General features: G+C 35.7%; 10 protein-coding genes and 1 long non-coding RNA gene across 13 annotated transcripts; 7 read left to right on the top strand and 4 right to left on the bottom strand.

Annotated features, from left to right (window-relative positions):
- Positions 1-15,225: 15,225 nt before the first annotated feature.
- On the bottom strand, positions 15,226-32,123 carry LOC130657351 (sacsin-like). The gene is made up of 8 exons (XM_057460329.1): positions 31,175-32,123; positions 30,633-30,715; positions 29,575-29,672; positions 28,600-28,719; positions 27,812-27,959; positions 26,153-27,622; positions 16,002-25,879; positions 15,226-15,918 (listed from the first exon to the last, which is right to left on the bottom strand). The coding sequence occupies exons 2-8, from the start codon at positions 30,667-30,669 to the stop codon at positions 15,907-15,909; spliced, it is 11,763 nt and encodes a 3,920-aa protein (XP_057316312.1). The 5' UTR covers positions 30,670-30,715; positions 31,175-32,123; the 3' UTR covers positions 15,226-15,906.
- A 538-nt stretch (positions 32,124-32,661) lies between these two features.
- Positions 32,662-43,464, bottom strand: LOC130657352 (tectonin beta-propeller repeat-containing protein 2-like). Its single transcript, XM_057460330.1, has 9 exons — positions 43,133-43,464; positions 42,908-43,030; positions 41,233-41,367; positions 40,788-40,945; positions 39,693-40,699; positions 37,458-39,119; positions 36,888-37,289; positions 36,412-36,645; positions 32,662-35,332 (listed from the first exon to the last, which is right to left on the bottom strand). The coding sequence occupies exons 1-9, from the start codon at positions 43,442-43,444 to the stop codon at positions 34,077-34,079; spliced, it is 5,289 nt and encodes a 1,762-aa protein (XP_057316313.1). The 5' UTR covers positions 43,445-43,464; the 3' UTR covers positions 32,662-34,076.
- A 6,780-nt stretch (positions 43,465-50,244) lies between these two features.
- On the bottom strand, positions 50,245-52,041 carry LOC130657880 (uncharacterized). Its single transcript, XM_057460871.1, has one exon. It carries the CDS (start codon positions 52,039-52,041, stop codon positions 50,245-50,247), a length of 1,797 nt encoding a protein of 598 aa, XP_057316854.1.
- A 4,165-nt stretch (positions 52,042-56,206) lies between these two features.
- Positions 56,207-58,983, top strand: LOC130656274 (regulator of microtubule dynamics protein 1-like). Its single transcript, XM_057459104.1, has 10 exons — positions 56,207-56,564; positions 57,137-57,245; positions 57,326-57,437; positions 57,572-57,632; positions 57,950-58,025; positions 58,118-58,195; positions 58,304-58,402; positions 58,492-58,545; positions 58,659-58,739; positions 58,845-58,983. The coding sequence occupies exons 1-10, from the start codon at positions 56,218-56,220 to the stop codon at positions 58,890-58,892; spliced, it is 1,065 nt and encodes a 354-aa protein (XP_057315087.1). The 5' UTR covers positions 56,207-56,217; the 3' UTR covers positions 58,893-58,983.
- Positions 58,984-60,018: 1,035 nt separating this feature from the next.
- On the top strand, positions 60,019-65,279 carry LOC130656271 (beta-alanine-activating enzyme-like). Its single transcript, XM_057459102.1, has 5 exons — positions 60,019-60,690; positions 61,757-61,946; positions 62,465-62,822; positions 62,896-63,990; positions 64,450-65,279. Exons 1-5 carry the CDS (start codon positions 60,149-60,151, stop codon positions 65,271-65,273), a joined length of 3,009 nt encoding a protein of 1,002 aa, XP_057315085.1. The 5' UTR covers positions 60,019-60,148; the 3' UTR covers positions 65,274-65,279.
- Positions 65,164-66,531, top strand: LOC130656276 (translation initiation factor IF-3-like). Its single transcript, XM_057459106.1, has 2 exons — positions 65,164-65,302; positions 65,412-66,531. Exon 2 carries the CDS (start codon positions 65,434-65,436, stop codon positions 65,989-65,991), a length of 558 nt encoding a protein of 185 aa, XP_057315089.1. The 5' UTR covers positions 65,164-65,302; positions 65,412-65,433; the 3' UTR covers positions 65,992-66,531.
- A 19-nt stretch (positions 66,532-66,550) lies between these two features.
- On the top strand, positions 66,551-69,613 carry LOC130656272 (adenosine 3'-phospho 5'-phosphosulfate transporter 1-like). The gene is made up of 4 exons (XM_057459103.1): positions 66,551-66,815; positions 67,361-67,508; positions 67,986-68,135; positions 68,420-69,613. Exons 1-4 carry the CDS (start codon positions 66,696-66,698, stop codon positions 69,361-69,363), a joined length of 1,362 nt encoding a protein of 453 aa, XP_057315086.1. The 5' UTR covers positions 66,551-66,695; the 3' UTR covers positions 69,364-69,613.
- A 748-nt stretch (positions 69,614-70,361) lies between these two features.
- On the top strand, positions 70,362-71,711 carry LOC130656275 (homeobox protein six1b-like). The gene has a single exon (XM_057459105.1). The coding sequence runs from the start codon at positions 70,730-70,732 to the stop codon at positions 71,456-71,458; it is 729 nt and encodes a 242-aa protein (XP_057315088.1). The 5' UTR covers positions 70,362-70,729; the 3' UTR covers positions 71,459-71,711.
- A 2,334-nt stretch (positions 71,712-74,045) lies between these two features.
- On the bottom strand, positions 74,046-98,858 carry LOC130657972 (methionine synthase-like). 2 transcript variants are annotated; one of them, XM_057460981.1, is made up of 35 exons: positions 98,761-98,858; positions 94,773-94,888; positions 87,714-87,805; positions 87,168-87,257; positions 87,025-87,094; positions 86,635-86,727; positions 86,406-86,512; positions 86,269-86,328; positions 86,073-86,167; positions 83,511-83,611; positions 83,377-83,438; positions 83,230-83,297; positions 83,072-83,151; positions 82,732-82,844; positions 82,522-82,662; positions 82,234-82,419; positions 81,385-81,564; positions 81,154-81,270; positions 80,804-80,944; positions 80,640-80,732; positions 79,863-79,961; positions 79,725-79,778; positions 79,467-79,559; positions 78,805-78,905; positions 78,226-78,414; positions 78,061-78,142; positions 77,883-77,981; positions 77,680-77,752; positions 77,431-77,586; positions 76,057-76,247; positions 75,564-75,697; positions 75,423-75,489; positions 75,233-75,334; positions 74,408-74,611; positions 74,046-74,182 (listed from the first exon to the last, which is right to left on the bottom strand). In XM_057460981.1, the coding sequence occupies exons 2-35, from the start codon at positions 94,882-94,884 to the stop codon at positions 74,090-74,092; spliced, it is 3,738 nt and encodes a 1,245-aa protein (XP_057316964.1). In that variant the 5' UTR covers positions 94,885-94,888; positions 98,761-98,858; the 3' UTR covers positions 74,046-74,089. The 2 variants fall into 2 exon arrangements, with proteins under 2 accessions (XP_057316964.1, XP_057316963.1); XM_057460980.1 differs by having other exon boundaries at positions 98,649-98,793.
- Positions 88,554-90,560, top strand: LOC130657973 (uncharacterized). Its single transcript, XR_008985249.1, has 2 exons — positions 88,554-89,075; positions 89,211-90,560. It is a non-coding gene; the product is annotated as an uncharacterized LOC130657973 (long non-coding RNA).
- A 1,327-nt stretch (positions 98,859-100,185) lies between the features above and the next one.
- LOC130657970 (E3 ubiquitin-protein ligase Praja-1-like) lies at positions 100,186-107,819 on the top strand. 2 transcript variants are annotated; one of them, XM_057460978.1, is made up of 7 exons: positions 102,610-103,787; positions 104,098-104,214; positions 104,627-104,649; positions 105,650-105,715; positions 105,825-105,939; positions 106,313-106,428; positions 106,845-107,819. In XM_057460978.1, exons 1-7 carry the CDS (start codon positions 103,550-103,552, stop codon positions 107,256-107,258), a joined length of 1,089 nt encoding a protein of 362 aa, XP_057316961.1. In that variant the 5' UTR covers positions 102,610-103,549; the 3' UTR covers positions 107,259-107,819. The 2 variants fall into 2 exon arrangements, with proteins under 2 accessions (XP_057316962.1, XP_057316961.1); XM_057460979.1 differs by lacking the exon at positions 105,650-105,715 and having other exon boundaries at positions 100,186-103,787.
- The last annotated feature ends 253 nt before the right edge of the window (positions 107,820-108,072 follow it).

Raw genomic sequence — 108,072 nt, 5'->3', positions numbered from 1 at the left:
GTACTAAAGTTTATTTTAAAAAGTCTACTCTTAAATGAGAACAGAGTTAATGGTAAACTGATTCAGATGATTGGCGGACTTCAGAAAGGATACTCGCTCGATATTTTAAAGTACGTCTAATGCTCAGGTTCTCTCTTGGCCCCCAGCGAGGCAAAATGCTCTTGGAACGTGTTTGCGACAAAGGAAGTTTTTTCCATATTTTTCATATATGGACAAAAGTTTCGACTGCGGCCGGCAGGCTGCAAAGTCACTGCTTTTACACACACGTAGACCAGGCGGACAATTTACGTTGCCCTGGAATTCGCGAAAAAATGGCGATGTTGACGTCAGCAACAATTAACACATTTGGATGTTACCAAATAACCTAACTTGAGTCATAAGTCTACTCTAAACATTGACAAGTGTAGAGATAGGGAAATGTATGTTCTAGCACAGTCGCGCATACGCGCACGCGCACGTCACAGCAAGTCCTCATTATCCAGTACCATCCAGTACCATGCACTGCCCAGCCATGGTTACTCTCTAATAATCAGTGCAATGTAGTGACGTCATCAAAAATCATACAAAAATGAGTCAAAAATTTCTAGCACAATTCCCTGATAGTCTACCGCATATCAAATCATACAAAAAATGGGTCAAAGGCGAATTCCCTTATGCTAATAATCAACGCATGCGCAGTCAAGACGTCAACTGTGTTAGTCGACAAGAGTGAAATCCTCTGAGAAAATAAAAAACTCTATACAATAAAGAAATGAATACATACACCGTGAAACAATTACGTGATATTGCGAAAACCCGTGGCTTAACTGGGTATTACAAGCTACGCAAGGCTGAATTGATTTCTTTATTGGAGGACGTACCACAGAGACAGGTCAGAAGGGCTGGACAACGAAAGCCGGTCAAGCCCGTGATTATAGTACCAACACCAGAGGCCATGGACCTCTTTGAGAGGCCGGAAATGTTGAAAAATTGTTCGACCGTGAAAACTAAGATGCGGTAAACGTCTTGTATATAACAGGAAAGAAGATCAACATCCTACGTCGATCGGTGACCCTATTGCTTATCACGGATGATAAAAAGACCCACTATACAGCCGTCAAATCTCTATTGCGACTCTTAAATAGTGAGACATCAAAGAACACAAAATCGATGCATTTATGCCTGAACTACCTACAGGGCTTCAACGCGGTTGAATCGAGGGACAAGCATCATAGCTACTGCAAGGATCACGAGGCCGTTAAAATTACGATGCCAACAGAGGCTGAAAAATGGTTATACTATTGAAATCAGGTTCATAGATTCCTGTCGATTTATGGCATCAAGCCTAGACAAACTTACAAGCAACCTCAACGATGGATGTGTACTTCAGCACGGACGTTCTGCTATTAGCCGACGTTTTTGAAACGTTCCGAGACGTATGCTTGACGAATTACAAACTTGATCCTGCGCACTTTTACAGTGCACCTGGTTTGGCCTGGAAGGTGGCTCTCAAATATACTGGAATCAGGTTAGAGCCCCTTACGGATCCTGACATGCTCCTGATATTCCAGAGGGGTATAAGAGGAGGTATAACCCAGGCTGTGCACCGGTATTCCAGGGCTAATAACAAGTACATGGGAGACCAGTAAGATCCAAAGGTTGAATCCTCCTACCTCCAATATCTCGATAACAATAACCTATACGGATGGGCGATGCATCAAAACCTGCCAATGGACGGTTTCAAATGGGAATCAAATACCGAGGCATTTACCGAAAAGCGGATCGAAAGCTCTTTAGGGACAATAGGCATGGGTATATCCTAGAGGTTGACATCGACTTCCTGAAGAGACTAAACGATTGCCATAACGAACTGCTGTTCTTACCCGAACGCAGGACGGTCCACAAGGTCGAGAAACTGGTACCAAATTTGGAAAACAAGCGAAAATATGTGGTACATATCAGAGCCCTTCACGAGTCCTTAAAACATGGGCTTAAAGGGTATATAGATCACAACACTAGGCTGAGAACGGCTGCCAAAAACAAGTTCGAGAAGGACTTCTATAAGTTGATGAATATAAGCGTGTTTGATAAGACGATGGAGAATATTAGAAATCACCGCAACATTCAGCTGGTCACCAACGAGGACAAGTACGCGAAGCTCGTGATGATACCAAATTTTAGGTGGAAGTCGGTTCAGCAAGCACCTACTAGGTGTAGAGATGGGTAAAATGGAGGTCAAGATGAATAAGCCGGTGTATATAGGCCAGGCTATATTGGATATGTTAAAAGTGGTAATGTACGAGTTCCATTACGACTACATGCAGCCCAAATATGGTAGCAAATTACAGTTCTGTCACATGGATACAGACTTCTTTGTGTACCACATACGAACAGAAGACTTTTACAGGGATATCAAGGACGATGTCGAGACACGTTTTAATACGAGTGCCTACGACAAGGATGATAATAGGCCTCTCCCTGTAGGTAAGAACAAGAAGGTCGTAGGCCTCATGAAAGACGAACTAGCGGTGAAGATAATGCCCGAGTTCATTACCCTGAAAGCAAAACTCTATACTTACAAGAGCCTTACCAAAGAGGGCGGTGATCGCAAAGTGAAGGGCGTAAAAAGATGCGTGACTAAAAACTCCATCACCCTTGATGACTATCGGCGATGTCTGGAAGAGGGCGTTGACGTCTATAGGAGTCAAATGTTGATTCAAAACAAGGGCCATCAAATCTACACCCAGGAGGTATCGAACTTAGCGTTAAACAAGGTAGATGACAAAAGGCTCGTACAACCCGATCAAATTACCACGCTTGCCCGTGGCCATTACCGCCTGGCGTCTACGCGGGAATAAATTGAAGTGTGTTTGTATATTACTATATTTCTACCCTATGTTCCGATCGCTTATGTTGGTACAGATTTGATAGAGGTTAGGACAAGCCGGCGACTCCGGAGCCTCAGCAAGGGAAACAGGGCAAAAATCAGCCTCAGATTGACATCTTCAAGATGCATTGAATTTTTTCAAAGAATGACACTAAATAAATGACCACAAGCAACGTAACACCGAAAGAAAAGGAGATTTTAGATATGCTTTTATAGAAATCAATATGGAGGAGGCCAAAAAGTGTTCACAATGCTCAAACTCTCTCCCCTTGAACCAGTTCAAAATGAAGCGTAACGGTCAACCAACGACGACATGCATCCCCTGCCTCAATAAAAAGAAACTGTCAAAAGAGCGCAAGCGCCATCCTCTGCACGATGTCATAGCTATCTGTAGGGCCCATATTGAAGCACAGAGGGTTATACCTGGGAGCTCTATGAATTCATTCACATACACCATAAGATACCATTCAAGTGCCAGGAGACTGGCAGGTCTCCAACGCTTGCTAAGGTTGCTAAGGTATTACATAGGGCGTATACCTCAATGGTAAACGGATAACAAACGCCGTAGAGGGTGCAAGCACGTTCTAACTCCGGACAGGTTCAAGATCAGGGGCAATAGTCGAAGAAAGAGTTGCATAATTTGCTTGGACAAGGCATAGGTGAAGCGGCGTACCAAATGCAAGGACATCAAAGTCGTTGGGCACGAGGTAGATCCTCTTGCCATTGACAGCGAAATTAGAGGGTATATAATTAAATATAAGGTAGGTGGAAGGTACCTGTAATGGTTAGATTTTAATTGGTTGAGAGTACCACTGCACCTCGAGAAAGTGACGTAATGTACAGTCGGTGAGTAGCGAATGTAAAACAAGGCAAAGGGGCCGTGCTGGAGACGTGGAAAAAGCGCCCGGGGGTAATCTGGATGAATTAAAAACTAGGCTAACAAACGAGCTAGCGTGCATGTACAGTGCAATTAGTCGGTGAAATGTGCACAAGGGTAAAGTATTGACTATAAAGGGGTAAAGGAAATGGTGAAGCTACTCATATACCCTTCCCTCTCGGGTATACAGATTCTCGAAACGCGGGTGCACTGAAGAGCTGGCTGTATTTGCTGGATTAAAGATTTTGGCAAACGCAAATGGGGTTGTTGAGCTACGCGGCGAGTAGGGTCTGTTCAGGGCCAAATGCGCAAGAAAGGGCCGAGAAAACTGAAATTAAAATAGCCAAAGGAGCAATTCTAAAACCGAAAATACGACTGGAAACATAAGGAGTTGATAACAAAAATGGATGAAATAACAAAAGTTGTATAGACAGTCTTGTTATTTAATACAAGGTATAATATGTATTACGCATAACATGTTAATTCGTAACAAAAGAATAATATCCATTTTATTTGATCCGGACCACGTGGTAGTGGTGATTGGTTGTGTTTCTATATAAAAAGTATACAGCCGGTATCGCAGTCTGTGGGCCTTTGGTAAACAATCACGGTGGTGTTTTAATATGTTCTTCATGTGCCGCGCTATACCCTGAAATTCATGATGGAAAGTGTAGCAACTACTAAGTAAATGTTGGATGTCGTAAGAGATCAGCATACAGCAATTTTCACTGGCCCTACTTCTTGTTGCAAAACACAGCGTGTTTTAGATTTGCTTGAGCATGAGTATAAAAAGCACTTTCATAATGTTGTGATACTATGCCCTACCCTACGGTGGAATATCACCTATTTAGAAAGGGCATCGCTCTGGCGTGACGACTACGTGTTTCTTATAGACCCCGGAAATGAGCTGTTTGAATGGATCCAAAGACTATCATCATTGTTGGCAGGAGAGGACACGTTGTTTATCGTGGACGACGTCATAGCCGACGAGAGCCTTGACAAGCGCTGACAGCCCCTGCTTGAGCTTGCCGTCAGTGGTAAGCATAGGAAGCATATGGCTCTTAACTCAGAGCTATAATGCTTTCCCCAGGAACTTCAGGAGGCAAAAGAATGCCTTGTTTTTTGTGGTATCCACACGAGAGGAGCGATATGAAAATGATAGACGAGGAGACGAATTTGATCCCCGACTGGGATGAGATTAAAATTGAATTGAAAAAATCCAAGCACGCATGCTTGTACATGGTTGGAACACCCCAGGACTTGGAAGATTCTCGAGTGACCACGTTGAAATCCTTTGGTCAAGCTTTGGTATATAGGAAATGTCTTCACAGCTCTCCTCATTCAACGCAATACCTGCAGGATCGATTGAGACCTTTTTCGATAAACAAAATCAGCCCCTGTTCAAACGTGCCGATCTCGAGAGATTCCTGTGTTTTTCCAATGCTAGACAGTATGGTCTTGACCGCCATATGACAATATCAAAGGGAGAAATAGAGGGTATGTTCAGGTATGCCAGGAGGAGAGAAAAAGCGGCATGATGTATTTGACCCTAACCCTAACGTTGGACAAGGCCCTTGAAATTACACACCGTTTGAGGAAACCCAAGGCAGTAAAACTAATCAAATGGTTAGCTCAAAAAGGGGTTGAGAAATTACAGGAGGAACTCAAGGAGCAGCGTCAAGCCCTTGAGGATAAGGATAATGCCCTGGCCTTCCTGGGTGATGAAATTGAGGATAGGGATAGCCAGCTCACGGCGTTGTGGGATGAAATTGAGGAGCTACAGCAACGTGCCGTGCCCCACCTCCAAGATCCTGGAAAGGATAACAGTGTGGTAATTATCCAGAAAAACAACGACGATACCTTCCAATATCTTGCCATTTGTGGTCAACAGGGGTATGTAGCGCAAAAGATTCGGAATAAGCTTGTTGACTACCCCAAGGGTGGGATTGTCGTACTAGCAGAGACACCAAATATAGGAATAAGTGGTCTCCAAGGGTGGACAGATCTTTCCACACCCAACCAGGCACGATTTTTACTACTCTTGCGGGTATTAAAAATTACCCACACCATATAGCATCAGGGGCCTCATTTAGTGGTGGGTTCCCAACCCCTTCCTATGGGATATCATTTTTGACCCTTTTGACTGTATGTTAAAAGGTAGTGAAATATCAAAAGATGGAAGCATACATAAAACAAAACCAATTTACATCAACTACAATATCCAGCTACCTGTGCTAAATTGCTGTATCAAGGCAGGGTCAGTGACTGGATATTGCCCAACCTGCTTGAACAATTTTAGGCATCAAGGTGGAGTATACTACGAAGGTTCTAAATACCCCACCGCTGAAGAGCCTTCAGACATGTTGGCATCAGGCGAAAAAGCATGGGTACATTTGCAAGAAGCGAGATCGATGATGATCTCGAGGATGATATTGAACGTCTAGGGCTCTATATCGTTTGGGCTAAAGAGAACAACTATGGTGCACTCTGTTACCAGGTCATCAAGGATAGGAATTTGAATCTATCGGATTTGGCTGATATTGCAGCAATAGGCGATATACTCAACTTTCCAATACCAGATAGACGTCTAGTCGATATTGATTTGGAGAATGATCCTAATGTTATCAAAGGTATCGTCTATGGGTACCAGTTCTACACCTAATATCTTTTGGACTATCTAAGTGATCCGAATGAAGATGATGACGAGAATGACGAAATAGATCTGGGTGATCCAGAGGAACTCGTGAAAGCATTTTATTATTCATTGATAACCTCCAAAAGAGGTACCTGAACACCCTCTGAGATTAGCATGAGTTCCTCCGAAACCAAACTCCTTTCAGGACAGTCTCTTAAATAGTATAAAATACGACTACCTGCTACAATACGATCCAACCTGTAAGTATGTTTGCTTTGAAAGGCGTCAGTTGCACGTCTTTTAGAGTCCGCGTGCTTTTCTCCTGGTTGTAGCAAATACAAGTACAATCCATCATCAGGTAGGGGTTTTTCTAAGGGATATTCTTCGCTTTTCGCAAGTGGTACATCATCTAGTTTAATCGCCTTGTTGGGCTTCATGCCGATCATGGCAGTCTTGCTGTTGTTTAGAATTTTTACGATAGTGTACAGGTGCTTGACCCAAATGAAGCTAGGCTCCCCGGAGACTAGCTCTTGCGCATCCTGAGGCTTAAAGAGTCCTTCTGCAAGTACCTTATTGTACGACTCGACAAAGGCCGTAAACGTATTATGCTATTTGGTGGTAGCCCGTTTAATCTCCACCCCATTATCCTCCAGCAGCTTGGTTACGTCCGATTTGAACTCGCTAACGTTGTCGCACTGGAAGGTTCTTGGGTAGTGTAAAGGTCCCGCTTTGTAGATATCTTTGATCATATCCGCGACCTCGCTAGCCCTTATGGTACGCAGGGATCTAGCTACTTTGTAACGTGAAGCCACGCCAATACCTGTTAGGATATACTTGTACGTATTGCCATATAGTTTGTCATGTGGCATATAGAGTAGATCAAATTGATGCATTTCATTAGGTCTTGTAATGGTAAAGTGCGCCCTTGATGTATCTCAGCCACAAGAGCTGCCTGGATAGCCAGTGGGTGGCCTTCTTTTTGGATAGACAGGCTTCTGCAGCGAGAAATTTGATAGCCTTGCGACCGGTCCAGAGATTTTCTGGGGTATAGTAGATATTGCTTAGCTTTTCAGCCTCTTCCTTGGTAACAACATGCATTTTTGATATGTCTTTATTATACATGTTAAAAACGCGTTCTTACAAATACTTATAGGCTACGAACCCTAGCAGGGATAAGGAGCCAACAACGAAGGCCAATTCACCATCTTGTTGCTGCTTGGAGGGTGTGTAAAAATCTTTCAATTGCGGGGCCTTCTTGTCCGAGGCGATGTAGTACCTGTACATCTCGTCGTCCAACTCCTGAAGACTTTTACCAGCCTGTAGTTGCAGTTCCCGCTGTTCGTTGAACCAATCAAATTTGGCTTGTCGATCTTGTACCCACTTTGCTTGGGCTGCTTGTAGTTGTTCCATTGCCCTATCATGTCTTTTCCTATCCGCCTCACCGTCTCCTGCAAGTGTACTAAATAGAAAATTTGTGCCACTAAAGGCTAATGCGTTGATTGGCACGCTGGTGACAATAACAGCTATTGTTGCCATTCATTGTTTGATCTTCTTGCAGTCCAAGCCCTCTGTCTCTCATGCTGGCAGATCCTTACAATAGGCCGTCCTCCTTTCATTCCGACATATATCTCTACCACCGCATTCTTTACACTGGGATCTCCGCCTACCATGGGGGCATCTGTTACATTCCAGTGACGCCTTCTTTTTATCCAGGCAACATATACAACCTGTTGCCGTCTTTCCATTTCCCAGCACTCTAAATGCATCTAGGAGCAACACTTTTTTACACTTCGGGCAGCTCCTGGTTTCCTCCGGCTGCTTGTATTCCCTACAGCGATACCTTACCCTTTCATGAGGGCAAATCTGACTGCCCTTGCATTTTTTACAGCAAGCTCTCCTCCTTTCATGCTAGCAGATTTGACTACTCTTGCATTCTTTACACCGTGATCTCATCCTTTAATGAGGACAAATCTGACTGCCCTTGCAGTAGATGGATCTCTGCCTTTGATGGGGGCAAATCTAACTATCCCCGCATTCTTTACAATAGGCCCTTACGCTTTGATGGTGGCATATTTGACTCCCTTCACAGTCTTTACACTCTGATCTTCGCTTACCATGAGGGCATTTGTTACGTTCTCGTGACGCCTTTTTTTTATCCAGGCATTTGATGCATGTCTTTGTAGTTTGACCATTTCCCTAAATGCATCTAGCAAAAGACTCTTGTTACATTTTGAGCAGCTCTTGTTTTCCATATTGACTCGTTTTTGCCCTTGGAGGACAAACACGAGTTGCGGTCATTAGTACTCCACGCTAAGAAAACTACCGTCTAAGATGTTCAGCTGCGCGTCCTGCAGAAGGTAAACATGGCATCTGAAATCACAGGTTCCGTCGGCCTTCTTAGCTATATGTAACGTGATGCCATCACTAAGGCGTTGTAGGGGTCTTCCACTACCGTGCAGACTGTCATCGGAGGAGGCTGAAAAATCGACGAACAACGCATATCTTTCGTTGAAAAATTTCCCGATGGTGACGTTACCATCGTGGGCACCGCAAATGTTCACGATTTGTTCGAGATAGTCTTAGGGAAGCATTGCATGTCTGTACAGTTCCATTCAACGGTAAAACTAATTTTTTTCAATCTTGGGGTTATGAAACACTTCGTTCACACCAGCATAGCCCTTCACTTTACCGGGGTCTATGAAGAGTAGCAAGACACCCTTGAGGCTTTTCGCAGGGTATCAATCTGCAAATTATAGCTGGTATCAGCTTTCTTCATTGTAACCACCTTGCTTCTTAGGATTCGTTCATACGGCAAAGCGAGTCTCGCATACCTTGACATCATGGCACTCGCAAGACCTACATAAGTGATCTTATCAAACTCAAGTCTTATATTGGTGATCTTGTTGGCGGCGTCGGCAGCCTTGGCTGCCGTGCTTCCCGAGGCTGCTGTCCCTGCATCTTTGATTACGTCGGCATGTGCTGCGAAATGCAGGACAAATTGGAGACGGTCGTACAATCCCGCCTGATAAAACGGAAGATCTCTCGTTAACTCAAACATCTTGCCCAAGGGCACGCAGAAGGTGTTGCCATACACGGCAACAATCGCCTTCTCCTCGTCGGTACCTACATGGTCAGTGGCCTTGACTTGCCAGGATAAGGTTGTTATCACGATTGAACTTGGGTAACCACAAGTCCCGGTACACTGTCAGGGTGTTATAATCAGATATATTATGTACCTCATTGCTGTTCAGGGTAATACGTAGATTCTTCACCAGGATTTTGCCAATGTTGCTGACAATGGTACGCTTTGTATTGGTCCCCGTCAGCGTCAGGTCAAATAAGAGCTTGAGACTGCCAGGAAATATGACATCACTCTAGGGCATGTTTAAAATATCCACATAAAGATCTACATTCTGGTTAATTGTAGAGAGTATATAGCTTATCTGAACCCTCTGTTTTCGGCCTTTGATACCGAAAAGCTGCTTCGTCTTTGCATATGGGTCTGGGGTTGTTCCGAATGCACTCATTTTATTATATAAGGGAAATCTTCTAATAAAATTCTAATTAATCCAGTATTTTATCACGATCTTCCGGATGAGGGGTGTCCGGATGATAAACCCGATGATACGCAGAAACTTCCAAACCCCCCGGCAACGCCATGTCCTTTAACATCAGGAGAACAACAGGGTGTCGCGGGGGAGGGTTGGCCTTTCAGAACAGAGGCAAAAAATACTAAAAAAAAAGGTTGATCCGAGGCTGGAAAAGCCTATTGCGATACCCTACGACGAGTTTAGGGTAGAAGAAAAACGTCTTTTTTCAACGATATAGACCTTACGGCATTAATTACAAAAGATAAGGGTGGGTTGCAAGCTTCCGGGGAGATGATCAAGAAATTGAAGGCAGATCTCATGCGAGCCCTGGGTTTTCCCGACTATTTTACTACGCCCAACAGGGGTAAGGCAACGGTCCATGCACTTAAGAAAAAGCTTGATGAGATGCCACGAAGAGCCTTATCCAAGAAACTTCATTTGCTGGCACTGATGAAGTTCTCAATGAACGTAAAATAAGAGGGTTTAACCAAGCAGCACAGACTATAAAGGGTAACTTCAAAGACTTGAAAAGCAAGATGATCTTATATGATAGCGAGATTAACAAGGCAGAGGGCAAGGTGAAAGAACTCGAGGGGCAGAAAGCGGGGTAGACGAAGGACAGAGGGCTAATCTTGAGAGGGAAATAGCAAAGCTGGAGGAAAAAATTGAAAAATTGAACGATTTAAAAGAGGCCGCGCAGGATGCCCATAGCTTACTTTGCTCCCAAATTTACAGCCAGCTGAAGGTCATCAAGGAAACTTTGATGAGAATTGCCGGATATGACACGTCTTTGCTGGAGAAGCTAAAGATCTTCTTCAAGGAGCAGGGATAACCATAGCGAGTATCGTCTCTGCAATTAATCTACTTATAAGCACTCTCGTGCTCGCAGTTACAGGAGGAGGTGTCGCAGTGGGTGCTGCAGGAGGTGCCGCGGGGAATGGATTTGTAGAGAAACAGCTGGAACAATTGGGTAAATTCCTCAAATATCTAGCAGGTAAAGCAGGTGCCGCATTACCCGGAATTATGGGTACCATAGTCTCGTTCTTTTTGAGGGTAGCGGCAACTGTTGTTGAGTTCGCAGCCAAGCATCTGTACATGGCCATCTCTTCCGCCGTTGGGTTTGTCGTGGTCTATGTTGGAAAGGTGTAATATTAGCTATTTTTGAGCCAGATGTAGGTAATGATGATCCCTACCTCCGTTGTAATCAATGCGGTCTTGGTATCCTCGTGTTGTTCCCCCCTGTTGGGTATGATCAGGGGTATGTATAGGAGGTGTAGCCTGCTTGGGAGGCATAGATGGCATAGCCTGTATAGTATGATCGGGAGTATGTATGGGAGGTGTAATAGGTGTGGCATGCTTGGGAGGTATGGGTGTTTTGGTAATATGCTTAGGAAGTGTAGTATGCTTAGGTATTTTGATAGTATGCTTTGGGGGAGTAGTATTTATAGGTGTTTTGATAGTATGCTTAAGGGGTGCGGAGCTGCATGCCTCACAATAGGCTTGTTATTCACATCAACCTGGACCCCCACATTGACGTTGGCAGGTGCGATCAAAATGTTATTATTGTACCCTACAATTTTCCCGATACGCAAGTTCATATCAGAGGGCAGCATGTACACGCTTGGCATGACGGCAAAATTCACCGGAGTTCGGGCATATTGAAGCACCTTTTGGAACTCCGTAATGTCATGTCCTACATTTTCCCGACGCTGTACCATGGCCTCAAGTTTCTGTAATAGGATTTGCCTTGCTGTGTAGTTATCTGCACCGTATCCGATTAGGGATGCCTTACCCCTTACCTGCGTCCCCAGCAACAGGACCACGGAAACCCGGATACTCTCGCTTAGTTTGGTTAGACCCTCTGAAGTTAGGCCCTGACTTGTCGGAATAATGAACTTGGCTCAGTCGCCGTCGACTTGTGGCCACCATCCCCCGCTTGTCAACGACAACATGACAGCTTTAAGCTTGTACAAGGCATTTGTATCTGCACCGTATTCGCGACACACTTGGGCGTACCCAGAGGTGGAATAGGGGTTTTTATACTGAGAAAACCCATCGTAATACGGCATGGGTACCTTCATTCTTGCCAGGATACGGCGCATGTGGTAATAGACATGGAATTTAAAGATCGAGTTGACGAGTGGTACCGAGCCTGTGAGGTGCTTGGCGGATATGCCTAGTGCCGTGGTTGCGCAATGGGTCGCAAAGCTAACCTGGATATTCCAATAGTCCAAGGCCTGCCCTGTCCAGTCCACCTTAACAGGGTCATCCAGCAAATTGGTAGGGATTTTTATAGCATGTTTGTTAAACTCGGGGAATACCACCTTGATGTGCGAGTCTGTAGACACGTACAAGCCCTGATGTTCAAGATTTGTAACACCAAGTGGCCATTCTCCCCTGTTGGACTTGTACTTTGCCTTGGGGTTGTATGAGTATATGTTCGTCCTTTTCTTCTAACACGAAAGGGATGAAACAACTCTATATTACCGATATCAAAAAGCCCACTATATTTGAGGACTATCTTGGACAGGATGGTAGAATTGCCCTGAAATCGATAAGTATCAGACCCGTATGGCGCCGACCTGTAGCTTTGACACTCCAATATACCTTCCTTTGAAGGGCTCGACAGATCGTCTCGAGTTCATGTTAACATACAAATATCACCATGAGAAGAACGTTTCGTTCACCGGCCTCACGATGCATTTGCTGATAGAATAAATGAGCGATATAACCAAGCTGTACCCGAATTTACCGAGTGCACCTGCACAAAGTGCTGATATGCCGGAAGAAAGATAGGTCTAAAGGCTAAAAAAGATTGAGGATATTGAAAAGTACTTGCGGGATGAGATTAAGGAGCGTACCAGGCTCGCAAAGAGGTTTAAAATGCATGAGACCTGGGTGAGGTATACGTACCATGGTCTGTTAGGTATAAGCGTTATCACGTCAGGGCTTGCTATATGAGCCATAGCCTCTGGCCTAGGAGTACCCTTGGCTATTGCCATGGGTGGGATCACCATCGCCGTCGGAATCGGACAGGCCGGTCTGCGGAACGCCGGGAAGAGGCTGGGTGTGAAATCCAAAAAGCATGAGACTATAAGGCTACTTGCAAAGACAAAGCTGAATTCTATCGTTGATCTTATCTTAAAAGCCATTTGAGTTCACCCTGATCACACAGGAATATAATAAGTGCATGCTACTAAAGGAACAGATACGTCAACGTGTTAAACAGATTGTGAACGCTATCATAGAACAGGAACGTGCCCAGTTAGTTGCTAAGAGCCGGGAAGAAGGGAGGCAAGACGTTTTAAAAAAAAATCAGTCTGTGCAGTATGTAAGCGGTACCTAAAGTCCCCACCTGAGTATAAGCCTTGATTTTGTATATTTTATAGGTCTCGTATGACCTATGAATTATATGGTTTTTTAATCCCCACTCAGCAATCATTCTTTTTTGAAGTTCTTATATCGACATTCTGTAATATGTACCTGGGGGTAGTGGTTTTTACATTGCACATACACCGATGAAATAACCAGGATGGCACTGGCTTGGCAGGGTTTATCGTAGGGTACTGGCATACCGTGGAATTTAGTCGTGATTGCATCCTTGTAGTATTTGAGTTTAGCGTTCACATAACGGTTCTTTTTCACGGGCTCTGTCGTCAATTGCTCAGATATCAGCTCCTCGATCTTGGACCAGATTTGGCGATACTTGGCAACCCAATCAGGGTACTCTTCAAAATCAAGACTCAGTGCCGGTACTGCATTTGCGTTGTACTGGGTCACTCCATGCGGGGGACCAGATTTTTGGCGTCTTTACCCTGAGGGCTACCACAAGGTCTCGTGTATGGTATCCTACTATGTACCGATTATCCTTACCTCCGTTAGCAGGGATTGGATCCGACACTGTCAGGTAATCCACATTGATATCGTTGATGTCTGTGAAAGTAGCAGCAATTGAGTAGAATAATTTAGGGTTGACAAGCTCATTCTCAAATTGTAGCTTCATGTTTATTGTATTTCAAACGAATTCAGAGAATTGCCTGTCATTGTACACATGCAGCCACCCCCGTTATACGTGATTATGGTCCTGGTAGCAGTGCCAGAATAAAAGTTTACCCTTTACTTTAATTCTACGTCCGCAGGCGCATCTGTCGTAGACATCGAGTACCCTTTCCCTGTTCTTTCGATATCGCTAGGGCCAAAATTGGGAGTAAGATAGCAATACCGGCCATAACTGTCATGGGTACTGCACTTCCAGATATATCAAATTTTGATTGACAGTTGATGCACATTTTTTATAGTAGTATCTTACAACAAGATAACCATAGTATCAAATCAATGCAAGGAATTTGTTTTACTTCAGGTCACCCCCAAATCTTCTGAGGCGTCTCCAGTCTAGAGCGGGCTTTGTAGCGCCTTTTCAACAGCCACTGTGATATTTCGTATGCATTATCATACACCTTTCGCTCTTCCACATAAGCCAAGCAGCACGCATCTCCACAAAAGTAGCCCTCGTATACGTACTCACCACCATCGCTCATATGGGCAGCCATGTTTTCCTTGACAAGAAAAAAGTCAGATTTCGCTTTATGTTTTGTACTCACCTGTGGAGGGTTGTATCTCATGGGGCATCTGACTTTATCGCACAGTTCTACAGAGCACCAGTAGCAGAGTACCATTTTAAATCCATCCCAACAAGGTCCAAGGATTGCTGAGATTTACTGCGCATGCATTGATTATTAGCATAAGGGAATTCCCCTTTGATTCATTTTTTGTATGATTTGATGAGCAGTAGACTATTAGGGAATTATGTTAAAAATTTTTGACTCATTTTTGTATGAGTTTTGATGACGACACTACATTGCACTGATTATTAGGGAATAACCATGGCTAAGCACGGCATGGTACTGGATGGTATTGCTGGATAATGAGGACTTGCTGTGACGTGCGCGTGCGTGTATGCGCGACTGTGCTAGAACATACATTTCCCTATCTAGTGTGATGTGTGAATCTAATACAGAAATAGCCTACCCAATTACTTGTGGTGGCAAAAATTCGACTTGTTAACTTCTGGAGTTGTCGTGAAACCTGATAAAACTATTTCACGGAGGACCTAAAGACATTACGTCGTCGTAAAAAACATTACGTCGTCGTAAAAAACATTACGTCGTCGTAAAAAACATTCTCGTCGTTCCAAAACATTCGAGTAGTAACTCAGCGACGTTGTCATTCCCATATTCATGCGTAAAAGTCCCGGAAAAAAAGTAGTCCAATGAATCTGTTCTAATAAAAACTAAAATTTGTTTTAAAATTACACGTTTCTTTTTATCAGTTGCTAGGGGCAATATCAGCCTGCTTAGAAGTTGTTAAGAGTCATATTTAATTTCCACAACAATTCAGCTTTACACTATTTTGTTGATGTTGTAGAGGTTGTTGTTTGCAGTGATTCAGATTTAAGTCGCAGTGGCTTAACTTTTTAAATTTCCAGCCTAGCCAGTTGCTTAAGTATTGACCCAAACTTCAGCCTCAGCCCTTAGCAACGCGATTACTTCTAAAACAAAACTTGTACTCTACTACTTAAAATATCTACCTTAAAAAAACACTTATAATAACTTGTTGCAGAAAAAAAACAGTGTTCAATTTTTATTTTCAAGACAATTGCTATAAACAGCTTTAAGTTTTCCCGCTAGAATTTATTTTCGTCATTTTTTCTTAAAAGGTAGCCAGAGAAAAAATGATGTAGCATTGGGACGAGGTTGGGAAAACGTTAACGTTTACAGTAAAAAGGCGGGAAATATGTGAAGGTCGCTTTTCCATGCGTGAGTCATTTCGAACTTTTTGTTGTCGGTTGAAGTTTTTGTTTGAAAAATCATTGTGCTTCAATACGTTGGTGCTGGTATGCGCTGTTTTAAGTTATGTTACGTTTGAGTTGTCCTCAGGATCATCTACGGAGCTAAAAAAAAATGTTCAGAGTCCATAAAATGTGTAAACATTCCAGGTAAGAAAATAACGACAAAATATACATTTTACACTTACCTTTAAAATTTTAGCTTCGTGGTTCCATGCAGAGAATTCTTTTTCTATTTCTTTGTTTAACTTTTTTATTTCTTTTTGCACATGGTTAAACAGAGGTGACTCTTTCGAGTCATTTGTAAAATGTTTCATGTACAACCTACGTGAAATTATCTTTACTTCTTCTTCATCTTGGCTGCATGTCAACATTGAACTGATCTCCGCTTCTTGATCTTTTGCACTTTTATTTTTTGTTGTTTTCGTTTCTGCATTCAGACCTCCAACAACATCATATCTGTACAAATGCATCGCTTTGATAGTTTCTGTAATATTTTCAAATATCTTGACTTGACACTCTGCCAACGCTTTGTTTGTATGCTTTTCAACTGCAACAATTTTTCCGTAACAGTATTTCGTTTGATCCTTTTTTGCTCTGACGATAACCGCTTCATTTTTATTAAATTCGACAATGTCTTGCTCCATCCAGGCAATTTGATCGAAATTCACAACTTCAGCCATATCAATCACAGTCCTGATATCATTCTGTTCGAGTAACTTTTCCAGACCATCAGGGGGCGGATGAAATAACTGCAAGAAAACATTTTCTTTTTGCTTGAAGATTTCGCAGAAAAGTTGAAAAATCAGGGGAGGTATTTTGTCGAAGTTACTTTCCACAGCAGACTCTGCAACGTAAACAACTAAACCAGTTTCAGTCTTCTGAACGAAAAAAATTTTTTTCGTTTTACTATCGAGTATAACTTCTCCTCGATAAGTCAAACTAGTTACTAAATCTTTCACGACTATTATTTTCGCATTCTTAAACATTTGAAAAGTATTTTTGCGCATTCCAGAATTTGTCTCCCGGTCCATAACAAGCCGTGCTAAACTTTTTAAAAACAACGGTGACTGCAAAACGGATTTAACTTTCATACTAACGTGGTCTTGATTAACTGTGACTTGCTGGCAGGTTGCAACGAATTCAATCACCACCTCCGTGATTAATTTCGGCTTTAGTTCCAACGGTAAGCGTTCATACAAACTTTGATTAAATGATAATCTATCGTTTTTATTTTTATCATCTTCATAAGAGAGCAATAGAACTTGTTCTTTGCAATATTTCAATCTTATTAGCATCTCCAAGTCGTTGATAAAAATGGCTTGCTTAGATATTGTCATTCGCATTTCATCTTGTCTAATAGCCGAAGTTGGAAGAAACAATTCCACACCCTTCAATTCACTCTCTTTTACCTCTTTCAAACTTTCACTGAGTTGAAACAAAGCTATTTTTACCAAGCGAAAATCTGAATTATCAAGTGCATTTCCACCAATTTTTAAATGGACCGAAGCAAGCATGTCACAATAGGATTTAGCAGTTGGATGCTTCGCGCAACCAATCTTTGCTAGAGCGCCAGATTGATTTTCAAATCCGGGAAAAACCGGATTCAAATAAGGTGAAAGCTGGGTATCATTACAAAGAAATGCTCTGGATGGGATATCGATGGCGTTACTATGGCAAACTAATATACAGCTTATTTCACCACACATGCGAGCGATATCTTGTGTCACAGAACCTGTATCAGCTACAAATTTGTAAAACGAACTTAATATATCAACAATCACCTCTCCGTCTTCTTCTTTCAGCTTCTTGTGTGTCGCTGTATCTGTGCTTGTTATCGATTCAGTGATGTTTTTAATATGCTGGATAACTCTATCTATGAAAATGTTTGACCCTGGTTGCTTGTCCTGTGCGGGACACATAACACCAAGTTGGGTAGCTTGGTGTATTGTACTCACAGCGTACTTGGGAAGAATTGTGGTTGTTGTCCAGAGTAGCTTTTCATATTCTTGAATCGAGGAGTTATTGAAGCAGATCTTCTTCTGGTTTAAGTTTTTGCTGGCCGAAATCTTTTCAAAACGCTCATTAATTTTGTATGGTATTATGAAATTAATGGATTTAATTTTCGACAAGGCTTCTTTCGCGGTCAAAAATAAGTCGCTCTCCGACAACTCTTCACATAGCTTTTTTGATAGTTTCGTTGCTTCTTGCAAATCCTTCATTCCTTCGACATGCTTGGCAAACTTGACAAATAAGTCAACAGTGACCTTAGTTTTTAAACCAATCGATTTTAAAAAAATCAACCAATCACCTTCTACGTAGATATCTGACGGAAAGTCATCTTTAGAAAGCAGTAGAGTGAACAACTCTATGTTGGGGTCATGCAGTTCAGTAACGCACTTCCTTTCTCCACATTGCGTCGGAACAAACTTTACTGCTGCTAAAGCATTGAGTAACTCATTAGTTTTATTAGGAAGTACCTCGTTCTTAAGAAATTGCATGTGTTCCATAACTTTCTCATCAGTGAGTCTATCTATGACTGGAAAAATGTATTTTTTATAGACACTCAAAGAGTCTAATGAATTAAAATGAAGCGAGAGAAACAAGTTTTTCAGAGTATCAGTCGTTTTTAAAAGCAGATCTTTTCTGTCATCTTTAAGGAATTCTTTAGCAATAGGTGGAACGTCTCTCTCTAAAAAGAACACCTCGCCAACTGCATCGCCCATCTGTCCATCCAATCTTTCAAACAATGGTAACGAACACAGTTTCAATACATAATTTTCACCAAGTTCTTTTACTTGTTGGTTTAAATGCTCAAGTATAAGTCGAGCTTGATACGGTGTTGGTGGTTTGTTATTTCCACATTCAAAAGACAGCAACATTGCATCGATGTAATTTTCAGCAACATTCACACAACCGAAAATGTGCTTAGCTATCTCATAATCAAAAATGTGACTTGCTTCAAGTAGACCATCTCCATATGCTTTCATCAAATCTTGACTGTCATCGTTGCAGTCGTCACAAAACATAATGGCCTTTCCTCTACCAACTGGAAGTAGCATTTTTTTATCCTTGTATGTTGTGAGTAGCAACGGCAAGCTTGAGATGCTGTGAAACATTTGATCACGGTCGTCATTTGTTTCGAGTAGGTACATCCACACCCTGTTCAGCCATTCTTCTGTTGGTAGCTCAACACCACTAGCAAACGATGAACTGTTCAAATAGCTTCCTGTAGGAACATACTCCTCAAAGAGCTCCAAAAATGCTTCAAATGTTAGATCTTTAAAGGAAGCTTGTTCACTCCAATCACGTTTAACTTCCAATAAAGTTTGAAAAAGTAGAGGATGAACAAACAAGCCTTTATGATCTACAAATATGTTGCTGAATCGCGTAAAGAAGAGGGGTTTCTTTGATGAAAATTCTGAGATGCTCCCATCTGCAGCTATACAAAGTGGAAGTTCTTCTACGTTATTATCCTCACTTAAGCAGTAGCGCAGTAAAGTTAAAGTATCTTCAATGTTTTGAAAGATAGAAGCGCTCACTTTTCTGTTCTCTCCTTGTGCTGGCAAAATTGAATTTTTAACTTTATTTAACTGTTCTCGCACCAACGCAGGCGTTACCTTGGTTAAGGAAGTTCCGTATTTTTCAATATTTGAAGTAATTCTTTCTGGTAATACATCTGTTGTGATCATACATCGCTGAAGAACACAAAGAAGTTGTGATTTAACACACATGAATGAATGTTCTCTTGTTGCTGGTATATATACCAAGTATTCTTTCGGGGTGTAGAAGGCCAGACAGTTTTCTTCAACTTTTAAAACAGATAATACGCGTTTACTTAAAATTTGTCGGTAGAACTCCTCAACGAAACTATCCCAAAAATCATAAGGGTTGAAATCTTCTAGTGATGGAAATAGTTGATAAAAACTGTTGACCTTTTGTAGCATTTCTTCTGAAGTACCTACATCCTCAACTGCTAACCTTTCTGCTGAAGTTACCACATGTTCGACATAACAAGGTACCACGCAGTTTTTCAAAACATGCCGATTCCATTCTTGCTTTAACTCTCCACTTGATCCGTACGATTGTTCTTGCGCATTCAAAACAAAATTTCCACCGAATATACAATCTTTTAATTCGTTATTTAACAGACCCTTATAGAAATTATCTGCAGCATGAAACAGCTCATCCGGGTTACAAGTTGACACACTTTCACAGTATGGACATGCGTTGTCTTCCAAAATGGAAACTACCACACCCATTGGTATTAATTTCAATTCGTTGTTTTCAACCAATGACACGATAGATGAGTCCAAATCGGTCAAGTCAGAAAAACCAACTTGCTTCAGCATATTTACGTGATGAACGTGAGTATCAGTTGAAGAGGTGTGTTGCAGACACGCGTTGTACAATATACGCTGTGACTCGCGCGTCAAATGCGTGACATTTCCTAAGTTTCGATGAAGTTTTTTTTCAAAGTTTTGGAAATTCTTTACTTTTTGCTTGCTTGCGCCATATTTTCGCAGACGAAAATCATTACTTGCAACTTTTCCATTTTCGTCAATAACACTGAAGGATAGCTTTTCGACATGTCTTAGTAATAAAAGAAAACCTGGCACATCTTTCAAGAAAGCCCCAATAATTTCCTTCATATCGTCAATTGTTGTTACATTATTAGAAACTTGAGATTGATACGCCATGTTCTCAGTCCTCAAGGGAAAGCGAAACAAAGTGACATCCTTTGAATCAGTTGGATTTAAACTTTCCACCAAAAAAGTTTCTTTTACTTCCTCGCAGTTGTATGCGTTTTCAAGGAAAAAATACCCAGATTCTATGGCGTTGTCGTCGGACAAAGCGTTGCAATCGACTATCTTTAACACGCTGTTACACGCAGCAACATGTGTTAGGACGGACGGATAATCAGTGATCGCGCAAGCTACAACGTCGCCGCGACCGTACATTCCTGTAGTTAGAACATCGCAGTTAATTCTGTTTAAAGATGGAAAAGACTGGAGGTTATCCTTCGTGAACACACTGTTCGTTTTTAATATTAACGCTGGTCCTAGCATCTCTTTCCATTGGTTGCATAAATCAGTTTGAGCGACACGGTGTCTAGAATCGAGTACAAATTCAACTTCTGTACAAGCTGCATCGTCAGCGTTAAACAGCATTTCTTTCAGTACATCCTGAATAGGAGTATTTGGCACAAAATCCGCTCTAAATAAAGAAGGTGAACTTACAAGATTTCCGCCATCAGATGCGAGTTGTATTGCATTTTGTGGTCTTTGATACTGCCGAATGCCGAGACGACAACTAAGTGATTTTGAAATTCCTTCGTGGATGAATTGATCAGATTGTTGACCATGTAGCAAAACCTGTTCCGTAAAATACATATCTCTGACGTTTCGCATAACACCAGATCTGTCCGGTAGAAAAATGTCTCCGGAACAATCAGCGGTAATCATTTGTGGCAGGACGCGGTACAAAACTGTGTGCAAGATACTCTCAGGTAGACGGGATGTGAAGTCTTCTTTGACTTCTTGTAACACTTGCACGTAAGTGTTAACATCACAATGCTTTCTTACACCAAGATTCAACATTACATCGGGAAATTTAAGCCTCAAAAGCGCTGGAAGTTGGTGTATATAGTTGGGAATCTCCTGGGAAACTTCAAAATACATTCGATGAGGAAGAGCAAGTTCACCAGTATTAGTGTATAGTACTTTGAGGTTTTTCAGCTCTTCATATGGGACGTTTTTTACATCGTGCTTCAAGTAATCGTAAAAGGTTTGTAACGTGTGTATAAATCTAGGATCATCTTTACAACCAGCTTCGTGAATTTCGTTTAATTTGACCATTTGCAGTTTTACTGTGTCTATTGCAGGCGCACAACCTGGTTTTAGTTTCATCACAATTTTATCAAAAGCTTCACCACAAAGGAGGACAGATAAACACGCAATATCCTTATATTTGGAAGGATACACCTCACCTATTGAAGCAAACATACGTTCATCCATATACCAACTCGAAAACAACGAGTCGTCTGTTTTCTTTAACACTGGTATGAACGGTTCATGTAGCAGCTCGTTGCGTGCTTCGTCAGACAGGTTATCTCTTTGTAACTTCTCCTCGATAAACTGCACGAGGTATTGACTTCGTAAGATAGCGCAGGGTATGTCGTCTTTATTTTGAGCTAACAACCAAACAGACTTAATTCTTTTAATCAATCTCTCCCACGACAGTGTAACTGCAACCATGCCCAACGCTTGCAAGGTGGAAGTTTGAAAGCTAGTTTCTGGAAATACTTCCTCATTAGTATGATACAGTACCCCAACTCTACTGTCTGGCATAACAAGCTCACTTGGTAAGCGTAGCCTACCACGTGGTTGGGTAGGGATGCAAGGTGTAGAAGACAGGTATTTTCTCAGCTTTTTGTGCACTATATATTCGTTTAACAAAAAGCTCAAGATTTCATCTCGCACTTTCTGATCTACCCCATCCCAGTGTAAAGATTTGAAAAATACACCAAGGAAATTTTCTTCGTTTACAGTATGCTTGGAAACTTCATCTGGAAATAATCTTGTAAATTCGTCTGATAACTCGACACACACCAACTCTTTCTGATTTGACTGTTTGTAATACCAATTCATATAGGATAGAACTAATCTAGTTAATTTCTGATCAAACGTTTTCGTTAGAAATCTGACATTATCCCACTTCATCCACACGTTTCCACCAATCGGAATGACAGCTTCGCTGCACGTGCACAAATGTTTTGTTACCTGCTGCGCTATATCAAATACAAATGGAAGCTGGACATGATTCTGCAGGGGAAACATTTGAATCCATTCTTTCAATGACCACCCAGGAAACTGTTTACACAGTTGGACAATTAACTTGAGATATAACTCTACTATTTTACGACTTATCTCTTTCTCAACTTTTCCACTTGCTATAGCAGCAACACTTAACCTAGCGTCGTGTATAGAAACAGGCAAGAAACTTTTAACTTGCAGTGGTAAGAAGGAGTAGATGTTGTTTATTTCAGCATCTGTCACCAGCGTCACTGTCCCATCCTCTTTCTCTTCGTATCCAATAGCTACTGCACTATTTGATTCGCTTGACTGGTCATCGCGCGCAACATACCATTTTTTTGTTTTATCATCTTCACCTTGTATTTCGACACACGACATTCTTTCTTCGATCTCCTCATTGCCTGATATGTCTTGATTATCCATCTTATTTTGAGGCAAGATAATATTTCTATGCACAGAACAGAGTGTAAGATTTTCTGCGAACGATTTGGATTCTGCATTCAAGTAAAGTATCTCAACCGAACATACATGTTTAGTGAAGAGAAGTAAGTCACTCAACAAACGCTTCACACCCTCAAACAACAATTTCATGTCCACTAAGTCTTGCTTCAGTTTGCTTTTAGCCGCTGTAGTGTCATTCCTTAATGGTAACCTGATGAGAGTTCCGTCAAACTGTTTCACGTTTTCGTTACTGTAATCTACGCATGCGCCAAATATTCCATGAAACGGTTTAAACTGATCTGAGAATTTCTTTGCATTAACATTGGATGGCGTTATAGGAATTTTGACGGCATGTATATTTTTCTGTTCGCAAGCCTTCCCGAGATACTTCATATGTGGATCAACTATTAACATTGTGTCTCCACTGAAATAACTTGGGACGTCAGTTATGCTGTATACTGCATGAAAATCTCGCGTCTTTGATTTCCCAGTGCAATTGTCACTTAGAATTTGGAAATCTTCGTCTTTGAAACATGTATTAAAATACACCCAAAGAGCAGGACCTTGCCAATCTTTCATGCCTCCATCTATTAACGCTGTTTTAAAATTCTTGTTTTGTCGTTCATCGAATAAGAAACAAACTTTCGTAGCACCAATACTGTCGCCGTTTCGAATGAGTTGGACCGGCAATGCGGTCTCGCTAGATTGTTCATCTATGTTATTCTTTATACGCGATATTAAAATTTCCTGATTTTTGCTAGAACTGACATCTGAGATCATTTTTTCGCATACTAAATAGGGCACGCCAAGTTGATCAGCAATCTTTCTACCTAACTTACGATGCACTATGTTGAAATCTTTGATGTGCTCAGTACTTGTGTCTTCTTTAAAGTCAAAATAGAAGCAATCCTTAACTAAACAAAATTTTAGTGTTTCTGACTCCACTGGGATAAATATTGACGATTTAACTTCATCATCCAGTGCTTTTCCTGCTAAGGCTGTTGTAATTTTCAAAGCGAGCTTTAAATCAGCGTCGCTAGTCTCGTGGCCGACTTCATCATATTTTACCTTCATTTTTCCTAGAACTTCAACATACACTGTCTCTTCTGTCTCGCCACAGCAACCCAGTTTTTGCAGGACCTGTTTAAAACTTTTCGGGAACGTTTTTGGCAGCAACTCGAAGTAGGGACTCACATCAACTTTCGTTTCCGCCAGTGAAATCTGGTCATAAGATAAAAAGGATTTACCTTGCCATATCTTGAAATTGTTTTCTTTGAAACGACTTGCAACATCGTTGACATCAAACAAAGCTAGATATTTATACACGTCAAAGATCATCTTGCAATAAAGGAGTGTTTCCTCCTCAGCAAAATCTTCTATGTCGTGAATCTTTTCCAAGTGTGATAGAACAGTATCTAACGTTGGAACAGCTATAAAATGAAGCTTTTGGAGTTCTTCAGTTAATTCCTCATCAACAATGTACGAGACGGAACCAACTAAATGGTTAAACCTGGGCGCATATATGTTACCCACGGCTTCTAAATGCACAACACTTTCTCTCTTTTCCAGACCTCCAAACCACTCCAGTGAAGAAGGGTAATCCGTAGGACGGTGTTCTTGAATCGGCATCCATGAAAATTCCATATATCCGCCCAAGTCAAACTTTCTTTTAAAGCTGATGGATAGTATGGCTTTAGCTTTTGCAGTGATTCTTTCTCTGGGTGTAGATAAATTAATAATGCTTTGAATGCTGGATCCAATGTCCTCTACAGTGATGTCATTAATTGTTGATTTTAATCCAATCAGCTTCAATGTTGCTGCGTCAAAGTTTTCATCAGGAAACCTTCCTACCTCTCCGGAAAAGAGAAGGTCGAATAATTCTGTGCGTTCGAACAAGTCTTTAGGTTGGCAACGCACTCCTTCACTGGTGACAAAAATATTGTTTTTTAAAGTATCAAGGAAGATTTCTGACACTTCACATTGCGGCAATCTTTGAAGAAGAAATTCGTTGAAAGAAACCACCTCATCTTCAGAAAGTAATTCATAATTTTGTAAGACAAAGGCAGAGATATCTTCGAATGACCAATATGTCAAACTGTCATGCAATCGACCGTTAACAATATCGGATATGGACTCTGAGATAACAAATTTTCCAAAATCACAATTCCAAACTTTTGGAACGTCGTCTGTATTGACAATTTTTCCATCCCTAATTGAGATACGAGTGTTTCCGTTAACAGCCGTCAACAAATTTAAGTCGCAAATCACAGCAGGTATTTCCTCAGTGGATTGTAATATAATTTCAAGAATAGATTGATGTACATCAGGAGATGATTTATCTAACATCACGTTGATCATATCCACTCCTTTATACACGCCAATATTCTGAAAAGCTTGTAGAACACCATTAGTTGGTAGTAGTAATCTATCAGCAGACACCAAATCGTCTATCAATGAAGGTATTTCCTTTCCGTCACAAAATATTAGACCGATCTGACGAAAGAAATCTTCCAACCCATTTGATAAACCATCGCACATAAGTAAAGGTGGTTGACAAAGTTTATACAAGTACTGCTTCCTAAGTTGTGTAATTGGAATTAAAGGAAGACCATCCAACTTCTCCATACGGATTCGTTGTGTTTTGACGTACCTCCAGAAATAAGACAGCCATGATTTTTCAGGGAACGTATGATCATTTAATGGCCACTCCACAAGAATTTGGTTAGTTGACGTCCATTGTTGTGGAAGGTTTGATATTACAGCGTGTCGGACATTCTCGAAATTGTCTAATAACACCAGGTTCGTTTGACCTGCAAATAAAGTTAGGGGTAAATGGGATAATCAAAGAGTTTTAAAAATAATAATATGTAGTAACTTTGTTCTGTATATTTAGAAACTTAGACTTTTGATTTCCCTACATTGAAAATATTCTCAAAATCAATAATTCACGCATGGCTTCCTACAACCTGAATATATGCAGGGAATTTGTCTACTGTAGATTTCACGGGACAAATTGATGTACAGTATATCGAGGAAGCAACAACTCGCTTTAACATTTTTTAAATTATCAACAAAATATTTACCTGAACGTGCTGCAGCTATAACAAGTGTCAACAACATCTCTCTGTTGTAAAACATTTCCTCGTCCACGACATTTTTCCATCGTGGTAAGATTTCTTTCGTTGCAACATTTGTTGTAAGATACATTGCATTTTGTTCACTTCGTGGTTGGATACACGAGTATTGTCCATTTCCGAGACGCAGCAACATTAGACCACTTATGTTCTTCAAATCGCTTAAAGTTTGAAAGACAAACGAGAAGACATGGGATTGCTCTGGAGTAGTCAGTTGATGGTAATACTGCGGATAATGTTTAAGTAGTAATTGTATACTTTCTTTGTTCACTACGTTAAAATGCGTTTTAAATGTGTTCACAATACGGTCGGGAACGTTGACAACGTTGATTGCTAAACTCTCCAGAAAATTGAACACAGCAAGATGTTGATTTCTTGATCTGAAACTTCTTTCATTGATGAAAACAGCGTCTTTAATAAACACCCATTCTTTTTTGTTTTCAACAAACATACTTGGAATTGCTGTTAGTTTGGCTAAAATATTTCCGCAGTAAGGCAGCCATTTTTGATTTACGTAATTTAGATCAGGCCACAGTTGGTAGATCAAGTCAAATTTTCTATCTTCCTGCATCATAAATTTCATCAAGTTGACATAAACGATTGGAAGAAGATGCTTCACCAAAAGGTCGTTCCAATCCGAATCTTTCCACGTCAATATATCTAACGAATCGACAAAGCCACCATTTATATAAACCGGGAATCCAGAGGGAGCTGGATTTAATAATTCTGCAGAACTGCACACAACACCAGCCTCGACGTCATCCATTGGCATAGCAACTGCGATGTAGGGATTGTAAAATAAATTGTTACTAATAGCAACATTGTTGAGATCACCATGGCAACCAAACTGTTCGCTCACATCGTATGAGCAAACACTGCGTAAGCCGTGTATTCGTTCTTCTATTTTAACATGATGGTTCAACACTTCCTCGCCGAGATTCTGTTCTCCCGTACATCCTTTCATAAGATTATGAAAGTCTTTTCTCTTCTGTTGATATTGTTGCGAAGATCCCTCAGTTATTTTTAGCATAAAAACCTCTTTAAGAGTATTCTTTTTAGTACCGATCTTGTACAATGATATTGTTTCCAGATTTTTTGCAAACAAAAGATTTAAATGGCCATTGTCTATAAAGGATTCAAATAGGACTGTTAGATGGTCTTTCGTGCAACATGCTTTTGACAGCTCCGTTCGTACATGTCGAAGAGGAAATCGAAATAAGGTACCATTACAAAAACCATCAGCATCAAGCGAAAATCTTGGTGGTAATTTTTTAAACAAGTTAAAATCTGATAGTGAAACATCAGCAAACAGCATTCTATCCCGAGATTGGGAAAAATCCAAATATTCAAGATCCGACTGAACGCGTGTTAGTGGATCAACATACGCCATCCTGCTGCCACTTGCCACGACCATTTGATCTGCAAAACAAACAAAAATTGACAAAAACGCATTCCATCATGAAAAAGGCAAAATTAAGTATCATTTATTACTATATCGCGCCGTTTCGATTTGTGTCGTGTCGTTTCGTGTTGTAAAACAACCTGACCAGATTGAAAGTAATTATGCAGCTTGTGAGGTGAAACATGCAGCGAAAACGAACAACTCACCACTGATATGAAAAACAGATTGAAACTTGTCACCAAATCTTCTTCTCTTGTTGAAATCGTCACGCAATAATTTGCGGTGGATTGAACTCAGCTCATCCCAATCAGAAGGAGTCATTAGGGTATCCATAAACACATACAACGCTGGTCCCTATCATAAAAAGATGGAAAATGTAGAGAATGATAACACAAAGTAAAAATTCATAGTCGAAACGATATCCCCCTGTTTATACTAAAAAAACACCAAGTCATTCAAAATCGCAAAATGTGCCCCTCAAAAAAAACCATATGGGAGATATTAAGCTTCTAGCCGCCTATTAAATTTATTAAAGAGTTTGGTGGAAGACTGCTATAGAGCCGATGAGTCAGTAGTGTTTATAAATGAATCTTTATCATGACACAGCTGTGTATCCATCTCAACGGAGAATGTTTTATTGCGATCGGAACTTTGATCATGATGGGCAAGTATAGGTGTAAATCATAATAAAGTGTCGCACATAGTGTAGTGGGTTCGTCTGCAGGTCTCGGTTCTGAGAACCACGGAGCGAATTCCATTAGTAATGCACGAATTAGTTCTATTTCAATATGATCAGGAGTGTTTTCTTACGTAGCATAAAAGGTTTTTCTTGTAGGAAAGTATTACGTTGCACCAACTGCCTTGTCAACAAGTAGAGAGGAATAAACTACCCTCCCATGCTAGTATGAACAAAGCATGCTAAGTGGTATTGATGATGAAGAAGATAATTACAACAAGAAGGGAATGTACATTTTTACTTAAAATCCATAGGTACCTGTGACTCGGCAATAATATCAGAAGAAAAATGTTGTCCTTTGATAAAACGATGATCGTTTTCATCGTGGATGAAGACAATTCTGGATGCTCCCGCATTTTCAGCATTTCTGACAAACTCCTAAAAATTAAATATTTATAAGTTCCATTTATAAAATTAGTAAGCCTTATCAATATTGTTATTTCTAATTTAACATTTATATTTTTAAGCATGATTGCGTTAGATGGCTGAATCTGCAAATTTTCTAGAATCTGGGCTAATTCTGAACTTACTATATGAGATGAGATGAGATGAACTTAGATTGGAAATAACTGAAATAACTTTTTGTAAAACAAAATATACAGGTTTTTTCTTTAGAAACATGAGTATAATTGCAAAAATTTAACTTCCGACTTTAGTTACAAAAGATTGCAGTGTAATCAGGGATTTATTCAAAGTTCTTCTGCCTATATTATTGCCATTATTTTAAACTACGCACACACTATTAGTAAGGTATTATAAAAAAAACATTTTCTCACAAATTTCTTTTATACACGTTTCTTTTTATAAGAAAACCGTTTTTTGACCTGAGGCTTAATTTTCTTTAATATTTTCTTTGTATTCATTAAAGTCTTTTGTTATTTTTAGATAAATCTTGTTAGGATGTACATTGGACTATAAAAAGAAACTTGATTGTGTTGTGTTTTTGAAAGTTATGATGATTTAGCGACCGAAATATCAAAGTCTTTAAAAATTGGAACTTAACACGCTGAAGCTGGAGATTTTCTTTAAATTTTCTTATAAAAATTTTTCTTACAAAAAAAAACCTGTAAACCATTAATACCATTTTCAAATTGAACCCGCGCGTTAACCTTAGCTTTAGTTTTAAATGTTCGTTTCCTTATTCTAAATTCCAAAGCCTGGTATTCAATCGTGATTTTACCAATTTTAAATTCTGTATTAGCTTGTGTAAGAATTAACTAAATGTAGACTGACCTTTAGTATTATGTTCTTATCTGGATTTTCCTTCAAAATATTTTGAATTTCATCTATCCGTTTAAGGCGTTGAAATTCTTGGACGTCTTGATCGGTGACTAAGAAAGAAGACATCGCAGCTATAAACGGGTATAAACTTTGTGTTTCAAAATAACAAGATTGAATCAAGAATTATAGAGAATGCAATAGACATGACTATTCGAAATCATTAAATTGTTTAAACGAAGAATTATAATTCTGCTTACATAGAAGGAACAATAAAATCAATAAAAATTTTAAAAGACTGTTTAAGAAAAAAATTGAAATTTCTTTAAGAAATCTCTATGCTGAAATTAGTATTTTTTTTAATTACAACAGGTTACACACTTTTTATAAATTAGGCAAAAAAAATTAAGCAACTTATTTAGCATCCTTTAACCTCGCATCAATCAACTTAACCTTTTTAGCTAAACCATTGCAAGTCTCTTAGAAGCAACGTTGTTAAAATAGTGCTATATTATGCGCCAGGAATTTTTTTTGTGTATGTTGAATTTACTACTGATGAACACATTTTAAGGGTCAAATTTTCACAGGTAGAAAAAATAGCTGGTGCTAAGAAGCTGGTTAATCAACTTGAAGATTAAAAGACCCTCTACTATCAGCAACCTTTGACATGACCCCATAAATAGGAATTCTTTTAAAAAACAAACACGTTTCCACTTTTTTTTAAAGCCGTGAAGACATGTTTACTTTTTATTTGGGTATTGAAAATATTTGCATAAGAAACTTAAGAATGTCAACCCCATTCCCATGATCTCTTGCCTTTTTTTATATTAGGATGGAAGGCGTCCCAATATAAAAAAGGCAGAAAAATCTGGGAACAAGGTTGCCAGGATGTATTAAATTACTAAACCAACCAAAAACAAAAAGTAATAAAAAGCTGGCTTCTATTGACACAACATTTAATTTCTTTTGTTGCTTGGCAACAGCCTAGCCCTTTACAAATAATTCTCTCCCCAAGCTCCAGGCACAATAGACCGTGTCAGCTTATATAAATAGAAATAAAAAGAAGCACTTACTATAATCTTGTAGACTTGGAAGGAATGAATTAAACATATTTAAATTGTTCAGTCATACATGACGAATTTTTAATGAAAAATATCTACAAGAAAGAGTTAGAACTCGTGATTGAAAATTCCTTGTAAACATATAAAAAAAAAGTTCTGTATAAAAATTGATTTATGAAAATCTGGAAAACTTTGCCACGAAAGAAACTTTACAGAAAAGAACTATTTGTGTATGTCATAACACAGTAAACTAATTGCTGAGAATATTGTGTTTAACTCTAAGCGTATAGACATCTATACCCATTTGAGCAATCCTTCTACTTCGCACCAATAAAATTTAGCTAAAAATTAGTGATTTTTCAAACATGGAATCTTTCGCTAGCTTAACTTTATATAGTAAACAAACGACTTTTCCTGATTATCTAAGTACATTTTAAAAACATGAACTTTGAAAGTGTCGCTGGCTTCTCATAACCAACAATAAACTAAAGAAGAAAAAAAGAAAAGAAAAAAACTTGATAAAATATATAAGTAAAATTAAAATCTTTATATACCTTTGCACAATCTAAACAAACTTCAACCTCATCGCATTCTCTCATAGAATAGCAGAGAATATACAATCACTTGGCAACAATCCCGCCTCGAGTCTATTCATACATTTCTAAGAATTTGGCATAGTGTCTACGATGCTGACTCGATTATTCTGCTGTTGCACAATATCTTTCGGTAAAATAAAACCAAATAAACGAGTTCAATTTGTAAACTCCATTCGATGATTGATTTGTGTACTCAAAATAGACACGAGACACGGGTTTTTAAAAACAGCACTTTTTAGAAATATTTTAGAAAGATAAAAATGCCCCGGGTTAAAATTTCTAAAAAGAAAGAATTAATTTCCAGATCTATGATCAACTTTCTTTTTCTCCATGTTGAATGTAAATCTAACCAAGCTAAACAAAAATTGTGCGCCACAGAAGTGATCGTATAAGAAACAGGCTTTTCAATACTAAAAAACCATAAGTTGGAAGAGGATTCGTCTAGTAACCAAATTTTATGAATGTAATAAGATCTGACTCTTATGTTTTAAGAAAACTAGAATAAACTGGAAATCAATATAGAAAGTGTTGCGGAGAGGTTGCCAAGGCAAAGGCATGCAAGGAAATAGGAAGAGGAATCAGGAAGACAGGGGTAGGCAAGGCATGGGAGCCACAGGCAAGGACATAGTAGGCAGGCACCAGAAAAGGCATAGGAAGGGTAGGCAAAGAAAGGCACGGACAGTGCTAGCAGGGCAATGGAACGGCAAGGCAGGGGTGCATGACTTTAGTAGAAAATCTCCACCTTACAACTCAAAGATTGCGTATACTCAATATGTCTAAGTTAAGTATCATATTAGTCCAGGAGTATAGAAAATATTGAGGTGCAAATGTTTCAAATTCAATATCTCAAAAAAAAGTCTCAAATTTATCTCAGATCAATACACAGGGAATCATAGCAGAATTATGTGCCATTACAAGTATTTAAACAATCGGTCATAACGACATATCATTTTTTGATAAATCTGAGATTAACTTGGTTCCAATGACAACAACATTAAAAAACAACAACAACTCCATCGCCGTGCTAAAAACACGTTGTCTCGCTCAATCAGATATTTACGAAAATTTACTAACAAATGACCAGATAAAATTACTGGGCAACACTGATAAAATGGCAGAATTTTTTATAAATTTGATGTATAGGGACGAAATCGTATAGAAATCCTATATACTCTCCACCGTGCTTACTTTTCACTTATATTTGGCTTACTTAATGAGGAAATGGGCTTCGCTACGCTCCGTGCGCTAGCGCGCACTCCGCTACTCTCCGCAAAAATTTAGATTTGTTTATCAAAAGGATGTTTTGTACGTAGCATAAATGAACGCGTTGCCAAGCTTGTTGCTTGTACACAAAACCAGTTTAATTTAAATGGAAGTTGCTAAACTTATGTAAGACATATTTTTTACAGCATTGAGGCGACGGTAGGGAAAGAAAGACGTCCATATTCCAACCAAAAATTGTTTTCCATTCTAATTTTCAAGAAATGTGTACATGGAAACACGTCAAACTCATCTGATAAAGCATGTTTACAAAAAAAATGATTAATATAACTAAATAAAAACAGAAATATTTTTTATAGCTAATCAAATCCAACCAAATAACAGACCTATTTTATCACTGTAAGTCTGCCGGCAACCGGCATGGAATTTAGTTGGGAGTAATAGCTAAAAACACACCACGCTTTTCGGAAGTTTTAACAGGTACTTCTATAGTATTCAGATTCAAAAAAATGCTATTCGATCCAGCAAATAGCAAAAGAATAATATTTAGTTCGGTAGTATTGTATTAGCGAAGCAGAACTGAATTAGCGAGGTAGGAATGAATAAGCGAGGTAGGACTGAATTAACAAGGTCGGACTAAATCAGCTATGCATAATTAAATTAACAAGAAGTTCTGGCGGATTTCCGCTAAATAAAAATGTTTTATCAGCAAAAAGTGATAAACCTGTCTTTTACTCGTATTTGGTGAGCGCTGCGCTCTGTTACTCCTAGCAGTATATCCATACCTATCAAATTTATACATAAAAGGAGAAAATCAATTCGACTTTCTAAAAAAAGAGATTTTATCGAAAATACTTTGTTACATTAAACTTTCTTACCACTGAACGCAAACACCACAAAGTTATAAATAAAACTTTTAAATATACCTTCAAACAAAAAATATCGTTTTTTTTTTCGGAAAAGATAAAATCACGGTGTAATTAAAGCGTTGACAAATGCTGACGAATGCATATATATCGATAAAATTCAGGAAAAAAATAAATCTGTGCATAAAACTTCACTAAACGAACTATAATCGATGGCTAACAGAGACAAAAATCAAGGCACTATTTATTTAGAGACATGAAACGGGCGATGCCACAATGAGAATATTTTCAGTCAAGAAAAAAAAACGTGTGTATAAAACTTCACTAAACGAACTATAATCGATGGCTAACAGAGACAAAAATCAAAGGACTATTTATTTAGAGACATGAAACGGGCGATGCCACAATGAGAATATTTTCAGTCAAGAAAAAAAAACGTTTCTCTAAAATATGAATAAAATAAGAAATAGAAAATGCAAATTTAGTCGTCTTTTCGCAATAGAGAAACCATGAACACTGAAAGTTACTACAAAATTAGTTGCTGCTTAAGAAAAGTATTATTGCTATAAAATACTGCGCATGCGTAATATATGACATAAACTTTCTATAGAAAAAATAAATTTGTACGCAATGAAAAAATACGCGTTCTGGGCAGCAAAAGTCATAAAATATATATATTTGTACAATGGTGTTTGTCAACACAAAGGAAATGTTGACACTTCCACCAAGTCGTTCATGTGCGTCCAACATAGCTCATATGCAGTCCAACGTTGCTATATAAACTCCCAATCATCGTGCGCAGAAAACAGGTCGTTGTACGAAGGGGCTTTACTTGACATCGTACTTCCGTAAAATAATAAAGTCTGTCTCTGGTACAAGGTCCCGTGTCTGTCAATGCCCCAAATATCGTCATTGGCACTCACGCTAATTTTATCAAATGAACCCGGCACTTTTTTCCAATAATCGCCGATGACGTTACTACTTGACACGCCAAATCGACACATTACATCACCATTAGGACTCAGACCCCACACGTGGTTGCTACTGATAGCTAAATCTTTCCCGCTTGTACCTGAAACCACTTCCCACGATGTTCCAACCCAGAAATTTTCAGTGATATCTTTTCTTGCATATACATTATTTTTATCATCACAAGCCCATACGATACGATCATCAGGGCCTACTACAATTTTGATAAATTTACTTCCATCGAGAGGACAACCCTCTACAGCTACCCAAGCGGGAGCAAATCCAACTCCTCTTCGTTCATCACGACCCATCTGGAACCAAGCATTACCTTCGAAATCAACAGCCCATACAACATGATTACCGCAACATATATCTTTAAGTCTTCGGTTACCTTGAGCCAACATATCCACTTTCAACCATTTTAATCCTTGTGGACATGAATCAGATATTCCGATTCGCAAGTAAACATCGGGACCACCTGTTAGCACCCATAACGAGCGTGGGCCTGCCGAACAATACTTTAACACAACTTTTGTAGGTGGGTGAACATTGTAAGCATGACCTCCCGGCTTAAAACAATGCAACTGACCATTTGGTTGCAAGGCCCAAATATAGTCTTTGTTCATATCCATGCCACCAGCAGCGACGCACGTCCAGAAGGCTGGCTCTTTTACATTTGATGGCACTACCGTTTCCCACCGTGTACCTAGCAAGTGTCCATGAGCAACATGAATGTAGCCTTGCTTGCCAAGAATTAAAACGCCTGCTACTTCGTTAGCGATTATCATTTTTGGTTCATTTCCCTGCGTGAAGTAGGATAATACAGAAGAGAACCAGCCAGAGTCTTGACTGTGATGTTCACCCAGTGACAACTGATACCATGTGCCACCAAGAGGATTTTCCCGCGTTATGTCCTGATTAAACCAGACGCCTGACTCGCCGTCAATAATCCAGCACACGCCTTTCGTGCCCAAGATAACATGACTGGCAGTGATTCCTGGTAGTTCGCACCAATGCGAAGACTGATCGACGGTTTGCACATCGAGCTCCTTAGAATTTCCTATTAAAAACAAATCGTTGAATTTATATTTTGTTGCAACTTTAATCGTAGAAATTTTTTTCGGAAAACTTTTTCTTGTGAAGCTAATTTTATTCAGTATAAACTTTCTAAATCATCGAATGGCAATCGTTCATCCGCTATTTTTACAACAGTCTAAATTTTAACTTTAATCGCTTTTATTTTTAATCTATTTCCCGAAACTCGAAAATATAATTGCATTGAGAAAATTACCGGGAAACTCCGTTTAGTAGTACCCGATAAAAACCATTTCATTGCATAGAAAAGTTACCACCTGGAAAAGTAAGCCTTAATCTCAACAAGTTAGCCTTCACGTCGACAGGTTAGGCCTTACCTGGACAAGTTGGCCTTCACCTCGCCAAGTGAAACTTCACCTCGACAGATTAGGCTTCCCCTTAACAAGTTAGGCTTTACCACGGCGAGTTAGGCTTTACCACGGCGAGTTAAGCATCACCTCGACAAGTTAGCTTTATCTCGACAAGTAAAGCTTCACCTCTACAAGTTAAGCTTCACTTAGACAAATTAGCCTTCATCTCAGCAAGATAGCATAAAATTCGCTTGACATGTTTACTATATGTCAGCAGCACAAAATATGGTATGAAGTTTTATGTATGCAAAATTTGTGAATTATTACTTAAATATACACACTAAATTTATCCTAAATTCACAGTCTAAGAAGTAAACACAAAAAGTACAAAAGACACCTAATTTAGTTACATTTTACATTTTAAATGTTTGGAAAACTTTATCGCTTGCAAAAAGGATGTTTTTAGTCAGGAAAATAAACAAAACAAAAAACAGAATAATTTTACGAAAAATTAATATGATGACAGTACTAAAAAAGACTTTCTAAATTAATTTGGCGAATCGTCGAAAATTTAGCTTGTCTGCAACAACAATTTTCACTTATAGACCTAAAAAAGTGATATTCGCCATGCAAGGAGTTAGAAAGCGATTATAGTTTGAAGTGCCGACGTGAATAAAAAAGTCTGAAGACGCAACTACAAATGTGGGATAATGATAGATAGACAATGATAGTGAAAAACAATGAATGTACTAACCATGAAAGATTTGCACGTGGTTATATATATCTAGCGCCCAAGTGAGACCATCCAAACACGTGATTTGTACAAGATCACTGGCCTCTTTCACTGTCAGCCATGCAGTTCCTAAAGGCTTTGTTATCGAAACCCCAGTTCTTAAAACTACGTCTCCATTTGTCTTGATCGCCCAAACAGAATCATCATCCACAGCAACGTAATGTATATTTTTTTCGAACGCCTCCCAACTTGTGCCTTCAAAAAGAATTTATAACATTTTTAACAGTGGGTATCACATTGAACGTAAAGTACATCTAGTGTGCCAAGCAAAACGCCTCAATTTTTCTATTATTTTTGTTTATTTTAAAGAATGAATTTATAGGACTAAATATCAAAACTCTCTTTGTTAAATAAAGAAAGTTCAGCGTAAATAGATTTTTAGGTTGAGAAGATTTAGGCCACCACCAACAACAACATGTCAAATATTGTTTATTTACCTTGTTGGCACTGCTCTTTTATACCTGTGCGGTAATAAGCAACCTTGTTTCGATCAACACACCACACAACTGAACCTCTTGGATTGCATGCAACCTGCATTGCTTTCCCGTCTAGTTTTTTCCAGTTATAACTTTGAGAAAAGGTGCCAGAACAAAAGATGTGATCATGGTTATCGATGGCCCAAACCACGGAATCAGAGCAGGCTATGTACTGTATCTGGCCACATGACGGCAAATTGACATCCGCCCAGCTGTCTGCTAAATACCGCAGGCGTTCTTGCACAGATTCAGCCATCGCTTTAGGGGAATGAAGAGGGCGGCCTTCCATATCTGAACTGCAGGGTGAGTTAGGATAACTTAGCCTGTTCTTAGGGCGTTTTTTTCGTCTGATTCCAATAGCACCTAAATTTTTAAAAAAAAAACATAATTGTTAGATTCCTCAGTAATAAAGAAGGCAAAACAAGTATATAAATGATGCTTTTGTGAAATACCAACAACAATAATACGACAATATCAGCAACAACAACAATATCAAGGACAACTACAACGACAATAATAATAACAACTAACCAGATGAATTCTTTACATCACTGAGGCTTACATCTGATGGAGGAGAGTTGGATAAATTGTCTTCGACATCTGTTATGCTCTCTATCGACTCAATAAGATCTGCTTGTACATCAATGCTGTCGTACTCTCCAATGGCTTTGTAAAGTTTTTCTTCCTCAGTCTTATCATCAAAATTGGAAAGTGAAAATTCTGACAAGCTTACACTGCGTTGCGAATAAATGGAATGCACTTGTGGAGCTGGAAACGGACTAATGGGGTAAAGTTTTCCCTCCAAATCTCTGTTGTCATCACGCACATCGATACTTATTTCATCCTCATCATATGGATGAATATTCGAATCGAGGGTATCATCAGCACCTAGTAAAATAGGACCTGAAGGTTGTCGTACATGTGTTCGTTCCAAAGCTTCGCCACGCACTTCTTTACAACGCTCGGCTAATCCAAGGCTCTGAACACTGGCATTACTTCCTTGTCGCTGATGAGATATTTTCACGTTGACAATATTCATGTCTTCTTCTGATGCTTTTGTTACATGGTTTTTTACACCAATTAAATTTTTATCATTTGGAGAAATCTCTATATCTACATTCTCATCAGATTTTGTAAAATTGTCAGATATAGTATTCACTTCCTGGTCATCATTGTTTTTCTTGCTTGGCTTATTCTCAGTTTTTGAAATGTCCAACACATCTGTAGTGGGTAACATCACAGACAGTGAAGGCTGGTTATTGATTTCATTTGACATGTGATTGCTATTTGATGCAGCAGAAAATTCTGTCTTGTCTTGTGCAATCAATTTATCATATTCAATCGTAACATTATCACCCTTTGAAATGTCCAACACATCTGTAGTGGGTAACATCACAGACAGTGAAGGCTGGTTATTGATTTCATTTGACATGTGATTGCTATTTGATTCAGCAGAAACTTGTGCAATTAATTCATCATTTTCTATTCTAACATTGTCCGTTTTTTCCAAATTAGGTGAGTGTTTAGCATTATCATTTTCAGAGAATTTATTGTCTTGCTGAGGTTGTTCGAGTGAATAATAAAATTCTGGTGTGCTATTAGTTGTAATAACACCATCGTTTCTCATTAATAAATCCACACTCTTTTCGTTCAACATATTGTTCTGCTCAGTATCAGACGCAACAGTTAGTAGCAAAGTATTGTTTTGAATGTTTTTCTCAAAGTGGTGTAAAGTATTGTTTTCTAATGTTTTCATATCACTAGAGGAGCTATTTACATGCAATTCACCATTTTCGTTCTGAATGTCATTATATAATACTTCTTCTTTTTCGTCTTGTGGAGAAAACTCTTCACTTTGATAAATTTGTGTCCTATCATTGTGATTATTACATAGCATTTTTACATCATCACCTTGTTTTTGCTCATCAATTAAATTCTCAGTCCCAGCATTCAAGGTTAGTTTAAGTTCATCTCCCTTGCAAACATCATTATTTTGAACATTTAAATTGTCCTCATTAACATCATTGTCAAATGATATTTCTTTATTAAGTACAGAGTTAACTCTTTGAAATCTATTCATGCCAGAAGATGTTGTCTCATCAAAATCACATAATGTGACCGTGTCGTCATCTTTTGTTGCAGCATCACATGTCGGTTCCGTAGTATCCACATTTTCTTTAGTGTCAGTGATTTCTATAAAAAATATAATTCTTAAATAGCAGTTCATCATGTCATTTTGTTAAAAACAAATTTTTTCAAATAACAATTCGATGACTTATGATATCACTAAAACACACCTGACTTCAGAAAATCCAATCACTTTGCAAAGATTTTAGAGGGTTTTTTTTTAGAGGGAGACAATCACAGAAAAAAAATCATTTTATCTGTTTAAACAAATTCAAATAAACACTTCTTAAAGTGGTATTTCTAAAATAAATAAGCCGATAAAAAAGGTGTTTACAAATCATTTTAGATTTATATTAGGTTTTATATTATCAAAAACGCAGCACTAGTGTTTGATAAAATCACATTGGCTTGTAGACTGAAATAATGTTTTTTAATATAAATAATTTTAGACAGGTTTTATTGATTGTTTGGCAATTTTTTGTATTGTTAAAATAAAAAAAATAAAAAACTTCTTTCCAATTCATAAAAAATAACGTAAAACCATGACATGATGAAGAAAGTGCATGGTCAATATATACACTAGCATTTTATCTCATGAAAAGTATTTCCCTTTTTGTTATTGCCAAAAAAGGAACTAACTTTTTGTTTTCTTTTTCTTCTTTATTTTCTTGCCAATGGATGTACCTTCAAATACAATATCTGTTGGAAATTCTTCCTTTGATAAGTGACCAAACATAGATTCCTTTTCTCTCGTCTTGTGCGTAATTTCCACTTCAATAGTTTCTGTTTTTCTTTCAGGACTAGCCTCGTAAGAGTTTAAAAGTTCATTACTTGATTCAAAGGGTCTACCAGAACCATCACTAAGTATATTTTCATCACTTGTTGTTCCATCGAATTTACCGTTATCATCACTAGTTGAAATAGCTTCCCCACTAAGCACAGATTCAATGTTGTCACGATTTCGATTTACAGCGCGAGGGCTTGAATTGTCGTCTTCAGAAGCATCTCTTGAACGGATTTGTTCTGTGATACCTTTAACTCTTGATTTTACATCAATCAACCCTCTTTTCACAATAGACACAACTTCATCAATATGTTTATCTAACTTGTCCTGGTCTTCAAACTGACTCACAGAACTAGCTCCTTGAGCTTTTGCTATTTCCTGTGGATTATTAAGGTCTAAATCTTCTACAACAATACATGGCACTACAGTTTCAAAAACAATTTTTCGTATAAAATGTTCTTCACCTTTCGATAATATAAAGAGTTCATTGTTGCAAGCACTAACGTCAACAACACAACCTAAATTACTATGACAACCAATAACATAGCCAGTATTTGGGTCAATTACCCACACACAAGATCCTTGCCATGAAACAAGAAATTGTTCTTTGAATACAATTAGCGAACCAAATTGTTTCTGTTCACTTTGTGGAGGCAGGTCAACCTGAGATGAAAGATCAATTGTTTCTATAATTGGTTCACCTTTCATTATTGATTCTTTGAATATCATCGTTGAAAGCACCTTTCCATCTGTTGTAGCTTTCCACAATCGCAAGCCAGGGCGGGATGCAAATACTTCAATGTGATCATCTGTGGGAAGTTGACTTGCAGGTGGTAAAAAACAAGCACCAAAATTTCCAAAGCTAGAGATGAATAACAACTTGATTTAGTTGCATTACTTATTAAAACAATCTACTTGCACCAGTGTAATGAGTAAGACATCGCACTTACACCTTTCTTTCTTGCATGCCAACTTGAACAACTTTTTTTGTGGTGAAAGGCCATATAATGGTTCGTTTTAGAGTTGATATCAGTAAGCCAGTGTGGGAGAATGACATCTGTGTCACAGGAGAATCCTCTTTGCAAAGAAAGACAGTGTGTGTTTTTCCCTAGATAAGTAAATTTCTTCTGTGAGGAGTACAATTCGGAAATGGTAGTTAGGAATTAATTCAGTCTTATAAACAGCACTGTTTTAAAAATTACTTAAAATATTTTTATTAGCACAACATTTCTGGTGTTCCAATATTGAAAAACACTAAAAGAGAAAAGAAAAAAAAGATGGCTGTTTTAAAGTCTGAAGGGGGAATATTTTTAATAGAGTGTTAGGTAAATGTAACCAAAAAAATTATCACAACTTTTTACATGTAAAAATTTATGTGCAACATTGGGGTATTACCTCGTCCATATTGATGACAGTGATTGCGACATTACCCTCACTATCAGCTGTGAACAATTTCATACTGTCAGGTGTCCACAAAATACTGGTGACAGGGGCTGTATGATGAGATTCCACAGTACATTTCAGAATTGCCTAAATGTAGATGAAAAAATAAGAAGTACTTAAAAGTGAATGAAAAAATACACTCAATATTAATTGCTAATCTTTTTATTAGGAGTTTTGCAAATTAGCTATTTTTTGTTTTTTGGTCCAAAATAAATAGTTTTAAAGCTTCTGTTCATCTTTTGCTTTACAAAGAACAAAACATTGAACTCTCATTGACAGCTACTAGTTTTCATATATATAACAAAATTTTATTGAGCATACTCGTGATAGTGTGAAGCTTAGGAAGAATATGAAAGTTAAAGAGAAACTAACTAGTGTCTCCCAAATTACAAACTTTGATATATATTAGCAGTGCGTTCATAAAAATTAAAAAATTGTTTTTATAAAGAAATTGAGGAAGACACATTATTGTTGTTTTTCCTCTGATTGTATTTAAACATATTTTCCATTCTATTTGTGCAATGGAATAAGTATTTCATATAATAATCAATAAACATTTACACTTGTGTAAATGAAGTATTTTATTCATGAAAAAGCATCCATCTTTCATAATTTTAGTTTACATTCCACTCTTTGTTGTCCCACAAGCAGTTGTAAGTCTAAATTAAAGTTACCCCTCACAACTTGTAAACACATGTTGGAATTTTACACCTTATGTACATTCCTCACATTAAAATAGCAGCCCTGGTGTGGTGTGCATGAGCAAAATAATGTTGCCACAATCTTTTTTTCATTATAAGTTGTCAAGCTTTAACATAACAAATAAAAATAGCTAGCTGCATATGCACAAGACCAATATACATTGTAGTACTTGGGGAAAGTAAACAAATCAATACAAACGAAGATTCGAACAAAAGCATAAACGCCAATCACATTGTTTACACTATAATAAAGGTAAGTGTTTGTCAGTGTACACTACAATGGATTGATCAACATACATTAACTAAAAAAGGGCAGTAAAGGCCTATAAAAACATATTACTCGATCCAAAACACTAAAAAAACTTCCAGCTGCCCAGGTAACTTTTTTGCCACCAGTTAGGCTGAAAACAATGTGTTAATTTTGGCCCTGTTTTTTTTTCAATTTTTTAAAAAAACAAGATGTCAGATATCCTTGAAATTCAACTTGAAATTTTAATTATTCAGAGGCAGTAAAAACTGACAGTTTGAATGGTATATAATAGAGTTCTGGTTAATAACACAAATTGAAGTATAGAGAAACATGTTAGTTTTTGAAAAAATGGTAGTCAAGGTAACAAACTTTCAAAATCTAGAGGGGCAGTAATCCATTTACATAAAACATTTGTCAGTAAAAAAATAATGATGACACAAGCTTGACAAAAAATGGCATTGCATGAGTTTTGTAATTATCATAGAACAACCACTGCAAGAAATAACTTTTTAAATCATTATCGATTTCGAACAGCAAAAAAATATTTATACGAAGTGTATTTCACAATGCTGAGAACAAACATATGCTAAAAAAAGTCTTAAAAAAGTTCTGAGAAGCAAGAATTCACTAAGTTGATCAGTTCAAAACACAAGATAAGAAACAAAATCACACATACCTTCATTAAACCATTTTTTTCTTCTCCATATTGAAATATTGTGATAGTACCACTAAATTGACCAGTCGCAATAAAGTTGCGCTCTTCCAACAACTTGATACTAACAATTGGTATCTGCTTTTTCTAAACACAATAAGAAATTTATCTTTAATTTATCTAAAAGCCTGTGTATTTCATGGGTTACATACTGTGCATCTCTTTAAAATAGCCAAAGTCAATGTTTACCTCACAGACAAATCTGCTAAGTATTTTTGTGTTCCGATCGTAGAGAAAGGCAATACCCAGACTACAACCAAGTACAATTGTTTTTGGTGTAACATCCAGACATGTGTACTCGACTTTCAGAGAGTCATTCGTTTTTGCAGCAGCTATTATTTTCTTCAAACTTTTGTCACCACTTGAAATGAACTTTTCTTTCAAACCCGAATAACCAAGTTGAGCTTTATGTGGTAAAGCCTTGAGTAATTCCTTAAGAATGTCTTTTTCACGCAACACAACATCTTGGCCAAGAACTGCTGCTTCATCCTCCTCATCCATAACCTTCTCTTGAATCAACTCATGCAGATAAATGTATATGTTCTTTAAATACAGTCAAACTATAGTTAAAAACATTACAAAATACATTGCATGTCCCCACACATTTTTTACAAGAATTGTCACCTTTATAACATTAGCCTTGTGCCCTGCTAAGTATTTCAAAATAAAAACAACATAAAAATGCAACCCAAATAAGAAAGGAATTATGCCAAGTCATGTTACAAACATATTATAAGCGGAGCCTTTTTTAAGTTATAGAGTATAAAAAACTGTGAACTTGAGACCTCCTTTTTGCATCTGAATATTGTTATTAATAATGTGATACAAATTTATGAATTCTTCTAATTAAAAGTCCACTGTCAACTGAAATGAATAACTTATGGGTGTAAGTTATGATTGTATGTTGGAAAAGAAATTAAAACAAAAACACATACACAAGTTTATCCAATAAAATAAACAAGATAAAAACATAAAACAAACAATATATTCAAAAAAAATAAATTCTGTTAGTGGGTGATTTTTGCAATTTAAAACTTATTCTCCTTTTAGAAAACATTATTAAACACAAGACAAAAACATTTAATAGTTTGACTTTTCCTGTATCAAACATTATATATATAGAGAGAAATCAGTTGGTGATATTGACAACTAGATAATGAAAAGAAAGAAGTTGCTAACACAATCAATTTTCATTAGGAATGTTTGTATATTTATACAAAAGTAGTTATTTTATAGAAACAACATAAAATACAAAAGCACTCACTTGTGTATCTTTCTTATTAACAACGATTACTTTTTACTAAAATCAGGATACAATATTATAGCAATTTTCCATTTTTGTAAATAAATCTATTGTTAATAAGTTCAAAACATTATTCTTGCTGTAATAACAGAAACATATTCTCTCGAATGTCTCGCTTGTGATTACATAAATAATGCGAGAATAGTACATGACTAAAACAAAAGATCATTATAATACAAGACAAAACAATTTCGAAGTTTTATGAGAGAAGTTTGTTATTTTACACAAAATTAAAACAGGAGAAAGCTAACAAAATCAGATGTTAGATAGTTTGATTTAGAGAGAGTTTTAATCCACTTAACGAAATAAACACTTCAGATAACATTTTGATTAAAAAATTATTTACAAAGCGTTTCACGAAATGTAAGGGAAATTTAGTTTTGCTATGGGTTATGCTTGAACATATGCCTGACAAATCATAGTTTGAAACACGTTTGACCAAAATAATACTTTTGAAAAATTACACAACAAGGGTGTACACCATGTCAGCTATTCGAGAGGTTTGAGTTTTTTCTTATTTTCTACGCAACAAAAAAGAAACATAAAACAGTTCTTGATTACATTATTATTCATATTCATTGTTTTGTAAGGAATAAGTGATAATGAGGTGAAGTTCCTTTTAAAGCTAAACAGATTAAACACCAAGCTTAACATTTATGTTTAAGCTTCAAAACAATTGGTGAAGTATTAGGAGTTGTGTCTCAATAGAAAAATAACATTGAATGATAAAACATATAATAAAATGTAGGCATTTTCATTACTTAGAAAATGCTTTAAAGTTGTGATTATTTTAATACTAGCTGTTTTAGGATCAATTAATTTTAAAGAAAAGACAGTATCGGTAGCATGAAAGATGTTATCCAAGTAAGAAGATTGAGTTGGTTGGGACATTTGAAAACAATGGAGGGGGAGTACCTTATTCCATGAAATAACAAGTCGTGAAATTAACGCGACTTTTTCAAAATTCGCGTTAATTTAATGACCATTAATTTAATGCAGTGTTAATTTAAAGACTTTTAATTTCCTGACTCGGTAATTAAAATACTGTTAATTTGGTGAATTTTTTCCAAGTATGGAATTAACTAAAAGCATCCCTTCTTCCAAAATTATAAAATTTTTAACAATGTCTTTCCAAACAACAAAACTTTTATTTTGATTTCCAAATTGCCTTGCAACAGAAGAGACCACTTCACTACCGTGGATTTGACTGTTGCCGTAATTTTTGCTTCGTGTAATATCGCATTATCTCAAATTCGAGTTAATTAAATGCATTTTTGAAAACAACCTTGCTCTACCACATTAAGTAAATGTCTTTTTTAAAATAATTTTATTGAACCACTTTAATTTCATGACATTTAATATAATTCGCATTAATATCTTGACTTGTTAATTTCATGGAATAAGGTTATTGGGTAGGGAAGTGTACAGACTTCGTACAAAAAGAAAGACTTGAAAGACGCCAAGTGTCTTCATATAGTTACATTTATGACTTTAAAAGATTCCAAACTGATAAATGGTGTTGAACTTTTTAGTAGAGTTCAAAAAGTTATTTTACTTAACCTTTTTAAATATTTAAATATTCTACATAAATTAGACCACCTATACCTACAAGTTTAGGATTTTGGTCAGTCATATTGCTGTTTTTTGTTATGATAAAAATTCTCTTTCAGTTAAGATCTGTGACTTTAACTGAATGTAAAACAAAGATACAGTCAGCCACCCCCCTGGTGATACCAATTTTTGTTTTGCTTTAGTCCATGTGTTTGAATTTTAAATCCATATTTATACAGAGGAAGATCATTATATTACAGTATTATATGTGAGAAAATCAAGACAAAAATCACTTTAGAATAAATTTAATAAATTTTAGAATAAACTTTGCTGAAATATAAGTGGTGCTATATAGAAACAAATTGAAAAACGTTAAAAATTCCTCAATATTGGTTCCAACTTATTTTTATCAGGCAAGACCAGGCCAGGTAATGCATGGTATATACATTGTATAGTTTTTATTTATGAAACAAAATTAAGCGAAGAGTTTTTTAATTTGCATTAAATGCTTTTGCTTTTGCTCAGATACTTTTTCAGAAATATTCTACATGCTTTCCCTTTAAGATCATTTATTTTGAACCTTCCTTCTTGTTTCTGTGTTTAATTGATCTACATTAGTTTTTCATTTTGTTATCAAACACAGCCGTTTTTATTATCCCATAAAATCCCAGATTTTATCATCCCAGAAAATCACAAAAACCTATAGTTAGTGGATTGTTTCCACTGGGGGCCACTACCACGTTGTTAGCTAATCGAAAAAGCTGTCAGTCGCATAGAAAACACAGGGTTTTTATAGCGAACAGTGATTTAGTGATTGTGTTAACAAGGTGTTCTTGTTCTACCTGATTAGCAAGACTGTTTGTTTTTGTGTTTAAACTTAAACAAACTTGACATTCTTTTTAACCTCTTTAGCATCAAATTAAACATATATATTAAAGATGGCCGGAAGAGATTCCTAGCTAGATCGTTCCCATAATTGAATTGTGTCCCCCTTTCCATGATCCTAAAATAAGTTAGTTGGTCAGTTCTGGATGTTCTTCCGGGATTATGAACACTGCCTAGATTTGTACGACAGCTCGCCCTGTTTATAAACATGGCAGAAAATACATAATCTGGGCAACATAGTCAGGACTGGCCGGCTTGTGTACAACACTTATACTATTTTTCACTTATAGAACAAACATAATTGGGCTGACCGGTGTTTATATCATTCATTATCACTTCTGAGAAGCAAATACCCATGATATCAAAGTTGTTGCTGTTCTGGAATGAAACAAAATTTCATGGAAACTAAATTTATGATTCGCATGTTTATTACGTTTCGTTCGCAAAATTTTGAAGAAAATGCCAATCACAGCCTGCCTGGTCAGCCATTATATCGGGGTTCATAATATGATCCCCCCGACATAATTGAGCCATGCGTAAATAATCCGACTTTCCTGTTTATAAACAGGCCACATTGGCAATCTGGGCAGAATATGAACTGCTAGACAGCAGATTATTATACACATGGAGAAAGCAGCTTTGTGGCCTGAGCCTAAGCAGGAGCAGAGTTTTGTTTAAAAAATTGTTCCTACAGTGTTGTTATGATTCACAATCGTGCCTTTTTATTTGTAGCTAGAGAAAATGATTGGCAAAATTTCTTGATTTTCCAATTCACATAATGGGAAATTTAAGGATTTTTATTCAATTTTCAACAGTCAGTGGATGGACTTTAGTCAAAGATACTTCTGGGAATGGTGGTGGGTTGAGTAAAATAACTTTTACACACATAGCTACATAAACACATTACTAAAATAAAAGAAAAAAGTCTTTTATTACACTACTGACAACTAAGAGTAAATTTGTAAATGAGTGTGAGCATGCCAACCTCAGAGTTGAATTGTCATTTTACTCAACATCAATATTTAACTGAAGTGCTCCTTCACAACTAAAAGTAAGGTGTAGGAAATATACATTAATTTTTTAAATAATAGCTACTGGGCGACATCCATTCAGCCTGTTTATTAAAAATTCTAAAATGTTCTTCAGGACATACGATCACCAATGTTTTGAGTTTGTTTCGATGTGACGTTTTCACTTAACCTTTGAGAGAGGAAATCCTAATGAAAGTAAATAAACAAATGAAAACAATTGGATGGTTTTCGGTCGTCGTAACGTAAGTCGTAATTCAGTGGCTCATTCTTTATGTCAGGTACAACGAATTGATATCGCAAACTTAATTCTCAGGCTTTGAAAAAGAAAGCGAACGAAAATTTTGCTCTTCCTCAGCGCTTTTTGAGATTTTCAACTTGACGCCATAGCTTAAAGTGGTTATAACTCTCGCAACTTTGTGCGGGAGATTAAGATTCGATTTCCAGAGGAGAGATGCCACACTGTGTGAGCCGTTGGATGTTGCGCAGGAAGTTTTCTGGTAGAGCGCAAACCCTTATTGTGTCTCCGTAGCTTAATGAGCATGTAATAATCTAGGACTCTCCATCTAAACATTGCAGCCGTGAAATTTAAGTTGTGCAATAAAAATAGGCAATGAGTTACACAATTTAACGATATTATCAACCTTAAAGAGAAGTGGCCCGGGGCGCAACGCAAAATTATGTTTTAACGAATGTGGTTAACATATCGAATAAAACTTATTCAGAGTTGCATGCTTAGGCCGTCTACAGATTAAAAACTGAAACATTTTCTCTCGTGCAATTTTTAAGAAAAAATTAAACTAACTAAAGCAGTCGTTACAATGGTCCTCTACGCAATAAATTAAATTTAATTCAACTCGTATTACCATAAAAATATATATGCTGAACGGCCATGCATATGTTTCTTTAAAGTATTAACATACGTTCACATGAACATGTTATTTAAAGAGTTAATTCAACTCGTGTTTTCTCAATCATTGAGACGTCCTGTACACTTATGCAGGACATACCAACCTCCTTTTTCCAGGGCCTTCTTGATGAGTTTGATAGCTGCGGTCATTGTTGTTGTTTGTAGACGAGGATGAGAACACACCTTCATACATACGCATAAATAAAACAATCAGCGTTAACATATAATATACAGTTTAACTGCTGGAATAAAAAACCTTTGCATCATGAAAGTAAACATGTCTCTTTACTCTCTATACAAGGGTTTAAACTTATGCCCGCGAATTACTCACGTTTTATTATTTAGAGGCGGTTTATATAAGACCAGCTGTCCCGGTTAAGCGGGCTGAAAATAGTCACGAAAGTTTGTTCATATGTTTTATGTCGCATGTGTTCATATGGAAAAATTCCATCCCGCCTTTCCGAGATGTCGGTGGAAACAACAGAGATCTCGGCAAGATGGCTGGCCCTCTCCTCATATGAATGAACACATGCGTTTTTTATGAGTTTTCTAAAGCATGGCGAGATCTCGCCTAAGTGAGGCAGCCTGGTTAACCGGGCCAGCTTGCCTCCATATAAACAGTCCCTTAAGAAGAAAATTTGAGGAGGCATAACGCAAGCTATAAATCACTATGCCACCTTGGCTAACAATATATCAAGTATAAGCAATATATCACTTATCAAGGTCTTGCCCTAAGAAAGCCTGTCGCGGTTCAAGTTTTGAGAAGCTGAGCATTTTTTGATCAAAAAGGGTCTTTTCCACAATACGGGCTATTGAAAAGCTCAAACCCACCCCCTTCAAAAAGCCCAGCGCTGTTAAGAAAAAAATAGTCCTAGGGACAAGGTTGGGTACCTATTAATTAATATTGCACTAATTAAAATGGCAGGAGCAAGTAAAAGGCATTGAGCCTTATCACCAAGCCCCTAGTTGTTGAGTATTAAAAAATGTTAATTGTACATTCATGTTATTATTTAAAATGACATTAAGATAAAGGAAGTGGACACTTTAAGTCAAATTTTACTACGCGGATCAAGAATGTGTTAAACGTTAATCTCTCTTCATCATTCCCTAATGACAACTGCGGTTTTGCAGTTTCTAACTCATTTCAAACAGACTCTTACACACGGCCGTAGTTATCACAAAAAGAGGCTAAAAAGGCAAATCCGTTTGAAATATATTAACTAAATAATTTTTTTACAATACAACACTAAAGGACGTAGACGTTATACGTGGAAAGATAACAAAAAACATTGATAGTTAACATTACTGAACGACACAACATAAACTAAAATATCGATTTAACAGTTCAACTTTCTCGGATTATTGCTAACTCATTTGTAATCCGCACGTCGTCGTCGCACATGCTACGGACGGAATAGTTTCTGGAACCACGCAGACATAGAATGGCCGAACGCACCAAACTAAACGAAATTTTGCGTCTCAGCCACGCTACAACTTCTACCTTTGTTTCATCTCTTTTTTTCCGCGATCATGTCGGCTAGTCTGGATACGAAAACACTTGTTTCTCGACTCATACCCCCATTGATGCTAAATATCAGAGGTGTAAACGTCCCATATTCGACGTCTATGATGCGTCTGTTATAAGATCTTTTTTTCTCTTTTTCTTGAATGTAAATAATGATGACATTGTTTGGCGTCGATAACTTGGAGCAATGGGATTAAAAATCCTTACATCTAAAAATGCTCGTTGTCCTCTCTGCCAAAAACTTCTTACACTTATGTCAGCTCTTGCTTCTGCGTCTGTAACTGCAGAACGGGGAAAATCAGTTGCTTCAGTGGTCAGGGGAATCAGGGGAGGTTCACAGCGTATGTCCCTGCATACCTCCTGCAATAAGGTAACCATCAGATCGCGCAGTTCGTTGTGTCGAATATTCACGAAACCACCAACATGACATGACAATGCATGCTCAATAGAATTTTGTTTGCCACAAGCACAAACTAGTGGCAATCCTTTAATGCTCCATCCGTAACGTAAAGAAATACTGTCAAGAAATTCACGCTTATTCAGGCAAAATCCATGGTCTTTTAATGGTAGAGTTGTTAACAAACTAGAAGCAACAGTCGACCTTGCAATTTCGTTTAATTTTGCTTCATCTTGGGATAATCGTGTCGTCACATCTTTTAGCTTGTTTAAATAGAATACATTTCTTTCCCTGGAAACCATTGACTTAATTTGTTTGCTCGTCAAAGCACTTGTTGTCACCATCAAGTTTTGATGCTTTATCTCTTTCGTGAGTTCGTTGGTGACAAGTTTTGAAAATTCATATTCCATTTTCGAGGTTTCAACAACATTTATCAAACCAAGGCCTCCCATTTTCACCGGAAGAGACAACAATACTCTCTCGTCATCGCTACATGCCCTTCTATCACATAAGGATGGGATCAATTTTGTGCGAATTACATTTTCTATTGGTTGCAACAACTCCGAAATACCAGGTATTGTACGAATATAATAGTTAAATTTATGCCTGTATCCAGATATAAAGGCAGAATAAGCAGCTTGAGGTTGAACTTCTGCAATTGCTGATAAACTCAGCAGTTCGTTCACCCATGTATTGACCAAGTCTTCTACGTAACGTTTCTTGTATTTAAGGGAACCAATTGAGGCGCCTAGATGTTTTCTTCCTTCCGATGTTATGTTGATGTTAAAGCTTTTGAATACCTCACTAGCCAGCTCCTCCTTGTCAGCTTTAACTATCAGCCATGATTTGGACGCTTCTGGATAGTAGCCAATTAACGGGCCCTTTTCGATAAGCATTTGCCACCAATTTTTTAAGCGGGCTAACTCGCCCCCAGCACTGATATCATCAGCATAAGCTGCATGTTTTACCTCGTGTATTATCAAAAGTTCTAGCAGTGGGCGAATACCAAGTGCATATATTGCCATCGCTGTAGGATCTCCCTGAGTGGTTCCCTCACAAGACGATATCTCCAGTCCATCAGTAACAAATAATCTCGCTTGAGTCTGATAGCAGTTGGTAACATAAATAGCTAGTTTCGGACAAATAATTTTCAGATTGTGCAATAAAACTCTTCTGTTCAAACTATTAAAAGCATTTGATGCGTCTACTAAAAGTACACCATCAGTTTCTTCATCTTCGAATATATCCTTCATTGCATGAACCGCTGCTTCGCACCCGGAGTCTTGTCCAGCACATAGTTGGAGATTTCCAGCTGCATCGATAACGTCGCTTTTAACAAGACACATTATGGATTTGCCAATGATTCGTCTTAATACCTCCCCAATACCAATGGGGCGCACACCAGGTGATTTGTCCAAGGGTATGAGGCGACAAGCGGTATAGCATTCTAGAGAATTGACTCTCTCACTAATTTCTTCCATACACAAGGTTCTAGTCATTTTAGCGATAGCATTGCATAAATCTGTAGAGTATGAACCAAATGATTTCGACACCAATATTCTTCTTCACCCATCAGCGTCCAGATTTGATGGTCCAGCAGCACCTTTCGTTCTCAAGGCAGCTTTTCGTATCGCATATCACCGGTTAATTCATTAAATGCAGCACTATCAATCAATTCAACAGGTCCTTGAAGAAGAAATTCATCAAAACGTTCTTTTGCCGCAGGGTGTTTCATTTTCAAAATTCTTTCAGTATCATCATTAATTTGCAATATGCCCTGTTTTCCTTCACATGCTAGTAGCTTCAATGCCGCGTTCACTTTTCCTGAAAACATCAAATCTCCAAAAGACTTTGCTAGAGATTCTGTCGATCTTTGATTTCTGGCGAACGAGGTTGTGTAATCACACGGTTGTTTTTTATACCTTATATTGGAACTAAATGAAGAAGTAGCCGTGGTGTTACATGAAATATACGTGAGGAAACCCCCTCGTCGTCGTCGTGTTGTTGTTTTTTTGAGTCCACCAGGCTAATATGGTACATATTTTGTAATAAAGAGCAGAATTAGCATTCAGTTAAGTTAAAAGTATGTTTTTACAGTGTTTTGGGCATATAATATAGCTAGCTAGCTAGCAACAATCAAGAAATTGTCCATTTGTTGCTTACTTTTCAGTGGTAAGTATCATTTGCGTGGCAGGAAAAAAGATGCTAGGATTTAGTAAAAAAAAAAGATTTTATTCTTATGTGGAAACATCGTTTAAACTATTATCAAATGTAGATTGATGCCTTCTAATTTATTTAAATTCATATAAAATCCCAGTGTATACCGTCCTAATTACGTGACGATCTGGGCAACTCCACTTGCCACACACAACTTCATCATGGTTTTATATAACTTAGCCATCCCTAAAAACAACTTTGCAAAAATGTTTGTGAACAAGGTGGGTGTTTGCGCAGGGTCGAGCGAAAAAACCATTAAAAATCTCCTATTTCCATGATTTGTGTCTTAATTCTGTGATGTGTTTTTTTCCAGTGTGAGATCCACTGGAATTTTTTCTAAAGTCTATTTTTTGATTAAAATGGTTGCAACTTGGCGACTTGTCTCAGATGTAGCTAGTAGCTGCTTGAAATATCGGTATGTACCTTATAACTGATAATGTTCAGGTTGTCTGTTCTGTGGCACCGTAGATTAGTGGTTATAGCTCTTGTACTCTGTGCGGGAGACCAGGGTTTGATTCCTCTTGACGGCGATTCAACATGGGCGAGTGAATGTTACCATAGCCCCGGGTAAACCCAAGCCATGTGAGGGAAATTGGGGAGATGGCTCCATGTGTGGGCTGTTAGATGTTGCCGGGAGTTGTCTAGTAGAGCGCGGGCCCTAATTGGATCTGCGTAGCTCAAAACGAGCATTAAATACTCTAGGACTCTTCATCTAAGCCATGGCCCCACTTCTCTTTCATGAACTCAAAAACTTCCCAGACCTAATAGACCTATTTCAATATCCATTTTCGTTCCGCGGAATATACATACCAAAATACCAAATAACATGGAAACGAGATTAGTTATGAGCAAATTTTTAGTTTGCAGCGAAGTAGTGCAGATATGGTTTGTTTACTTGCAATATTTGCAAAATTTATTTGTCATACAGATTGTTATTAACATTTGGTGATAATATGGGGTAATAGCATGTATCATTGGGTCGTTCCAATGCTTTCGTTTATTATTCTTGGTGTTAGATGAGCTAGGTATAAGCTAGCTTTGAATATGATATGAGTAGCTAGCTAGTTGGCTGGCTGACTGACTGACTTGTTTCAAATAAACGTGAAATTTCAAGCTGTTTACCAAAATTAGTGTAGTTGCTGGTATATATCCTGTGTCTCCGGTTATTGAGTGTACCTTATTTTTTAAACAACATCTGTGAAAATAACATTACCCAGGCTTACAGAAAACTGTAGTTTTAAAATAGTAGTTGAGTTGACCTTGTGTGTGCCTTAACTTGTTTATTTTTTCCAAGGCAGGGTAGTTTTGGAAGTATTTATAACTCATTTTACACATTTGTGATTTCAGAATTTAGATACTAATTTGACTTGGTGGTGAAAGTTGGACTTTTGGAATGTTCTTGCTTTGTGTCACATTTTGAGCCTTTATCGTAAATTTTATTTGGTAAAAAAAATTATTTAAAATTCCAAAAATAAAGTTAAGGTTAACAAAAGGAAATTCTTAAAAACAAATTTTTCCTTAAGAGGATCACTTCACAAAACAATTTAAAAATTGTTTGAAAAAAACACAAAATGGTTACTGAGGTATATAACTGCTTCGAAAATAAATTTTCCGTAAAATTTTGTCCACAAAATGCTTGTCATGTTGAAATTTAACTTTAATAAGTGAAAACAATGTGAAGTGAGTTTTTATTCTTACAAATCGACACTTTGGAAAAATTTCATCCAGTTTATTTTCTGTAAATAAACAATTTGAACAATTCTGCATTCATGTAAGCAAGAAAACAAAATACATAAGGACCTGGTTTTTAAGAACATTAAGACTGAGATTTTGACAAAAATTAAGCACGTTTACAGCTGAAATCCAGAGATTCTTATAAGAAAAAGTATATTATTTCATTTTCCATTTTTTGGGTTAAAACCTAAAAAAAATATGGTGCCATTAAAAAAAGGACTTTCTTTTTTCTAAACACGAAGATATTTTGATAAGCTCTATGCTCTATCAATTTATTCATATTACTTCAAAATAGTAAGTATTAAAGTTAACCATCACAATGCTTAATACAAATGATTATTGACGGTCAGTAGGAGGGAGAGAGTAGTGACAGAGGGAGTAGTGACAGAGGGAGTGTGACAGTTTCATAATCACAACAGCCATTTGAAAATATTAATTTTAAATACCATTTTATGCAACAAATGTTGAAAAATGATTTGTTGGTTACTCATGCAGCTAAGCTATAAGCAACAACCCTGGAAAAATACTTGTGAAAATGCTATAAGAAAATCCAGCCTTTCCATTTTTCTTGATGTTGAAATCTCATTTACTGCCCCTCCCCTTTCCCTTGAAGTCAATGTCACTTTTCTTTAGTACTCCAGGTTTCTGGAGTACTTCTGTTAGCATCAGTCAAGCATATTCAATATTGATTTTTGGGGAATGGAGAGCTCAAAATGATATTCACAATATGTTTTTCCAGGGTTGTAGCTTTTGGCTGCTGGCTACTTTGGCTACCAGCAAGCTAATTTTAATTTTTTTAAATGATCAGTGTAATATGAAGTACCACTTAGCGTTAGTTAACCTTTATATTGAGCTGTAGTTCTAAATTTACTTGAAAACAGTAAAATAAAAATCTATTCAGATAATTTTAAAAACGTGGCTAGGTTTTAGAGAGATTTAGCTAGCTAACATATACCAGCAGATACGCCCTTAAAATCTGCAATATTTTAACTTTTTTGTCATACTACCACTACCAACACCCTCTTTATAACTGTTGTTCTGCATTTTCGCATGCATATTTCGTGGAACCATATGGATATGGAAATAGGTCTATTCTGGTCTGCAATATTGATTGAGCTAACCAAAAATACCTATTGCTTTTAAGCTAAAATCTCAGCCTGGTGTTCTTATAAGGCACATTCTTATAAAAGAAAAAGCATGTAGATTGCTTGGTGGACACTACCATGATTTTAAGGACTCTGGGCTGCCATTTGGCCATTTATTGCATCTATTGATAAGTAAAATTAACTACTCTGCTACTCAGCTGAATTGATATAGGATGTAGCCATACACATGCACTGGGACCTGCTGCAATATAAAGTTGTTGGTAGATTGAGCATGTGTTAGCCATATATATACTTCTTGCGAAAAGTGAAAAACATAGACCATGGGTGCAAAATTACAGACCAGATTTTTAAGTTTTAAAAAGAAACTTTCTAGCCATATACAGAGAAGGTTACTTCTGACTTTTTTCCTACAATTTTTTTAAAAACAATAGAAACTCTTCTCTTGTTCCAATGACTCTGTACATTAAAAAAATTGCAGTTAGGCAGATGTACAGTCATCCAAGTGAAAATAAATAGATCTTTTGCATATTTTTATCAATATTGTTATCACTTTTTGCTTAAGTGAACACCAAGCTTTAAAGGATATCGACCATTTAAGGAACTGTTTTTAGAATCATAATGTGTATTCAATTTATATATATAGATTTATATAAAAATGGAATAACAGAAAAAGAAAGAATGGGTTACTTGATGTCATTTAGCCCGTTTGATTTCTCTAAACATTTTGCTTTTGGACTTGGTGTTGGAGTTGGCATTGGTGTAGTGATCAGAAAAGTTATCAGAGAAAAAGCCAAGCAGAGAGAACATCTAATATCATGCTTAAAACAATTAGCAGCTGAGGTCAGGCAACTCCGTGAAACTTTTATAAACACTGTTGCATCAAATTCGAAACTTAAGCAAATTAAAAGTGGGAGTGATTCAAGTGATGAAGATGAATTCTTTGACACAGAGAAAGGACATGATGCGTATGTATATATATATTTTTATGTTTTTCCGAACAGATTAGTTGTTTTTAATGTTGATACATATTAGTGAATTGCATTGTACTTAAAGTTGGTAATAACTTGAAACAAATAGAAATAACTGACATCCATTCCAGACCAAAATTAGGCCAATTTGTCAAAGCCAGGTTAACAATCCCATAATGGAACTGTCTGAAATAACCTTTTCAAGTTCTACACAATAGAGATTTAATAAAAAATAATGTCATCGGAAATTTAACAAACATCAATTTGCCTTTAACAGTTTGGAGGAAAGCAGGTTAAAAATTTCTGCCATGGAAGGGCCACTTGTGACATCATCAAAATGTCCCTGTAATGAAGTGCATTTTTATGCAGGTCATTTAATTTGTATGGTTACCCTTTCTATAATTTTGTATCATACAAAGAAAACTGTAGCCTGTTTTTGTGCCCTCTTAATGGTTTGTTCAATTTTAGTTACACACCAATCACAACTAGGTCTGTTTATTTACACAAAACAAACATTGAAAACCTTCTTGAATAATAATCTTCGCAAGATTCTGATTTGATTTTTTTAGTGCATCTGATAATCTTGAGGACTTTATGTTGAAGGTGGACAGACTACAGGATGGTTCTTCGGCTGACCAGCAAGATGCCTATAACTTACTTATCACTAAAACAAACGAAGTAGTTTTTGTTTTTTATTTTGTAAACGAAATTTAAACATGCAAAGTTTTTTTTGGTTGACGCCATGTTTCTTTTTGCAGATACAAGATAACTGTGAGTTGCTGTGGAGGTTGGCAAAATCGCAATATCAAGTTTCCGAATTAAAAGAAAAAGCGGGTGATAAAGATGCACAAAAACTAATCAATGAAAAAGGTTTTGTTTCCTTCCTCAAAATGATTTATTATGTAAAGCTCCAAAGTGCAGTTTTAAACTGTCAACATTTTTAATTGATAAGTAGTTATTTCAAATTGGTTCTAATTAATTTAGTATCAAGAATTATTTCATAGGAATACATACAGCAGAGAAAGCAATAAAAATTAATAATGAGAATTTCCGAGCACATCAATGGTATGTTATTTCCCCTTATATAATTCATATAATTCTTATAATGTGATGAAGAATCTACACTAAATACTATACTTCATAATAAGCTATAACACATGTACAAAAAAATAATTTTAATTTTTTTTTTTATTTTATTGTTATTTATTTTATATTGAAAGTCTAGAATTATTGTCACAAAATAAACATAATACAATTATACCTTACGGTTTTGTAAAAAATTTTATTAAACGAGCAATGTTGCAGGAATAAAACATGCTCATTCACATAAAAGTAGTATGTAAAAGCAGATTTGTACAGTAAAATTTTTTATTGATTTTTAGGTACGCTATACTTATTGGTAACAATATTCAATTTCTCGAAACAAAGGAAAAAATCTTATCAGGTTATAAATATAAGGTGATTTTTTTAATTTTCTATCGTCTTCATGATATGATTATTTTTATGTTAATTTTAGTAAAAGGTGTAACAAATAATGTGGTTATTTTCAGCAACATATCGAAAGAGCCATAGAACTGGAACCAGACAATGCGACATCATACTATCTGTTAGGAAGATATTGCTTTGAGGTAGGTCAACATATACAACAAACTTTGTAAACATTACAATAACTGTGTCACCTTGGTGATGCAAAAACAAATTATAGGAATTCATAGAAGTAATTCTTGTATTTATAGATATTTATGTTGCCGTGGTACATGCGAAAAGCAGCAGGAGCATTGTTTGCAAGCCCCCCAGAAGCTACAGCAGATGATGCATTACAACATTTTTTAAAGGTACGAAGCATTTTTTTGCTGACACATACATAATTTAAACATTGGCATGCATATAAATTCATACTGACTAACTTGTTGGTTATTTACAGGCTGAAGAACTAAACCCTGGATTCTGGACCGAAAATCCTTTATATATAGGGAAGGTATACATAAGTTACACCTGTTAGCCTAATTTTAAAATTTATGCATCTTTGTGAAAATCATTTTTTTCTCTGCTTTTGAGAATTTTTAGCTACATTCTATATTTCTCTGCTAGTGTTATTATCACAAATGGGATTATGTGAATGCTAAAATCTGGTTCAGGAAGGTAGTGCAAGCAAAGACAAAGTCTCCAGAGGTTTGTTTAAATATTAAATATTAATTATATTTGTTTAAATATAATTATATTTGAAATCATATATTGTTGTGATCAATATGAATTTTTCTCTTTTTTTTTTTGTAGGATGAAAAAGCAAGAGAGGAAGCCTTGGCATTACTGAAGAAATGCTGATAATACAACAGATTCAAGACTTTTCCGTTATTATGGCTTTTTATATGTATATGTTTAATTAACTAAAAAAGTATAACAGAAAAAACTTTAACACTTTCTTGGATGTATATATAATGTACAATAATGTATTAACTAATTGTACTTAATTTATTTGTTAAGTTTTTAAACCGTGCACTTTTATAAGGCAGGATAGTTTTTAATTGGCAAAATAGTGCAAAGCAATAAATCAAAATATCTGAGAATTTAACAACATTTGAATAATTGTAGTAAACTTATTCATAAATAATCCTGGCAATTTTTTTTAATTTAAAACTCAAATAACCATTAATGCACTTGTTATGCTTAGGAGACCTTGTCCAATATATCATGGTGATGTATTATCGACTCGTTAAAATCAGCCTTGGTTGTTCATATTTTTATATGCTTGCTATATTTTTTTGTAGTTTTTAGAACATAGTAGATAAAAAATGTTATTAATATGCAGTCATGGTCTTGTAGAAACATTTCAAGTTATTTTAAGTTTATACTTATATTCTTTTTAGTTCAGTAAACTGATTTTTCAATTTTGCTTGTGACTGTACAGAAGGAAACCAGTAATCATTCCTATCCAAAAACAATAATTATTTTTCTTAACTCTCCCTATATTGTAAATCTTTGAGGGAAACTATTTGCAGGACAATTGTTTTTGATTTGAAATTGTTTTCTTGTTCAGCATTTCTTGCACCAAAAAACATCCCTTATTTTAATTTTTTATTTTACAATGTCAATATAGGTGTTCACTCTGTCAGGAATTGTCAGCAATTTTGAAAATATAGCCAAAATATCAGAAAAATTTGGTACTTTTATGAAATGTCTGGAATAAAAAATCACAAATTTTAATTTTTCCGCTATCCAACCACTCCTTCAAGTCCCGGTAATGCATATGCTTTTCATTTTAATATGTTTTTCAATGTCGGTTTGTATCTCCAGCTTGTATTTCTTTCCTTTTTTCTTTGCGTATAATGTATTTTCACATTTTCTTTAAACAGTCAGTTAGTTCATCAGCCACAACTATAGGAAACAGCAGGGAAGAAAATTGAAGAATGTCAGTTTTGTAGTTAAAAAATGTCAGGAAAATTGAGGTCAACTTTTAAGTGGATACACTGCAATATAGACAACATTTTGTCATTGTCTTTCTTTGATTTAAGTTCTGTAAAATAGAATCATCTGCCACTGTGTTTTATTTGTTTAGAATATAACTAAAAATTGGAGGCATTATGAGTTTTTTGGATGTTTGCAGTATCACTAGCAGCAACAATACGGCGGTAATATTCAATGATGGTATCAAACAATCTCTTACTTATCCACAGTTCAATATTACTGTTAAACACTTGAGCATAATGCTAACACATGAGAAAAACTTTTCCAAAAATGGTGTCATAGCAGTGTACAGTGATTCTAGTTTGAATTTACCGGTAATAGTGTATTCAATATTTTCACTGAAAGCTGTCTTTTTACCTCTTTCAACAAATAAACCAATGTCTATCATTGAAAGTATTAAAAAGTGTAAAGTGGAATACGTGTTTGTTCAGAAGACATCATTACCTTCATTTGTACTTGCAATTAAAGACAAAATACCTTTGTTAACAGAAATCTCCTTCAATTTCATGAAGGATTATGTCCTACTCAAGTTAAAAATTGAAAGCCAGGCAAGTTCTCAAGATTATTTTTACATTGTACAAAGTTCTGGGAGTACTGGAAGACCTAAAATTATTTATGCTCCTTGGGAATGCGTTAAACCGAATGTTATTGACATGAGGTGAGTTAAAATTTTCGTGTCAACTTGTCACGAAACTTACTTAAACCCCATTCACACCTAACAAAACTGCTTTAAATTAAACTGGTTGTACTTAAACTGATTTTTATTAAAACTCCATGTACCATTTGCACCTAAAATTCAAAACACATTTGCCACAATCAACAATAAAATTAGGTTTGCTCAATTTTCTGACTTAAAGCCTCTTTCAAGAGAGTAAAAAATATTCTCTGGTCAGAACCATGAATAGAGTTTTCTAAAGAATCTATCTGATAGCTAGGTTAGCCACACCATAATAATATTTCTTGAAAATTTATTTAACTGGAAGTTTGCAGGCAGATCACAACAATATTCGTCTTTTTACTTTTAAAACTTCGCCTTCAGCCTAATAACAAAGTGTCTTCTAATATACATCCTCATGTTTACTTTGCGTATTGAAATCCTTTTTCAATATGAATGTGTAGCTAGCTACTGCTCCTGATGTGCATAACCAATATAATAGTTCGACCAGCGTAAAAAACATCAAAGGGTTTTCTTCTGAATAAAAGCCTAATTCGAATATAAGTGCAACTACATTTAATTCTTTGTATTTTGCTTCATTTATCTTCGAATGTTGTGAACAAATTTCTCGTGCTGCATGACCACGCCAGCGATCGGCCATTTTTGTTTATGTTTAAACATGGTTGTCGATAAAACACGAATAAAACAACCTCGACAGGTTGTTTTGTTAAAACTAAGTTCATTAAAACTGGCTTCATTAAAACAGGTTTTACTGTGGTATGAACGGATATATATATAAAACATGGTTTATAAAACCACGTTAAAACATGTTTTAACTTTAGATGTGAATGGGGTATTAGGTAAATTTTCAAACAGAAAAGGTTACGATTATACTTTTATCTTACTCAAAAATAGAAGACAAGCTGTCTCCTTGGCCTTATGGTTACTCGTAAATACGTGTGCCATTTGATCAGGGAAAATCAGAATTGTTTGACCTCTTCTGTGACAAACAATTGAAAATTTAATGATGGTTTGACTTGATAATGAGTTTGTTGTCCTCTATATAAAGGAACACCTTCATAGCAACCTTCAAAGACGTTATTTTCATATCTTCAGCATTGACATTTGATGCATCAATTGTTTTGATGTTACTTGCTTGGTCATCTGGTGCAACTATGCTTTTGGTATCAAGAAATGTAATGTGTAATCCAGATTCTCTCTCATTGGCTTTGCAACAGAATCAAGTGTCGATTATACAGGTAGGATAAATTCATGCGCTGTTAGAATAATCAATTTTATTTTCTATCACGTTAGCTTTGTCCTTGTTGCTTTATAGTAAAACCTAAGTTTCCAAAGGAAGTCCACCCTGAAATTGTTTTCGGTTTACGTTAGATTTTATGATGTAAACAACAGCATCAGAAAATCGTTCATTAAACTCAAAATTTCAATAACCATCAAAGCTGTAAATAAACCAAGAAAGCAGAGTGTTTATGTTCATCTGTGGTTTAAACAGGTTTTGTTTAAATTTAAAAACCGTTTTAAAAATTCTAAAATAGACAAATAATTATAATTCTATCTGTGTTTTTTTAAAAACAAAATGGGCAGGCTATAAAAATGTCAGATAAAATATGGAGTTTTCCACTCTGTTTAATATATATATATTTTTCAAGTTAGGTATAATAACAAAAAAAACAATCAAAATCAACAACGATGAAAACAACAAACGAACGACACGTCGCATCACGCAATTTTTAAAAATATGATTCCTTTGTCTTAGTGCACAACGTCACTTCTCCATTTAATCGGGATGGAACGTCTGAAAAAATATCTCGTTAACCGTGAAAATAACTTAAGAGTTTTGGCATGTGGAGGTGAAAGATTCTTAAAAAGAGAAGACGCGATTGCGCTGATGGACGCGCGAAACAATCTACGCGTGTACAATATATACGGGACAAGTGAAGTATCAGCGTGGGCGACTTTATATCGTATCACAGATGCGAGTTTTAATTTCAAGTACGATCAAATGGAGACGGCAGACTGGGTTCCACTTGGAGATGCTTTAACCAATACGAAAATTGAAGTAAGAAGTAAAGAAAATAAGTCAATTAAAAATGGCGGGGGAAGAATTTTCGTAGGTATGTATGGTTGTTGACTTCAAAAGCAACTTATATTTCACATCTTGCACCCTTTCTTTGGATTTTTTTTCAGGTGGTCACCAAAGGGTGTGTAAGGTCGACGATAAAGAATGTACTGATGAGGATTACATGCGAGATACAGGAGATTTAGGAATCATCCTCAATGGGAACATTTATTATTGTGGGAGAGCCGATTCAAATGTTAAGCGTAATGGACAATTGATTTGTTTAGATTTGTTACAACGACGTGTTGAGAACATAACAGATGTAAAACACTGCTTTTGTGTCATCAAGTTGGTGGCGTCGAAGAAAGAGAACTTGCTTATGTTCGTAGCTACTCCAACAGTTGCTGCGGAACACATTCCCAGCATTGAGGATGATATTTTGAAAATGATCAATCAAGATCTTTCCAGTTCATACATTCCTGATCGAATTGTTTTTTGTCAGCACTTTCCTGTCAACAATCATGGAAAGATTAATAAGTATGGTTTGGTTAGTTCGCCTGATGCGCATGCGCAGTTTTCTCATCAGAAATCTGTTAGTGACTGCTTGAAATTTAATTGGAAGCTAGCTCTGAGTAATAAATCTACGAAGGAGCCTGAAAACTCTGACAATTTTATCCTGTGTGGTGGAGATTCATTCGCAGCTGTTTTTCTTATTAATAAATTGTCTTCGTTAATTTCAACTAACAATGTGTCGTTTGAACGACTTTTAAATGCAGTACTGACGCGAACTTATGGGGACGTGGAGTTGCTTCTCCGTCGTTTTGCAAATATTACGGGAAACGGGAAACAGGAAGAAGAGCGGTTAGTGCAACAGCGCCCCTTCTCTGATACGAAGCAGACCTGTGATCATTATATTGCTCTCTGTCGTCAAAACAAAAAATTTACATGTAGTTGTGAATATAAAAATTTCACAAATATGAGATTCTCGAATGTTTCTAAAATTTCCGAATTATGGAAATATGACATGAAGAAGTGCATTGATGCATCGCCTTTGGTGGTTTTCAGCAATGACTACGAGAACGGTATTGTTTACATCGGTTCACATGCTCATGTTTTTGCAGCTGTTTTTTTAGATGATGGTAGAATGTTATGGGAAACTATTCTTGGTGATCGGATCGAGTCTTCATCTATCATCTCACTGGATGGAAAATATATATGCGTTGGTGAGTTAGTTTTGTTTTGTGTTGCTGGTCGCAGATCTCCTGCTGCGATGAAGCGTGTCTCCGTCAGTTAGCATGTTAGTACTCTAATGGTAAAATTACATGAGTTAACTGCAGGTATTTTTGAAAGTAGAAAATTATGATTTTTGAAAGTAGCACACGGTCAATATATACATTTTTAAGCAAGCTGTGAACGGTTTGACGGAAAAAGATGATCTTAAAAATCCTTAAACAGTGTTTCTCTTCGATCTGGTAACTGTTAAAAGTTAAAGTTTTATTCTTCATGTTTTCCGTCTATAAAAGATTTGATCTTGGAAATTCACATATAATACGTTCCCAAGCCCCGTGGCTGTAGCTGCGAGCAATGCTGTGACATTATCTAAATGCAAGAGGGAAACTGTTTGGAGAATTTTTAGCCGTGTCAATTCTTTTTTTTTTTTTAATTTTTGTGGTGTATTTTAGGATGTTATGATGGCTGTGTTTACATTCTTGAAAGATATACCGGTGCAATTTATTGGAAATATGCAACTGGTGACGTTGTCAAGTCGTCGCCATGTGTCGATCGTCGTTATGGAATTCTTGTAGTGGGGTCACATGACCAACATGTGCATGCACTTAACATCGCTACGAAGGAGTGCTTATGGAAAGTATTTTTTTCCAGTTCATGTTTTTCTTCTCCTGGGGTTAGAAAAACTCATGTTTACGTCGCTCTTCTATCAGGGTGTGTGCATGCGCTAGAAATTACGACTGGAGAGAGCATTTGGAAAGTGAACTTGCAGAAGCCAGTTTTTTCTTCGTTTTGTGTGTGTGAATCCTTCATCGTGGTTGGTTGTGTTGACGGTGCATTGTACGCTATTGATTTTGATGGCGATGTGAAGTGGAAATTTCAAACTGCTGCAGCGATTTTCTCTTCGCCAGTTCGTGTGGACACAGAAGAGAGAATCTTATGTGGAAGTAACGACAAGTACGTGTACTGTCTATCTAACTACGGTGATTTACTCTGGAAATATGAAACTTCGGCTGCCGTCTATGCTTGTGTTGCTTTTGTCCAACAGTCGGAACAAGTTGCCGCAGGATCAAAGCGCAAAAGAAACGAAGCTGATCGTAACTGTTTCGTCGTGGTTTCCACTAATGGTGATGTCTTTGTGTTGGACTGTGAAGGGATTTGTGTAGCTAAATATAGTTTACCCGGAGAAGTTTATTCGTCGCCTGTGGTGATTAATGATCGGATTATTGTCGGCTGCCGTAATGACAGTCTTTATTGCTTGCAAATTGAGACAACATAAAACAAATTAAAATGTTATTTTATTGTTATGTTAGTGTGATTTTATCATTTTGTTTATTGTTTGTGTGTGTATGCGAAATACGAGACTATGTTATTAGCCAATGAAAAGTTGCTTGACAAATTCTTTTCTCTTTTCTAGATCAAAATATAAATTTTCACAGATGTATCGATGCATTTTTCGCCAGTATGTAAACCACGTTTTTAATTTTGCAGTAAGGACGCCAAAACCAGTATGGCCAGTGAATAGATACTTGACCAGCGACACGTTTGTCCGACTTATTGATGAAAATGGACAAAATCTCGGTGTGGTGTCTAAAATGGAAGCCAAAAATATTGCAAAAAGCAAACAGCTTGAGTTGAAAGAAGTCTCAAAAGCTAACCAGAAAACAGAGAATAGCGTGTTTAAAATTGTAAATAAGATATCTCAACAGAAGACATCTCCGGTGGAGAGTAGAACAATGAAATCTAAAGAACTGACTATGAAGTCACAAATCGAAGATCAAGATTTAAACGTCAAAGCAAAAAAATTACAGACCTTCTTAGATAAAGGTTATAAAGTGACGCTGAAGATATCAAAACCTCGCCAAAGTCACGTGACACCTCGACAGGCTTATGAGAAGCTGATAGTAAAGTTAAATTGTGAGGTTAAACTTGCTGGAACTCCGAAAGAATCGGAAAAGTTTTTCCGGTGTGTGGTTTATAAAGGCGAGGAGAAGTGACCAGTCTTGTTTGATTTTGGTTATTTTTCTTATTCCATGAAATAATTTTCTAAATAGAAAAATTAGAAAAATGCGTAAGTCTTACGATTTGCAGGTTGATGTATAAATGGAAAGGAAAAACGCGCTTGGTGTAATTTCGGAAAACTTGGTAAAAGAAGACTCGGGAAATTAAAGGCTGACCTTTATGAAGTGGACAATGTTAAATTATGGAGAGTAATCTCGTCATTTCAAAGAAAATATTTCTTTACATTTTTGCATCTTTTAATTACTTCTGTATTACTTCATGGAGGAATCTGAAAAAATGGATGGATGGAAATATGGAATTTTAATCGTTTTTGCTACAGGCTGATCTATTTTCATTTCGAAATAGCACTGGTTTTATTTTTTACGCGTCCACGATACTGACAGTTGTTATGGTCTTCATAAATTATCTGCTGCGTATGTAAATGGATCAAGACATAATAACAAATTTTAAGTGTTCTTTTGTATATTATATTCTTATTTTAATTCTTTAAAATGGGTGCTGATAGTTCTGAAGGATGTTTTAAATGTTTTTCTATTGGCAACGTACTATCATCGACAGGTTTTGGGAATCAAGTTTTAAAGTTTCTGTTGCGTGGCAAACATGTGATGAGACTGTTTTAAACTCATTAGATTCGTTACGTTAATAGCAAATTATTTTTTTAGAAAAAAAATATAACAAAATGGCGTACAATAAATTATCTCGTGTTTTTCTGCACCTCGCTTTCATTTATGTTACTTTCTGTGAAGAAAAGAGTGAAGAGAGTAAAATGGAACCGACACAACTGCCTCATTCTCATTCGGTAGGTACGCTCCTCCTTGCAGCCTATTCAATTCTTTCATCAACGTTAGAGTATGCATCAATGTTTAGGCTGGACCACGTTTTAAGAATCTACCAGTAATGGTGATGCGCTAAAATTAGTACGCGTCAAATTTTACACCAATGAGGTAATTGCATAAAATTGGTTAAAGTCAATGGAAGTTCCGCTTCTTTATAACTTAGTTAACTATAAAAAACTTGAGACTTGATTATATGTAAAATTTAGTTTAAGCAACTTCCTTGCATACTTTCTTGTACAACTGTTACTCCAAAATATAGTCTTAAAGTAATTTTTTTTTGTATAAAAGATACGTATATACCACACAAGGCGTTTCGTTTATGTTTTCTTTGTAGCTTGTCAAGTGTTACAGCCTTTTTCTCAGAGGTTTATAAGGAATGTTCTCTAAAATGTTCTTTGATTTTTTTTGTCACTGTCGCTATCTATATTTTTATTCGTGTTGTTTGCACTTCAGGTTTGAACTACATGAAGTAATCATGTAGCTTACGTCAGCATTTTTTTATTTATAGCACAGCCATCATCTTCCACATCGTATGCACAGTGGAGAAAATTGGCTTCATAGTTTTGCATGGAATGTGATTGGTTACTCAGTCATCCTCATCCCTGCTTTTTTTATAATGCGCATGATTAAAACGTCGAATTTTAACGAAAGGGAAGGTAAATAAATTTATCGTCACGTGTTCGAACCAATTAAGAAGTCCTTAAATCAGGAAGTCCCTAAAGAAGTCCCTAAAGTTTAAAGTTTAAAGGAAGTCCCTAAAGTTTAAAGTTTAAAGGAAGTCCCTAAAAATAAAAAGTAATGAAAACTTGTTCTGATCCTTTTGTCTTTTTGTTAGCTCCCTTTTTGTATCCAAAAAAAAAATTAAATGTTTGCATTGAATCAGGTTCTAATGTTTCCTCATTTTTTTTATCACGTGTTCAACAAAATATATTCGTTCCAATCAAGTTGTCCACAAAGTCAGAAGGTTGAAAAAATTTGTAAAGCGGCATCAAAACTTGACCTGATCAGAATTCCCTTTAGCGTTAACTATCATTTTTTATCCCAATTATTAAATGTTGTCACACACTTATCACTTACCATTAAGTGTTTCATGAATAATGTTGGGATCGTATTATCAAATTATTATTTCTCAGGGCAAGGCTTCATGTTCCGTTTGATTCAATGTTGTGTGTTTGGTGTTACCAAGGAAACAGCGTCAGCAGTAGCACCAGCTTCCATCTTTCGATGTTTTACTGGAACAACCTCATCTGTGGTTGCAACAAAACTTATTTTCTGTACTACAGGTATTTTTATCTTTCAAGAATGTTACATATTTCGTCATTCGGATAAAGCAGTGTGGAAAAATGAAAAATTCTTGGATTGCTAAATTTTTGATAATGCTTTTTCTGTTTGTTCACTTGATCTATTGCTTCAGTGCTCAGTGTTCAGCTGCACTTTCCAAGCGCTTTTCGATATTAGGGAAGTATCTTTTCGATCAATAAAACTTCAGAGATAGCTAAGTCTCTCCTTAGCTGGCATTAAGCGTTTTTTTTCAGACCTATATGTAAGTACATACTGTTTGCTTCAGGTCTGCAAGTATCCTATCTCACCTGGGGCGTCCTTCAAGAAAAAGTCATGACACAGAAATATGGTGTGGGCGATGAAGCTGTCCATTTCGAAAATTCAGAATTTCTCGTCTTTATGAATCGTATCGTTGCGCTACTCGTCGCTGCTACTTACGTTTTTTTTACGGCTCCCAACTGGAGTGGGCCGTTTTACAGATTTTCCTTTAGCTCCTTGTCAAACATTTGCAGCTCGTGGTGTCAATACGAGGCTCTAAAGTTTGTCAGCTTTCCCACTCAAGTTCTTGGTAAAGCTTCGAAAATGATCCCAGTAATGCTAATGGGGAAATTTGTGTCGAAAAAAACCTATCAATATTATGAGTACGTAGTCGCTGTGATGATCTCCATAGGTGTGAGTCTTTTTCTTATGTCGACAGCATCCGATAAACATCACTCCGCTGCAACTACCGTGCCAGGAATTGTGTTGATGCTCGGTTACATGGGTTTTGATAGCTTCACATCGAACTGGCAATCAAAGCTATTCAAGGAGTACAAAGTTTCTTCCATGCAAATGATGTTTAACGTGAACGCTTTCTCAGTTTTGTTTACTTCGGCGCCTCTTTTGTTAAGTGGTGGTATGTTTTACGCAGTCTCGTTTATGATGAAATACCCGTCGTTTTTTTCGCACGTCGTTGTTATCTCGCTTACCTCAGCGACTGGACAGTTGTTTATATTTTACACGATTGGTGAGTTCGGACCTCTCGTTTTTACCATCATCATGGTCACACGACAGATGTTGAGCATTTTGCTGTCCTGTTTAATATATCGACATGTGTTGTCCGCTCAAGCGATTTTTGGTGTAACCATAGTTTTTATGGCTTTATTTTTACAAATTTATGCAAAACACCGAATCAGCCAAAAAACACAACAGCAACAAATCACCACGAGGGAAGGTTCGGACATGGCTTAATATACTCTCTATGCTGGTATTTATAGTTTTAAAATATTTATCCATACTGCTGGCACATTCGGCAGAACACTGTTTTTGCAAAACCTTATTTAAAGAGGGGGAGAGTGAAAACTATTCCTGCTCTCTTTTTTTTCTAATTTTTATAATCACTGAACAAATTTTTCACTGTAGCAATTTATTTGATTTATTTATTTGACATGTAAACGATTCGTAGAATTTCATTGCATGTTGACAAATATTTATAAAAGAATGATTGGTTTATACATAAATGATGTCACACAGCGCAAACACCTTTTAGCATCGGGCGAATTTGTCTCTGCTTATACTTACTGAAACAGAAGAGTATGGGAAAAACGAAAATGGACCCTAAAACAGTTAGAATGATTATTTTGTTTTCCAAAATCTAAAATTTAAATTTAAAATATCGTTCCTCCTCAATCCTAAATACGGTATCCGCCCTCCAGCCAGTTCTTTTTCAATAGCTCCTTAGGTCTCATAACTTTCAGAGCTTTAGATATTGGCTAATACGCCAAATTACCCCTAAAAATCTTTGTGAAATCCTTCTAATTGGATCAAATGAATCATTCTGCAAAGCATGGAAATGCGATTAACATGATCTCTCGATTTTTTCAGATTTTTACCCTGAAATCGTTAAAATATAGAATTTTAGCCTTGCGAAAAGCCCAGTATATTCAGGGTTAAATAAGATGGGAACATATGTTTACCTTGCACCAGGACTGAGATGAATAACTGAATTGCATAAATGCTGCAAGCATGAATGATATCCTAAAAATTTGCGCAAAAATTGCAATAGCTACATTTTATACGTTTTTCGGTGTTTATTTCTACATTTTGACCTCGAAACCTTCTAAAATGTCCTTAAATCATAAAATTTTGAAGCTGTGTCGGATTTTCTGGCCACATACAGTTGATCAATTTTTTCTTCGTAAAGTGATGCAAAGAGAAATAAATGAAAAACTTTGTGTTTGTTAAAACTTTAGTAAAGATTTCGTAAAATTTAATTTCACAATTACTCAGCAAAAAGCAAAATTTTCACGCAAAATTGTAAAACTTGACGGAGGATAAAATTTTATAACGTTATTGCAAGCCGACAATAAGTTCGTGACACGATTCATTTTCAAAAATGTTAGCGTGACATAACACGTTACGATATCCAACAGTCAAAAAGAATTGGTTTTGTCACATACCAAAGTGTTGGAAATGTTGTCTTTGAGGTAGTATACTCAGCTAAATGAATAAACAGAAGATAAAAATATTTGGCTGGTGATCTTGTCAATAGTAGATTGAGACTTTAAAAAGTTCTGTAAAAGTTCACAGATAGTTAAAAGGAAATCTGATTAAAGTGATGGCAACGCTACAATTCCTTCCTTCATGCATGGAGTATGATAGCCAACAGACAATACGAAACTATACACATGAACAAGTAGCTTGTATTTCCCAGGCGCTTGAACAAAGCGGTAACATCGACTATTTAGCGAGATTTCTCTGGTCGTTACCAGATTACGATGACGTTTATGTTAACGAGTCCGTTTTAGTGGCAAAATCAGTTGTGGCCTACCATCGAGGTAATTTGCAAGAACTTCGTCACATCATCGAAAACAATAATTTCGCACCAAGCTGGCACCCAAAGCTACAAATGCTTTGGCTGGACGCTCACTACCTAGAAGCTGAAATCTTTCGTGGTAGACCGTTAGGGGCAGTAGCCAAGTATCGTATACGACGAAAATATCCCCTACCACGAACAATATGGGACGGTGAAGAGACAAGTTATTGCTTTAAAGAAAAGTCGAGAGCTGTTTTACGGATATGGTACAAGCAAAACCCTTATCCCTCGCCACGAGAGAAAAGAGAATTATCCCGAGCGACAGAACTTTCAACAACACAAGTAAGCAATTGGTTTAAAAATCGCCGACAAAGAGATCGAGCAATCGAAGTAAAAAAACGGGAGCAAGAAAAGAAGAAAACGTTTTGCAAATACACTGCAGATACAAATGCTGACCCCTATTCTGATGAATTCGACGCTACACCGCCATTATGTAATAACCAGTTTTACATAAAAAACATGAACACGTGACGTCATTAACGTGACAAGTTACGAAACAAAACAATGAAGTTAAAATGCGGAACAGCAGGAAAGAAATGATGACCAACTTTTGAGCTGTATGTATTCTGTGGGAGCTGAATAATAATTTTGTAACAGAACAAATATTAACAAGTATATTTTTCGAACACACATCATCCACACACGCGATTCTTCAATACAAATTTTCAATTGAGAGGGAGTGTGCTTGTAAGTTCGTTGTAATAAGTTAAGGTAAAAAAAAACATTATTCAAGTTGCAACAAATAAATTTTCACCTTTTATTCATTCTCTTTATTATAACAAATTTGTACTTAAAGGGGCTACAAAAAGGGCTGTTGCTTTTTGACTTTTGTGACTTTTGTGACACGAAAGACACGAAAATATCATATATTGGTTATCCATAATTTATTTAATATAAGCACATACCATGCTTTTAACTTAAGTCTTCTTATAAAATGCTCTTTAAATTTTTGGACTAGCTAGCTAGCTATATCCTTCGAAATTTTGCATAGGAACATACAAGTCTATTGCACATAAAGCCAGTCTAAGCAACAACAGTGACTCTTTTTAGAGGTATTAATTACCTTCTTCTAGTGACATAGCATTTTTGAACAAATACAGCTCATCGTGTTGTCTCTGTTTAACGACATCTAAAATTTTGGAGGGTAAGTTTGAGATTTATATGCTTTCGTCGAAAAAAGGTTTACTGGCCTTTTAGGAGTAATTTCGTTTCACTTTTTTTTTTTTAAAAAAACTTAGTGGATAAACTTTTGCGATTTCGTGAAAAAATTGCATTTGTTAGTCTGTTAGCTCTTCAAATTTAGCTATAAATAGATAACGTATTTCCTTCTTTTTAGCGCCCCGGCGCTAATTTAAAAATTGACAAATATGGCGCTAGTTAAAGGGCGGCGCTAATAAGAGGGCAGTAAAATACATTAATTTCCAAAATGACATATTAACGAATTTTCCCTACAAAATGTCAATAACATCATCCTCGTCGTCATTCTGAACCACCAAAATAACTTCTTCTGCATCTTTTGAAACGTTGGATCACCTCGAACTAACAATTGTTGTTTAAACAACTCAGCACCCGCTGCAAAAGGTGTTCCTTTTTTGAAGCAATGAATCAAATTATCCTCGCTTTCATCAATTGCAAAATTCCATGCGCCCGCCCTAAACGATTTTATAATGATATCTTGAGGCAGTGCAACTCAAGATTCGAAAACCCACTCAGCCATCTTTTGTCTTATGGGCAGCTTTGGATTTTCAGCTGCTGTGTATATGTGTTTTATTACACATCCATTCATAAATCAGTAAGCTTAACCTTAAATGGTTAGTTCTAAGATAGATCTGGTGCTTGTATGTATGTGCTTTGTACAGTCTTCTGGTATAATTATCGAATTAACTTTGCTATCTAACACAGACTATTAAGTAAAATTTAAATGAATCCTAGGCTAAAAGTCGAGGTGCGAACGAGAACTTTCCGAACACGCTTTGAACATACTAAAGGGTAAGATCTTCATACATCCATGCATTTGATGATGAAGTAACAATATAACGTGATTCGTACTCCTTATATAAAGCTGCTGCCTTCCCTTTGGCTCCACCAAAATCTATAAAGGACTTTAGCTTTGTGAAACAGATATTCTAACTTTGGCTTGTTGTTTTAAAACAAATCTCTTTTGCACCAACTGCATTAACTTTTGTTCGGGACTTTTTGTTCTCTTCCATTGCAATTACTGATTCTTTTAAATTACTCCCGACTTTTTGAGCAGTTTTCACAGGCTGAACGAAGTTCTTAGCTGCTGAAAACATTTGAGCAATTAGTTCTTCCTTTCTTCCACTTATCCTTAAATTTCTAACTCTCAAGTAGTTCTTCAGCTCTTCGACAGACATTTTTGATATTAAATCGTAATCCATGTTTGTTTTAAATGTTAGTAAATAACTTGATAGCTAAAGTGCGATGTTTATACTTCGTTTTCTCAAGTGTACTAAATCTTAGCAGCACCCCGAAATAGTACCGAGACTGCCGGACTTACGTAATCGGATAATGTTAAATAAGTGTATTAGTGAAGATGTAACATACATTAGCAAGAACTGAGGATGTCAAAGGGATTAAAAAAGGAATACAAATTGGATTGGCCAGATTTTATTTCCGTATTAGTATTAGCACAAAATAAAATCCACTATAAAAATTGAGTTGGATAAATGGATGTTGCCTTAAAAAATTAGGAGATTTATTAGGAACTCTTGATATCATGTTTTTTGTGATATACTTGCAATTAAAAAAGGCTTCTGATAGCAACATTTTAGCTCCGCATTTCCCTCGTCAGGGCATCCAACTGCAAATTAAGTTCCGTAATTTGTATAGAAAATCTTCTAATCGCAAAAATATGTTCCGTAAAAAAACTCCATTGAGGCATTTCAATCGTGTGAAAATAAATTTCGCATAAATTTCTTTCCGCATGTAAGGAAAAGTTTCTGTGGCAGTGATAACTCGGAGTATAACGGAGTATGACTCTAAAAAAAGATTTTCGAGGAGTAATTGCGCGAAAATATGAAAAGCAAGACAATATTAATTTCTGTTTTATATTTAAATATATTTATCTAGCTAAATCTAACGTCATAAAGCATCTCGATCGTAGGCTAGAACAGGTGACAACCAGGTCTCAATTTCAGAGACTGGTTTCTTCTTTCTTCGGGCATAGTCTTCAACCTGAAAAAAGAGAGGTTATTAAGAACAGTTACATATATAAACACGCTTTTCTATATCAAAATACCAAACTTCTGGTCATTATTCTTATTTCTCTATTGCTCTAAACAATAGACCTAGGCTGATATTCTTATAAAGCATATTCTTATAAAAGAAAAAACGTGTGGTTTATCGAAACACACGTTTCTACAATCAGGACTCGGTTGTACAAGTAAAAGAAATCCAGACCTGATCTTTGCATATTTTACCAGTAGCGAAATAGAATGATTTTGGGTTTGCAAAATACAGACCAGACACGGAGGATGCAGGGTCCATTGCAAGAGATTCTGTCAACGTTACAGACGTAAGCTCCTTCGCTTCCATTATAGACCACATGGTCAGTTTTTCTAAATGATCAGGCTGACTGGGATAGCCTGGAGCTGGTCTTATGCCCTAAAAAACAAGCGAAACATCAGTGACCCTACCTGGATTTAAAATATTAGAAAGAAATAATAATCCAATGCTCAGAAAAGTTCAAAAATCCGTATTTTTGAACTTATGTACCCACGAATCCGCCATTATTAGGCCGAAAAAAATTCTCCTAACACTTTGTTCCCTATCTTTGTGGAAAAATCTGAATAAACTAATGAAATATCCAGAACCATATTTTAGAATCGTTTTTGCTCATTTGGCGCATAAATTCGCCATTTTTAAGCCGATAAGAGTTTTTTTTAAAACTTAACTTCGTCACACTCGAGGGTCTATTGTTCCCTGTCATTGTGCAAAAGCTGGTAACGAACAGGCAAGGTCATTTTAAAATAATCGTGTACTAGATGTTGGCCCGACATCAGAATATGGGTGCTATCACAGGAAAGAGCAGGGATCCCACTTAGCCTAAGCAGGATCACGCTTAGCCGAGACGAAATTGTTACGTGATTTGATAAATCGTACCGTCCCGCCTCTGATATAAACAGCCTCTTAATTGTGTACAATACGCCATAATTTAAAGGTTAAATATAAGAACATACCTAGCTTGGAAAAATTGCGTGCAAGAATATTAAGTAAATAAAAAACCTGATATTTTATTTTGTGAAGGTCGGATGACGTCATATTCTCGTCCGAACAGTAGCCCCATAATTCTGTGCGAACCATTTCATGAAGCAACTCAGCGAACGCCTAAACAAAAACAATTGAGGTAATTAAATAACTGCACGCAAGGAAAAACATCGGAATGATTACTTTAGGAACAAGTAATGGTATGTACCTCAGCTAACCTATCGGCGATTGCTTTCACCATGATGGAATTGTAATCGTCGAAAGAAGATTTGTAACTAAACCAACGTTCAAATAATGAGGTACTTTTTTAACATATAAAATAATTAAGAATAAACTTTGTTTTCTCTACCTTTCGGAAAGTTCTTCTGCGCCATGACAGGAGACCACAAACATACCAATATAATCATTTACGCCCGTTTCTAAGGGCGCTACAAAGTCTGACAAACAAACGTATGGTGTCTCTTTGTTTGAATCTTTCTCAGCCTGTATTAAAAAAAACATAACTAATGAAGGGAAATACGTTACATACAAAAGGGTCAAATTTTGAAAATAACAATAATGTGCATTGTAAAGGAGTTGTTGTTGTTTACGTAAGGTACGAGTAAAACGACCAATAAGCTGATGATAAGAGATATTTGAGATGTCAATATGCTGTTTCAGGCTAAACTAGACTCGTTTCTGTACTTATTTGACAGATGCCTAATGCAAAACAAACCCTATTTAACATCGGAAAATAAAGATTTCATTTTGATCAACTTCCTTGACAGACGATGTGATATGAAGGTTCAAAATCGATATCTTGTTTTAACAGTTAAACCAGTCACTACAAAAAAATTGCTTACCTGTTGTCTCAGTCCATACAAAGTAGCAACATGATTCTTCGTGCCATCCGTCGTTTTAAATAAATGTATATCATCTTCCACGCTATTCGCAGGATAGAAGGACACCTCACCCACCGCTTGCAAAGAGTTGTTTGTAATAATGTCATTTAGCATAGCTTGTGCGTCGTTAAACACTCGCTGCGCTTCCGCTCCTAAAAGCAATTTCCTAGAGTTACAGCTTTCTCCGGATTTCATGAAAAATAAATGGCCAGATACCGACGTGTCAAACACTCCCATAACCTAAACAAATACCCTACCTCCCCCTATGACACTTTATGAACAACTACAACAACTACTAGTGCTAGGACAAGGCCGAAACTCCGACGACAGTAGCAATCAACTGACGATCTCATCATTCAGTTAGTTTTTTGTGGAAAAATCCACGGGTTTGCTCGCACTATACTTTTACCCGTCGCAACAAAGTGGATAAAAATATATCGCATTTGATATTCGTGTTTCCGTAACATTATTCTCTAACTTAGCGGGGGGTCCGCGCAGAGACAGACAGACGACGGCTATTATTATAGAGATACGCAATTTACCAATATCAACACTTATCAGAGTGGACTATAACTATAATAACAAGTTCCCTCAAACAAGCTGAAACTAAATCTTGTAAGAACTTATTATAATAAAGCAGCAATCAATGATGGGGAGATAACGGAGGGGAGGAGGGGATAGGGGAGGGGGGGACAACATATTGATTAGTACACACTCAGTACTTTAAACTCTAGACAATTTCTAATCTTTTAAATATACCGGGGGACAAATGTTGCTAGATAGTGCATATATCATCGACGACCGCCATCCATTCATTTTTTCATGCAGTCAAATCGTCCTTACTAATTCCAAGTCAAACATGGAAAGGGTAAACAAGGTATAATAGAAAAGTCAGCCGTTTACACAAACTGATACAAAGAAAAAGTTTCGCTTTTCTAAAATAATACTCCTTACAGTATACTAAACATACCATATACATTACTCTTTTGGAATGCCTTATTTGAAATGCGTAGTTAAATGTAAGTTTTTCAAATAATTTTAATAAAACTTTTGCTATTACTTCGTATTCAAGTTAATAAATTACAGCGTAAAATCTCGTATTTAGCAAACGAACTGTTGTACATACTAGGGAGTTGGCCCATATCAGTATCACAGAATACACAAGAAAACATTCTCTGTTAAGAAAGGACACATAAATGTGTTTAACCCACCTATATAAACGGAAGATTCATCTATATAAACATATATAAAGCCTGAAAAAATTCGTTCTTATGGGTTTATTGTAAAAATATTCGAAGCGAAAAAAAAACATGAAAAATTGAACAAAGGGCTTACCCACGGTAGCATCCTTAAATATTTTTGGAAACCCACGGTTAGGATATTTACCACGCAATTGCCACACATCAAAAAACGGTTTCCAATCAATGTAGCCAGCTATCTTTTTGATATCAAAGTCTTTAAAAACTTTATTCCCAACGAAAGTAGGTTTCACTATAATAGAAAAACATTTGCCGAGGCATTTTGTAACACTTGAGCCATTTACACACTATAAGAATTAAAGTTATGTTTGAAAGTCTAGATTACCTGGCTTAAATGTTGACCAATCCAGTTTCAACTTTCTTTGACGAGCTGTTTCCAAATCAACATATTTCCGATCCTAATTAAAAAAAAACAACTTGTTTTTTTCAGCTTGAAGCTTTCAAACATAGATAGGAAAACCTTGTTCACTTCAATGTTTACCTAAAAATTATTTCATTATCGTTTTTGTGAATGCAGTTCAAACTAACCTTTAGAGAATCGAAATAATCCTCACGAATTTCTTCATATTCTTCATCGATTTCTTCGATTAACTCAGTACGAGTATCCTTCTCCAACAAAGCTTGCGCCTAAACAATGACATGAATGACCAACTAAGTAATATTAATATTTATTAACTAAAAATATTCTGCGACGTAAAAAACCCACCACTACTACACTCTTTGATGCGTCCAGCACATGAATTGTTGTGTTACTATATCTTGGAGCTATCTTCACAGCGGTATGTGTCCTACAAACAAATAAACACGTCACTTCCAATGCGAAAGACATTTTTCAATGCCGTGTATCTACACGTTTGTACGAAATTGCAACCTTGATGTTGTAGCTCCACCAATCAGGAGTGGGATTTTAAATCCTTTTCGTTCCATTTCTTTTGCAACATGAATCATTTCATCAAGTGATGGTGTGATGAGTCCTGACAATCCAATGAAGTCTGCTTTCTCCTCGATTGCTGTTTGAAGAATTCTCTCACATGGAGTCATAACACCCAAATCTATAACTCTGAACGAAGGGGGAGTTGTGAGTGGATATATTTCCAGCCTTAGAAATTATTGAATATTCTTAATAACTCAGTAATTTTAGAGATCTCCCTTTTCTTTTTAAAATTTCCAGTAATATATATGTAGTGGTTGCAACTTTAGAAAAAAGACTTACACAAAGCAAAGACTTACAAAGCATAAACCCAGATTGATTTACTAAACCCAAGCCTGACAGCAGTATTCTCACGTTAGGAGAGCCTTATATTTTTCTTAGAAGTAACCTTCTATCAGCCTATGAAGTCGATGATGGCAAAATATGTTAGTGATAAGGATTTCTGTTGAAAGAAAAAGGTAAAGAATTTTTAAAAGAGGTTTTAAAATTTCAATCCCTGATTTTTCAGTGTCAGTTTACCTGAAGTTGTTACAACCCAGTACAACACCGACTATATTTTTACCAATATCATGGACGTCACCTTTTACTGTGGCAAGAACAATCGTACCATTATAAGAACTCTATAAAAGGATGAAAGAACACTTATATCAACTCTAAAAAAGAAGCCAAACATTCTGTAAGCAACAAAACAAACCTATCTCCTTTTTTGTAGGTAAATGTATCGCAAGATTTCTAGATTATTAGGACTCTAAGTCCTAACTTTGTTGTTAACAATCACAAGTGAACAGTGACAGATGAACAATGACAAGTTGAACACTGCCAGGTGAACACTGCCAGGTGAACACTGCCAGGTGAACACTGACAGGTGAACACTGACAGGTGAACACTGACAGGTGAACAATGACAAGTGAACAATGACAGGTGAACAATGACAAGTGCACAATGACAAGTGAACAATGACAAGTGAACAATGACAGGTGAACAATGACAAGTGAACAATGACAAGTGAATTGTGCAAATATAATACATAAAAAGAAGAAATTACTGTTTGTAGTTTTCTAAATGGTTATCCTGCAAACATATTCGTTTTAAGGTGTTTAAGTTCTGTGCACAACTCTAAATGATTTGCTTTGTGCGTGCATCACTGTTGGAAAGAAAAATAATATGTAATCCAAACTTACAAAATGTTCAACCGAGGATCCTCGTTTTTCTGCTTCCATAAATGGCACCAAATAACCGACTGCCTTTTTCATAACACGAGCAGATTTGATCACCTACAAGACAAGTCTTTAATAAAATGTGAATTTTGAAGTTACAATTTTCCTGAAATCAAACAGTGGAACAAAGGTAAAAAAAACCTATGACATACACTCCCAACCAACAACCAACACCCCGACCTCACCCTCCGCCCTAAAAAAACATGCATCGTTTTTGCCTACCTGAGGTAAGAACATCTTTCCTGCTCCAAATCTATCTCCGACTACAGACATACCCTGTAACATTCAAAATTATTGCATAGAGGGTTGTATACACTGAGTAAAAATTAACATTTTTTTCACATAACACTTAGTTCTTACACTCATCAACGGACCCTCAATAATATTTAGCGGTCTTGGAAAATGGTCTGTCATTAGTCGTGCTTCTTCCACATCTTCAATCACATACTTATCAATTCCCTGAAAAAAAATAGGCAAAAAATATAAATGCAAAAGGTAATTGGTTTAAAAATAGCCGTCGTCATAGAAAATTTTAGACAATAAAATCACATTTGCATGTTACAGACAGACAGACAATGTGACAGACAATGTGACAGACAATGTGACAGACAAACGAACGGACAGTGTAAAAGACAGTTTGACAGTCAGGCAGACAGACAATGTAAGACACAAGCAGATAGTGACAGACAGACAGGCAGACAAATAGTGTGACAGACAGACAGAGAGCGTGACAGACGGACAGTGAGCCAGACGAAGAAAAAATATAAGAGGGCTTTGTTTTCAAAAGTTTTGTTTTGCTAACATCCAAAATCATTTTCAAAATCCAATTATATTTTCTTTTTTTCTCTTTTACTACCTAGTTTTTTTATTTTGCAGATTTTACATGTAAAATAGACATGTATTTATGTATAGATAACAATGTATATCGATATGCTTGTGCGTAGCACGATCAATCAGTACGAAAAAGAAACCCAGACGTGATTTTCATGACACATGCACCTCAACACTTTCAATGCACTAGGACCACTTTGTAATTCCATTAATGATTGCAATACCAACTGAAACTGAAGTTGTCATGCTGGATAAATGTTTAGAAAAATAATAAAAAATACAACAAAAACTAAGGAGCACGCAAACCTTGATCAAAGCGTATTCAAGTCTTTTTATCACATCATCTTTTCTCCATGCTTCTTCATCGATGATTTGCTTTGCAGTGGACTTGCCAACAGACTAAACAGTATGCTAATATTTCACGACGGGGTTTGAAACAATGAGTTAAGCATTCATTTAAGTTTTCCTACCTGAGCGAACACCAACATTTTTTCTGTTGCATTTGGTGACTTGTTCCAAATTAAATCTTCGCACAATTTTAAAAGATCTGAAGGAATTTCATCATATTGTGGAATGGCACCTGCATTCACTATAGCCATATCAAGACCAGCCTGAAAAATAAACCCTTATATTGTACATTTCGTTGTCCTCCAAAACATGAAGTAACTTAAGAAATGTTCATATGATTCCGGTTAGTTGTGTTGGCTCAGGTTGACAGGCTAAAATCAACTCGCAGATGAAATTTTTTCGACCCAGTCTAAAAAATAGTTACATGAAAAATGTGTAATATAGAGTAACTTAGCAAAAAAATGGACATTACTTTGATCGCATGGTACAAGAACACTGTATGAATAGCTTCTCGAACTACTTCAACACCACGAAATGAGAATGACAGATTTGATAATCCACCACTTATTCTGACATTTGGACATTTTGCCTAAAAATAAAAAAGCAAAGAATTTGACTTAGTAGCAAACAAATAGTACAGAAGACATTGCCACATAAAAGTATGCACAATTCGAGAGAAAAAAAGAAGAGCAAAAAAGATAACCTTGATTTCCGATATCGCTTTTATAAAATGGATGCCATACTCGTTGTGCTCTTCCATACCAGTCGCTATTGTCAAAATGTTTGGATCAAATATGATATCGTTAGGATTCAAGTTAACTCGATCCACAAGAATGTTATACGATCGCTCACAAATCTCAACTTTTCTTTGTAAATCGGCAGCCTAGAAAGTTTGAGCAATTATTTTTCATTCAGAGTCCTTTGTTCCCAAAAACTACGAAATACAATTCAAAATTCATATTCTCTTAAAGTGAGTGTCGCCATGAACTCAAACATAAATACAAACATATCATTTGCTGTAAAGATGCAGTTAGAAATAACTAGAGATTAACTACCACAAATAATACATTATTATTTTCAAACAAATGCAGCTTCTTTTAAATGGAAGTTTGTTTTGTACTAGTTTTTATTCATCAACAACTGTTGTAAAGGTGCTTGAAATCAAGATTACACACATTTTTTTAATAATAGTAAATTTTAAATGAGCCTATATTTAAAACACTGTTTCAAGTGGTTTATATTCCCTTACACAGGGCTGAATTTCAAATTTATAATTCGTCATAATAGTCATAATTAAAAGTTGATTGTAAAATGTGTATGTCCTAGGCGTTGCCTGAAAACATTACAGGTTAACAGGAGCAATCTCACATAGTCAATATTAGTGGAAACGTTTTCTAATTTACATAATAATAGGCTACCATACCTAATGAAACATACATAAGTGTTAGTAGCTATACCTATTTTTTGATGCAAAATGTTCTTTGTCCCAATATAAAGAGTCATTTAAGGCATAATAGGAAGCTACAAATACACAATAAGTCTTTTTTCTCACCTGTTCATCTTCATCAAACGCCATTACTACAACCGCTGCGCCATACTTTTTAATCAGTACAGCCTTTTCTATAAAGTCTTTTTCACCATTTTTTAAACTGATACTGTTAACAATGCATTTTCCCTGTGAGCATTTTAAACCAGCTTCTATGACTTCAAACTTTGATGAGTCAATACACAAAGGTACCTGAAAATAAACCAAAATGTTACACATAATCCCGTTGCAATGTGATAAACCAATAAAAAAGTGACAGTAGTAACGGTAAAAAAGACAAGTATTTATACACACCCTTGCAATGTCTGGTTCTGTTGAAATCAAATTACAAAACAATGCCATGCATTTTTCTCCATCTAACATTCCTTCATCCATGTTTATGTCTAGAATCTGTGCTCCTGATTCAACTTGAATCTTTGCAACTGCAAGTGCATCCTAAAAAGAACCTGATGGGTACAGAATATCTTATATACTACCCACGAAAAATAACAACATGTTACTAACCTCAAATTTGTTGTTCTTGATCAAGTTACAAAATTTTCTTGATCCTGCTACATTACACCTTTCTCCAATATTAACAAAAATTGAATCAGGAGTGATGTATTTTGGTTCAAGTCCTACAAATGATTGTCATTACTTGTGTCACAATCTCGCAATAATTTGACAGCTGTAATGTGCAAACAATTGCAATGTTAGTCAAAACAAATATATGTAGTGATCAACAAGAAAACCGAGGTTAAAGTTTCATAAGAATAAGCTTGTGAAAGTCACATCTTAAAAGATCCTTGAGAAAATGCTACTTTAAGATTTGTTGAAATGTTCCTTCATGTAGCAACAGACCTACCTGACAAAAGCATTGCGTTCTGATTTGTATTGCGTGGTGCTATCCTTGGTTTGCAATTCTTTACAGCTTCTGCGATGGCTCTAAATATATTCGAATTTTAAATCTTTTAAAATCAATTACTAAAGTAACGTTGGAAGTTTTGCTAATATTTTACACACCGGATATGTGAAGGCCGAGTACCACAACATCCACCAACAATATTCAATAACCCATCTTCTGCAAATACCTGTATGTGATATTGTGAAACTAAATTAGACGTAATCTTGTTGTTATGCTACCTCTCAGTTCATGATCAATACGCTTACCCTAATTTTTTCTGCCATAGATTCAGGAGACTCATCATAGTCACCAAAAGCATTTGGTAAACCTAAAAATATTGTTTTTCGTTTTAGCAACATCCAAATCAGTAATTCTGAAATCTTGCAGAGTAAAAACCAACCTGCATTTGGGTAACATAAAACATAGCCTTCATAACTTAATCCAATTCTCTCAATAAACGGTCTCATATCTTCTGCTCCTAATGCACAATTCAACCCAATACTAAAGAAATGTAATTTTTCTTTCAAAATAAAAATATAAATATAAATAGTTGGCAAAATATATAAATAGTTGGTAGTAAATATAAATAGTTGGTAGTAGAAATATTTACTTAGAAGCTAAGCGTCGGGCTCGTACAGCAGTGCATAAGGCAAAATCAGAAGCAGAGAGAAACAGATTTGCAGATGTGTTAAGAAGGGAAGACCAGCGCAATGAGGTATTCAAGATAGCAAAGCAAATGAAGAAGACTAATCAAGATATTGTAGGTGAGAAGTGTATACGTAATGATGAAGGTGTTTTGGCTAGCACAGAGGAGGAGAAAAGGGTAGCTTGGAAGAATCATTATCAGAGGTTGCTTAACACTGAGTTTGATTGGGACGAGGATAATTTGTCTAATGATGATGTCGTAGAAGGGCCAGCCATGCAGATCAAGACAGAATGGGTAGTGGAGGCTATTAGGAAAATGAAGATTGGCAAGGCTGCGGGAGTATCAGGTATTGTTGCAGAGATGGTAAAAGCATCTGGATATATTGGAGTTGAGCTTATTACAAGTCTTGCTAACCAGATTATAAAGGATGGTGCTATTCCGAGTGAGTGGCAGTCGAGTGTAATAGTGAATTGTTTCAAGGGCAAGGGTGATGCATTAGAAAGGGGTAACTATAGAGGTTTGAAGTTGGTTGATCAAGTAATGAAAGTTATTGAAAGAGTGATTGATAAGTTACTTAGAGAAAGAATTGATATAGATAAGATGCGATTTGGTTTTGTTCCAGGGCGTGGCACTACAGATGCAATATTTTTACTCAGACAGCTTCAGGAAAAGTATTTAGGAAAGAGAAAGAATCTCTATTTTGCCTTTGTAGATTTAGAGAAAGCTTTTGATAGAGTGCCACGTAAAGTTATTTGGTGGGCTATGAGCAAATTAGGTGTGGATGAGTGGCTAGTTACGATGGTTCAGTCTATGTACAGCAATGCTAGAAGTCGTGTCAGGATTAACGATTCACTTAGTGATGAATTTAGTGTAAATGTTGGTGTACATCAGGGTTCTGTACTTAGTCCTTTGTTGTTTATTTTAGTCTTAGAAGCGCTGTCGATGGAGTTCAGAACAGGTTGCCCATGGGAGTTATTGTATGCAGATGATTTGGTTCTCATAGCGAGTCGATGGAAGAATTAGTTGAAAAGTTTGAGAAGTGGAAGAAAGGACTAGAAGAGAAAGGGCTGAAGGTAAACACAGCAAAGTCTAAAGTCATGATAAGTAGCATTGCAGCCAAGTGTGACCTTGTAGTTGGAAAGTGGCCTTGTGGAGTTTGCAGGAAAGGGGTTGGTAGTAACTCAATTTTTTGTCAGACTTGCAAGCATTGGGTACATAAGAAGTGCAGTAGTATTAGTGGAAGGTTAAGAGCTGGCATACAGTTTGTATGCAAGCATTGCAAAGGTGAGATTATAGAGAATGAAGTATTTCCAGCTTTAATGATGTACAACAGTGGCTCGTTAGAGATAGTTAAGAACTTCTGTTACTTAGGTGATATGTTGGGCAGTGAAGGGGGTGTTGGAAGAAGTGTTACTTGCAGGATAGGTTCTGCTTGGAAAAAGTTTAGAGAGTTACTTCCTTTATTGACTAGCAGAGTCCTGTCAATTGAGGTAAAAGGTAGGTTGTATGAGGCCTGTGTAAGAAGTGTTATGTTGTACGGTAGTGAGACATGGGCAATGAAGCAGGAAGATCTTGACCGTTTAGAAAGGAATGATATGAGAATGGTTAGGTGGATGTGTAATGCCAGTCTGAGAGACAGAAAGAGTTCGGATGAGCTAAGAAGCAGGCTAAGTCTCTGTAGAATTAAAGATTTTATCCAGATAAGAAGATTGAATTGGCTGGGGCACTTGGAAAGAATGGAGGAGGATAATTGGGTAAGAAAGTGTAGAGACTTGATAGTTCCTGGGGCAAAGCCCAGAGGCAGACCGAGAAAGACTTGGCAGGAGGTTATAGGGACAGACTTGATAGAGAGGAAGTTGAGTTTAGATCTAACACAGTCTAGATCAGATTGGAAGAGGGTCATTAATATACCCCGTCCAACCCATGCTAGCATGGAAAACGGACGTTAAACCAAGAATGATGATGATGATGATGATGATGCAGAGGGGTCATAACCCCCTTATTTTTTAAACAACCGTCTTATTATTAGGAACCGCACCCTTCTTGAGAGTAAATTAAATTTTGTTCTTGCTAATTCTATTCGTCTACTTTTTTGCCTTTCATAGCCACCAAATGTGATAGCTATAAAAGTTCTTTCCAGATCTCTAATGCATAGAAAAGTCTAGTAGGCTTTGAAAGACAGAAACATGAATTTAGGTATATATAATGAATAAATAGGATGTAACATTTAAAAGAAAGAAATATTTAAAACAATACAAAAAATGGGCAATTGTTTTTCAAGGTTAATTTAAATGAACTGCTTCTAAAATAACTCACCACAATGGCTTTGTATGTTGCACACTTATAACAAATGCTTCGGTTGTTTGACCAGACAATGTGCGACCACTTTTATCAACAATAGTGCCTGATACCTAATTAAAAACATCACTTGTAAAAGCATCAAACGAAAAAAACGACAAACTACACACTACACTAAAGAAAATATCAACTAATCAAGAAATTTATTACTTACAAAAACTGGAACTCTTTTGTAGTGTTTTTCAAAAAGGGTTTCAATGGCAAACAATGCAGCCTAGGACAAGAAATTATTTTGGTGAATACTATTAGCTCAGAGAATTTCTTAACCATATGCCTATATCGTATACTTACTTTCGCGTTAGCAGTATCGAATATAGTTTCCACCAATAATACATCAACATTGCCATCTAAGAGTGCTGTTGCTTGTTCCGTGTATGCTTCAACTAACTCATCAAATGCTATAAACAAAATTAAAATTTTGATTCACAAAAATTTTTTGGTTTTGTTTCAAAATTAGTCACTAAACCAGTAATAACTATACTGTTAATCAAACAGAGTGTAAAACCGTTATTAAACTTACTGATATTACGGTAACCAGGATTTTCCACTGAAGGTGATATTGAAAGCGTTCGATTTGTTGGCCCCATTGCACCAGCTACAAACCTCTGTATACCTAGAACCGTTTTATTATTTTTAAATACACACATTTTAAATTTCTGCACCAAAAGTTTATTTTGCACCGAGACTATACAAACTATCTTGACGCAACTGGAGTAAAAAGAGTGTATACTTAAAATTCAACAGGCCAAGAAAGGGTGCAATGTCAAAAGCATAATTTGAGAACCCTGAAATGCCAAAACAGCGACTCTGTGGCAGATATAATTATTTGAAAAAAACATTAAAATCTCTCAGTTACCATCTACAGTGTATAAATATCTCTTACACTTTTTTCTTAATAAGAAAAAATTACCTGTGGCTTTTGTGACATCATCAGCTGCCTTACGAGCAAGTTGGGCAGAAGTTTTATTCATTTCATAAACCTAAAAAAAGTTTTGTACATACTGATTACGAAATATATATTTTCACATTAAAAAATAACCTAGCCAGACTTACAAGATGTTGCGTGCCATAATCAGCCTGAGCAACAGACGTCCCACTAAATGTGTTTGTCTCAATGAAATCTGCACCCGCTTCCAAGTAATCCTATGAATAAAAAAATAAATGTCTGGGTTATTGAGAGTGAGCAGTGTGTATAATAAAAAAAAAATTATTTCAACATATCGATGTAGTTAGCTTTTGCCAACAGCCAGGATCGCATGATCACACCAAAATTTTTAGTTACACTAATTGTTTTTTTATAGACAAATTAAATTAAATTATGTAACAATAGATTTAACCATAACCCAAGACTTAACCATATTATGGAGAACATACTCTAATTAGTAAACTTTCCTAGTAAATTAGTGTAAGTTTTAAAGTCATTTTGCTCTGCCACAATTATAGAAAAAAAATTTGAATGAGAAAAGAGAGTGATTATAAAAACATGATCAAAATCTATGGTGGCCTAGGGGATTTCCACCATCTTAAATGTATATAAACTAAAACTAACAATAAAAGCCTGATTAAATTTTATCAAGATTGTTTTATGTGCATTCAAACCTTGTGTATTTGATAGATAGCATCAGGTTGAGTAAAGCTCAAGAAGTCATTATTTCCTTTTAAATTCTTTGGGTGATTTATGTATTCTTCACCTAAAAAATAATGGTTCAAGAACTTGTAAAAATAAAAACCATTTTGCCCACCAATCCGCCATTATTTGGCCGGAAAAAAATTCTCACAAACTGCTTTGTTACATTCTCTATCTTTGTGCACATAACCAGAATAAACAAATGATCCAATCCTGAGAAATGCTATAAAAACCATATTTCAAGACCACTTTTGCTCATTTTGAACATAAATCCGGCAATTATGCACTGATTAAATTTTTTCTCAGAAAAATGACTTTATCTAATTTGAGGATCTATTGTTACTTGTCATCAAGCAGAACATCAGATAAAAATAAAGATCAAATCCTGAGAAATGTAGTAAGAACCACATTTTTTGCTCATTTTGCACACAAATCTGCCATATTTGGGCAGATCAGATTTTTTCAAAAATAACTGACATTCGAGTGTCTATTGTCTTCCATTTTGTAAAAAAAATAGAAAAAAACTAATAAACAAAATCTAAGAAAAGCTGGTAACGAACGAACACAAGTAATTTTATGTAATACTTCCTTCATGTTTTATCTTTCGTTTAGCTCTCAAAATGGAACCTTTCTTTCCGATGGTATATACATACAATGAGCAAAATTTCAAACCATTATAAAAGCTTTTAATAGAAATCTTCATGTCTCCCTCCCTCTTATTTGTTAATTTTCTCTCCCCCTGTTTATTCCAGATCCCATATGATATTCCACACAATTTTTTTTAAATGTTCAACTCCTTCTATTGTGTAGAGCATCCTGATCTAGAATAATGTATAGAATTGTGTATTATTTACAGTGGTCAAGAAGATATTGAGGTGTAAGTTTTCCAATGACGTAATCATCTATATATTAATACGCCTTGTGTGTGTGTGCGCACGGTGAGGCCACGTCACACAAATCACAGGTCATTTTCTTACGACGTGGCGTTACGCTAAAATTTACCAAGTTAAAGAAAACGCAAATCAGGGGGTTACTATATAAATATTTAATTCTCTTTTCTTATTTTTTTTTTTAAATAAAACTCTTTTTCCTTACTCATTAAAACTAATTTTTATTTTAATTTCAAATGGTTTATTTGTTATTTTGTTGTAAAAGCCCCGCTGGTCGTTTAAGATAGAATAATTAAATTTTACCCCCGGTTTACCATGTGCGCGCCGTATCTCACGGAAACAAAGTTTATTAACTGAAAAATGAAAACCGAAGCGAAGAAAGTTGTCTCTTTTTCAAAGTAATCCTGAAAAAAGTTATTTCAAACAAGGTTTACTCATCACGAGGTTAGATTAAAGCTTATTTGTTTCTTCTATCTTTTTTGTGTTCTGGGACCGAAGTTGCTTTCTTTTAAAAAAACTATCGAATTCGAATGATAATTCGAATCTAAGAAGTAAATAACAAAACTGTTGTCATTGTAGAGCGACTGTTGATGTCGAGCGAGAATAAAAAAGTTTATGTTGTTGCCAGAAATATTTGTTATAAAGAAGAAAAACGTACGATAATATAACGTCGAAAAGAGAACTGATTAGAAATGTATCAGACAATTGTAGCTAGCTATACATTTTAATTTGTTTTCTTTGGGATGAAGCGAAGTTTAATAATTGAAGTAAAAAACTGATTGGTCTTTTATCCAGAGACGCTAGCTAACTGAGAAAGCCAAAAAAAGGCAGGTGTGTTGTTTAGTTTATCTGGTAAAGAGATAAGTTTAGGTGTGTAACGTTTTTTTTTAACCGTTTTAACTTTCAGAGCTCAGCTTTTCCTTTAAATTTTTAGTTCCTTGTTGAGTCTTAAATGCGTTTTCTTTTGACACAATTTTTATAAGAATCTAAAATGTAAAGCGACGTTTTTAAGCCGTTTACACGCTTCCAGCTAAACTTTCCCTTTAATATAAAGTTAAATATGTTTTGTCTTTAGCCTGAACATATTTAACATTTTTTGTAAGAATATACTCTAAACAATGGGTCAGAATATCCTAAGAATGTCTAAGCTTGGTTGTTTCTTTTGATATAAAAATTTGTATGACTGAACTTTTTTCTCTCCAAAACAATGGGCAAGTACACCAGGGAAAGCTAAGAACATGAAGGCCGAAACGAAAAAAACAAACACTATTCTTATAAAATACAGCGTGTATATAATAGAGAAGAGTTTATATAAAATGTAGAAAGTATTTTTTCGTTGTTACTGTTTTTAACGCTACGAAGTGGTTGATGTCGTTATAATAAACCTTAATGTAAACAAAGTTAAATCAATGTTTACATTTGTTACGTTACCGTTTAAAATAATATTCGATTCTTCAATTCGAAAACACTGCATTGTTATCATGCACTGCACGTTTGCGCATTGGGAAGGTTGCTATATGCAATAGACTTAATAGCTAATTTGGTATGATGCATTAGAATCTGTACGTTGTGGAAACTTTGCAATAACCTTATTTGTGTGACTTATCGATTTTTTCTAATGTCTGGTATACCATTTTCCCTTTTATATTTCGGGTATGACAAAGCAAGTATATAGTTTTAACAGATTTGTTAGCCACCTTCGATTTTGTTAAACTTTTTGCATTTTTATTTGTTGCTGGACATGCTTATATTTTTAAGCGTTCTGCTTCAGCGGGTACAAATATAACGCAGATTGTGAGCAACTTCAATCCCAGGGTTTTTTTCTCTTTTATTGTTATTTTTTTATTGCTGCACATATTTATATTTTTGGACGTTTTGTTCTAGTGGTTATAAACTAGAATAATACAAATTGTGACTTTTAAAGATTCATATTACTGTGTTGTATGTTTTTGTTTGGTATCCCTTACATCGGTTTAATGAGAGATTCAGTGGATTCCCCCACGGGTATTCAGCTAGTTATTAATTAGTTCTGAAACAGATGAGTTTATGAGAAAGATCAACGCAGGCCGTAGTTACTTAGATGAAAGATAATATCAATTTTTCTACCAGTTTTCATGTTATTTGGCTTATGGCTTTCAACCCTATTTTGGGCAAATTGTCTTAGACGCGAGTTAATTACGCTAAACAATTTTCCTTAAGAGTAACATTTTACTGGATGTGACAAGATGCAAACTTAAATTGCGCAAAGCTTGTACACATTCTTCGCATTCTGTACGTATTATGTGTGAGTGTAATCGTTGCTTTCAGTATAGTTATATTTGCTGCAGTGAAAACAACAAAGTTCTCAATAATTTGCTAATAAATTTTGGTAACCTTGTATAGACCCTATATGTTTACTCACAAAAATTGATTGAAACCAACATTCAGATCCTAAGTTATGGGGTCATAAGTAAAAAATTAGGAGGCCTGGGACGAGCAAACAAGTGTCATTTTGGCAAAAGTTAATTGTCATAATAATCTAGATGTCTTAGCAGCAAAGAGAAAGGAACTAGAACTGTGGAAAGAATTTGATTATATTCAGAAATACCCATAGAAGGACAAAGAACGATATCAATAACTTTGGCCATCACTGAGAAACATATAGGCGGAAATTACCAAGTTAAACCAAGATTGGTGACAAGGGATTTGAAGAAGAAAGGATAAGTCAAGTGAAGTCACCAACAGCTGATTGAAGTACCGTAAAAATGCTACTGGCACTAGCATCAATGTTTTTACGGCTGTGCAAAACCTTAAATATAAAATCTGCATTTCTGCAAGGAAAGCAAATAGAACAAGAAGTTTTCCTCCTCCTTCTCAAGAACATGGTAATCGAAAATGTTTTCTGGAAGCTTAATAAAGTGGTTTAATAGACTTAATAATGCAACTCGAAATTGGTATCAAAATGTTGTTAAAGAGTTTCCGAATAAAAGACAATCTTGCTCTATTCTACAAAAAAGAAATAAAAGGTTAACAAGGATTGTTACTGATTTATGTGGATGATTTTTATATACGCAGGCTCAGTTTTTAAATTTAGTAAGGAGGACGCAGGTTGCTTCAAATATATTGGACTTAATGTTCAACAAAAACACTAGATCGCAAATTTTTACAAATCAATAACTGAAATCCCAATTGATAGTAAAAGACCTTCAAAAAAAAAATTAAATGAAAATGAACATCAATTGTTCAAAGCTGCTGTTTGACAAATCAACTTGGTGGCAAATCAATCACAACCTGATATTGCCTTTGATGTTCTTGAAATTAGTATACAAGCAAACAAACCAAAAGTTATGCACTTATTTAATACATACAGATTAATGAAGCATCTGAAACATCAGCAACAAATACTAGTGTTTTTTTTCATTAAGTCTATAGACTGGTTAAGACGCAAATGAAAACACAAGAAAAATGCAGTGTATACACCTTCAATAAAAAAAAAAAACTGGCTGGGGCGAATGTCACAAAAATGTTGCACAGGAAGATGGTAGTGAAAGTTATTTGATTTGATTCTTACAATTAATGATGACTATTTTATCATTTGTTTAAACTTTCAGGTGATACAGCTGAAGCAGCCTTCAGTAACTTTACAGAATAAATACGAAAGGGAGAAAGAGAAACTTCAAAAAAGCAAAGTTCTGGGACAAAAGACATTCACCAATTTCGGAACTCCTTCTTTTTATTTAATGGGCAATGGTTGGTTCCGTAGGTTCAGCCAAGGCAAACCATTTTAAATTTTCTAAGAAATTCAGATGAACATGTTGTGATGCCACAGAGTGAAGGTAATATGAGTTGACACAAGAATAACAATACCGTTGCATCATCATGATCATTGTCATCATGATGATTAGTGAGAACGCTCTAATATTAATTTGGGAACTGACAATATCCGCTACACTAAGAAAAGGTAAGTAAGAACATGAGTATAAAAAAGTACCCACGTTATTCTAAATAATTTTGGTGTCTTTGTTGCTTAGAAAGGTAGGAGAACGACAAAGTTCCAAAGACCCAATTGCTAAGGTATTGAACTCTGTAACGAGTTAACATAACGTAGTTAGATTACTCTGATGCCAGTAGGTATTTTTTGCCTCTTAAAAAAGTGCTAGGGCATTTTTGGCAGAGGGGTAAGATGCCCCCTATTTTTAAAGCAACTCCCCTATTATTGGGAACACCGCTCTTCTTATTTTAACAGTATAACTCCCAGATTATTTCGAAGTCAAGCTATTATCTTCATCCAGTAATGAATATGTAATGCAAACACCCTATTAATTTGAACTCATATCCAAGATATCAAAGAGCACTTTTGTTGTTGTTAAAAAATCTATTGGACCTATACCAAAAAGGATGGGGTTAAACAGTTACAACATATTAATAGTGAAAAAAAGTTCTAGCAGATTAAATTGTGCTCTTGCTAATACCATTTTTTCTATACTTTGTTTGTCTTTCATAGCCACTACATTTGACAAAATACCTGGATTTATTAGAACTTTCAGTAAGATCTCTAATGCATATATAAGTCTCTGTAATTTTCTAACATGGCCAATTTTAAAAATTCTTACAAGATTGGTTTACTGGGTTTATTAAATATTTTAACAATTATCAACTTCAAATGATTTTTTCTAAGGCGACTCCAATTTAACTAGTTGTTCTACGGGCAAAAGTCGATAGTAGCATACGGCCGGTTGGTCAGCGAAACAAAAATAATTTTATCGAGAATGTATGGTTGGAACAACACTAAATATAATAAAATTAACAACGGAGGAGGGTGCTACGACAACGGTTTTTTTCTATGTATTTTTGCATAACGCATGCAGTTTATATTTTTTAGTTGCGAAGAAAAATAATAATAATTTGTCTCACTAAAAATATGTAACTAAAGGTGAAAAGATAAAAATACTTAAAAGTTATGCAGCAAGAATTTTTCTTGTGTTGTTTTAAAAGTTATACAGCAAGAATTATTCTTGTGCTGTTTTGAAATATATAGAGCAAGTTATACTTGCCTGTTTCAAAACTTATACAGCAAGTTATTCTTCTCCTACTTAAAATAATAAAACAAACAATTTTAGTTTTCTTTTAATGTTTTTTGCGCAGTCTTTTGCGCAGGAAAATCTAAATTTAAGTGCGAATTCTTTTTCGGACTATGGTTGTTCAGTTGAGAATATTTAAATTCTTTCGCAGCAGTAAAATCATTTTTTTTTAAAATTCATAATGGATGAGGGTGTAATGGACAAGCGTATTCTATCTTGTTTTAATTACTTTTCCTAAATGGTATCAACTGTATTACAGTTTAGCTAGCGTAATTTTAAACATATATTAATCATAACGAAGGAGGGTGTTACGACAATAATCTGTCTTGTTTTTCGCTTGTATTATAACTATTTTATCGAAAGCTAATTTTTGTTATAAATCACAAAAAAATTTAAAAACTTCTGTTTAACCACGTATAACTATTTTTGTGATTACAAAATTAGCGCATTGCACATTTTAGTTTTATCGCAACAAAATATCATGAACAAAGAATCAACTTCCAGTGGCCTTAACAACAGTGGTCCTAAGTAAAGTAACGTTATTGATTCACTTTGTTGACATTCAACCAACAAAAAATAACATCATTGATTATCTTCTATGCTCATTATACTTTTACGAGATGGGATGAGAACTTTTTTCCCCCTTTTTTTCTTCTTTAAAACTTTTTTACTTGATATTATTATTTTTCTGTTTTCATGAAAATTAGGGTCAGTCGGGCCCGTAGAACAATACGTTTTGACAGGCAGAAACGTTAATATTAATGAATAAATAGGATGTAACTTTTAAAAGAAAAAAATAGAAACTGGCTGCAAACTAAAACAATACAAAAAATGGGAAATTGCTGTTTCAAGGCTAAATTAAATGATCTGTCTTTGTTGAAGTATGTAATCTAAAAAGTAATAATTTGCTGTGGAATACAGAGCAACTCCATTCTTTTTACAACCTTTCATTTTGCTTTGGGAATACCCCTCCTATTTTTGTAAAATTTCAGAAAGACAACCCCCCCCCCCCCTTTATAAAAGGGAGGGGGGTTTAACTATGTAGGGATAGTGAATAGCTTAACAAGTAGTACTATAGTACCTCTAAAATCTTCTTCTTCAAACTTGTAACCTTGTATCATTGTTCCCATGCCACCATCAAATATCATAATTCTCTCTTCAAGATTTTGTGTTAATTGGGTAAAGCTTTCCATTTTCCTAAAAATTATAAGCATTGTACAATTTTTCAAAATATAAGAACTACAGAAGTTTTACACTTTCAGCAATCATTAAATTTGTGTATAACATTATGTATAAAGATTCAGGCATTAATTTGAAGCAAATGAGTAGTTGTATCGCTATGGATATTTCCTCTTTATCTATACAAGTCATTATCAATTGACTTTCTCTAATTTTTGAACTTTTTTTAACAGAACTATTAGTTCTTGAAAAAAGTCTATCAGATAAAAGGTGGGTAAGAATATGTGCACTTTGCATTTATGGCTATTTATATAAAATTATTTGCTTCTGAGTCTGTTTTTGACAAATATTGTATAATAACACATGTTTAGCAACAAAATATTTCTTTGTTAGTTGTTAATAATTTCTTATATTTACTTTTCATATATAATTCCAACAATTTGCAGTAATACAGTCACTATTACACATTACAAAATACTACAATACATTGCATAAAACACAAAATACATTAGCAAATTTAAATGAATATAAATCTAACAGCCTATAATAATGATTAGGGGTCGTCTCCATGATCGTTTTAAAAATAATTGTTTCAATTTATATAATATTTAATTTGATATATGATTTCTCCGTATGATTTTAAAACAATTTTTAAAAAACAATTTCTAAAAAATCATTTCAAATTTCTTTTACCTTAGGGTAACGAATTTTGGCAGGAAGAAATTTTTGAGGGAACAAAATTTGGCAGGAATTTTATTTGGCGGAAGGCAAAAAAATTTAAATTTGGTGGGAATTTAATTTGGCAGATTACAAAAAAAAAATTTAATTTTGGTGAGAATTTAATTTGCCGGGCCTCAAAGATAAGTGCGTACTTTTTAGTCGCATTTTCAGTTTTCATTACAAAATATTATACATTATTACAAACTAGTATATAATACAAAGTCTATACCAAATTTTAGTTGTTGCCATCATCAAATATAAAATCAAAGGTGTTTCGATCCAAATCGTCCTCATCAAATCCCCACTCAGAATTATAACTGTTACCTTCATGGGGGGTGCTTATAAAATCTTGGTTTGCCTTTAATGGTAAAATTGAGCCATTATTTTTTGATTCGGCTTCTGGAAGTGGGGCAATTTCCTGGAATGGATTGGTTGATGGGAGAGATGCTGAACCATTACTGACAGAGTCAAGAATTTCCAGATCGTTTGCAACCATTGACAACAACAGCAATCCCTTTTGCGGTTGACATGTGGTTGTAAAATTCAGTGGTCCATTTTGCTTGTATTGGTTTCATCTCTGTCAGTCGAAATTGGAGCTCTATATCCTTGACTGTCTTTTCAAGGTTAGTTGTTTGTCAAACTGCTACACAAACCATTCAGCGAATTCAGTGGCCATTTACAGTGAGGTCCAGAGGGTGAAAGATCTGGGTTATGTTGTTAGGAACATTAACAAAAAAGATTTTGTTTGCTTGAAGTAGATCTGCAACTTCCTCCGTAAGTTGACCCCTAAACACGTCCAAGATCAGAAGGGTTGATTGGCTTGCGTTGTCCAACTTCTTTTTTTCTCTCTCCACGTAAGGTATGATAACTTCATTGGTGATTTAACTGATTCTTCAGTGTTGCAGAAGTGCCTTGGATTGAAACTTAATGAGAATAATTCAGGGAATTTGAAACGCGGAAAACTTTGTTTGGTTTTACAAATGTATATCAATTGTATTGGAAGAAATTTTCAATTCAGCGTGATTACAAATGTTTCTGTTATGCAATGCAATGTCTGAACTACCGGCAATTAATACGGATTTTGGTTCTTTCTTGGCCATGATATGATGCAACACAGGAACATACTTAAGCAGTGTCTGATCCAAATTCATAATAAGGCTTGTGGGAATGTTGTGTTCTTCTACAATCGATGTGATTTTGTGTAAAAACAATAGCTTGGCTTCTTTTTCTGGGCCATCTGGTATTTCCACTTTTCCTGTTGTTTTCATTCTCCTTGAAAGTCCCATTCAGCGAAAAAGGCTTTTTGTCCAAGAAGACGAGTCAATATCAATATGATTGAGGTTCAATTGTGGGTTCCTTGCAAACAGCACCTTTGCAACTAATAATACAATTACCAAATTAATTGGAGCACTGCAACTTCTATAGGCACACAAATACTTTTGTACCATAGCATCAAATGAACCTAACAGTAATGGTCTTCCTTTAAGCATTAGTGACAGTTCCTGTTTAAGTTCAAGTTTCTCTTTTTCACACTCCTGTAACTCCTCTTTGTATGCTTTGCAAAGCCTTGGGACGGTACTTTCATGCAACCTTTTTCTTGCACTGTTATACTTTCGCACTGTCAGCATGGCCATTTTTCGCGGCATATTTACTGATATTAAACCTTTCTTTTGCTGACCAGTTTGAATATGTCTCTTTTCAATTACATTTTTTTGCTTGTTGCGGTGGTTGCTTCAGTTACAGCAACAAAGTCCAGCATCCTTTTAAGAATCATCTGAGATAAAAAAAAAAGATAAAAAATTTGTTACATTGTTTTTTTATTATTCCAAAAAAGATTATTTTTGCACTCAATTCTACTCCATTTGAGAATTTAAATACTTAAAAAATATTATAATAGCAAAGCAAACACTTTATATTAACCATGGACCAGCCCAGCCTAAAAACTTTATTTTAAGATAGAGGCATCTTTTAATCTTGAAATTAGAATATAGCTGGCATGTAGTTTAGATTTAGATCATTCACCAGTCAAAAGATTCTAGTAACCACAAGTTTTTAATCATAATTTGACTTTCTTCACCTAAGGTCTTCATTTTTTTGCCTGTCGATTTTTCTGATTTTTCTGCACATGCGCAAGAATCCTGTAAAAACGTAACCATTGAAACTCATCTATTAAGTTTACAACATAGAATTATTACCGTCATTAAAAAAATAAATAAATTATTTCCCTAGGCTTAATAAATTTCAAGGTCTTGAAAGGAAATTAGTGATAAACTGGACACACCATCAAATTCTCTATTGAATGATGGGGATGGTTTATATTACAAAAACCCACAAAGTAAAGGAATCGGGAAATTCTGTACACTATTTTAACTATACTAGTCGTTAGCCCGTGGAAAATCCAATGAATTGCGTGCTTCTCGCTATTGCGCAGCTAAGCTACCATTTTGCGTGACAGACAGACAGACGTACATTATTCTATTTGATGCTATTTTATCAGCCTCTTTCAGCATCATCAAACAAAAATATTTTTAAGTTTAACATCAATAATTGAGTTTTTCATGTTTACTTATATATATTTAATTTTAAAGTTTTCAAACTTTTTTAAACTTTTTTTCGACTGTTCATTATAGCTACAGTAAAACATCAGAATTCTATAATTCTTCACTAGTATGGTCAATAGGTATATAACCTTTTATGTATTTTTTAAGGGAATGGTTGCACTGCCTATTGATCACCAAAAACCAACCATGGATTAACTAAAAATTACTTATGTCACAGTTTGTGGTGGGAGTTTCTCAATTCCATCATCATAATAGAGGTAATGGTTTCCATTGAACTATGAGATGACAGCATTTTTTATAATTAAAAAGGCTGTAATATAAAGTTGGCTCAGAACTTATGTAAATTTTGCTGTTCCGTAGCTATACTGCAGTATAAACTGCCGCTTACGGTTGATTCAAAAACCTTCCAGGCTACTTCTTTGAATTTGATTCTCCACCACAGGAAAGTGGGAGGGACAGTAACAAAGAAGCAATATATTTAAATATCTCTTACTAACTTTGGGAATAAGGGATTGTTGGAGTCGGAGCTGGTGAATTTTCTAGAAGCCTAGAGCATTCATAAAAGGGCAAGTTGTTGCAGTGACCATTACACGGACCTTCCCTCCTGACCTTTGTTAGATGCAGCATGTGCTTGTTGTGTGGATTTTGCTTTGAAATTTGTCTTGCTGTCCCAGTTTAGTGTTGAGAACAAGTTTCCAGCGTTGTGCTTAAATTTATATAGTCATTTTTTAATTTTATCTCAATTGAAACCTTGTGGTGGAGATCACCCAAAACTGCATGACGTCATATACACTTTGTTACGAAAAAAACACAAGACAGGAAGACCAGCGAAAACCACAGAAAGGTTTGCTTTAGGACGTTTAACTTTATATTTGTTACAAACTTTGCTGTTTTTAGTCCAGTATATACATACTTAAAGACAAAAGCGGCTAGAAGGATTAAGATATATTTTGGGTTAGGTACTCTAAGTTAAAACATTTGAAGGAAACTTAAATCTTGTTGTCTAATTTTTCCTTTCATTTGCCTTATATATGTTTGTTAAAGCTATCTAACTAGCTATCTGGCTTTTTAAAGTTCTTTCTCTTTGTACCAAGGATTGAGACAACATCAATTAACTAGCTAAAACAGTGATTAACTTTAAATAACTTGTGAAAATTTTTACTTTCAATTTGAAAATCATAAAATATTGACCTAGCCTCAAAAGGTTAACATCCTTTAGCAGTTGTTGCAGATAAGTATGCTGACCAAATCTGATAATGTTGCACTTCCTGTAAGCCTATACTTTGTCCTAATCAATGACCTAAATATACTATTCTCAATTTTAGATACTTTTTCTACTTTTGTGTGAAGTAACGACAAATTTATTGGCACATTTTTTTATTAAAACTATTGCCGCAACTTCTGTTATTTTCAATATAACAGTCGTACAGTGTAGTTATGAATTTATAGAAAAAATGTTACAAGAAAATAAAATAAAAATCTAAATTTTATACAATGTGAAAACTAATCAAATATTATTATTATATTAGTTTTCACATTGTATAAAATTTAAATTCTCAGCATACGCGTAACTCCCAGAGAAGTAATCATTGGTATTTATCAATAATGGCGCTGAAGCTACATTTCTATTGAGTGAAGGTTTATGTCTGTAAATTATTAAACTCTCCTTAAGTTCTAATACAAAGTTATTGGGTGCAGATATAATGACCGTAAGATTCTCAAAAGATGGTGACCCACAATAAAGTAAATGTTCCTTGATGGCAGTGGGCTGTAATGACTTAACAGGCTTACCCAGCTTTAGTAAAAAAATGTGTCGATAAATTTATTGTTTTTTACACTAATTTAACCTTTTGGTTCAACCCTTTTTTCTGCTTTGTATACTTGTTGGTGTTGTTAAAATAAATTACGTACTTACTCTATTAGTAAGCTGTTTAGGTTGTTTAATATCATGTTTAAATATAAAAAGTGATTATCAGTAAGAGAATCATATCAATCAATTGGCGAAATACCCTGATTATGAGGGTTGTGTTTTTATCAGTTCGGACGCACTTTTCTCATAAATAAGGGGGAAAATGTTTAAAAGGTTAAATTCTACAATCTATATCTTACTTATGTTACTTACTTATGTTAACTTTTGAAGTTGTAGCTTCACGCCTGTCATGGACAACCAAGGTCAGTCACTTCTTCCTCTTCTTCTACTCCATCTCTAGAGAGAGGAGGATGAGGGTTAGATCGAACTACAGTGGCCATACTGTTTTTTGAGGCTTCATTTGTTCCGGGGAATGAAGGTTAATCTGGGAGAGTTTTAAGAAACCTGTTGAGGGCTGTTTTAAACTTTAAACTGGACATGAAGTGATGCTTCTTAGAGACTTGGGCAGGGCGTTGAAGGGTCTTGGAGCTTGATAAACGGAAGCTGTTGTGTAGTTTAGCGAAGCTTGTAGAATTGTTCAGCACGGGTGGTAGTTGAAATAAACGCCCTTTTCTTTGTGTTGCATGGGTGGGTGATGGTTTGGGACAATTCCTTCAGCTATTTTCCAATTGTATGGCTTGATAGTGTTCACATTGTTGTTGTATAAGTACAGTTTAAGCTGTTTAAATGCGTTTTTGTAAGTCATTCTGTGTACACAGTTGATCTTTTTCAGGTAGCTCCATTGCAGAGCTTCTAGTACCTTGATTTGTCCTTTACTAGCAGGAGACCAGGGTTGAGAGAAGTACTCGAATCTAGGGATGACAAGGGATTTCCATAGTGGTAGGAGAACTTCTGGTGATCACGATCAAAAGAGTCAAAGGATTGTATTTTGGATGTATTTTTTACGATTTTATTTATATGCGATTTGAAGGTAGCATCTGTCATTAGTATTCCAAGATCTTTGGTTTGTGGTTTTGGTTGGATTTGTGTTGATGCTGTTGTTTTGTACTTTGACTTCAGATCTAGGTCTTTTCCATACTGCAGGAGCTTAAAACTTTGTATTGTTGAATATCATGTTGTTTTGTTTACTCCATTCGTAGACTGAGTTTAGGTCCGCTTGCATTTTTTCAATGTCACTTTCAGAGCTAACCTTCATTGTAAGTCTTGTATCATCTGCAAAGCCTGAGAGGGATCCGTTCTTTACAGAAAGATCAATATCCCCCATAAGGATAAGGAAGATGAGCGATCCAAGCACACTTCCTTGTGGTAAGCGGGATATGACTTGTGTGGTGCGTGAGTGGTGATCGTTTACTGAGATGTACTGGGTTCTGTTTTGTTAGGAAGGACTTCAGCCATTTGAGTAGTTTGCCTTTGATACTTAAGTTTTCTATCTTTTTAAGGGCTATATATGTCTATATCGACCTTGTCAAACACTTTTGCGAAATCCAAGTATACAACATCAGCGTTTGAGTTGTTGCAGAGTATTTGTAGAATATTGTCGAAATGGTCAAGAAGCTGGCTCAGACATGACCGTCCACCAAGAAAACCATGTTGTGAGCTGTTGAACAGGTTATTTTCTTCCATGAGTGACACAATTTGATTTCGGACAATCTTTTTGAAGACCTTTATGATGTGAGAAGTTAGGGCAATTGGGTGGTAGTTTTCAGCTTTAGTTTTGCTTCCACTCTTGTTTTTTGGTGTTATTATTACTCTGGTTAGTGTGTCTGGAATGGTTCCTTCTTCAAATGATTTGGTCCAAATCAGCTAGTGGTGGCAGTGATGATGATGATGATAGTGATGATTCAAGGATGGCAACAAAAAGCAGAATTGTAGGACATTCTATATAAAATTTAAAGTCTAAGTAAACTGTAAGTCTGTAAGTAGTAAGAATATTGCATCTGTTGTACGACACCCTGAAACATAACCAAATTGTATCATATTTATATCAATTTTTTTTCTAAATAACTTATCAACCACTCTTTCAATAACTTTCTTTACCTCATGAACGTACTTCACCCCTCTATAATTAACTCTGTTTAATGTATCACGGTTGTCCTTGAAACAATTGACCATTACACTTGACTGCCTGTCATTAGGAATAACACCATCCTTTGTGTTTTGGTTGACAAGACTTGTAATAAGCTCAACTGCAGTATATCCAGACACTTTTTCAATTTCTGCAACAACACCTGACAATCCTCTACTACCCATTCTATCTAGATCTGCATAGTTGTTCCCTCTACTGCATCATGGTAAATGATCCTCATTGGATAAAACTTAGTGTTAGCTACAAGAACTCTTCCAAGTCTTTTCTCCTTGTCTGCACTAGCTAAGATGCATACTGGTATTCCCTTCTTAACACATCCGCAATAAATCTAGATTTTTTTTATTACCACCTCACTCTATCCAATATATCATCAAACTTATATACACTTGTCAACCTCATTTTTTTACCACTATGTTTATCTATATCTCACTGGCCCTTTTGTCCGCACCCATCAAAAGCTTTATAGAAGACAATTCTTATTTTGTTTATTTTATAGCATATCTTAAAGTTGTTTAATACAATTAATGTTTTTCTGTATATTTATAATTGTGAGATAAAAAACTGATTCAGTTGTTTTACTTGAATATTTGTTTTATTTACCTTTTTGGTTCATAAAATTCTGGTTCATATGTAATTTTAGATGAAATCGAATCCTAAAATAATGTTTTATCACCTTTAGAACTATCATGTCATTGAAAAAATATTTAATGCACATCTTATATCCTTAGATCTGTGATATAATATTTGATCAGATTGTAATGGAGAAAAATAAAGATGTTGATAAACCATTAGAGAGTTTTGAATGTTCACAATGTCAAAATAAGTACAAATACGACAAATTTTCAAAATACAAAGATGAAAAATCAAACTTTTACATCCTTGAAGATGTATACTACATAAAAGACCCTTTTGCTCACAAGAGTTTTATCCCGTTGGTACTTGGTGGTATCTGTTCATTGTGCATGAAAGCAGTTTGTGTGGATCAAAAATGTAGCATTTTCTACACCAAAAGATACTGTTTAACCTGTGTCCAAGAAAACATAGAATCCTTTCCTAAAGAAGTTCTCTGATTGTTTAAAATAGAATTAAGCAATCACTTTAAAAAGATAAAAACATTAACACCCTTCACTTTTTGCAATATATATTTATAATGCTTTCGAAGTGTGCAATGACGATCAGCTTGTTTTTGTAATTTTTTTAACTTGTGACGTAACAGTTGAAAAAAACAGATGCTCTTGTATGGTTTTTTGTATGTTGTGTTTTGAGAGAAAAATGGTTGTTAACTTATAAATGTGACATGGTCAGTGCTTGTTCTTGCTTAGAGATGCCGTTTATACAAAAAAATGTTGTGTTGTTTGTGGCATTGTTTTGTTGTTTTTGCTGCAGTGCCATTCTGTTGTTTTAATGCTAATATTTTATATGTAATTCTATAGACATAAATAATGGACGATTCTTTTGGGATTCCAAATCTTGTGTCTGATTCAGATTCGGATCATCGTGGTTCTTCTGGTCACTCGATGCCGGAATTTTCATCTGAATCTGAAGGTGAAGAAGGTGAATTTAATATGAGTCACCACTTGCAAAATCCATCTTTTTTAAGCAATAATGCTATGATGTCAGAGGAAGTTCAAAACACTGGAGACAATGTTTTTCAACAGTTGCCACAACAATCAGGAACAGGTTAGCATTGCATTATATTTTTTATTGTTAGTTCTCTATATTTTGTATATATTGTATACAAGAAGCAGATGTAACATTTTTGAAGATCTAATCAACTTTTGTTTGTTTCCTATTTCATGGTGATTCTAAGGCTATCCTTTTTTTGAATTTTCTTCAGCAATATTTATTATTAACAGGATTGAGTAAAGGTGTTTGTTATTAGAAGTTTGATATATGCAATTTAAAGAAACTTTAAAAGATTTTATTTGCAACAATTCTTTCCAAATTGGGTATAACTCTGCTATAAAAACACACATTTTCGAATCACTAGATGATGAGGATGATTCAGGATGGAGTACAGTTGATGATTCCTCAACAGATGCTTCCGACACGTCAGATTTCGATGACAGTTTTTCAGTACCCTCAGAAGATTCTTCAGTAGCAGATGGTAAGTTTGCAAATAAAAAAACTCTGATGTTTCAAGACAGTTTTTTGGGAGAAATCGTCATGGTTGGAGTCAACAAGATTTTATTTTTATTTTCAGAGATTATTTTTGTGGATTACACCCTATTTTAGATTATTTATAAGAATATAATTTTGTTGATTTTTTTATTTAGCATCAAATTTATAGAACTCTAAATTGATTGGTTTGCCAATTTTTTTATCCCTTTTACATTTTCTCTTGATAATCTTATATTTTAACTAAAAACACAACATCAAGATAATAAAAGATGTACCTACATCATTCCCTTTTGTGGTTGGTGGTAAAAAAAAAGTTATCCTGCATACATACATTTGTGATTCTCCCAATGAAGTATTAGAATGGTATTTTATATGATTTTGTTATTTTTTTGTTTTAGATGATGAATTCAGTGTGTTTGAGGTGCGTTTCTTTATATTTAAACATACGTAAAAATACGTCTAGAATTCGTTTGAAGCAAAGATATACATTATACCTTAAAAAATAGATGTAGCCTTTACATTGACCCGAAATGAGTGTTTAAACGGCAATGAAATTTCATTGTGTTTACATGGAGTTTTTTTTATATATCAATGTAGCGTGAAGCTTTGTACACATGCGCAATAATGTGTAGCAATAACATATTCCTGGTATAGCATTCATAGTTTTATATGGGTAAATCGTGTTTACATGAATATTTTTAAAAGCGAAATGAAATTTGATTTTGTTCTTGTAGATTAAAATGAAATCAAAACTGACATAAGTTTTATTTCAGCCGAAATCATGTAAACATTTTTAAAGACTAGATCAGAGATTAAAGTTAAATTTTTGTTTCACCCTCTAAAACTCTACCTCAGGCTAAAATATATGACCCCTTTAAAAGGAATTTTTAGTGGTATTGTGTAAAAGAAAGAATAGCGTAAATGGCAAAAAAAGATGACTTTTTGAAACATCCTTTTTTTAAAAAAAATCGAAAGATCAGGCAAAGTCAATGTGTCGAAAAAGAAAAAGGCGCTAAGCAACCAGACAAGAATCTTGAGGCCCCAAAAGGCCCTCTACCCTTAAAAACCTGAGGCCTTACCCCAAAAATGGGTTTGCTTATAAAAAAAAGTGGTAAACATGCACTTTGGAATCTATAAGTTTTAATCTCAGGTTTAAAACCTTTCTTTTAAAAGAATTGAGTATTTTAGCCTTAAAGCTTAAATGATTGTTTGGTAAGGTTTTCATAGGAACTATCTATTTAATTGGTATGTTCAATATACTTTACTGTTAACACTATATTGGAGAAAGAAAGGAAATTGAGAGTTGCTGTTAGGGTCATTTTAACTTCAACTTAAAAAAAAAGATTAAGCAGACCTGGAATCACTAAATTACAACTTTCTGAGCTCAAAAAGTTGATAATTATTTTATCATTTTATTTTAGATGCTGAGTCATCATTTTGAGATGTTTAGTAATTCTGCACCATCATTTTTTGGTGTTTCTCTACAGGTCTGGTTTCTCACTAACTCCATGTGTTTACTAGTAAAATCATTTTATAATGTCGGCCAAAGAATGTTGTGGAAATCCTTAAACTGAATATACGCACATTTGTTTTTAGATGTTATATGATAGAATAATGGACAGTCTACAAGAAGAGGAGGAGAAAGACTCTCCTACACCACAACATATCTTGGAATCATTACCATCTGTAAAAGTCACTATCGCACAAGTTGGTAGGGATTTGTGTCAATATTTTTAATCATCTAAAAAGTGTGGTGTGTTACGGTGTGTAACAAACTTCAATCGTTATAATATTTGCCTAAATTATTCCAATAAATCATTCCATGTGCCAATCTATTTTTACTATTTGTGACCAATGTTATTTTTGACTTTTTTGATGAAATAAGTGACGGCACATCCATTGAAATCCACGATAAAAATTTTTTTTTTGTCTTTTTCGTTTTGACTGGTGAAAAGTAAACAAATCTAGGGTGAAAATGATCTAAGGTTTTTTTTAACGTATTGGAAGAAAGTTTACCCTCCAGCATGAATCTCTTTTTTATTTTGTTGAATTTGAAAAATATTTGTTGTTTTCTCATGTTTTAGCTTCCAGTTTATCGTGTTGCATTTGTTTTGGTGAATACGTTTTAAACGAACAGCTTCTACAATTACCTTGCACTCATTTTTATCATAACGCATGTATCTTAAACTGGCTTAAAATTGTAAGTCGTAGATGTAGTTTCCTGTTAATATAGATAAATTCCAGTGTTACCTCATTTGTTTACTTTTCAGCGGTAAGCTCTTTGGCATTTGCGTGGCAGGAAAAAAGATGCTAGGATTTGGTGAAGGGAGGTCTATTCCTGTGGATTTCTTCTCACAGAAACATCATTGAGGTTATAAATTATCGAGTGTAGATTGATGCCTTCTTATTTATTTGAATTCATTTAAAGTCTTAAAAATAACCTGATAATAACTTTGCTTTTTAGCGCCCCTATTTTTTTTCCTGCCACGCAAATGCCAAAGCCGAAAGAGCTTACCGCTAAAAATGTTAACAACAGCATTCATCTATACTTCTGTGATATTTGGCGGGTTTTTTTGTAATAGAAGGCCTATGCGTAAACAAAAATTTTTTTTCTAGAAATCAACATGTCCTACTTGTCGGTTAGATTTAGCAACAGAAAAGTTTTCAAACCATACTGAAGCGAGCACGAATTCACCTGCGAATAACCAACATGATTCTGCTGGTTCACTGAACTTTCAAAATATACAGGGTAATTTTAATACAGAACTTCTGACGAGAACAATATCTTCAAGTACATCAGGGACTACAAACGGTACTGAAGATCCAACCAGTAACCGAAATAACGTTGTACATGAAACGTCACTATTATGTGAAAATGAACTTGAAAATTTACAGTCCTTTGCTGGATCCAGTAGTCGGGCTGGGACTTCTGAAACAAGTGAACAAAAAGTGCATACACCAAGTGGTAGACGTAAAAATAATACAAGCAAAGAACCTAAGAGGTTATCTAGAGAGACAGAAATATGGTAACGAGTTGGAATTAGGTTTACGAGCGTATAATTGTCGCAAAACAAGGAGGTGTTTCGTAAAAGAGAAAATGAGCCAGTCCGTAAAATGTGTCCAACACATCCATTAGCTTAGATAATTTCTTCTTTTTTTCGAATAGAAATAATTTATAGAGACATTTTTGTGTTGATATTTTATTCTTAAAAATACGCGAAAATTTTCAGGCTATCTGTTTCTCGCTTTGGGAGTTATATTGAAATCTCAAAAAAACCCGTTTGTAATGACCTCTATTTAAAAAGTATTAGGTCAGCCAGTGACATTTCAGTGACATTTCCCAACCCACCCTACTGATTCCACTCAACACAATATTTAAGCACAGAAAGACAGTAGGAGGTAGAAATCATACCTTTCTGTTGTCAATTTGTTGCATAGGTAGAGTGTTGTTTTTATTGTTTTTTTTTATTGTAAAATAACTTTATTTTGTACGTACACGCAATTGCACTTTCGAAAAGGTATTTATTTATTGCTTTTTCAAGAGTTAACATTTTTACTTGATTGTCAGAAAGAGAAAACAGCATGGGTCGATGTTGTGTCGTCGTGATAAGGTCACTTCCATCATTTTGACAACACACAAAGACTAATCACCACAACCTTCTTACAGCTAGTCTCCTCTCTCTGCCCACGAAATTTCATTAGTATCGTGCATCCCTTAAGTAAGAGGATTAGTCATAAAAAACTTAGGTGTTTTTGGTTTTTACAATGGTAATAAAGTCCTGGGAACGACGTTGAGAAATTGTTATGTAGTCTTTTAGGAACTGTTGCCACCCTGTAATACTTC

The sequence above is a fragment of the Hydractinia symbiolongicarpus genome, chromosome 9 (assembly GCF_029227915.1).
Source record: "Hydractinia symbiolongicarpus strain clone_291-10 chromosome 9, HSymV2.1, whole genome shotgun sequence".
NCBI classification, from domain to species: Eukaryota; Metazoa; Cnidaria; class Hydrozoa; order Anthoathecata; family Hydractiniidae; genus Hydractinia; species Hydractinia symbiolongicarpus.
The sequence above is the reverse complement of the archived record's forward strand: the minus strand, read 5'-3'. Positions and strand labels throughout refer to the sequence as shown.

Coding starts and splice junctions, on each gene's coding strand:
- LOC130657970 (XM_057460978.1), top strand. CDS start 103,550: ATGGACGATTCTTTTGGGATTCCAAATCTTGTGTCTGATTCAGATTCG. Junction 104,215..104,626: donor AGATTCTTCAGTAGCAGATG/GTAAGTTTGCAA, acceptor TTTTTGTTTTAG/ATGATGAATTCAGTGTGTTT. Junction 105,940..106,312: donor AGTCACTATCGCACAAGTTG/GTAGGGATTTGT, acceptor CTCATGTTTTAG/CTTCCAGTTTATCGTGTTGC.
- LOC130656276 (XM_057459106.1), top strand. CDS start 65,434: ATGTATCGATGCATTTTTCGCCAGTATGTAAACCACGTTTTTAATTTT.
- LOC130656274 (XM_057459104.1), top strand. CDS start 56,218: ATGTGTATTCAATTTATATATATAGATTTATATAAAAATGGAATAACA. Junction 58,026..58,117: donor TATCAGGTTATAAATATAAG/GTGATTTTTTTA, acceptor GGTTATTTTCAG/CAACATATCGAAAGAGCCAT. Junction 58,196..58,303: donor TAGGAAGATATTGCTTTGAG/GTAGGTCAACAT, acceptor TTGTATTTATAG/ATATTTATGTTGCCGTGGTA.
- LOC130656271 (XM_057459102.1), top strand. CDS start 60,149: ATGAGTTTTTTGGATGTTTGCAGTATCACTAGCAGCAACAATACGGCG. Junction 62,823..62,895: donor CGGGGGAAGAATTTTCGTAG/GTATGTATGGTT, acceptor ATTTTTTTTCAG/GTGGTCACCAAAGGGTGTGT. Junction 63,991..64,449: donor TGGAAAATATATATGCGTTG/GTGAGTTAGTTT, acceptor GGTGTATTTTAG/GATGTTATGATGGCTGTGTT.
- LOC130656275 (XM_057459105.1), top strand. CDS start 70,730: ATGGCAACGCTACAATTCCTTCCTTCATGCATGGAGTATGATAGCCAA.
- LOC130657880 (XM_057460871.1), bottom strand. CDS start 52,041: ATGACTAGAACCTTGTGTATGGAAGAAATTAGTGAGAGAGTCAATTCT.
- LOC130657972 (XM_057460981.1), bottom strand. CDS start 94,884: ATGGAAAGCTTTACCCAATTAACACAAAATCTTGAAGAGAGAATTATG. Junction 81,565..82,233: donor CGTTTGATGAAGATGAACAG/GTGAGAAAAAAG, acceptor CAAACTTTCTAG/GCTGCCGATTTACAAAGAAA. Junction 79,779..79,862: donor TTGAGGGTCCGTTGATGAGT/GTAAGAACTAAG, acceptor TGAATGTTACAG/GGTATGTCTGTAGTCGGAGA.
- LOC130657352 (XM_057460330.1), bottom strand. CDS start 43,444: ATGGATGAGGAGGATGAAGCAGCAGTTCTTGGCCAAGATGTTGTGTTG. Junction 40,700..40,787: donor GGCATGCAAGAAAGAAAGGT/GTAAGTGCGATG, acceptor ATTCATCTCTAG/CTTTGGAAATTTTGGTGCTT. Junction 39,120..39,692: donor GAAGAAAAAGAAAACAAAAA/GTTAGTTCCTTT, acceptor TATTTTTTATAG/AAATCACTGACACTAAAGAA.
- LOC130657351 (XM_057460329.1), bottom strand. CDS start 30,669: ATGTTTAATTCATTCCTTCCAAGTCTACAAGATTATA. Junction 28,720..29,574: donor ATAAGAACATAATACTAAAG/GTCAGTCTACAT, acceptor TTTAATTTTTAG/GAGTTTGTCAGAAATGCTGA. Junction 27,623..27,811: donor ATCTGTTTTTCATATCAGTG/GTGAGTTGTTCG, acceptor TTTGTTTTGCAG/ATCAAATGGTCGTGGCAAGT.
- LOC130656272 (XM_057459103.1), top strand. CDS start 66,696: ATGGCGTACAATAAATTATCTCGTGTTTTTCTGCACCTCGCTTTCATT. Junction 66,816..67,360: donor AACTGCCTCATTCTCATTCG/GTAGGTACGCTC, acceptor TTTTATTTATAG/CACAGCCATCATCTTCCACA. Junction 68,136..68,419: donor ACTTATTTTCTGTACTACAG/GTATTTTTATCT, acceptor TGTTTGCTTCAG/GTCTGCAAGTATCCTATCTC.